This window comes from Desmodus rotundus, chromosome 2 (genome assembly GCF_022682495.2).
Source record: "Desmodus rotundus isolate HL8 chromosome 2, HLdesRot8A.1, whole genome shotgun sequence".
In the NCBI taxonomy this organism is placed as follows: Eukaryota; Metazoa; Chordata; class Mammalia; order Chiroptera; family Phyllostomidae; genus Desmodus; species Desmodus rotundus.
In genome coordinates, this window is record NC_071388.1 from 129,554,435 (window position 1) to 129,698,613 (window position 144,179).

Below are 144,179 nucleotides of genomic sequence, written 5' to 3' on the forward strand. Positions count from 1 at the left end.
TTTGTGTGAACTTGAGAATAATGTGTATTCCGTTTTTATTGTGTGGAGCATCATATAAAGGTCAATCAGAAAAAGGTGGTCGTGAGCACTGTATAAGTCTCCCCATTCACTGTTCATTTTCTGCCTACTTATTCTATTGTTGAGAAAAGTATTGAAAACTCTGGATACAATTATGGATTTTTTTTCCCCTTAAAATTCTGTATTTCCCCATATATTTTGAAGCACTGTTATTAGGTGCATAAATATTATCATATCTTAAGAAATGACCACTTAATCCTTATGAATGACCATCATAATTCGTATAAAATGACAAAAGATGTTGCTCTACTATGTTCTCATTTGGATTGTTTCCAATTAAAAAGATCTCATTTCATAAGGATTACAAAGAACTATGGCTGGTAATATTTTTTGCTCTGAAAATTTGTTTAATATTAATATGGCTTCCTCAGCTTTCTTTTGACTAGTGCTAATATTGTATGTCTTTTGCATTCTTCTAGCACCCTGCTTGTAGGCAGCATATAATTGAATCTTGCTTGTAAATCTAATCTGACAATTATACTGTTTTTATTTCAGTACTAATATAATTTACAATAATTACTTAACATGATTATTGATGTAGTCGGGTTTAATTCTATCATTTTTCTACCTGTTTTCTTTTTTTTCTTTTTTTTTATTTTCTTTTTTTTTTTTTATTGTTATGCAATTACAGTTGTATGCCTTTTCTCCCCATCCCTCTACCCCACCCCAGGTGAACCCACCTCCCTCCCCCCTCTCCACCCTCCCCCTTGGTTTTGTCCATGTGTCCTTTATAGTAGTTCCTGTAATACCCTCTTCCCACTATCCCCGCCCCCACCCCCCACCCCCGCCCTGGCTATTGTTAGATTGTTCTTAACTTCAATGTCTCTGGTTATATTTTGTTTGCTTTTTTCTTCTATTGCTTATGTTCCAGTTAAAGGTGAGATCATATGGTACTTGTCCCTCACTTCCTGGCTTATTTCACTTAGCATAATGCTCTCCAGTTTCATCCATGCTGTTGCAAAGGGTATAAGCTCCTTCTTTCTCTCTGCTGCGTAGAATTCCATTGTGTAAATATACCATAGTTTTTGGATCCACTCGTTTGCTGATGGGCACTTCGGTTGCTTCCAGTACTTGGCTATTGTAAATTGTGCTGCTATGAACATTGGGGTGCACAGATTCTTTTGGATTGGTGTTTCAGGGTTCTTAGGGTATAATCCCAGCAGCGGAATTACTGGGTCAAAGGGCAGTTCCATTTTTAGTTTTCTGAGGAAATTCCATATTGTTTTCCACAGTGGCCTCACCAGTCTGCATTCCCACCAACAGTGCACAAGGGTTCCCTTTTCTCCGCATCCTCTCCAACATTTGTTTGTGGATTTGTTTATGTTGGCCATTCTGACTGGTGTGAGATGATACCTCATTGTGGTTTTAATTTGCATCTCTCTGATGGCTAGTGATGCTGAGCATCTTTTCATATGTCTCTGGGCCCTCTGTATGTCTTCCTTGGAGAAGTGTCTGTTCAAGTCCTTTGCCCATTTTTTAATTGGGTTGTTTGTCTTCCTGGAGTGGAGTCGAGTGAGTTCTTTATATATTTTGGAGATCAGGCCCTTGTCTGAGGTATCGTTGGCAAATATGTTTTCCCATACTGTTGGTACTCTTTGTAATTTGGTGCTGTTTTCTTTAGCCATGCAGAAGCTTTTTATTTTGATGAGGTCCCATTTGTTTATTCTTTCCTTTATGTCCCTTGCTTTAGGGGATGTGTCTGTGAGGATGTTGCTGCGTGGAATGTCTGAGATTTTCCTGCCAATGTTTTCCTCAAGGACTTTTATGGTGTTACGGCTTATATTTAAGTCTTTCATCCATCTTGAGTTTATTTTCGTGTATGGCGTAAGTTGGTGATCGAGTTTCATTTTTTTGCACGTAGCTGTCCAGATCTCCCAACACCATCTGTTGAAGAGGCTGTTTTTGCTCCATTTTATGCTCCTGCCTCCTTTGTCAAATATTAATTGATCGTATAGACTTGAGTTTATTTCTGGGCCCTCTATTCTGTTCCATTGGTCTATGTGCCTGTTTTTATGCCAGTACCAGGCTGTTTTGATTACAGTGGCCTTGTAATACAGTTTGATATCAGGTATTGTGATCCCTCCTGCTTTGTTTTTCTTTCTCAAAATTGCTGCAGCTATTCGAGGTCGTTTATGGTTCCATATGAATTTCTGCAATGTTTGTTCTATATCTGTGAAATATGTCATGGGTACTCTAATAGGGATTGCATTGAATCTATAAATTGCTTTGGGTAGTATGGCCATTTTGATAATGTTGATTCTTCCAATCCATGAACATGGTACATGCTTCCATTTGTTTGTATCTTCCTTAATTTCTTTCTTCAGTGTTGTGTAGTTTTCTGAGTACAGGTCTTTTACCTCCTTGGTTAGGTTTATTCCTAGGTACTTTATTTTTCTTGTTGCTATATCGAATGGGATTTTTTTCCTGATTTCTGTTTCTGCAGTTTCGTTGCTGGTGTACAGGAATGCCTTTGATTTCTGGGTATTGACTCTGTATCCAGCTGTTTTGCCAAATTCATTTATTAGGTCGAGTAGTTTTTGAGTGGAGTCTATAGGGTTTTCCATGTACACTATCATGTCGTCTGCAAACAGTGACAGTTTCATTTCCTCCTTTCCAATTTGGATGCCTTTTATTGCTTTTTCTTGTCTGATTGCTGTGGCTAGGACTTCCAATACTATGTTGAATAGGAGTGGTGAGAGAGGGCATCCTTGTCTAGTTCCTGATCTTAGTGGGAAAGCTCTAAGTTTTTGTCCATTGAGTGTGATGTTGGCTGTAGGTCTCTCATATATGGCCTTAATTATGTTGAGGACTGATCCCTTTATTCCCACTTTGCTGAGTGTTTTTATCAGAAATGGGTGCTGTATCTTATCAAATGCTTTTTCCGCATCTATTGATATGATCATGTGATTTTTGTCTTTGCTGTTGTTGATGTGATGTATTATGTTTATTGATTTGCGAATATTGTACCATCCTTGCATCCCTGGGATGAATCCCACTTGGTCATGGTGGATGATCTTTTTAATATATTGCTGGATGCGGTTTGCTAATATTTTGTTGAGAATTTTAGCGTCTATGTTCATCAGCGATATTGGCCTGAAGTTTTCTTTCTTCGTTGTGTCTTTATCTGGTTTTGGGATTAGGATGATGTTGGCTTCATAAAAAGAGTTTGGGAGTCTTCCATCAGTTTGGATTTTTTCGAATAGTCTGTGAAGGATAGGGGTTAGTTCTTCCTTAAATGCTTTGTAGAAATCTCCTGTGAAACCATCTGGTCCAGGGCTTTTGTGTGATGGGAGTTTCTTGATGACTGCTTCAATTTCCTTTGCTGATATTGGTCTGTTCAGGTTTTCTGCTTCTTCTTCATTCAGTTTTGGAAGATTATATTTTTCTAGAAATGTGTCCATTTCATCTAGGTTTTCAAATTTCTTAGCATACAGGTCTTCATAGTAATTTCTTACGATCCTTTGTATTTCTGTGGTATCAGTTGTAATCTCTCCACTTTCATTTCTAATTCTGTTTATTTGGATCCTCTCTCTTTTCTTTTTGATGAGCCTACTTAAAGGCTTGTCAATTTTGTTTATCTTTTCAAAGAACCAGCTCCTGGATTCATTGATCCTTACAATTGTGCTTTTAGTCTCTATGTCATTTAGTTCTGCTCTGATCTTGGTTATTTCCTTCCTTCTGCTTGCTCTGGGCTGTTTTTGTTGTTGTTCCTCCAGTTCTTGTAGGCGTAGGGTTAGGTTGTTTGTGTGAACTGTTTCTAACTTCTTAAGGCAGGCCTGTATTGCTATGAACTTCCCTCTCAGGACTGCCTTTGCTGTGTCCCATAGGTTTTGGGTTGTTGTGAGTTCGTTTTCATTTGTTTCCAGGAAGTTTTTGATTTCTTCCCTAATCTCGTTCTTGACCCATTCATTGTTTAATAGCATGCTATTCAGTCTCCATGCTTTTGAGTGTTTTGGGTTTTTACCCTTGGCATTGGTTTCTAGTTTCAGACCCTTGTGGTCAGAGAAGATGCTTGATATGATTTCAATTTTCTTGAATTTGTTGAGGCTTGCTTTGTGTCCTATCATGTGGTCTATCTTTGAAAAAGTTCCATGGACACTTGAAAAGAACGTGTATTTTGCTTCTTTGGGATGAAAAGCTCTGTATATATCAGTTAAGTCCATTTCCTCTAAGGTATTGTTAAGTGACACAATATCTTTGTTGATCTTTTGTTTGGAAGACCTGTCCATTTTTGATAGCGGGGTGTTAAAATCCCCTACTATAATTGTGTTGCTGTCAATATCTTTCTTGAAATCCTCCAAGATTTTCTTTATGTATTTGGGTGCTCCTATGTTGGGTGCATATATATTTACAATGTTTATGTCTTCTTGGTGGATTCTTCCTTTGAGTATTATGAAGTGACCTTCTGGGTCTCTCTTTATGGCCCTTCTTTGGAAGTCTATTTTGTCAGATATGAGTATTGCTACCCCTGCTTTTTTTTCCTGTCCGTTTGCTTGGAAGATTTGTTTCCAGCCCTTCACTTTCAGTCTGTGTAAGTCTTTTGTCCTGAGATGGGTTTCTTGTAGGCAGCATATGTGTGGGTCATGTTTTCTTATCCATTCAGCTGTTCTATGTCTTTTGATTGGAGCATTTAATCCATTTACGTTTAAGGTTATTATCGATAGGTAGTTATTCATTGCCATTATTTCCTACCTGTGTTCCTCTGTCTTTCTCTTTTCCTTCCTTTCCTTAAAGCAGTCCCTTTAGCATCTCTTGCAGAGCTGGTTTGGTGGAGCTGTATTCTTTTAGACTTCTTTTGTCTGGGAAACTCTTTATTTGGTCTTCTATCTTGATTGAGAGCCTTGCTGGGTAAAGTAGTCTTGGTTGCAGGCCTCTGGTTCTCAGTACTTGGAATATTTTTTGCCATTCTCTTCTGGCTTGGAGCGTTTCCATTGAGAAGTCAGTTGCTAACCTTATTGGGGCTCCCTTGTATGTTACTTCCTTTTTCTCCCTTGCTGCCTTTAAGATCCTCTCTTTGTCTTGGAAATTTGCCATTTTAATTATGATGTGTCTTGCAGTGGGTCTCTTTGGGTTCCTCTTGTTTGGGACTCTCTGTGATTCCTGGATTTGGGTGACTTTTTCTCTTCTCAGATTAGGGAAATTTTCCATCATTACTTTTTCAAACAGGTTTTCTATCCCTTGCTCTTCTTCTTCTCCTTCTGGTATTCCTATTATACGGATATTGTTACGTTTCATGTTGTCCTGCATTTCCCTTATTGCCTCTTCATTCTTTCTGAGCCTCTTTTCCTTTTCTTGCTCCTTCTGGGTGTTTTTTTCTACTTTGTCCTCCAGCTCGCTGATCCGATCCTCTGCTTCGTCAAGTCTGCTTTTAATTCCTTCTACTGTGTTCTTCAGTTCAGAAATTGTATTCTTCATTTCCTCTTGGCTCTTGTTGATATTTTCTATTTCCTTTTTCATGTTGATATAGTTTGCAGTGAGTTCATTGTAGTTTCCTTGTAGTTTCTGGTAGTTCTCTTTGAGCTCAGAGAGCTCAGTGAGTTTCCTGATGACCATTGCTTTGAACTCAGTATCTGATAGTTGACTTGCCTCTTTTTCGGTTAGTATTCTTTCTGAGACTTCCTCCTTTCCTTTCATTTGGGAATTGTTTCTTTGTCTTCCCATTGTTTGTGAGGCTCTTCTTGTTGGCCTCTGCGTCTTAAATTGCTTTCTTCTGACTCCCTGGATTTATGATATGAACTTCTATGGTAGAATGCCAATGGGATTCGGTGGTGCTGTCTCCTTACTCTCCTGTGCTCACTGGTCTTGAGCTGACGTTTATGTGTTTAACACGGTCTAACTCTAGTCTTTTCAGCCCTCCAGGTTTTGTTGTCTCACCGTCAGATCTTTCAGTGTCCTCTATCTTTGGTCTCTGATCTTCGTATATGCTGGAATACTGTTGGCTGTTCGCTCTGCTCCTCAGATCAGCTAGGTATTTCCCTGGCGTTGAGGGAAAGTGGACTCCGCTCCCACCTATGTTGCCGCCATCTTCCGAAGTCACCTGTTTTCTATTTATCTTTGATAAGTATGTTCTTTGTTCCCACTTTCCTCTTTTTCTATCTTATTTTAGATTTTTTTTATGAATTAATTTTTTTCTGCTTTCTTGGGTCATTCACTATAAGTCTTTCTTTAGTTATTTTAATGATTGCTTTAACTTGTCACAATCTGTGTTCAAATGATATTATACTACTTAAGCTCCACAATAATAATTTTGCAGTAGGACACTTCCATTTCTCCCTCCTAAACTTTATGCTAACGTTGCCATGCATTTTACGTATAGATATGTTATAAACCCCACAAAACATTGTTATTTTTGTTTAAATAATAAATTATCTTTTAAAAGATTTAAAGAATAAGAAAAAATGTTTCATACATTTACACATGAGGTTAACAATTTCTTTGCTCTTTATTCCTTTGTGTATATTCATATTTCCATCTGGTATTATTTTCCTTCTGTCTGAAAAGCATCTTATAATGTTTTTTATAGTATGTGTCTGCTGGTAATGGATCTGTTCAGCTTTTTTATGTCTGAAAATATCTTTACTTCAGTATTGCCTTTGAAATATATTAGCAGAATATATAGTTCTAGACTGATAAGTTTTTTCATTAAAGATGTTGCTTCATTGTGTTTTCATTTGCATTGTTTACAATTAAAACCTCATGTCAGTCTTATCTTTGTTGCTCTCTACATATCATGTCTTTTATCTCTGGGTACTTTTAGGTTTTTCCTGTTTATCACTATTTTTGAACAATTTGGTCATGACTTGATGTAATTTGCTTCATGTGTCTTGTGATTGGGTCTAACTGAGCTTTTTGGATTTGTGGGTTCATAATTTCTAAATTTGGAAAGTTTTTGGACATATTTCTTCAAACAGCTTTTCTATCCCTACCTCTTTTCTCCTGTGAGGACTCTAATTACCCACATATTAGGACATTTGAAGTTGTGACACAACTTACTTATATGCTTTTGTTGTTTTGGATTCTTTTTTCTTTCTGTGTTTCATTTTGGATAGTTTCCATTGCTACGCCTTTAAATTCATCAGTCTTATCTTTGCCATATCTAACTTCTTATTAATCCTATCCAGTGTATTTCTTATCTCAGACTTTGTAGTTTTCATCTCTAGAAATTTGATGGGCCATTTTTTATCTCTGCTTAATTTTTTGAATGTATAGAATATATTGTCACAATAATTATTTTAATGCCCTTCACTGCTAGTTATATTCTCTGTGTCAATTTTGAGTCAGTTTTAACTGCTTGATTATGTTCATTATAGATTATGTTCTTCTAGGTCTTTGCATGTCTATAATCTTTTTTCCCCCCAAATACAAGCAAAAGTTTATTTAGAAAGTCACAGGGGTAAAAGTGAGCTGTGAAAGAGGTGAGCCAGCTGGGCTGTGTGGACTCAGGAAACAAGTTAAAGATGTAAAACAAAGGCCCTTTGAACTTAGGAGAAAGAAAGCAAACTCACCTGCCTTGAGGGAAGAAAGGGGGAAAGGCGCCAGCCTGCTCAAGAGAGAGAGTGTGCCTGCATGCCTAGAATTTTTTATTGTATGCATACTTTGTGGATTTATGTTGTTGGATGCTGGATACTTTTGAATTTTCATAAGTCTTAAGCATGGTTCAGGCAAGATATTAAGTTATTTCACATCAGGTTTTTCTTTTATAGTTTGTTTGGCAGATGGGGAGCAGTTCTCAGTCTAGAGCTAACTATTTCCCACTAATGAGACTACAGCTTCTTAAGTTAAGTTTTTCCAGTCTCTCTAGTGGAACCAGGTGATATTCCTGGCCTTCATGTGCTCCCGATGAACTTTTCAAGGGCCTCATGTAGTTTTCTTACAGGCATGTGATCAGATCTCTGTGGAATATGGGACAGAGGTCCCTCTACAGACTGCCAGTGCTCTCTCTATGCAGCTCTGTCCTCTTTGTCACCAATTCTATCAGCTCTCACTGTCCTGATCTTCTTGGACTCTCACCTCTGCTCTTCATTGCATGATTCTAACTGGGCTTCACATAAGTTGTGTTTCCGTAAGTCATGACCTGAAAACTCACTCAATTTAGCAAGCTGGGACAATATAGGGATTCATCTTTTTGTTTCCTATCTTCAAAACTCACTGTCCTTCATTATCTGATATCCAGTGTCTTGAAAACCACTATTTCATATATTTTGTCTGTTGTGTTTTTTGTTTGTTTCATTTTGGTTGCTAACAGCTGGGAGGATAAATCTAGACCCTGCAACTCCATCTGGGCCGTATAGTTTTCGTTAATCAGAGGTAGAAGAAAGGACTCTGAAATGCCACATCATCAATGTCTTTCCTTAGTTATGATGAGAATGGGAAATGTGGTTCAGACTATATATAGATAAATAGTTTTTTGTTTGTTTGTTTCTCAGACCTTAAAAAACAGATGCACTGAAACCTCAAGTGGATTTCTTCTCAAAACATAAGAACATTTTACTGGGGAATGCTCATATACGGTATGGAATGCTAGCCCAAGTTTTGTCCTGGCAGAGTTTACACATTGAAATTTTAACGCAGGAGCCTGGTAGAAGGGAAGTTGCAGACCAGATAGAAGATGTGATGAACTGGGGAAATGGCAATCAATGTCTGGTCCAAAGCCATTCAGATTCAGTAGCATGACAGCAAATAAGGGGCCCTGACTTTCTGGCTCAACTTAATGGCACTGTCTGTGTCCTAAACTCCTATCACCTACCTCAACCATAACACTGTTTTTTATTAAAATACTGCATAAAAAATCTTCAAAAGTAGAGCAATATATAACAATAGAGTGTCACTATTGTTAATAAGTCCTATAAAGAGGACCCATAGTCCCCCAAAAGATTACCCAGGAGAATGCAAAATCACAGATGAGGAAAGGAATCTAATTCTCCTGAAGAAGTAATTACCCTCTTTACATCTTTGGAGACACATGTCCACAAAACTCAACACTATTTACATGTCAGGGGTAATACATCTCTACTGTCTCCCCAGCAGAAGTAGCCCATTACTACAACCTGCTTCTCCTGTTTTGGTCAATGTTTTCTTAAGCTAGTAAGGAAGCTAACTGACACAGCATGTTTGGAGAGCTGGGTCAATATTTTTAAAATAATAATTCTAGATTTTAAATAGCTGTTGTTTGGTTTCCAGTGTCCTAGAAATTCAATGGTAGCTAGGAGTATCTCATTAGGAGGAGTAATCACATGCAGGATTCCACTGATTATGACTTAGCCACGATGCTCATAAAATTCTAACCCTGCTGCTACTCAAGGTAGGGTATACAGGTACAGACCCAGATTATCCGAGTCATGTTATGAGATATATGCTCCTACTAATATTTAGTCTGACATTCCTTGCCTTAAAGGACATCAAAAGATACCAACATGTAGCAATCAAATGTAAAGCAGTGTGGTCTTTTACTACCTCGTAAAAATAACAAAAGGTACTAACTGTGTGAAGAAAGCCTGTCCTGGTCGGGCAGTCCAACCACAATACTCAGCAGGAAGACGAGTCTCTCCAACACAAGTATTCGTAGGACACGTCCCTGCTGTCACAGTAACCACTGACTGCCCCTGCGTTTATGGGTTCATGGGTCTCTAAGGGGTTATATTTCTGAAAGGCTTTCTTAGGCTCTGCTGAGGAAGAAATGCCAATCAGTCACAAAATTAGGCAGTACAGAGCTTTATTGGGGTTTGCACACCCAGGCAAGGTTCTCGGGTCTGCAGAGTGGGGCCAAGAAAGTCGCGTCCAAGCAGGGAATATGGCGGGGTTTTATGCACCAAATTTTGGTTGGCTCTCTTCGTGGGGGCTAGGGGATTGGTCTCTTTGAACCAGGTGGCAATCTACCATTGGTGGTTCCCTGGTTTGACGTCAGCCGTCTCTTCCGGGTTGTAGTTCGGCTGCCGTTTTGTCCTACCCTGCCAATCCTGACAGTTTCATTACTGACCTGAATTTCTAAAAGATCTTTCCCAAAATGTTTTTTAGAAGGACAAACTTTTTTTCTTTTTTCAAACGACTTAAATTAAAAGAGGTGCCATTTCTCCAAATAGGTTTGGCTAGGTCAGTGTTTCTCACCTGGAGTGCTTTTGCTCCTCCCTTTCTCCCAGGGGGCATTTGGCAATGTTTAGAGATGTTCTGGTTGTCAAAACTGAGGAGGAGGGTGTTAGTGGCATTAGCAGAAATATTTTACGATGTACAACAATGAATTATCCAGTGGCAGTTATCAACAAACTGAGAGTGAGAAATCTTGTTTTAGATGAAGGCTATGTGATGCTATTAAACTTCAGTATAAATTCCAATTGAGAAATGCCATTGCTGCTAAGTTTTAAAATGACATTTGTTTCAAGAGAAAAATAGTTAGTCTTATTTTTTAAAGATTTTACTTATTAGAGAGAGAGGAAGGGATAAAGACGGAGCAAAACATCAATGTACAAGTGAAGCATGGATGGGTTCCTTCTTGAACCTGGAACTTTTTGGTTTGTGGGGCGATGCCCAAACAACTGAGCTATACTGGTCAGGGCCTAACTACTAGTTTCATTTACTATTTTAAAATAATAACCTCTTGCATTTGCTTAGCATTTTATCATTTACGAAATCCTTTCGTATGCTGTAATCTCACTTCTTCTCCTGGCTCTGATAAGTCATCTTTCTTCCTGCTTTACTGTCAGAGACACTGTGGTTCAGGAAGAGGCCAAGTGGTTCAACCAAGGTCACACAGATTCAAATTCTGCATGGAAAATCCAGTGACCTTTCTGCTATCCACCAGTTGTGCTGGATTCTTGTAAAGAACATTGTATAAAAAGAGACTAAAAAATGTGTAAAGCAATTCGTCGTGCTTCTATGGTTCATGACTCCAGAAGACAGATGTAATTTATTCTGAGGATTACAGAGAGAGGGCAGGCCATGGGGTTGGTTTTATGGGAGGTGGAAGCCAGTACCGGAGGTAAGGAGCAGAGAAACAATGACATTAGTCAAGCCAAGTGGAGGAGCAGAGGCAGGTTCCTAAGTTTAAGGTGACTACTTCCCTGTGAAAATCATTCCTTCCCCTCTAAATGGGTGAAAACCCTTATGAAAATATAAAATGGACAAATGCACTTAGGCCAACCAGAAAAACAGAAACCGCACTATTACTTCCAACAGAGAATCTCACAGAAGGAATCCCTTGCACAGGTGTTGAGAAGAATCCAGGCTTGAGCAACCAGAGGGAACCATTACACTTTTAACCAGGTGGGAGGGAAATCGTGATACTGCCTGGGCCCAGGGCTGATTCCCTGCTAGGTCCGCCCAGCAGGAAAAGGGGCCTGGGAGCAGACAGATTTGCTGCTGGGGAAGGTGCGCCTAAGGCAGAAAGAGAGCAGAGGAAATACACTGGCTTTTCCCTTCCTCTGCCTTCCAGGTTTCTTGACAATCCCTTCTATTGACCTAACCCAGCAGGAGCCTGGAAAACAGCCTGGAGGAGCTGGCTGAGAGGTGGAGCTGAGGACAGAGGATGGATGTGAGGACAATGGGGCTCAAGGCCATCACGTGTCCTGTGAGCATTATGCCAATGAAGGACATTGTGAATTAGTTCAAAGCATCAAGGGAATATCCCGGGACCTAAATCACCTGTTCCTTCCAAGTCAAGGGAAACACGTCTTAGGTCTACCCTGGACCAAACAAATTGATAAGTAAAATAAAAATCAAATTCAGAAGAGAGAAGGAATTTGACAAATGGGGCACAATAATATTTTGTGTAAATATCCAGACCTTTTATGGTTAAGTGATTACAACTGAGAGAAATAAAAAAATAGCCCTGACTGATGTGCCTCAGTGGGTTGGGTGTCATCCCATAAACTTAAAGTTCACTGTTCGATTCCCAGTCAAGGCACATGCTGGGTTGAGGGTTAGATCCCCTATTGGGGGCATGCGAGAGGATGTTTCTCTCACACACTGATGTTTATCTCCCTCTCTAAAATAATTAAATAAAATATTTTCTAAAAGAAATAAAAAATAGAAAAGAAATAGCTCAAATAGGTGTTCAGAAAGGAAGTTGGAATTTTGTCACACGTTTTGCATACAGTAGGCTCCACTTTCAAAATAGATGCAAATTCTTGCTGAGCTCTTGACAACATAAAAATAAAAACATATATTACTTTTCCTCTCAGACTGTAGCTGAAAAAAAGCTAGCTGAATTTTATTTCTGGAGGAAAACAATTGAATAGGAAGACAAAGAGGCAATGAATGATATATTGCTACAGCTCTCCCTCTTACCTGGCTCACTATGTGGTCTGAATATGCATAATTCATTATTTAAAAAGTATATTGAAATTGTAGAACTACTAGTGTAAAAACTGGAAATCCTGGAAAGTAAAAGCCAAACTTCTAATGGCTCTTTCAGCTAAGTGATGGTTAATATTTAGATGAAATGTAGTCTGGGGTAATTTCTGGGAACATTTTTGTTTCCTTATACATGTTCTCAATTCCCATAATGAGTGATCAGGAAAGCCTCTAAGAGGTGTATCAGCGATGCTATATGTAACAGGCATGAAAGGCTTCCTTTAGAGATGGAGACACCTAAAGCACAGAGAAATGTGAGCAGGCAATTAAGTAGGAAAATGTAAAGTGTGTAGCTATCTTGCTTCAAACACAGGTGTGGTTCGCTGGTCAGTCCCAGACAGGGTAAAAAGAAGCATCCAAAATGCAGTACTGGACCTGCTGGCGTGGGGGATGGGCAAAGAGCTGGATGCAGCTGCAGACAGAGCAATCTGTGGAGAACACCGTCATACTTACAGGCTCAAGCAAACAAATACCTTAGTCCAAAGCTGCAGCCTTCTGGGGGAAAGGGGCTTTAAGACAATAACCTTAAGAGGTGGGAGGAACCTGTGAAAAGCCATCCGGGAGCTGGTGATCTCGTTGAAATCTAGGCAGGCCAGCTGGCATTTAGAATAAGGGGAGTATCCGTGTGAGCAGTGAGAGTAAAGGGTGAGTGACACAGGCGAGGGATCAAAGAAGCCCAGTTACTAAAAACTGGAGAAGTGAAAGATTTAAAGGATGATTGGAGTGTGGGAAGGGCTTGGAACTGAGTCAAGTTTGTAAACGCTTACCTCCCTCCTGCCCAAGCCATTTTCTTAATCCTTTTAAGGCACAGGTTCTCACTATAGGCACAGTGCCCATGGCCCATAAACTTTTCCAGGTTTTATCAAATTGCTTGAGAGCTGGAAAAGAAAATGTCTTGGCTCTAAAATACAAAGAATACTGTAAAATTAAACTAATAAATATTTCAAGTGGAAAATTATATAAGCCTTTCATTTTGCATGACAAAAGTTGTCTTTTTCATGTGAAATATGGCTACGTTTTTCCAGTGTTTGTTAGTATGTGACATGAAGCCCCACATGCAGGATTTATATAGCCCTTGAGTTGGCCCTTCTTCGGCCTGACATAGTTCAGACAGAGAAGGTCAGGCAAGGATGGGCAGGCAAGGCAGGGAAGCCAAAACCCAAATCACCAATGACAGAAATATGGGGGAGAGGGAAAGAAGAAGTCTTGAGGGAAGGGTGTCTGGGACAGTGGCAGAGGTTGGGCTTTACCAAGTGTTAGGAGGTACAGACATGGTGTCCCTAGAGATGGCACAGTCTGGTTTCTAATTTTGGAAATGGCTATACCAGGGTTTCCAATCTGGCAGGCAGGTTGGCAGCAAAGGGCTCTGAAGAGCAGAGAGAACCATCTGGAGGCAGGTGGCCACTCAGAGTTGTGTTGGGGTATGAATGCAGAATTGGCAACAGCTAGACAGCTGGCTTAGTTTCCAAAGCGGGGAAGTGGTAGAAGGGAAGCGAGGACTGATCAGGAGCTCAGTGCTTCTGAGGCAGCAGAGTAGTGGTAAATCAGGGAGTTAAGGAACACTGAGGCACAGAAATTCCAAGACTCTGAGGTTCACTTAGTGCCTAATTGGCTGCAGGGCCATCCCAGGAACACCACAGAAGTTTACCCAATGGGTTTTCTAGGACTTCTAGATTGCTGGTCTGAGAGCAGGGCCCAATTCTATATGCCTCCTCCTTGGTAGGAGGGGTGTCTTAGTCTGAGAGAAACAGGCCATCTATTACCCTGCAGGCAGGACCCCTTAATGTGGCCAGAGAAAACTGCTACAGAGTTGCCATTTCTTGAGTCAGGGTCAGAGGGGAGTGGAATAAAGTGACTCCAATTTTCAGTGAGAACAAAGCTAAAGGAGACAGGGAACCATCCAGTGGATGTTGCAGGGGCAGATGTTTAAATTAAATCCTCTAGCCAGAAATTGCCTTGATAGGCAGAAGGGTGTGTCTCTCTGGGAGGGGATCAAAGACCCTGACTAGAGACATTGTGATGACTGAGCAGAGATAAAAGAGGAGATTGAGCAGCTGCAACCCTAGAGTCATTTGGGACTGCTGCAGAGGCTGGTGACCTCTGGCTGAAGAACACAGTGGAGAGCTCTAGGCTTCACCTGGGACTCTTTCCAGGGTTCAGAATCAACTGCAACTTCTCAGGTTACCTGAAAACAGAGAAGGGGCAGGGCCTGGGCACCAGCAGAGGAGGGAGAGCTTAGCTGGCCAAGCTAAAGAAGAGAGAGGTCATCAGAGACTACGAGATCATGGCAGCAGGGACCGCCTAGATCCTGGCACAGTGAAAGATACCCAACAACTGTAAGTGACCGGGAATGAGAGTTGTCAAGGCATGCCTGGAGGGATGCTGTAGGAGCTTTAGATAACTTTGTAGAAGAGATCATTTTTGTTTTTCTCCTATTATATTGTAAATAGAGGACTTAACAAGTAGGTGACCACGATTTTTCAAGATTTAATGCTGCCTAGGTAGTGGCATTGCTATTTCTTATTTATTGGACATTATTGATCCAGAATCTAGGGATTATTAATGTATTAAGAGCCTCAAATGTTTTAAACCTGATTAAAATTAATATTTGATCCAATGGCTATAAAATGTATTAGTACACCAACTAGTGAACTGCAACTAGTGAACTTACTCTTCACATGGTGATAGAAGAAAAACAACAAAAATCGCCTCTCCTATGGTGGACTCAACAGATTATTCAGAGGACCAAAACACTAAATATATGAATGTTTATTTAATTTGAAAAACGGAGCATCCTGAAATATTTGACATAATGTGGCTGGGGACATAAAAATAGGAGTATCAATGGAGGACCTAAACAAAGACATAAAAATGATCTTGTTCTCAGAATTCTGGGTGGGCCCTGTTCTCAGTTTCCTAGGAATGATTTCTGAATGATAAGTGTATCAAACTTACTGGCCTCTTTTTAGCTGTAGGCATTACTGCACAAGGTTGTAGGGATAACGCTGGAGTTCTGAAGTTTTGGGGTCCTTAAAAAGTATCTCACAATGCAAAAGCACTACAAAATGGGAATTCACAAACAAGGTGAAAATCCAGAGATAGAAAAAGATATGAAGACATGGGAAGAGAACATGAAATTATGTGTAAGATAAGTTTTGAGTAAAAACGAAGGTTTTAGTGATCTTTTCCAGACAGTGAAAACAGTCAACAAGTTGTTCTTTTCTTTCCTTATAAATTCCAAAAGTTAAATTTTAAGTGTCTGATCACAAATGTTTGGCTATAGAAGTAAGGCCTGAGTTTGGTTCCCTTGAAGAAAATTTAAGATGGGAGTTTAGAAAAATAAGGGAGGCCAGCTCACTACCAGAGGAAGAGCTTGGTAAGGGGATGAGCACAATGACCAGGGAAGCTAAGAGTCATCACTTAGGATTCATGAAGTATATCATGCTTACTAACAAGTATATCACTATTATTTTTAACCTCTAAACAGAAAATAATAATGCATTTGTGGATTGTTTGCCAAGTCCATTGTGTGTACTCAGCCCTGAAATGGGACATCTGTGATGTTTAATTTAGAATAGAGAAATAAGATTCTGCAGTCCCTAAAATATCAAAGTGGGATGCTTGGTTGGCTCTTCAGACAGAGCCTTGTAGGGCTGGGTCAAGAAGATCCAAAGTGTGGTCCTCATCTGTGCTCCTTAAGCTCAGAGAATGGCTCTTCTGATCTTTAGCAACTGCGAAGCTATTAATTACAGTAAGTAAAACTTCAAAGTCAAATGCATCCAATGAAAAATCTGGTTTCAAAAAAACTGACAAATGAGCAGCAAAATGATTATCATACTTTCTTGTTATCTAAGGAGTTAGATAGTTGGGTGATCCTAACGGCTACTGCCTTAAGCGATGTAAGCCTGACACGTGATGGGTTTAAGTATACTATATTGTACACCAGTGATAAAGATCTAACGTATTTTTAGAAGTCACATATAACAGCAATAAACTAAAGCCTATTATAATAGTCTAGTTCATTGAACCACTCCCTGATTAGAACCCAGTCAAATGTCAACGGTCATCAGTCCCATTCATTCCTGAACTCCAATTAGAAATTCTACTTCAAGGATTTATTATAATTTGATTCCTTCAGCATATTACATTTATTAGTGCTAAATGATTGACCAGTGTAAGAGAGGGCAAGATATACTATTAAGGGGTTGAAGTAGCTAAAAGGCCTGGGCAAAAATAAATTTTCACTGTATCTGCCACATAACATGAAGTTAACACAGGTCCACAGTGAGTAGAGCAAATAGTTGTTTTTTTTTTAGATTTTTATTTGTGTGTGTGTGTGTGTGTGTGTGTGAGAGAGAGAGAGAGAGAGAGAGAGAGAGAGAGAGAGATTGACTTGTTGTTCTACTTATTTATGCACTTACTGATTGATTCTTGTGTGTGTCCTGACCAGGGTTGAACTGCAACCTTGCTATTGGGAGGACTAACCAACTGAGCTGTCCGTCCAGGGCGTGACAAATGGTTTTAACGGTTGTTTCTTCACGTTTGGGGAATGTGAATTTTTACACTAATATTTCTTCTCCCCACCAGTCGCCAGCACACCAGTGCTCACTTCTGCTTCTGTTTTTAAACTCCTGGCCTAACTTTGAACTCTGTGCTTAGGCTGGTCTTATCTTTTTCTATTTTTTTTTTTTTTTGGTAACACACGTTTTGTGTTAAATACATGAATAAGATTGCCAATGTAGTATTAATTTGAAGTGATGGGGATCTTCAAATTTCAGATTTCAAACCCCAGTAACACTGGGATGAGTTATGCTTTTTGATCCTCGGTTGCTTTATGTAACATGGCAGTTTCTACCATGAAGTTGTAAAGAAGTTGAGGGCATTAAAAAAAAAGATCATACAAGTCTGCTTACAGTGCTCAACATAGTAAAATAGTAAATGATTTTCCTCCACTCTCTCCACACCCTCTTCTTGGAAAACCAGATAAGCAGTCAGTTGAGTTACAGTGAAACGAGTTGGGGTTCTTAATCGATACTCATGCCTGCTCTGGCAAGGCCTGAATCATTAAATCCCTGAAAACTGTTTAAATGAGAATGTTCTTGGCAATTAGATCAATGATCTTTTGCCCATTGTCTGCTAAATAAAGTTCTGTTCTTTATCACCTGTTTCTCTAAACTCCAGGAGGAAGTCCCCTCCTCGCTTCAGACCTCCGCGTAGATAGCGCTTTGCTAACGCCCAGTCTCGGGAGACCGCCGGCTCCGCGGCTGCCCCACGACTTACCCCTCCCCTGCTGGGCCCTAGACTTCCATTTGAGGCTCATCACGTCCAAAGGAAAACCATTCCGCGGAGGCACTTCATTTGTCTTTCTCGTTAGAGTCTGCAGACTGCTGTTTTTGTTTCAGCAGTTCATACAGTTCTAGCCTGGGAAGTCCCAAGGAAATCGTGAGCCGAAACGGTTGTTGCTTTTCACACCCTACTTAGGTCAACTAGACGAGTTAGGAGGCGTTATAAGTGGGCTTTTTAAGCAAGCAAAGGTCCAGTCTGGGCCTAAGCGGGGTCTTTCCAAGGTAAGGTCCCTCTGCCTCCTCAAAGCGGCCGGGCCAGGGGGAAGCCAGTGCCAGGCGCAGGCAGTGGCACCAGCGGCGGCTACCTCCAAAACCCGGCGGCAGATCCGGACTGGCCCGGAAGTGCCCGGCGCGGCTAGGAGGGAGAAAGAACCTCGCGAGCTGCCGCCGTCGCACCGCAGCGCGCACGCGCCCTCGCGGGCTGGGACTGGGGCTGGAAACGCAACTCGGAAGCCGGAGCCCGGACGGGCCCGGGGCGGGGGGTGGGGGGGTGGTTCGGGGCCGGGAGCGGCGGAGGCGGCCGCCCCTGGCGGCGGATTTGTTTATCCCGGGGAAGAAGTTTAGGACCGGGAGATAGGGAAGGAGGGCGGGACGGGGAGGAGGGATGCGGTTCGGCGGAGGCGGCCGCCACAGGGACTCGCCGCCATCACCTCTGCCTCCACGGCCGCCGCAGCCTCGGGCTCCGGGGGCCGTCGCCGCTGTCGCTTCTGCGGGAGAGGAGCCGCCTCCGGGATTGCTCGCCAGCGTGCCGCCTGTCCGGGTAGGTGCCCCTCCCCCTCAGGGTCTCTGCCGCAGCCCTGGCCCCCAGCCCGCGGACTCGCCGGCGCTGGAGCCTGGGGGGTGGGGGTGGGGGGCCGTCCCATTGGTCCGGGACCCCGTTCCTGCTCGTGCCTACCCCTTTCTCAGAGCTGGTCTTCCTACCCAGCCGCTCCGCCCCACCCTTGGTCCCCCCGGACCGCCCTCCCCACGCGAGTCTCCACTTCCCCTGGGGACTCCTACCTCCCAACGCCCGGCCAAACACCCTTTGATTTCGCAGCCTTCGCCTACCAGGATCCCCCAGACTTTCCTCCACGAGCCTGGCCCCCTTTCCTGTCCCCCAGCCCCCGCCCTTCTCTGCACCCGTACACCTCCACGCCCTCCCATTCACACCTTGTATCTCCTTCCACCCTGAGTAGTGCTGTAAGCGAGAAACGCCCTCCCCCGCCACCAGCGTCCCCATCCGTACCTCATCTCAAACACGTACACTCGACATTGTCATCCCTGTTACCCATTTTAGGTCGAATTCTCGACTCCCCAGTCACACCGCTCAGTACCTCCACGCCACTGGTCATGCCCTCAACCTCCATACTTCCAAGCACAAGTTCTCCCAAATTCACCACGGTACAACCCGAGAGCTCCGCGGTTCTCCCCTTTCTGTACCCTTCTGCTACCATTTCTCCTAATTCTTCCTCTGCTTGAGTTTACATACTCATGAAGGAGATGGTAGAATATTCTTCCTCTGAGCAGTAGATCCAGTAGAAATAATAATCACCTTTTGCTCATCTCAACTTTTGGCTTCTTTCTCTGTGAATAGTGTCATTCAGCCATACTTTGGAGGTTTCTGATGCTTTGTCTGTATTTGAAGAATCCTGGGCCTAGATTGTTCCATTATAATACTCATCCTCCCAGCTTTTCCTTATAGTTTAATCCACTCTTTCTTAGACTGGAAACTTAAGTATTTTGTATTTTTAATTCTAAGAGAAATGGGAAGCAGTGAAGAATGTTAAACAGCTGAGTAAGTTACTTAAATTTTTGTTTTGAAAACATCACTTGGCTGCTTTGTGGAGGACAGATTGGAGAGGCAGCTGTAAAAACGGAAACCAGTTAGGACGATGCTACTCAAATGTATCTGTGGTTAAGGACCTGTTTTGTTTTATTTTGTTTTAGTTTCTAATCTATACTGGTACTTGGTAACATAATAAAAGGGATGTTGTGGCTTGTCAAGTTGCTATAAAAATTTCTAAATGCTTCCACTTAGTTTCTGTATTTACCTGTCTCAGACTAAAAATAATAGTTCGTAAAACAGCATTGGTCCACACACCACACTTTTGAGTAGAATTGAGTTTGCCTGTTAGAGTAGTCTAGGCAAGAGATGATGGAATCTTGGTCCAGTATGGTAGTGATAAAGTAGCTGGATTGACAAATATTATCAAAGTAAAATTGATAGGATTTGGTGATGGATAGGAGTTGGTGATGGATTAGATTTGGGGGTTTGGGGAGAGGAGAAGGCAGATTTCCAGGGGAAGTGGTTCTGGTATCTAATACAGGGGATTTGGGGAAAGGATCAGTGTTTTGTTAGTTAGTTTCTGGGAAGTGCGTGAGTATTGAACATAATACAGTTGGGAATAGTCAGTATATAGCTTATAATTGATGTCTTAGTATGGGAGGTGGGGAGTGAGATTGCCTAAGGAGAAAGTACCTATTTTGCTATGTGTAACATGAACATTTTTCCCAAGTTTTCAAGGGAAAATATATATAAGTATAATGATCACATACCATAGGCATAATAATCCATATATAATGCGAACAAAAATGTGAGTGCACATTGTACATGGCAAAATACAGAGTTTAGAGAGAAAATAGAGGGACATAGTATCCCCTATGACTCTTAAATATTTATTTAACCATTTAATCCTCACTGAGGATATGTTCCTTGATTCTAGAGAAAGAGAGGATGGAGGGAGGGAAAGATGCTCCAGTAGGCACCCTGACCGGAGATCAACCCGCAAGCTAGTCATGTGCCCTGACTGGGAAAGAACCTGCACCCTTTGGTGTACTGGATGGTGCTCCAAGCAACTGAACCACCAGCCAGGGTTGACTCTTCAATATTTAAACATAAGGAAAAAGAAATGGAGTAACGGAGGCTGAGAAGGTGTAACCAGAGTTTGGAAGAAATTTTCCTTGGCCTCGCTGATGCCAAGGCAATAGACTTTTTTGAAAAAGGAGGGAGTGGCTAATTAACTATGTTGAATGAAGATGAGAAATCAATTTAGTTATGAACTAAAAAGTACACATTATATTTACCAACATGAAGAAAATGAGTAGTCAGTCCATCCATAAACTATATGATGATGAATTTTGTTAAATCTGCATAAGTAACAGCCCAAATTTAGAATAAACATATCTATAGCATCAGCCATATCTTCATTCCTGGGCTGAGACTCATGTTTCTATTTATCATCATCTGGATATTCTTATATGCATCTCAAGCTCTATTTGTACAATTCTCACTGAGGATATATTCAAGCAAAATATGTATTTTAAGTACTATTTATCAGACATTGAATACTAGACTTTAAGGAATGTCATTAGTCCTTAGAGACTAGAGACAATGGACATTTAAATATTGTTACTATAGTGTGGTCAGAGCTGTCATAGCAGTTTACTCAGGTTGCCTTGGAAGAACAGAGAAATTGTGCGTTAGGGAAGGCTTTCTAAGGAAAATGGCACTTTGGCAGAGTGTTTCCAGAAGACAAATGGAGAGGTGGAGATGGCAGTGCATCAACAGAAGATTTTAAAGAAATTCTAGGTGTTTTGAAAGCATGCAAACACAAAGAATTGTGGATGAGCATATGGGTGGTAGGTTAGTGTGGTTGGCCATGCTATTCAAAACTTTTTCTCTTGAATTTGTACCTCTTTTTATTTGTTGTTTTAATTAATATTATCAGCACTCATGTAGTCACCAAACATGGAGATGTCTTTTGCATATCTTCAAAAAGTAAAGATTTTCTTTGTTGTAGTATTTATTGTCCAAGGTGGTTTTTAAATATATATATTTAAAATATTTATATATATAAATAAATTTTGGTATCCTCACCCAAGGACATTTTTTCATTGCTTTTAAAGAGAGAGAAAGGAAGGGAGGGGGAGAGACATCAGTGTGAGAGAGAATCATGGATTAATAGCCGTCCATGGGCTCTGACCCAAGATCAAACCCACGATCTTTCTGTCTGTGGGACTACGCTCCAACCAACTGAGCCACACCGGCCAGGGCAAGGTGGTGGTTCATTTTTACTGGTTAGCTATATATTTTATATATTACACCTATACTTACAGAACCATTAAGTAACTAATGATTATGTACCTGTAACTTTTTCTTAAATTTAGAGTTGAAAATGAAGGCCTTGGTAAGGATTGCTAAGAGTTTACTGTTAACCTCAGGTATATGGTCAATGATGGTGCTTTGGGCTCAGCACAATAACAGTCCCTTTGTACCTTAAATGCTGTTTTAGTCAGTCGTCTCAACAGCCTTAGTCTAAGCCCTTTCTAAGATGCACCATGTTCATCTGTAGGGATTACTTTCTGAACAAAGCTGTAGTTGGTAAAACCTTAATTGGCAAGGTCAAAGTTTCATAAAAAATAGTGTTAGAAGGGAAAACGATATTACAATGAATTTTGAAAACACAGTAAATAAAAGTTCTAGGAGGCATCTGCTTTAAAATAAAAAGGGATGGGCTATATTAAAACTTACTTCTGAAATATCTTCTTTTTGTTATTGTAGAAACATCTGCTAAGGCAGCCTTCCTTAAATTTCATATTAATAAAATTATAACTTAAAATTTATTTATATTCTTACTGGCTTTAATATTTTTTGCTCTTGCCCTCTCCCTGGTTTTTAGTTTATTAAATCTTACTAAATTCCTGTGTATGCTTTTCATATATTATTATGGTTTTTAAAAACAGACAGCCTTTTCCAGGCTTAATTATTAGCATTACATTTTGAATTGTGTTGTGAAACAGGTCTTTACATAGGTAAAAGATACTAGATTAAAATTTGTTTTTCTGCAAATACTTGGATCGGTTGTTTATGTAATTGGAGCAAAAGTATGGTGGAAATATTGTAAGTCATGTGCAATATGAATGTGCTGATAAAATAGCTACCCCCCCAACTCCTTTGGGGTTTTCATAGCTGCCTTTCATCCTTTATTAGATATAGGAATAAAAATTATTGGGAATACCAATTTAAAACCAAAAAAGAAGGGTTTTGCAATACCTTCATATTAGTAATGCAAGATCTCAAAGGTTGTAGTGAAACTGAGAAGTAGTGTTACGCTTTTTAAATATTTGAGATTTGTTATCTAAGAAAATGTTTTCTGTTTGTGTATGGTTTCTAAAACAAATTTAAGTTTTTTTCTTGTGTAAAATGCACTTGATTTCCTCCTTTCATGTGTTATCTCTGTCCCCCAAATAATTGATATTTAAGGTAAAGAGTGCAGTTGTCTTAAGGCATTTGTTTTCTTTGTAATTTGATATAATTTCTGGTGTTTTACAGTGGGAAATTCCCTTGAAAGGTACAGTTTTCATACTATCACACAAAAACAGAACCAAACATAAAATACTATTTAATATGTTCATCCTAAAGTTTTCAAGGCAAGTATCAACACAGGAAGCTATCAAAAATTAAAATGAATTGATTTTATTAATTTTTTGTTGTTGGCAAGTCTTAGGGTCAGTTGAGACCTTTTTTGACCAGTTATTCAACATAACAGTTCAGTTTAAGTATGTTTAGTTTTGTTAGAGAAGCTCAAGTGGGGTATAGGCACACACTTAACAGATCTAGTCATTCCTGATTATATCCAAAGTGTATTTTCGTAAATGTGAAAATACTTTTTCATGTGAACATTTTATTAATGGCATTTGGGATCTGGCTTGAATCAAGTGGTATTTTGGGGGGTATTTTGATTTATGCTTCACTGTTGATTATTTTTTCTCAGGTGTCTTTATTTCCACTGTTTTGTCTCTCTTCCTCACCCCACTCCCAAGTCCTTTATAAAAAAAAATTTCATCATCAGATTATGCAATGAAACCAGGATTATTTGAACATGGGCAGGAGAAACTGACAGCTTAATCTAGTGTAAAGATATCTTTACATGGAATTTCCTTATAGGTCATTTGGTTTAAAGGGAAGAACTACATTTTTTAATTTAAGGCACTCGTACCAGACAGTACTTAGCTTAGTTACTTTATTTTATTTACCTCTTAGTCTATGAGGTGTAGATAATATCATAAGTTTTGAGTTGTACTTGCCATCAGTTACCATATGCACCATTATCTTATGTACCCTGAAGAGAGAGGGCTCTGCCAATTACAATTGTAAAATGCTATCATTTTCAGAAATGTTAAAATACGAAGAAAATGGGTATCTTAGAATTAATGAAATGTGGCATTAGTGCTATATCATTTTATGGTTATCACCCAAAGTCTTCAAAGTAACTAACCTCCCAACATCAAATGAAGTCAGAATACATTTAGTTCTACTCTACTCGTACGTACTTCAGAATGCACCGGGCAGTGTAACATAGAGGCTACGGATGTGCATTGGTCTGCCATCTAAAGCTTTAGCTTTGTCACTTAGGCAAGTTACTTAGCATTTCTGCCTCAGTGTTCTCATCTGTAAAATGGAAATGATTAAGTACCTGTCTCAAGAGCTGTTATAAGAACTGAATGATTTACATTTACATTTAGAATATTGCTTTTCACATAGTTCAGTGTTTTGTCTAAATGTTGGTTAATGAAAAACAGTAATGCTGTTTGTGACCTACGATATATCAGCAGATGATATGCTTAAAAGGAAGGGGAAAAGGGCCTTAACAAATGATTCATTGGTATTTTGTACACAAAATGAAGATGAAAGTATATTATTGATTTGTCTTTGAAAACTAATGTAAGATTACAGTCTTGACAGTTTAGATATCTAAATTCCATTTTTATTTCCATAAAAATAATACTTATAAAAGGTTCAGATGAAATATACTTTTCTTTAAACTCTGTTATGACACATTTAGTCAGAATATTGATGTGCTATGATGGATGTCTTAAAAAATAACCTGTAATATACTTATAATTCCTGTCAGTCTCATGAGGAATTTATTCAGGAATGTTTTAATTTTAGTTAAAACATCCCACTCCTGCTTTGTGAAGTATATGTGAGAAAAGTAACACTGAGGCAGTTTTATTTATTTTAATGGTTTTATATGTATATGATTTTGTTGCTTTGTCTTGAGATTTAGAACCCTTCTTATATAGCCCGATAACAAAAATAGTTTATGACCTTACTTTGAACTTTTCCTCATGCCCACTTTTGCCTTGTTTTCATTTTCTTCTTTTTCTGTCTTGAGCTCACATCATTCATTTACTCCGCAAATAGTTATTGACCAAGAATTAAATGCCAGGTTTTGTGTTTACAGTGATGACTTGGAAATAGCCCTTGACCTGGATGACTTATATTTGGGGTTTATTAATCCTCTCTGGTTATTGAGTGTTTAGGCACAGTGCTCAAATCTTTATATATACACTCTTTTTTTTAATCCCCATAACGACCCTGCTAGGGTAGGTCATTACTTTTCAAATGTTTCTAGTAAATAAATGGCTGCAAAAAGTGATCTCGTGACTGATGGAGGGGATGTAAAGATCAATTGCGATCAAGGTAGTGTGGTGGCAGAGGTAGAGAACTTTGGTTTCTCCTAAAAAGGATTTAATTCTTACATTCTATTACTTTAATACAGCATTATTTGTTTTAATATAAAAATGTTTTAAATTAGCATGAAGGAAAATTAAAAAAAGTGTTCTGTCCCAAATTTAGCATGATGGGAACATAGCTCTGGGAACAGGATTTTTATTAAGAATATCTAGGCATTAAGGTTGCTTATTTATTTATTAAATATTTATTTGTTTTTTTTATTTTAAGTAAACTTTTATTGAAGTAAAATTTGCATTCAAAGACATGCACATAGCATCATACAGCATGTACACCCTTGTATCTGGCTCCTTACCCTAACATTTTATGTGACCTCTCCATGTAGTATGTAGCAGTAGCTTATTTATTTTCGTTGTTCTATAGTATTCTATTCCATTGTGTGACTATATATGCTGTAATTTATCCGTTCTACTCTTGATGAACATCTAGATTATTTCCAGTTTTGAGCCACAAGGAATAGAGTCCCTAGAGAATATTCTTGTGTGTATCTTTTGGTGCCCATGTATACATTTCTGTAGGATATATACCTTGTAGTGGAATTGTTCAGCTAGAGTCTGTTTATGTTTAGTTTTAGTTTTTTTAAAATATATTTTATTGATTATGCTATTAGAGTTGTCCCATTTTTTTCTCTTCTTTAATCCCCTCTATCCTGCACCCTACCTCCCATCATCTTCCTGCCCTCCCCCTACTCCCTTAGTTCATGTCCATGGGTCATACATACAAGTTCTTTGGCTTCTCCGTTTCCTATACTATTCTTAACCTCCCTCTGTAAGTCTATTTTGTACCTACCATTTATGCTTCTTATTCCCTGTACTTTTTCCCCAATTCTCCCACTCTACCTCCCCACTGATAACCTTCCTTGTGATCTCTATTTCTGTGAATCTGTTTCTGTTCTAGTTGTTTCCTTAGTTTGTTTTTGTTTTTGTTTCAGTTTCAGTTGTTGATAGTTGTGAGTTGTTGTCATTTTACTGTTCAAATTTTTGATCATCTTCTTTTTCTTAGATAAGTCCCTTTAACATTTCATATACGAAGGGCTTGGTGATGATGAACTCCTTTAACTTCACCTTATCTGGAAAGCACTTTATCTGCCCTTCCATTCTAAATGATAGCTTTGCTGGATACAGTAATCTTGGTTGTGGGTCCTTGCCTTTCATGACTTAGAATACTTCTTTCCAGCCCCTTCTTGCCTGCAAGGTTTCTTTTGAGAAATCAGCTGATAATCTTACGGGAATTCCTTTGTAGGTAACTGTCCCCTCTTCTCTTGCTGCTTTTAAGATTCTCTCCTTATCTTTAATCTTGGGTAATGTGATTATGATGTGCTTTGGTGTGTACTTTCATGGGTCCAACTTCTTTGGAACTCTGAGCTTCTTGGACCTCCTGGAAGTCTGTTTCCTTTGTCAGACTGGCGAAGTTCTCCTTTACTAATTGTCCAAATAAGTTTTCAATTTCTTGCTCTTCCTATTCTTCTGGTACCCCTGTGATTCGGATGTTGGGACATTTGAAGTTGTCCCTCACGTTCCTAAGCCTCTCCTCATTCTTTTGAATTCTTGTTTATTCATTTTGTTCTGGTTGAATGTTTGTTTATTTTTTCTGTGAATTGTTGATTTGAGCCCTGGTTTCCTTCCCTTCACTGTTGGTTCCCTATTTTTCTTAATTTCACTTTGCATAGCCTTCACTTCTTCTGTTTTGTGTCCATACTCATACATTTCTGTGAGCATCCTGATTATCAGTGTTTTGAACTGTGCATCTGATAGGTTGGCTATCTCTTCACTGCAGAGTTTTATTTTTGGAGCTTTGATCTGTTCTTCATTTGGGCCATATTTTTCTGTTTCATTGCCCCTGTTACATTGTAAGGGGTGGAGCCTTAGGTATTTGCCAAGGTGGGGAACCCACTTTGCTGTGTTTGGTGCTGTAGGTAGGAGAGGGGTCCAAGAGGGAACAATGCTTGCTTGCTGGGTTCTGGGCTGGCTTTCAGTTACTTCTCCTAGTACCCACAAGCAAATTGAGCCGTTCTGGTGCTGATTCCTGAGTGGGTGGGTTTGTGTACATTCTAGGACCCTGTGTGTCTCCCTAACAAACTCTCCTGTGAGGGTGGGGGTTTTTTCCACTGCCACAACCCCCACTGGATTTTAAGGTCAGAGGTTTTGAGGCTTCATTTCCCTGCTGTGCAACCCTATGTTGTGCAGTCTGTCTTGCTCCCCAGTTGTTCCTCTGGGTGTATCTGCACAAATGTGTGTGACCTCCCAGTCCACTAGCCACTACCTTACCACGTGTCCTCTCTGCCCTGGCTGCCTGTTTCTACCCCTCCTACCAGTCTGAATGAATGCTTCTTCTTTAACTCCTTGGTTGTCAGATTTCTATACAGTTTGATTTTCTGGCAGTTCTGGTAATTTGGGGTTTTTAAATTTGTTGTCCTTCTTTTGGTTGTGCAAGGAGGTAAAGTGTATCTACCTATGCCTCCATCTTGGCTGAAAGGCCTTATTTTTTATTTTTTAAAGATTTTATTCAGTTGCCTCTCGTCACCCCCAGCTGGGGACCTGGCCCCCAACCGAGGCATGTGCCCTGCCTGGGAATTGAACTGGTGACCTTTTGGCTCACAGGCTGGCACTCAAATCAGCTGAGCCGCACCAGCCAGGGCTATGTTTATATATTACCCAGTGCTTTCCAGAGTGATTGTACCAATTTATACAGTCTCATCAGTAGTGAATGAAAATTCCATTTGCTCCAACTATTCTGCAGCATTGGCTTGATACTATTTCATTTATTTAGCCATCCTGGTGAGTGTGAAGGGATAATGGATTGTGGATAGGCTAGTTTTTCAAAATAAAAAGAATTCCTTTTCCTATTCATATCCTCATATTCCTCCCATGTGCTTCACCAAGGGGAAATAATAGAGACGTTTATTTTCACAAACCCCATTCAGATAATTCTGGTTGCCTTGCCACTGTATAGTTCACTGGCTTTCTGACAAATGGTGCATTTCTACCTATTGCTAAACATGGAAAAGGTTTTAATATTTTGCAAGCTGGGGAAAAGATTTATAGGCTTTTTTATTGAGTGAATTTGCAACATTGACCCAAACCTTTAATTACACAATGCTGAAATGAGTTTGATTTTACTTGACTGTCCACCCAGATTGTAGCCTGTCACTCATTATTTGGTGAGGTTTTGTTACACCTTAAATGAGGGAAATAGTGTAAACACAGCAGAGCTTATTCAGTTTTCAGAACTTGAAAGTAAAATTGAGAAAATTTTACTATATGCCCACAGCATGCAGTATGTTTTTTAATTTAATTATTTCTTGTTACTCATGAATTTTTTTCTTGTGTCACAGAGGCAGTGTTGTTAATATGTATTTTGCATATCAAATTGTGGTGAAAACCACGAATGCAAAAAATATTTCTGCCTTTGAATTCTTTTCAGTGTTAGGATTATGGTTAGTCTGTTCTTACTCGTCAATGAATGTAGATTGTTAGAATCATATGTAGGGAATCACCATTCTTGTATGTTTTGGGGATCACAGTTAGTTGATTTCTTTTAAAACACATACAGAGTTGTAACTGCAGAGAAGCCCATAGTTTTCCCTTTTCACCATTTTTACATGACTTCATTTTTACTGCTGCAAGTACTGTTCCAAGGTAGAACAGCTGTTTGATTCATACTTGTGCTCTGCATATTCATATGCATATACTAATTATTGTTAGTCATAAGAATCTTGGAATTATTAACTCATCACCTGAGGACCTGCGTTGGCATTTGTGTCCTGAAAGGTTTCCTGTGAGGTACAAGAACAACTCAGTTTATTTTACAAAGCATTTCCTTACGAGAGAGGTAGGGCTGGTAGTTAGATGGCAATAGCTTCCTTTTAAGTCTAGTTTGATTATGTGTATTTCATTTCAGAAAAGACTGGCTTAAAATCCAGGGTCTCCTCATACATTGCCCTTCCTGGGTAATTTTGCTTCATTTTTTTCTTTTTCTCTTTTAATTTCTTTGTCTTTATTTCTTTCATTTTCTCTGTAAATTGCACAGCTACGTGACAAAATTTTTTCTTTAAGGAAAATTAAGCCATTTTAATGGTATTGACATGCAGGGTATAATGATAGTGACATACAGATCCTTACTACTGTTTACCCTGAGGCATGTGACTGTCAATTTTTTCCCCTAGATTTTATAATGTAGAGGTCCAAAAACCTTATTCAGTGTTAATGATTTATCCTGCTTTTGCCTAGGGTAGTAATAGTTTTTATGTCTTTTTTTCCCCCAGCATCCTTTTCTCAGATTTAGCATTTGTAATAAATATTTTTAATAAAACATTAATATTAATAGTTATATTAAAATGAGTCTGAGTAGGTTTGGTAGATTTTTACTTCCAGCTGCTGCCACTGTCTTGTGTATTGATAGGTGAGATGCATGTGCAGTAATGACTTCTATCTTTAACAAGTGATAAAATCTGAAAGGAATCTGCTAAGTACGCCTCTGCCTAGCCCTTTTCAGATACACTGTGACCAACACCTTCCTTTAATGACAGTATTGGGGTGGGGATCTCCAGGTTTGGAAGTGGACTAGGATACAAGTGACTAGGGACAACTAACTCCTTTTGGTCTCAGGTGATGGTGAGAGAGAGATTTGATGCCACTGCTCTTGTTCATACCACTTTGGTTCCTGCCTGTTGTTTAATGTTTATGCTGCAGCTTGCACAATTCATGAAGTCACAAGGATGGCAGTAGGTGGTGTCAGTGGGAAATTAGAGGTTACGTGAGCTGAAATAGTGGCAGAGCAGTCCTGTCATAGTATGTGTAGAGTAGCACTGTTTAATAAAGCTTTGTGCTTTGATGGAAATGTTTTAAAATCTCCACTTTCCATTATGGTGGCCATTAGCCACTTGTGTTTATTTAACACTTAAAATGAGTTCAGTATAACTGAGGAACTGAATTTCTAATTTAATTTATTTCATTATTTGGTAAGACTTTCATTTTGCAACAGACCCTAATAATTAGTTAAAAACAGAAGAATGTATCTAATGAAAATATATACTAAAAAAGTTGCTCTTTTGCTTTTTAAAGATTTTTTTCTGCCATTGCTCAGCAATGAAACTAAAGGAGCACACATTGGGTAGCTATATTGAAGAAGAGTAGAGAGTTCACAGAATATTTGTGGTTAAAAAAAAAAGGGCAAATGTTAAGCATGCTTGCTAGAGAGTGTTTGAAATGATGCATTTTGGGTTTTGAGTTTGATATGGAAGTGAAGCCATAATGGGAACAATGACTTAAGAATGGGAAAGACTCAATGAAGTGTTGGCCATAAGAGATATTGGGGATTAAATTGATGACGTTAAACTGAGGAATAGGTTCTGTTGTAAGAATGATATACTGATGTTTATTTTCATAGTTGGTTAAGCTGTTTTAGGTAATAAGTTCCAAGTCAGAATATTTGAAAAAGATCGCTAAAATGTTAGGTGGATGAGATCATTCAGAAAGGTCAAGGAACGTTGCTGGTACTTCAGAAGTCCACAGGAGTGAAATTATGCAAGGCGATGGTAGGGCTGGTGAAGAAAACAATGGAGACAAGTGCTCAAGTCCTTCATAAGGGAGCCTAACTGGAAGAGAGGGTAGATGAAAGCAAAGAAGAAGACGTTAAGAAAGTATAATATTGGACTCATGCAATTGCCAAATGGTTTTAGAAGACTGGAAAAGTGGTCTGGAAGAACAGTGAGGAGTTGGAAGAACTCTACTTCCAACTCCTTTTTCCAGGTCCTTCACAGTTGTAAGAAAAGGACATTATTTTAGTAGTTCTACTTTATCTGCTTTGGTAAGGTATTTGCCACTCTGAGCTTATCTTTCTTTGTTTAGTGCTGGACCTATTTAGGTACCTAATAAGTGTTTGTTAAGTAAATGCTAGATGAATGTGAAATTGTTCCAGTGCTCTGTAATTCTAGAACAAGGAATTGCTCACACACTTTAAAAAAGTGATTTTAAAATTAGTAAAAGAAACTGTTACTTTAACACAATTGTATTTTCAAAGTATGGATTTAATTACCCCAATTTTAATTAGATATGTTTGTATCTCAAAGAGTAATATAGAAAATGAATTATATAACTTTTTATATAAATTAGTAGATGGTAGTTTTGTAATGGATGATTGAGGACAGCTGGGATGTTTGGCGGACTAATCTTGATTTTTAGGGGTGGACGAGAGGATATTGCAAAACTAATGCAACATCCTCTTGTCGACTGGTTATATTGTTGTTTCCTTGTCACATTGGCACATTAGGCTCTTGAGGAAGGAATTGTAGTTGATTTACTTTGGGCAAGATATATAAAAATTTTTTAGTAATTTAAGGTAAAAATTTTTAGCTGTCAGTAAATGAGCAGAAGGAGAAGAATGAAAGCGAAAGACTTGATTTTTGTTAAAAAAAAAAAAAAGAAGCTATGTGGGGGAAAGTTTTAAACAAATGTTTAGCCATATTTTTCTAAAACAAAAGAGGTTGGCAAAAGGAGTGGAGAATATATAGCTTTTATTTTGGGTGAAGTTTTAGGACTCAGGTGATTTTGAAAAATGCCTGGGGTTAATATTAGTGGATCCAGAATTGGTAAGTAACTGTATAGACACCACCATAAGTATATTACAGAACTTTTTTCATGCTCACTATAACTTTTTTTTAAAATAAAAGCAAAAGTTTATTTAGAAAGTCACAAAGGAAGACTACATGAACCAGCTAGGCTGTGTTGGCTGAGGAAACAAGTTACAGAGGCAAAAGAAGGGCCCTTGGAACTTAAAAGAAAGAAATGAGAAAGTGAGAGAGAGAACGCGAGTGCCTCACTATAATTTTTTTGATGAAGAATATGCTCTTTCTGAGGATGAGAAAGTTAAGGGCCAGAAAATGAAAATAACTTGTTCAAGGATTAAAAACAACAACAACAAATTAAATTTGCATTGTTTTATACACAGATGTTATATTTCAATAGTTTTAATAGATGTATCACCCATGTAATAATAGCACATCAAGATATAGATCATTTCCATTACTCCAGGAAGTTCCCTTGAAGGTTACACAATTTCTAAACGACGTTTTGCACATCAGTCTCTCTTTTTCCAATACACCTCCACATTATGTACATTCAAAGGGAGATGGGATCTCTTAAAGCAGAGGTGTCAAACTCATTTTCACCGGGGGCCACATCAGCCTCGCGGTTGCCTTCAAAGGGCCGAAAGTAATTTAGGACTGTATAAATAACTACTCCTTAACAGTTAAGCGAGAGCTCGGTGCTGCTGCTGGATAGCAACAAGGTGCTGGGCTAGATGAAACAAGGTGGAGGGCCGGATTCGGCCCTTGGGCCTTGTGTTTGCCACCAGTGTATTAGAGAGAAGTAGAGTGAGAGCAACAAAGTTAGTAGCTGATGTGTAATAGCTAATGGAAAGCCAAGTGATGAAAATAAAACCTAAAAAAACATATCTAGGCAAATTTAACTCTGCTCTCCTTCATAGTTCATGAGATTATTACTGTTTTGTAAACTAGGTCTATCTTTGAGTTTATGTTAATACATATATATTATGAGTGCTCTCTATGCACCAGACACTATATTAGGTGTCTTTCATTCATTCCCATTTAATACATCAGTCATTTTAGATGTTTATCTAAATCATCTAAAATGATTTAAATGGGGATTATCATTCCCATTTTACAAACAAGAAAACTGAACCCAAAGAACTCACACAGCTTCAGAATTTGAACGTAAATCTAATATTAGAAACCAAATTCTTATTTTTAGTATATTTTATTGATTATGTTATTACAGTTGTCCCATTTTTTTCTCCCTTTTATTCCCCTCCACTCTGTATCCACCCCCCTCCCCACCAGCATTCCCCTGTCTTAGTTCATGTCCATGGGTCATACATATAAGTTCTTTGGCTTCTCCATCTCCTATACTATTCTTAACCTCCCTCTGTCTATTTTGTACCTACCATTTATGCTTCTTATTCTCTGTACCTTTCCCCCCATTCTCCCCCCCCCCCTTCGCTGACAACCCTCCATGTGATCTCTGTTTCTGTGAATCTGTTACTGTTCTAGTTGTTTGCTTAGTTCGGTTTTATTTTATTTTTTTTAGGTTTTGTTGTTGGTAGTTGTGAGTTATTTTACTGTTCATAGTTTTGATCATCTTTTTCTTAGATAAGTCCTGTTAACATTTCATATACTAAGGGTTTGGTGATGATGAACTCCTTTAACTTGATCTTATCTGGGAAGCACTTTGTGTGCCCTTCCATTCTAAATGATAGCTTTGCTGGATAGAGTAATCTTGGTTGTAGGTCCTTGCCTTTCATGGCAGAATACTTCTTTCCAGTCCCTTCTTGCCTGCAAGTTTTCTTTTTTTGAGAAATCAGCTGATAATCTTATGGGAACTCCTTTGTAGGTAACTGTCCCCTCTTCTCTTGCTGCTTTTAAGATTCTGTCCTTATCTTTCATCTTGCATAATGTGATTATGATGTGCCTTGGTGTGTGCTTCCTTGGGTCCAACTTGTTTGGATTCTGAGCTTCCTGGACGTTCTGGAAGTCTTACTTTCTTTGCCAGATTTTCCTTCATTATTTGTTCAAATAAGTTTTCAATTTCTTGCTATTCCTCTTTGCCTTCTGGCACCCCTATGATTTGGATGTTGGAATGTTTAAAGTTGTCCCTCACGTTCCTAAGCCTCTCCTCATTTTTTTTGAATTCTTGTTTCTTCATTCTTTTCTGGTTGAATGTTTATTTCTTCCTTCTGCTCCAAACCATTAATTTGAGTCCCAGTTTCCTTCCTGTCACTGTTGGTTCCCTGTACATTTTCCTTTTTTTCACTTTTCATAGCCTTCACTTTTTCCTCTATTTCGTGACCGTACTCAACCATTTCTGTGAGCATCCTGATTATCAGTGTTTTGAACTCTGTATCAGATAGGTTGGCTATCTTTTTTTTTTGTTTAGTTGTAATTTTGGAATTTTGGTCTGTTCTTTCATTTGGGACATATTTCTTTGTCTTGGTACACCTGTTACATTATAATGGGTGGAGCCTTAGGTATTTGCCAAGGCGGGGCAACCCACTTTGCTGTTTGGTGCTATATGTGGGAGAGGGGTCTGAGAGGGAACAGTGCTACTTGCTTGGCTCTTGTTCCACTTTCAGTCACTTCCCCTGGTAGCCACAAGGGTTCCCAGCCCTTCTGGTGCTGATTTCTGTATGGGTGGGTTTGTGTACTGTCTAGGACCCTGTGTGGTTGTCTCCTCAACGAACTCTCCTGTGAGGCCAGGAGTTTCTCCTGCTGTTTCAACCCCCACAACTTTTTTTAGTCAGAAGTTCTGAGTCTTTATTTCCCTGCACTGGAACCCTAGGTTGTGTGATGTGTCTTGCTCCCCATGCAACCCAGGGTTCCAGTGCGGGGAAATGAAGTTGTTTATCGCACACAAATGCTGGACTGCCCACTCTGCTGGCCGCCATCTTGCCTACCCTGGCCCTCTAGCCACCACCTTGCCTTGAGTCCTATCCACCCCAGCTGCCTGTGTTTGCCCCTCCTACTGGTCTGGATGAATGTTTCTTCAGATCCTTGGTTGTTGGTCTTCCATGCAGTTCGATTTTCTGGCATTCCTGGTTCTTTTTTATTTTTAAATTTTTGTCCTTCTTTTGATTGTGTGAGGAGGCAAAGTGTATATACCTATGCCTCCATCTTGGCTGGAAACCCTATGGAAACCAAATTCTTAATCTGATGGTGATCCCTGGATCATTCTGTGATACTAAAATATATTTGATACTTAGATTATTAGAAGGCAAAATACATTTACTATCTAGTGAATATGTAATATTTTTCCAATTGTTGATTTCACATCCAGTCAGTATGTCTTTGGTTACTATCTGCCAAGTTCTGTACTAGGCAGTGGTCACATAGAGATGAAAATACAGTAATTTCAAGGAGTTTAGCATATCTGATGAATTGGAAAAATACTAGTAGGTTTTTTTGACATTCAATATTATTTTATATTAGTTCAGATATACAGCATAGTGGTTAGACAGTTATATAATTTACAAAGTGATCCCCTCAATTATTCAAGTATCCACCTGGCAACTTACATATTTGCTGCGGTATTATTGGTTATACACCTTATGCTGAATTTTACATCCCTGTAACTATTCTGCAACTACCAATTTGTACTTATTTATTTTTTTTAGATTTTATTTATTCGTTTTTAGAGAGGGGAAGGGAGGGAGAAAGAGGGAGAGAAACATCAATGTGTGGTTGCCTCTCAGGCGCCCCCTACTGGGGACCTGGCCTGCAACCCAGGCATGTGCCTTGACTAGGAATGGAACCAGCGACCCTTTGGTTCACAGTCCAGCTCTCAATCCACTGAGCCACACCAGCCAGGGCCCAATTTGTACTTCTGAATCCTTTCATTTTTTTCATCCATCTCCCCAACTCCCTCTCTTTTGGCAGCCATCAGTTTTCTGTATCTATGAGTCTGTTTCTACTTTGTCTTGTTCTTTATATTCCACATATGAGTGAAAACATATGGCATTAGTCTTTGACTTATTTCACTTAGCACAATGCCCTCTAGTCCGTCCATATCCACGTTGTCTCATATGGTAAGATTTTTTCTTTTTATCTTCACCGAAGGACATATTTTATTGATCTTAGAGAGAGGGGAAGGGAGGGAAAGAGAGAGGGAGAGAAGTATCAATATGAAAGAGAAGCATCGATCGGTTGCCCATCCCAACTGGGGACCAAACCTGCAACCTAGGCACATGCTCTGTTCTGGAATTGAACTCACAACCTTTCAGTTTACAGGACGATGCTCCAACCAACTGAGCCACACAGTCAGGGTGAAATTATTTTATTTTTTTAAAGCTGAGTAATTCCACAAGTATATGTACCACAACTTTCTTATCCATTCATCTATTGATGGGCACTTGGGTTACTTCCATACCTTTGCTATTGTAAATAACACTGGATTGAACATAGGGGTGCACATATCTTTTTGAATTTGTGTTTTGGGTTTTTTCAAATATGTACCCAGGAGTGGAATTGTTGGGTTATAAAGCAGTTCTATTTTTAATTTTTTGAGGAAACTTCATACTACTTGTCATAGAGTCTGTAGCAGTTTGCATTCCCACCAGAAGTGCGTGAAGGTTTCGTTTTCTCCAGAAAAGTGATAGTTTTTTCAGTTAAATCCTGAATTCAATTTATGATGCCTTGCCAGTGGTCTTTTTTTTTTTCTTTTTTTAATTTCTGTGATCTTAGGTCACATTATTTCTGTGTTTCTGTCTCCCTATTTGTAAAATAGAAGACATGCTTATTAAGAGGATCAAGTGAGATAATATTTGCAAGAGTAAAGTTCTAAAGTATGAAGTAAGATCTTATGAATAATTGTACTAATAACTACCGTAAATTTGACTAATTCTAATGAGAGGCATTGCTGATAAAGTGCTTGGATAGCTGGGGAGTAATTCATTTTACTGAGGAAAATGGAATGGGGGACATATGTTGATGACTAAAAGTTTTATGGACCCTAGCCAGGTAGCTCAGTTGCTCAGAGTGTCATCCCAATATACTAAGGTTGCGGGTTTGATCCCCTGTCAGGGCACATTCAATAATCAACCAATGAATGCATAAATAAGAGGAAGAACAAATTGATGTTTCTCTCTTTCTTCCTCTCTTTCTCTCTATAATTTAGAAAATAAATTTTATAAAATCGATGGTAAACATACAATACAGCGTACAGATGTTGTGCTCTAGAATTGTGCACCTGAAACCTATATAATTTTGTTATCCAGTGTCACCCCAATAAATTAAATAAATAAATGTTTTGTGGAAGGGGTGACATTTAAGACAGAGTCAAGTTCTTGTCAGGATGGTGGAATAGGTGAATGTTGTGTTGTCTCCTCCCATGACATTAAAATCATAATTAAAGTACAGCACAATCATCCTTGAAAACTACCTGAACGGTAGCTGAACAGGAAGTCTTATAACTAAGTATACAGAAAAAAAGCCATATTTAGACTGTTCAGAGGGTTAGAGACCAGTAATAGGGGCAGAGATATGGAGCCAGATCATCCCACACTCATATGTGATACTTAAGAATTGGGAGGGGTATCTTGCTAAGGGGTCTCCCTGGGGAGCAAGGAGTTTCAGCCCCATACTGTACTTCTCAGCCTGGAACAGCAGTGCTGGAAAGAGGAGTCCTCACAATAGCTGGCTATGAAAATAGCAGGGACTCATTCCGGGCAATAGTAGGCTGCTGTTGACCTAGGTATCCTCTTAAAGGGTGACTCACCGTGACCAGACTCATTTGCTCATAAACACTAGCCCCAAGATCCAGTGAAGAGACAGCAGCTAGAAAAAAAAGCACCAGGATGTTCAGGGAGTAACTGAAAGTTCAGAGTCCCAAACATGATGAACCCAAAGAGGCCCACACATTATAATTAACATGCCAAGGGTAAAGACAAAGAATCTTAAAAGCAGCAAGAGAAAAGCATTTTTTTACCCACTAACTTAGAGGAGCTCCCATAGAATGTCACCTGATTTCGCAAGAGAAACTTTGCAGGCCTAAGGGATTGGCACAAAATATTCAAAGTGATTAAAAGCAAGGACCTGCAGCAAAGATTACTCTACCCAGCAAAGCTATCATTTATAATCGGAGACGTAAAGAGCTTTCTAGGCAGGAAGAAGCTGAAGGAGTTCATTACCACCAAAATAGGATTACAAGAAGTGTTAAAACAACTTCTTTCAGAAGAAGAAGAAGAAGGAAGAAAATAAAGAAATATGAATAAGAATATGTCACAAAGAAAAAAATTTTACTGACAAAGGCAAACATTAAAAGCAGTGAATCAACTTAACACTAAAGCTATTACTACAAAAGTTAAAACAATATTATGATCATGTGTAATTACAACAGTAAATTAAGACATACACACAAATATACACACACACAAAAGAAGTAAAAAACAATGACAAAAACACAAATGTGAAAGGGGTGAGTAAAATTGTTAGTGATTTTAGAATGTGTTCAAACTTAAGCCATCATCAACTTAAAATAGATTACTATAACCATAGTTACCATAGGAAGCACATGGTAACCACAAACCAAAAGTCTACAAAATCTATACGGGAAAGAAAGAAAAGAATTCAAATACAAGACTACAGAATGTCATACAGAATATAGTCAACAGTGTTGTAATAATTACATATGTTGTCATGTGGGTGAGTGACTTATTGGGGGGAGATCACTTCAAAAGTTATAAAAATGTCTAACCACTACATTGTACACCTGAAACAAATATAATATTAAATGTGAACTGTAATTGAAAAATAAAAATTAATAATTTTTTAAAGATGCACAGATTCCAATACAGTATTGGTTTTTTTAAAGAAGGGGTAAGATTAAATTGTCTGTAGTTTGTTAAGTGGGAAAACTTACTACTATGGTTTGGGTAAAAAGTGTGTTGCTATAATTTATAAATTAGAGCTTGAATTAACTTGACTTTAAAAGTTTAACTTCTAGCCCTGGCTGGTGTGGCTTAATGGATTGAGTGCGGGCTGCGGACCAAAGGATCGCCAGTTCAATTCCCAGTCAGGGCACATGCCTGGTGGGTTGCAGGCGAGGTCCCCAGTATGGGGCACTTGAGAGGCAACCACACATTGATGTTTTTCTCCCTCTCTTCTCCCTCTCTTCCCCTCTCTCTAAAAATGAATAAATAAAATCTTTAAAAAAAGTTTAACTTCTGTCAAAAGTTTATAAAATGTATGTATTTCTATGCTCTTTCACACATTTTATAAAAACAAATTATTCTTGGTCATTTCTGATTCTTCCTGTCTTAAGAGCTTAAAGCAATTGCTAAAATTTGCAAAGTTTTGTAAGCTAATGCCCAAGTAAGTTTGCTTTTAGATGCTAATAGTGAACTTGAAGGTGATACTTTGCTGTTAAGTGCATCTGCATGATCCTGTTCCTTTTATTGTGCTTGAGCTGCCTAGAAATACATACATACATATATTTGGGTGATACTTGGTTTTAGCTATTTGAAGTTTTTTCCAGAAAAGATGTCAGGTATTTACTGTTTTGTTTATTTTCTTCAGCATATTTGAAGTTTTTCATAGGTTTTACCCAGAGGATCTCTGAGATTTAGTTCAATTATGAGGTCAGAGGTTGTCTTCCTATTGTCCTTTTTTATTTTCACAGAGCCCCCCTCAGTGTAGGTTCCCCCACACCATGCATATGGGTCTGTGAATAAGAGAAAGAAGGAGAATAATGAATGAATGAGTGAATGGTTAAAAAAAAAGAGAGAGAGGTCTTAACAACTTGTTCATAGTTCTCCTGACTTGTAGCCTCTCCCCTTTTTAGTTCACCACAATTTATATATTACTGTAATTTAAAATCTTACCTCATAAGGTTTAATGACCATAGTTATAAACTGTCATGCTAACTAAATAAAGCTGATTTTTTCAGAAGTTCCAATTCTGTCTTTATAAGACAGAATTAATAACCTCCTTTTGAAAAGTGAAATATTTGCTTTCTATACTTTAAGGGGCTATGGCTATTAATACATATTTAGATAGGCTTATATTTGTGTTATATTCCCTTGTATATAAGTTATTAACAAGTAATAAGAGTACAATTGAACTTGTAGCAACTACTATGACATACAAATGCAGTTGTTTGCAAATGATGATTTTGAAAAATGATATCCAAATGTCCAGAGTGTCCTTAATATGTTGGAAAAGCAGACAGTTTCTGAAATGCTTTGTATTTTTTTTTTAAAGTTTAAAAAACTTGAAAAAATAAGTGTGAGGATATTATGTGGTGCTTTAGACTCATGTTTGGTCTTAGTGTATAGTAGATGAGTTTTACTGTATTAATTTATGGTATAACTGTGTGAGACTTAGTGATTTTTGTCCCTGACTTGTACAGCCAAAGTTCAGTGATTTGCCAAAGGGCACGTGGGCTGAAACATAAAATGTCTAGGAATAGAATTTAATTCTCTCAAAACACAGATCCCAGGGATTTTTTCCATTTTTTACCATTGTTAAAGGTAGTTTACCATTATCAGGTAAAATGGAAGACTTAGAGGTAGAGGACAAATGGATAGTGAGGGCAGTGATTATATTTTATTAGAGGTATTACTAACCTTCTAGTCTAACTGTCAGACGAGAACAGTGTTTCTCAGTGATCAGCACCACCTGAGATCTTTATTAGAAATACAAATTTCAGGACCTACCCCAGACCCTAAATCATTCACTAGCTCTGGGGTTGGGACCCAGCATTCTGGTTTAACAAGTCTCCCTTGGGATTCTAATGCACACTTAGATTCGAGAATCACTGCCAGAAAGAAATATAAACTTGTAAGTCTACCATTTGTAATCACTAGAGGCTGGGGATATTACATTGGACCATATGAAATATTTTCTGATAATTCTCCAGCGTTTTAAAAAAGATTTTATTTGATGGTTGCCAGATGGGAGTGGGTTATAGGGGAATGGGTTTTAGAGGTGAGGGGATTAAGAAGTACAAATAGGTATTTACAGAATAGCCATAGGGATGTAAAGTACAGTATAAGAAATGGAGTAGCAAAGACCTTACATGTGACCCATGGCCATGAATACAGGTGTGGGTATTGCCTGAGGTAGTAGGGGGTGCTGGGTGAAGGGGGGAAATGGAGGGGCAATTGGGACAACTGTAATAGCATCATCAATAAAATATAATTAAAAAAGGATTTATTTATTTTTAGAGAGAGGGGAAGGAAGGGAAATAGAGAAACATGGACGTGATATAGAAACATTGATCGGTTGCTTCTTGCATGCACCCCAACTCAGGACCAAACCCAAAACCCGGGCATGTGCCCTGATAGGGAATCTAACCAGCCACCTTTCACTGTGTGGACAGTGCCCAACCAACTGAGCCTCACCAGTCAGGGCTCGCCTACTTGTGACTTACATAAACTTTAAACTTGTCAAGCTTTGAAGGAAAGTCACTTTTTACTTGGAGCAGAGAATTCAAACTGTAAAACATCTATTTCACTAGGCCCCAATAACCAAAGTAGGACAGAATCAAGGGTCCAGGTAAATGAGATATTTGTCAAGTCTCATAGTTTTTCTCTGCTTTAAAACTGAGGCCTTGTATAATATCATTATTAGTTATTGACTTCTGGGTGCCCATAACCTCTTCCCACTCCCCCTGCTCTTTTGGCTTTCATTTTATATAAGAATGTATAGCCAGGAAGGAGGAATAGTCTTCCCATTTCCAGCCAATTTTTTTCTTGAAAGTTCAGAATATTGCCATTGCCGTATTTATTCTTCATCCTGTTTCTGCTTAAGGTTCTTCCCTGTAGCATGTGTGTTCATATATGTTGCCATTGATTCAAATCATTCTACTGACAATCACAGCTGTTATTTTATCACAGAGGAAATTTTCTCTCCATGTACTGCACATTTTAGTCAACTTTACACTGTTTTTAAGTGAAAACTATAAGGTGTTTTTTTTGTTTCCTTGTCTAGATCTGAATTAGCTATTCCTTAATTCCCCCAGACCATATAATTAGTTCCCCTCCTTTTTATTTAAGTGAACACTGAACATCGTACTAGGTTTTACATTACAGAAATGAGTAAAACATAAAAAATCTTCACAGAGATCATAGTGTACGTAAAAACACAACCATAAACATAAAACTCAGTAGTAAAAGGCAGTAATTGAAGGGGGGTGATGGAGGTGGTAGGACTGTTTAATGTGAGTTGCCAATGGCAATGAGTAATTGATTTCAGTTTTCTAAATGGGCATAGTCTGTTAGGCTTTCCCCCCTCTGCTTATACTTTTTAAAAATAGAAGTTGTAATGGCATTGAGATTACATAATGGAGTAAAACGAATAGGAAGCCACCTTTCCACTACTAGTTCCAATTCCCACTGTAAATTGTGCCTGCTTTTTATTTTGCTAAACATTTCTATTGATAATGTTGCTTTTATTTATTAGCTCTTCCAGGGGTGTCCAACCTGCAGCTCGCGGGCCACTTGCAGCCCAGGATGGCTATGAATGCAGCCCATCACAAAATCGTAAATTTACTTAAAACATTATGAGATTTTTTTGTGATTACATGTTGCAATGTATTTAATGTGTGGCTGAAGACAGCTCTTCCTATGTGGTGCAGAGATGCTAAAAGGTTGGACACCCCTGCTGGGTAACCTACTTCTGTGAATGATAGTCTAGTTCCTCTCCTCATTCCCATAGTCTCCCAGTTATTTGTTGTTAATGTTTCATCATCAGAGGTTTTGCATTTTATTCTGTAACTAAAATTTCTTTTTTGCTTTATTTATAGGTCAATTCTAAAAATTTTAAATCTGGAAATATTTATAATGTGATTATATAAACACTAACTGTAGAACAAAGTAGAATGGCCTGACAGAGTGAAATGTAATCCTATGTACATTAAAACTTCAGCAATTGAAAAATTTTCCAAGTATCAAATTCTAGTGGATTTTCTTTCATTCATTCATTCATTCATTCATTCATTCGTTTTTAGTTCCTTTTCTTCCTCTGAGACCTGTTCAGTTCTATTGTTTCTTCAATCCATGATTCCTCCATCTACCCCCACCTTGGATTTCTTTTTTGTTTGGTTAGAGCTGTGGTCTTCAAAATGAGGCAACCACATTAAAGGAGGGGTGTCAGAATATGCCAGAAATTGTTATCTGTTGTTACCTTACTATTTTTTATTTTTATTTTGCTATGCTTTATAAAATAAATATGTATACTGAGAGCATATGTTCAGATGTTTTTTTACTCGTAGAGGTATGCTGTACAACAATGTTTGAAGTTCATTGGGTTCAGAATATCTTATTGAGTAATTTTCAGTATAGGATACAGATTTTCCAGTATTTGCTGTCTGAAAATATCCTTTATTTGGCCTTCATTATTGAGTAAATTTTAATACAGAATTCTAGGTTTAAAATTTTTCCCTTGAAAACCTTAAATATATTTATCCTGTGTCTTAAGAGCATTCAGATTTCAGTATGACTTGTTAATGTGTAAATACACGGGAACTTATAGGATTTTCTCTTTTTTGGTAGAACTCCTAAAGTTTAACCAGGATGTGTCTAGGTATAGATGTTTTTTTAGTAAGCATTTTGATATTTGGTGAGGCCTATCTCTGACTCCTGTCTTTCTTCAGATTATGAAAATAGTCTGCTGGTTCTTTTTTCTCTTTATATATCTGTTGTTTCTGTTTTTAGTCCCCTTCAGGAGCGCATATGAGGTGACTGTTGGATCTCTTCAATCTGGCCTCCAGATCTCTAACTTCTCTTACTGTAGTTCCTGTATTTTTTGTTTTTTGTTTGTGTCCTTGAAAGTAGTTTTTCATATTTTATTTTCTACTTACGTATCAACCACTTTTTAAAAGCAGCTTCTTATTGTTCTATCAAATAAGTATACTTTATGAGAAAAAATTGTAAGTGTACCATTCTGTAAATTGTCTCCATTTCTACCAGGGTTACTTTTATTGGTCTGTTTTGTTTCCTGGTTTTGGATCTTTTTCCAAATGTCTGTTGTCTTGGGTTTTCCATTAATGTTTTGGGATGAAGAATTAAGTTGATAAAGCAGTGGTATCTGGCTGGCATGGTTTTCTCTAAAGTTGTGTAAGTCTGTTTCCCAGAAGTCTCTCCCCTAAAAAAAGGAGGAAGGCTATGGATGCGATGCATTCAGTGCAAGTGGGCAAAGTGTTTTCAACATACTGATCATTCATTGTAGGTTGTATATAGAGTGCTTGAATATTTAATTTCTGTTAGGAATTATCTCTTCTCACCTCCTTATCCCCAATGTCTGTTATGATATTCAGAGATAGTTCATTTTGTATCCTGTTTGACTCTCAGGCACTGATACTTTCACGAGGAATGTCCTCAGGCAGGTGGCCCCCTTCCTTTAGAGGGCAGTTCTTGGGCTTTGGTGTGATGGTAATAGCCACAACTGCCAGCCGTGGGAAAGGGGAAGGTCCTTATTTTCTCAGGTAGCCCAAATGCTTTTTCTAAAATCATTAACCTGATGATGCCCACTTGGCCATTTTCTTGCTCTTTGTATTTGATGAATGGATGGTTCTTCTTTAGGCCTCCTTGAAACCACTGTGGGTAGATACTTCTTAGTATCTTGGATTGTGATGTTATTCCTTAATTTCTCTGCTAATTTGTTCCCATTTATCTGCCTTGAAATTCCCAATTTCTGATTACCAATATCATCCTTTCTTTCACCCCTTTTATACCTTCATTCTTTTGTAAATGTTTGTTGTCGTCTCATTGATATGTTGGGAACTGAAAGAGACAGATAAGTGTTTACTGCCTCGAGCAATGAACTGTTTTTCAAAGTTCCATATTGGGTACAATATCTCATCCAGGTATCTATGATTAGAAAATTGATAGAAGGCTAATATCTGTCACAAGAGTTTGAAAGAGGGTATAAATCCCCTTGTTCTGGACTTTTTAAAATGAGGCTTTTTGGAGGGGTTGGGGGGGCGGCGGAGGGACGGTTACTATCTTGCTGGAAAGGGTGTCTTAAGAACAAAGGTCTTTAGTGTAAATTTAGGCTGAAATCCAGGCAGGCATTGCCATATTTTAGTGTTAGAAGCTTGAACCAGTAGCATAGTCTTTTGCCAGTCTAGTTTACTCATGTATAACATTGGCAGAAGCAGTTATTACTTACTTTATAGTTATTTTAGGAATCAAATTATATATTTTAGCCTGGCTTATAAAAAGTTTTTTTAAAAAATCTATACTTCGTGTTATTAAATTGTTTCTATTCAGGAAAATGTTAGTTATACATTTTAGATAGCTTTTTCCTCACAGAACAGATAAGTTTCTGCAAAATTGACTACACAGTAGTTTGCTATAAAATAAAATTTCACAGTGATTCTCTTTGTAATCCTGAAGATGCATTTGTAGAGAAAAATTAGTGTTATGAGTTGAGAACTTTTGACGAAGCAGTCTGCTGGTGATTTGCTGGATTAGTAGCAAGCATATTTGCAGGGGTTTGGCTACTAGAAATTTTTGTTCTGTTTTAGGAAGTGCCTACTGGAGTAGTAGAGCTCTTTGAATGATTAGGCTCATAGGAAGCCAGTAAGTAACACTCATAGTATTTTCTGTGTGTGTGTGTGCTTCTGTAAAGCTATAATAAATATGATGTATATTTTTATGGTCTTTTTGAATACGTTTGCAACATCTCCCACTAGTATCTCAAACTCTGAAGTTATCCAAAAGCTTTTCTGTTTTACATGAATCCCCTTTATTACTGAATTGCTTTCTAAATTACAAATTTTGATATCTGTAAGTCCTCAAAATCTTGACACTTATACCTCTGATATTTTGACTTCCTATATCATGTTAGTATTACCTGTTTCAAAACTTTGAATGGAATCATGTAACATGTCTATCTTTTGGCTTAATATTATGTCTATAAAATTCATCCATGTTTCATGTTGTAATAAATTGTTCATTCTCATTGCTGTATATAGTATTCCATTATAAGACTGTGCCACAGTTTATCCATTCTGTTGTTGATGGATGTTTGTGTTGTTTTTAGTTTTTGGTTATCATACGTGCTTTAATTGCTTTATTTTAATATATCTGGAGTCCATCTATGAACATAGTGGTACAGACACTCTTGCACATATGAGTGCAAGCTGTTGGATATATATCCAGCAATGGAATTGATGGGTTGTAAAGTATTCATTTGTTTGGCTTTCATAGATACTGCAGATGGTTTTCCAAAATGGTTATACTAATTTTTACTTCACTATTAATATAATTTTAAGAGAGTCAGTTCTCCTTATCTGTCAACATTTATTAGATTGTCTTCAATTTTAGCCATTCTTTTGTGTGAGTAGTAGTGTCACACTGTTGTCTTAATGTGTTTTTCTGATGACTAATGAAGCCGAACACCTTTTCTTTCATATGTTCATTGACTTTTTGGATATCCTCTTTTTTAACTTTTTATGTGGTCTTTGGACAATTTTTCTGTTGGATTGCCTGCTTTGTAATTATTTGCAGGAATTCTCTTTATATACTGGGTGTAAATTCTATATCAGATACCTTATTGCAAATTTTTTCTACCCTGTGTCCTGCTTAAGAAATATTTATGTACCCCAGAATTATAAAGCTGTTATCTCACATTTTTCCCAAAAGCTTTATCTCTTTCATATTTATATCTGAAGTATGTCTAGAATTGACCATTGTATATGATATGAAGGTAAGATTTCATTTTTCTATGTGACTATCCATTTGACCTAGCACCTTTTACTAAAAGATGATCCTTTCTGTACTATACTTCCTTATTACCTTTGTCATGAATGAACTGGCTAAAGTTTGTGGGTCTGTTTCTGGGCACTTTATTTCTTCCATTCCTTGTTCAGTTTCTTTATTTTTACACTAATACCATACTGTCTTAATTTCAATGGCTATATTTTGTCGTGGTATTTTATACTTATTTCTTATACTTAAGTCTTAATAGTATAATTCTTCAGCTTTATTGTTCTTCGGATGCTTTGTGCTTTCTTGTCCCTTTATCAATTGCTGTATACATTTTATTTTTTAAATTAATTAATTTATTTTTATTCAGTTACAATTGTCTGCATTTTCTCCCCTACCCTCCACCCCACCCCAGCCAGTCCCACCTTCCTCCCCCACCTCTACCCTCCCCCTTGATTTTGTCCTTTATAGTAGCTCCTATAGACCCCTCTCCTCACTATCCCCTCCCCACTCCCCTGTGGTTATTGTTACAATGTTCTTAATTTCAATGTCTGTGGTTATATTTTGTTTCCTTTTTTCTTTTGTTGATTATGTTCCATTAAAGGTCAGATCATATGGTATTTGTCCCTCACCGCCGGGCTTATTTCACTTAGCATAATGCTCTCCAGTTCCATCCATGCCATTGCAAAGGGTATAAGCTCCTTCTTTCTCTCTGCTGCGTAGAATTTCATTGTGTAAATGTACCATAATTTCTTGATCCACTCATTTGCTGATGGGCACTTAGGTTGCATAAACAGATCAACAAACAAATGTTGGAGAGGTTGCGGAGAAAAGGGAAGCCTAGTGCACTGTTGGTGGGAATGCAGACTGGTGCAGCCATTGTGGAAAACAGTACGGAATTTCCTCAGAAAACTAAAAATGGAACTGCCCTTTGACCCAGCAATTCCACTGCTGGGATTATACCCTAAGAACCCTGAAACACCCATCCAAAAGAACCTATGCACCCCAATGTTCATAGCAGCACAATTTACAATAGCCAAGTATTGGAAGCAACCTAAGTGCTGTATACATTTTAGAGTAACCTGTCAGTATCTACAAAAAGCACTTTTGGATTTTGATTAAGATTGCTTTGAATTTATTTATCAATTTTGGGAAAATTCTTTATAAGATTGAATTTTCCATTTCATGAACATGGTTATATTCCTCCATTAATTTAGCTTATTTTTACTTTTCCCTCAATATCATTTTGCAGTTTTCATTGTAGAGATAGTGAACATCCTTGATTAGATTTATTCCTGGGAGAATTGGATTTTTAAATTATACTATAAATGGTATCTTTTGAAATAATTATTTTTGATCGGTTTTTGCTAGCATATAGAAATACAGTGAATTTTTGTATGTTAACCTTATATAAAGCAATCTGGACAAAATTACTTGTTAATTCTATTAGTTTGTATGCAATCATGTTATCTGTAAGCGATGATCATTTCTTTCTTCTACTGCAGTTCTTATGCCTTTTGTTTCTCTTGCCTTAATGTACTGGCTAGGACTTTCAGTACAACGTTGAATTAAAGTGCTAATAGTTGTCCTTCTTAATCTCACTGGTAACACTTATACCTTTTGTAAAATTGAAAAAAAATTCCTTCTATTCTAAGTTTGTAAAGAGATTTTTATCCTGAATGGGTTGAATTTTATCAAATGCTTTTTCTGCATTCATCAAAGTGATTCCTCCTTTTTTGGTTAATAAGATAAATTATATTAATAGATTCTGATGTTAATCACCTTTGCATTACTGGGATAAAACTCCCATTGGTGATAAAATATTATGCTTTATTATACTTTTTTATACAATGCCAGGCTTGACTTAGTATACTTTGTATAGGATTTTCACACCCATGTTCATGAGAGAGACTTTTCTATGTTTTCCTTTCTTATAATGTGCTTGACAAGTTTTGGTATAAAAGCTTCACTGGTTCCCATTCTGTGGAAGAGCTAGTGCAGTGAAGCTATCTGTGTAAGTTTTCTTTGGGGGTGAGGGTTAATAACTAATTAAATTTTAATCAAAATTAGACTGATTTTCTCTTTAATATTGTGTGTCACTTTTGCTAAGTTATGTTTTGCAAATGATTTTTCTCATTTCATTTAAATTTTCAATTAAGTTGTTGTAAAGCCTCATTATCTTTTAGGGAATCATTTTTGGTGTTATAAATTGTGTCCCTTCTGTTTTTATTTGATTAATCTGACAAAATCTGTCAACTTTACTGTATTTTTTAATTTTGGCTTTGTACTTTTATTGTATTTTTAATTTTGTATTTTCTCTTAGTACATATTTCCTTATTGTTTTCTGCTCATATCTTTATTATCCCTTGTATTAATATTTTTGTTGTATTAGACTTTTTTTCCTAGCTTTTTAGATTGGAAGCCTAAGTTTGTGATATTCTGCTTTCTTTTACTGGTAGATGCATGAAAGATTATAGATTTCCTACACATCGATACAGTTTTGTCTTGCAAGTTTGGATTTTTTTTTTTTTAAGATTTTATTTCTTTATTTTTAGGGAGATGGGAAGGGAGGGAGAGAAACATTAGTTTTGGTTGCTTCTTGTATACACCCCCTGCTGAGGACCTGGCCCGCAACCCAGGGTTGTGTCCTAGACTGGGAATTGAACCAGCGACCCTTTGGTTCACAGGCCGGCACTCAATCCATTGAGCCACACCAGCCAGGGCTGGAAATTTCTTATAATATTTTTTAGTTCAAAATATTTTCTGATTTCCATGTGATTTCTTTTTTCACCCATAGATTACTTAGTAAGTTACTTAGTTTGTGGGGACTTTGGTATTTTTTTTGCTTATTGACGTTAGTTTAATTCCACTGCAATTTCAGTGATCTGAAATTTGTTTGCAAGGTTTTCTATATTATGTAGCAATATGGTCAGTTTTGGCAAATGTTTTCTGTGCAGCTGGGAAGAATTTGCTTATTTTTTTGCTGTTGGGTGCCCTGTTCTCTCCCTACATGTGTATACACAGAGACACGTGTACATTAAGTCATTAAGATTGTTCCTTTAATTATTAAGAGAAGTGAATTAAAATCTCCCACTATGATTTTTTTTATTGAATTTATTGGGATGACATTGGTTAATAAAATTATACAGTTTTCAAACTTTGATTTTTGAAACTGAACCTATTATATATAGACAAAGAATTATGTTTTCACAATCGAACTTTTTCTCATTATTTTATTTTTTCTAATGCTGCTTGTTTTAAAGTCTGTTTTGTCTGCCTAGTATAGTTGTACCTGCTTTGTTTTGGATAGGATTTGTAAGGTATGTATTTTTCCATCTTTTTAAAACTTAAACCTTTCTATATACCCTTACATTTAAGTCTTCCTACGCAGCAAATAGTTGTTTCTTTTCCTCACACAGCTTCCTGTAATGTTAATACCATATTAAACACTAATTAAATGTAAAACCCTTTTTATTACATTAAACAAAATAACAACATTAAAACCAAGAAGTAATATTGGTATAATACTGTTAATATCAACTAACTGAAGACTGGAATCAGATTTTTATCAGTTTTCCCACTACTGTCTTTTTACTATTACAAGATCATTGTAATTACTAACATCGTAACTAGTTATGCCTTCAGGTATCTGTTTATTTAATCAGTCTGATAATTAGAGTATATAGCCTATTTACATATAAATGTAATTATTACATATTTATACCTTTACCATCTTACTATGTATTTGTTTTCTATATTCTTCCCTCCTTTTTTTGTCTGTTTTTAGTTGTGCTATTTCACTTTTCTTTTAGTGGTTACCCTAATGTTTATATGCTTCATTTACTTATTATAGCTAATACCAATACTTATGCTTGCCATTTCCCCAAGAATGCTAGAACTTTAGAACGCTTGTTACATTATTGTTATGCATGTTAACTGTAGATATATTTAAGCCTCATAAAATATTACAATTATTGTTTTGTTGACGAGTTTTCGAAAATTTTCACTTATTTAGCTTTTCTTCTTGCAACTCCATTCACACATATGTTAGATTTTCACTGTTTCTCATGTTTGTTCCAGAGTTGTTGTTTTTTTGTTTTTGTTTTTAAATTTTTCTGCTTTAGTGCCAATATCTTTTATTGACCTTTAAAGTTTTCTGGTCCTATCTTCTGCTGTTTAGTCTACTGTTAAACTTATATATTAGTTGTTAATTCCAGGTATTTTCCAGTTCCAGAATTTTTACTTGATGCTTCCTTAAAGAATTAAATTCTTGGTGAACTATTTATCAGCTTTTTAGTTTTTTCCTCTCCAGTACAACATATTAATTACAGTTATTTTAGAGTTCTTCTGACTGTCTGAAAGTTTGGGTCTGTGTTTGGTACTGGTTTTTTCCCCTAGTTTTCAGTCATGTGCACCTGTCTTTTGGAAGCCTGGTAATTATTAATTAAATACCAGCCATTATGAAAATTGATGATATCTTTTTACTTTATTTTTATTGTTGACACTATTATAGATGTCCTCAATTTCCCATCCTTTATCCACCTCCCTCCAGCCCCCGTCCCCCATTCTCTCTTGTCATTACACTGTTGTGTGTATGTATACATTGTTTTTTTTTTGTTGTTAATCCCTTCATCTTTTATCTAGTCCTCTCCCACGCGCCTCTGCTCCGAGATCTGTTAGTCTGTTCCACGTATCCATCCCTCTGGTTCTGTTTTGTTCATCAGTTTATTTTGTTTATTAGATTCCACATATAAGTGAGATCACATGGTATGTGTCTTTGACTGGCTTATTCTCTCCTCTATTAGTTGTAAAAGATAGAGTCTGATAACTTTGAGCCAGTCAGGGACTGTGTGAATCAAGACTGAATTAAGGCTGTTTGTACATTGGGTTTGTTCTTGTACAGCCTAGCTTTTCAGGCCTTCCAATTGACAGCCTGAAGTTTTTACTTGGGCTTCTCTTTCTGTCAGATCCTGAACTCTAATCCTTGTCTTCTCAGCAATATGAGATATACGAAAATTTTGCTGTGCTCCGTGGGGGCTTTCTTCTTGGCATCCTGCTCCATTCGGCAGAAATCTTAAAGGATGACTGTGCATGAAGATATTAGCCCCTTGGTTATCCATTTTTATTTCTCATCCCACAAGGCCAGCAAAGTCTTCACTAAGTAATATTTCTACCTCTTGACAGAAGCCCTCAACCTGAGCAAAGGCTGGATTCTCTGCATTGTAGCTAGAATCAGCAAATACTCCTAGAGAAGGAAGTAGCTGTATTCTATCATCTTGACCTTTGGATTATTTCCCCTTCTCTGGAATTTTGGGAACGCCTGTTCTGATTGCTTGAGCAGCTCTAGGTGCCTTTAAATGGATAGTTTTTTTCCCCCAGGGTTTTCTACTTCACAGCAGAACTTAGTTCACCTGCCAGCTCCTTCATCATACTCAGAAGAAAACCTCATGATAGCTTTTAAGTATTTCTTAATAGACATTATCTTGTTTGACTTAGGTATTACCACCTTTAACACCATTGCCCAAATTATTTATCCTCATATGTCACTTGTGAAGTTCTTCTTGCTGTGGGTTTATTCTAGTGCTTACTTTGTATTATGTGTAAGTAAGGACTTACATACAGGGCCCAGCACAAATAATGCCCTGTTTTTATTACAAAATCTTTTGTTACAAATCATAAGCATGTAATTCTGAAACATAACAATACCACCCTCAAGCACACCGTATGACATTTTAGGTGAAACATTCAAATTAAAACTATAAATTATTACACATATATTATTACCCTACCAACCATACTCAAGCAGGCCTTACTTCTGCCACACCCTGTATTTCATGTTATCACTTACCAGCCATAGAGAAATAAGATGCTATAATCTTTTAATAGACAAAGGAGAGGCCCAGTGTCTGTAAAATTACATAATTCATGACAAAACAATGATTCACACTGGTCTCTGTATATAACCCTTGCTATTAAAATCTGCGCTTTAGTTTGCGGTCTTTCTGTACTTTAGAAAGTATATGTTTGTTTGCTTCCTTTAGAATCCAGCTCAGGGACTATCTTCACAATATCCTTCCTGGTTTAACAATATTCCATTATTACTCTACATTTCACTATCATATTATCATATTGAAAGTTATCCTAGCATGCATTATCTCCCTTACCATATTATATAGTCTTCTCCAAAGTAGGGACTGTATGTTATTCATCTTTGTACTTTCTAAGGCCCATTATAATGTACAATAGATATAGCATATAATAAATGCTTACTGCATTCACATGAAGTCATCATGTGCTTAATTCAAAGACATTTTAAGAAATTTATAATACATGTATTCTAATTGTTTTATCATCTTTGTAAACATTTATTGCGGCCTAATTATTCTTCCTGATAACAGTCTTAGAAAACTGTTGAACATTATGTATTAAGTTACATATTAATTCATTCACTTTCATTATGTAATCATTGTCATTAGATATATAAAATTGGTGTGACTTCAAACAGTATTTTCAGTTATTTTATGAAGCAGTAAAGATAACAAATATAGTATTTTACAGTTGTAGAGTGACTTACATTTTATTAGTTGAATAATTAATAAATAAAAATGTTATATGGTTAACATTACAGTGATTAAGTTAGCACTTAGAAGACTTGAGCTCATTATAGATAACACTAGAAAGATTACAGGTGATCTCAAACATGATAGTCATATTTTATAACTGAACAGAATTTTGGTACTATCCTTCATACACTGTGGTTTTTTAAATAAGCTGCTTTACTTGACAATTCATATATCCCATTTGTCTAGAAGCTCAATAGCTAACACACTAGGAATACAGCACAACTTAAGATAACTATTCAAAAAGCTTAATAGTTTTGAGATTCACTAAAAATAATCTGTTTAGTACTTTATTCTGTAATAGTGGCCAATTTAGACTCAGTGGTTAGAGATGAAACTTTATAATTTCTTCCATTACTTTTCAATCACAAAAGAAATATGAGTATAGTTGAATATGAACATGTATGTGCATGTATATTTTTAATGAGGTAAAATTCATATTATAAAATTCACCATCTTAACAGTTTTATAGCATACAATTCAGTGATGTTTAATACAGTGACTGTGTGCAACCAGCACCACTGTCTAGTTCCAGAACATTTTTATTACTCTGAAAGGAAACTCCATCTCCATTGAACACCCAATCCCTAATTTTTCTTCTCTACAACCCTGCACAACCACTAATATGTCTTTTGTATATAGCTGCCTATTCTGGATGTTTCATACAAATGCAATCATAATGTGCAGCCTTTTGTGTCTGGTATTTTTTACTTGACATGATATTTTGAGGATCATCTATGTGTAGCGAATATCTGTAATCAGTACTTTATTAGTTTTTATTGCTACATAATATTTCATTGTGTGTATATGTCATAGTTTATCTGTTCATCTGTTGATAGTCATTTGGAGTGTCCAACTATGGATTATTAGGCAGTAACCTTTAGGCTGTTATGAATAGTGCTACTATGAACATTCATGTAAAATTTTTCTTTGAACATTTTAAAAATTATTTTTGGATATGCAGGGTCTGTCCAGCCATATAATATGAAAAAACGGAGACATTTATTGAAGAAGATACAAGATTCAAGAAACATTGTACGTGGGACATTATCCCCTAAGTGCCCTTCAGAGTAGGCACCTTGGGACCTCACACAGTTCTCTCAGTCACCGTCAGCTGTCCTGTCATATTTTCCTGAATCTTGTCAATGGTTTAAAATCTCTTCCCTTTCAACGGTGATTTTAGTTTTGGGAAAAGGCAGAAGTAACAGGGTACCAAATCTGGACTGTAGTGGGGTTGAGTCACCTGGGTGATTTGATGTTTTGCCAAAAAAACTCTGCAAGAGACTTGATGCATGAGTGGGCACATTGTTGTGTTGAAGCTGCCAGTTGCCCATAGCTGTGGTCTTCTGAATCATTCAAATAGTTTCTCCAGAGGAATATTCAATCTTAATGCAAAATTTGATGCAGATTCATTGCTCTACTTGCTCAGTCATTTTGACTGCGAGGGTCACACAGTACACATGCTCACTCAATGGCATCTCTTGTCTCCACTGACTAAATATGGTGAAGTTGTCATTGTTCACACATGTGCATTCCACTCCACTCTTCTTGGCTGACAGATTACATTGATGTTGTGCAAACTGTTTTCTGTTATATTAACAATGGTTGGACTTTTTTCTGGACAGACCTCATAAGTATTTATTCTAATAATAAGATTATTAGTAACTAATAAGGTTAATAGTATTTATTCTAATAACAAGAGTCTTGCTTTTCTTCATAATAAAACTAGGAAATGCCTAATGTTTTTAAAAGAGGCATATTTAGAACATGGAGGAATTCTTATTTACTAATCAGTGTAGATTGCTTGTCGTGCATTATTCTCTAGATCTTATTTTGGTTTTCCTGTCTCTCTCTGCAGGCTTTTCTGTACAGATAAGAATAGGAAGTCCTGGGCATTTTAAATGTAGTAGATAGTCTATCTTTCTAATTTTTTTTCTTTTGAAGAAAAGGAAAAATAGAATACTAGAAATAGCACTGAAATGAATATTGAGAGATCTTTGTCTTCTAATTATCTAAGTGTAAACTTAGGTTATTTCTGTAGTCTAATTCATTTTTTATCTTAGTCCTCATCTGTAAATTTAAGAGTGGCACTAGGCAGTGAAGGGTGATTACAGCTCTATAATATAAGGAGATTTCTCAGTTCATTGGGTTGTGCTCCAAGTAAATTACATGATAGGAACTTTACATATGTGAAGAACCTTCATAAATATTTAGAAAGTTATATAAGTACATTTGGGTGAGAGTATTAGTATAGGTACCATTATTAAAAAGTGAAATTACATAAGTATTCATCATAAAGGAGTTTTTTAAAGAACCTTAAATTTTATTTTTCAATTACAGATTACATTGAATATTATTTTGTATTAGTTTCAGGTGTACACTGTAGTGGTTAGACAATCATCTACTTCACAAAGTGTTCCCCCAGATATTTCCAGTACCCACCTATAGTTAGGTACCATATATAGTTATCACAATGTTACTGACTATTCCCTATGCTGTACTTTATGTCCCTGTGACAATTTTGCAACTAGCAATTTGTACCTCTAAATTGCTTCACCTCTTTTATCCAAGTCCCCCAAACCATCTCTCCTCTGGCAGCCACCAGTTCTCTATATGGCATTTGTCTTTCTCTGACTGACTTATTTCACCTACCATAATAACCTCTAGGTTCATCCATGCTGTTGCAAATGGTAAGATTTTATTCCTTTTTACAGTCAAGTAATAGTTCAGTGTACAGGACAGAGAAAATAGATTTATAGTTGTGATTCTTGCATTATTACTTAGTAATTATTCTATTATTTTTCCATCCAAACAACTGTAAACCTCCCTTTGCCTGATACTGTATGTATGAACCACCACTTGTTTATCCACTTGTCTATTGATGGGCACTTTGGTTGCCTCCATACCTTGGCTAATATAAATAACACTGCAGTGAATGTAGGGATGCATATATTCTCTCACATTAATTTTGTTTTTTTCTTTAGATTTATACACAGAAGCAGACTCTCTGGGTCAAAAGGCAGTTCCACTTTTAATTTTTTGAGGACCCTCCATACTGTTTTCCATAGTGGCTGCATCAGTCTGCATTCCTACAACAGACAGTGCATGATATTTCCCTTTTCTCCACATCCTTGTCAACACTTATTTGTGGATTTATTTATAATAGCCATTCTGACAGGTTTTAGGTGATACCTCATTGTGGCTTTAATTTGCATTTTAGTGACTTACTGACTAGTGATGTTGAGCACCCTTTCATATGGGTATTGGCAACCTGTGTGTACTCTTTGAGGAGTGTCTGTTCAAGTTCTCTGCTAATTTTTTTTTCAAATTACAACGGAAAGTTTATTTAGAAAGTTACAGAGGGAGAGTTCCGGCCAAGACTGAGGTGTAGGTACATATGTTTCGTTTCCTTGTACAACCAAAAGAGGATAACAACCAATTTAAAAACAAACAAAAAACAACCAGAACTACCAGAAAGTCAAACTGTATAGAAGTCTAACAACCAAGGAGTTAAAGAAGAAACATTCATCCAGAGTGGTAGAAGGGGCAGAGATGGGCAGCCAGGGCAGAGAGGACATGTGGCAAGGTGGTGGCTGGCAGGGGAGGTGGCTGGTGGACTGGGTAGTCCCATGTTTGCATGCACATAAGCCGGGAGGAGCAACTGGGGAGCAAGACAAACTGTGCAACCCAGGGTTCCAGTACAGAAAACTAAAGCCTCAAAACCTGTGACTGTAAAAACCTGTGGGGGTGTAGCAGCGGGGAAAATTCAGAAAGTCTCACAGGAGAGCCCATGCTATCCTAGAACATACAAAAGCCCAACCACCTGGGGATCAGCACCTGAAAGGGCACAGTCCTCTTGTGGGAAGTGATGGCAAGCGGGGCAAGAGCCGAGCAAGCTAGCAAGTGGCATTGTTCCCTCTCTGACCCCACCCACCCATAGAGCCCCACAAAGTGAGGCAAAGTGAGTTGCCCCATCCTGGCGAATACCTAAGGCTCTGCCCCTTAAATAATAGGTATGCCAACACAAATATGGCCCAGATGAAAGAACAGATCCAACCTATCAGATGCAGAGCTCAAAACACTGGTAATCAGGATGCTCACAGAAATTATTGAGTATGGTCGCAAAATAAAGGAAGAAATGAAAGCCATACAAAGTGAAATAAAGGAAAATATACAGGGAACCACAGTGAAGGGAAGGAAACTGGGACTCAAATCAATGATTTGTAACAAAAGGAAGAAATAAACATCCAGCCAGAAAAGAATGAAGAGACAAGAATTCAAAAAAAATGAAGAGAGGTTGAGGAACCTCTGGGACAACTTTAAAGGTTCCAACACCCAATTCACAGTGCCAGAAGGAGAAAAGGAAAAGCAAGAAATTGAAAACTTATTTGAACAAATAATGAAGGCAAACTTCCCCAATCTGGCAAAGGAAATAGACTGCCAGGAAGTCCAGGAAGCTCAGAGAGTCCCAAACAAGTTGGGCCCAAGGAAGCACACACCAAGGCACATCAAAATCACGTTACCCAAGATTAAAGATAAGGAGAGAATCTTAAAAGCAGCAAGAGAAGAGGAGAGAAGTTACCAACAAAGGATATAGGTAACTCCCATAAGGCTATCAGCTGATTTCTCAAAAGAAACCTTCCAAGCAATAAGGGGCTGGAAAGAAGTATTCCACGTCATGAAAGGCAAGGACCTACATCCAAGATACTCTTCTAGCAAAGATATTATTTAGAATGGAAGGATAGATACAGTGCTTCCCAGATAAGGTCAAGTTAAAGGAGTTCATCATCACCAAGCCCTTATTATATGAAATGTTAAAGGGGCTTATCTAAAAAAGAAGAAGATCAAGAACTATGAACAGTAAAATGACAATAAACTCATAGTTACCAACAACTGAACCTAAAAAACAAAAAAATTAAGCAAACAACTAGAACAGGAACAGAATCACAGAAATGGAGATCACATGGAGGGTTATCAGTGGAGAGGGGGAGGGAGAGAATGGGGGGAAATGGTACAAGGAATAAGAAAGCATAATTAGTAGGCACAGCATAGAGAAAGGTTAAGAATATTTTTGAAAATGGAGAAGTCAAAGAACTTTGCATGTATAACTCATGGACATGAACTGTGAGGTGGGGAGATTCTGGAGGGAAGAGAGTATAGTATGGGGTGGAAGAGTATAAAGGGGAGGAAAAAAATGGTACAACTGTAATAGCATAATCAATAAAATATACTTAAAAAAAGAAATTAAAAAAAAAGTTACCAAGGTAGTAGTAGTGAGCCAGCTGGGCCATATAAGCTCAGGAAACAAGCTACAGAAGCAAAACAAGGGCCCTTGGAGCTTAAGAAAGAGAAAGGTAAAGGTAGCACACCTGGGGAATGACAAAGAGGAGGAAGGGAATGCCCTGGGTATGCTCCTGAGAGGGAGATAGTGCTTCTCTGCTTATTTTTTAGTTGGATTATTTGTGATTTTGATGTTGATTACAATGAGTTCTTTATAACTTTTGGATATTACGACCATTTCAGATGTATCATTGTTGAATATATTCTTCCATTCAGTAGGTTGTCTTTTCATTTTGTTGATAGTTTTCTTCGTTTTGCAAAAACTTTTTAGAATGATGTAGTCCCGTTTGTTTATTTTTCTCTTGTTTCCCTTGCCTGAGGAGATATATCAGAAAAACTATTGCTAAGAGTAATGTTAGATTTTCCTACCTATGTTTTCTTTTAGGAGTTCTATTGTTTCTAGTCTTACCTTTAATTAAATCTTTAATCCATTTTAAGTTTATTTTTGTATATCTTGTATGAAGGTGGTCTAGTTTCATTTTTTACATATATCCAATTTTTCCAATATCATGTATTAAATAGACTGTCTTTGTATGTTCTTGCCTCCTTTGTCATGTATTAATTAACCATATAGGTTTGGGCTCTCTGTTTCATTTATCTATATATGTCTGTTTTTATGCCAGTACCATGCTGTTTTTGACTACTATATCTTATAAGTATAGCTTCATATCCGGTGGCGTGGTAACTCCAACTTTGTTCTTTTTTTTTCAAGACTGATATGACTATTCAGGGTCTTTTGTGGTTCCACATAAGTTTTTGGATTATTTGTTCTAGTTCTGTGAAACATACCATTAGTATTTTGATAGAAAATTTGTTGAATCTATAGATTGCTTTGGGTAGTAGGAACATTTTAACAATGCCAATTCTTCCTAACCATAAACATGGTATATGCTCCCATTTATTTGTATCTTCTTCAGTTTCTTTGTTCAGTGTCTTACAATTGTTCAAAAAGAGATCTTTACCTTCTTGGTTAAATTTACTCCTAGGTATTTTATTCTTTTTTAATTCAATTATAAATGATATTGTTTTCTTAGTTCTTTTTTTGATAGTTTTTTATTGGCGTATAAAAATGCAGCTGATTTCTTTTTTAAAAAGTCTTTTATTTATTTTTAGAGAGAGGGGTAGGGAGGGAGAAACAGAGGGAGAGTAACATCAACATGTAGTTGTCTCTTGCATGCCCTTAACTGGGGACCTGGCCCACAAGCCAGGCATGTGACCTGAGAACCGGTGACCCTTTGGTTCACAGACCTGCACTCAGTCCACTGAGCCACACCAACTAGGGCTGATTTCCGAATATTTATTTTGTATTCTGCTACTTCACTGAATTCATTTATCAGTTCTAGTAGGTTTTTTTTTAGTGATACATTTAGGATTCTCTCTGTATAGTATCTCATCTGCAAATAATGACAGTTTTATGTCTTCCTTTCCAATTTGAATGATTTTTATTTGTCAGATTGCTGTGGCTAGGACTTCAAAACTACATTGAATAAGAGTGGTGAAGGTGAACATTCCTGTCTTGTTCCTGATCTTAAGGGAAATGCTTTAGTTTTTCTCCATTGAGTATGTTAGCTGTGAGTTTATCATATATGGCCTTTATTAGTTGAGGTCATTTTCTCTATTCCCACTTTGCTGAAAGTTTTTATCATAAATGGGTACAGGATTTTGTCATGGTTTTTCTGCATCTGTTGACATGATCATATGATTTTTGTTCTCGTGTTTGTGGTGTATCATATTAATTGATTTGAGGATGTTAGAACCAACCATGCACCACTCCAGGAACAAATTCCACTTGGTTGTGATATATGATCTTTTAAATGAATTGCTGGCTTTGGTTTGCTAATATTTTGTTTAGGATTTTGCATTTATAATACGGCCTATAATTTTGCTTGTTGTGCCTTTTTCTGGTTTTGGAATTAGGTTAATGCTGGCCTCATAAAATGAACTTGGGAGTCTTCCCTCATCTTAAATTTTTTGGAATAGTTTCAGAAGGATGGTGTTAGTCTTCGGTTATTTTGTAATGCTCATCTGTGAATCCTTTCGCTGTGTGACTTTTGTTTGCTGGGAGTTATTATTGCTTCGATTTCATTAGTTGTGATCAGTTTGTTCAGATTTTATCATAGTGGTTCAATTTTGAAAGGTTGTATGTTTCTAGCATTTTTTTTCTTCCAGATTGTCCAATTTGTCGGCATACAGTTGTTTGTAATAGTTTCCTACAATTCTTTGTATTTCTGTGGTGTTGGTTCTTCTCTTTCATTCCTAATTTTGTTTGGGGGTGGTTCTTTCCTCTCTCTCTCTCTCTCTCTCTCTCTCTCTCTCTCTCTCTCTCTCTCTCTCGTGCCCTTGTCTGATACTGGAATAAGGGTAATTCTGGCTTCATAAGATGAGTTTAGAAGTGTTGTTTTCTTCTGTTTTTTTGAAAAAGTTTGCATAGATTTCATGTTAATTATTCTTTTTTATTCACCTGTAAGGCTGTCTTTGTCCCACACTTTGGTTTTCTGAGAGATTTTTGATTACTTGTGCAATCTTACTACTAGTCTGTTATGATTTCTTATATTTTCATGATTCAGTCTTGGTAGGTTGAATATATCTAGGAACTTAACCTTTTCTTCCAGATTTTCTGATTTGTTGGCATAGAAGTCTCTTATGATCCTTTGTATTTTGTGGTATCAGCTACTATATTTTCTTCATCATTTCTGATATTGAGTCCTCTCTTTTATCCTAGTGAGTTTAGCTAAAGGATTGTCAATTACATTTATCTTTTCAAAGAACCAGCTCTTACTTTCATTGAGCTTTTCTGTTGTGTTTTTTGTCCTTATTATCATTTATTTCTGCTCTTACATTGTTTTTTTCTTTTTTTCTACCAACTTTGGGCTTCATTTGTCCTTTTTCTACTTCCTTGAGGTGTAAAGTTTAGGTCAGGTTTTTTTTATTTGAGACTTTTCTTGTTTCTTGGTTGTAGGCATTTATAGCTATGAACTTCCCACTGGGTACTGGTTTTGCTGCATCCCATAAATTTTTATGTTATATTTCCATTTTCATTTGTATCAAGGTATTGTTTACTTCTCTTTCGCCTTTTTTGACCCATTCATTGTTCAGTAGCAAATTATTTAATCTCTACATGTTTGTGTATTTTCCAGTTTTATTCATGTAATTGATTTCTAGTTTAATACCATTTTGGTTGGAAGTGATGCTTGTTATGATTTCATTCCTCTTAAATTTATTAAGACTTGTTCTTTTGCCCTAACATTATCTATCCAGGGAAATATTCCTTGTGCATTTGAGGATGGATGTTGTTTATGTATCTATTAGGTTCATCTGTCAGTTAAGGCTGGTGTCAGTTAAGGTGTCAGTTAAGGCTGGTGTTTCTTTATCTGTCTGGATGGTCTGTCCATTAATGTAAGAGGGGTATTAAAGTCCCCTACTATTACTGTATTGCTGTCCCTTTCTCCCTTCAGATCTGACAATATTTGCTTTATATAATTAGGTTCTATTTGGATATATAAATATTTATGGATGTTATATGTATTTTCTATAGTGAGCCCTTTATTATATTCTAATTCTCTTCTTTGTTTCTTATTACAGTCTTTGTTTTAAAGTCAGTTTTGCCTGATAAAAGTGCAGCTACCTCAGCTTCCTTTTGGTTTTCATTTGCATGGAATATCTTTTTCCATACCTTCACTTTCAATCTGTGTGTGTCTGTCTCTGACATGAGTCTAGTAGGCAGCATGTAGATGGCTCTTTTTACTTTATACACTTAGCCTCTCTGTGTCTTTTTGTTGGAGAATTTAGTTTATTTATATTTAATTGTTGATAGGTATGCACTTAGGCCATTTTGTTCATTGTCTTTTTGTCTGTTTCTATAGTTCCTCTCTGTTCTTTTGCTGTCTTCCTTTATGGTTTGCTTACTTTCTTTAGTGGTATGCTTATTCCTTTATCTTCCACGTATTTATAGTACTATAGGGTTTTGCTTTGTGGTTATGAGGCTTACATGTAACAACTTGTATCTCTGTCTGTTTTAGTTGTTTACAACTTAAGTTTGGTTGCATTTTAAAACTCAAAATTTTAAATCTCCCTGGGTTTTTTTTTTTGTCACATTTTTCATCTTTTAACTTGTATGGTTCCCTAGTTACTGCAGTTATAGTCTACTTTTGTCTTTTAACCTTTATACTGAATTTGTCAGTGATTAATCTGCTACCATTACTATATATATACCTTTCGGTGAGATGTATTGTTTCATGTATCGTGTTACTAATTGAAAGGGTTACTAACCCTTTCTTTTCAGTTTAAAGAACTTCCTTTTAACATTTCTTGTAAGGCTGATTTAGTAGTGATGATGTCGTTCAGCTTTTGTGTGTCTGAAAAACTGTCATTCAATTCTGAAAGCTTTGCTGGGTAGAGCATTCTTGGTTGGAATTTTTTCCTTTTACCACTTTGAATATATTATGCTAATTCCCTCCTGACTGAAAAGTTTCTAATGAAAAAAAATCTGCTCATAGTCTTATAAGGGTTCCCTTGTGTGTTACAAGTTGTATTTCTCTTCCTGCTTTTAAGATTCTTTCCCTGTCTTTAATTTTTGCATTTTCATTATAATGTGTGTTGGTGTGGGTCCCTTTAGGTTCATCTTATTTGGAACTCTCTAGGCTGTCCGGATCTGGTTGTCTGTTTCCTAACTCATGTTATGGAAGTATTAAGCATTATTTCCTCATATAAGAATTCTGCCCTTTTCTCCTCTTCTTCATTTGGGGGCCCTGTCCTGTGAGTGTTTGTCGGTTTGATGTTATATCATAAGTCCCTTTGGCTATCTTTACATTTCAAAATGCTTACCTCTATTTGCTAATATGATTAGGTGACTTCTGCCTTCGAGCTGACTGATCCTTTCTTTGCTTCAGGTAGTCTGCTGTTGTGCTCCTTTAGTGTATTTTTCAGTTTACTTACTACATTCTTCAGCTCTGTTATGTCTAGTTAGTACTTTCTTATGTTTTCATCTCTTTGTTGAAGTTCTCACTATGTTCTTCCTTTCTTCTCCCTAGTTCAGTGAGCTTTTTTATAACCGTTACTTTTATCAGGTAAATTACTTACTTCTGTTTGATCTATTTGATTTCTGGGTGTTTTTTTTTCGTGTGAGGTTTTATCTTCATTTGGAACATATTCCTTTGTTTCTTCATTTTGTTCACTTTCTGTGTCAAGTTTTATGCACTAGACAAAACAACTACCTCTTTTAGTCTAGTGTCCCCTGGAGGGGAGCTTGACACACATGTCTGGTGCCATGGTTCTTGTGCCGACTTCTCAGGGGATGCCCTGGATCATCGGGCTCTGATTGTCAAGGGGCTGGGGGACTCGCATCCCTAGGTCCCATGGGATTGTGGCAATTGGAGAGACAGTTTTGGCATGCTTCCAGTCCGAGCACATTGCACAGATAGCAGACAGAGGCACACTTCCCAGTCTCTGAACGAGATCTTTCAGCTTGTCCTGGACCTTTGGCCTGAGGGGCAGGCTTCAGGTCTGGCCCACGTCTAGTGTCCTACATGGCTGCTGTCAAGGATTGTAGGTTCTGGACACCATCTTGGTGCTCTCCTTCTGCCTTGCTCCAGCCTTCCAGTATCTGCAAGAAAAGAGCTTTATTCTGGAGCCCCTATTTTTGCAACTGCCACCCAGGGGACACCTCTAGATCACCTAACTCTAATGGGTTGTGGGGCTTACATTTGTGGTCCCACAGGACTGTATATATTTGTATAATTCTGAAAGCTGCTACCTGAGAACCTGGCTGCCAGTTACCCTGTATCTAGGTGCCGACATCCTCCCATTTGGGATGCTGACAAGTCTTGACATATATTTAACTACTAGGAGCTATTAAAAAATAATAGGATCCTTGGATAAGCACCAAAGGCTTGAGAGACAATCAAGAGATAGGGCAGGGGTCGAACAAGGTTCATCTACACAAGACCACTACTTCAAGTCTAGTGCATGTTTTAATGTGCTGCTTCATTTGTAATTTAAAATCTTTTCATACTTTTTATATAGGTCTTTTTTCATTTTTTAAAGATTTTGTTTATTTCAAGAGAGAGGGGAAGGGAGGGAGAAAGAAAGGGAGAGAAACATCAATGTGTGGTTGCCTCTTGTGCGCCCCCCTAACAGCGACTGGATCCGCAACCCAGGCACGTGCCCTGACTGGAAATCAAACTGGCGACCCTTTGGTTCTCAGGCTGGTGCTCAATTCACTGAGCCACACCAGCCAGGGCTTTTATAGGTTTTTTGATTGTGTGTATCTTCCAGGTGGCTTTCTTTAGTCTTTGTTTTCTCATTTCACACTGTTGTTTCATTGGTTATAGCCATAGAGCAATATTTTCTTCTCCATTTTAGATGAAATCCATTTTTTCCCCCTAGTAGTTTTATTTTTATAAGTCATGTGGTTTTCTTTCCTCATTAATTATTCTTAAATGAACAGAGGGTTCTCCAGACTTGAGTCTCTATGTTTCAATATAATGTTGAAACCCCTTTCCCCTCGATGCCCCTGCAGAGTACCCTACTATGTAGCTCTGTATTTTGCCTCTTTTACACTTTCCAAGTTTCATCTAGTTACTAATGTCCTTACCAGGTTTTGAAGAAATAATTATGCATCCAAATGAATGTAGTATGAGAAGAACAGCTAACTAGGAGGAAATTTTATGATATAGTACATATTATTTGATAGGGATAACAATCTAATAGAGTTAAACTTTTGTGGAAATCTATATAATTTTATATAGCATTACCAGTTAGGTCCCATCTGTGTTTCAGTTGGTCAAAACTCTGGGGTCTACAAGATGAATGACTAAAATTTGTAATTTTCAGGGCTCTTCTGACTTTATAATCATTTTGATTTTTGCAAATAGGTCAATGAAAAGATGAAGGAAGGTGAATCAGATATTGTTCCCATTTTTTGTGATTTTATATTTATGATTATACTATTAAGCTAGATAAAGTTTTGATTCATGTTACTTTGGTAAATCTCCCTTTATAAAATAATATGTTGTTTACAAGTATGAAGTTTGATTCCTAGTACTGTGCTACAGAGGCTGATTTTATTTCTTAAAAATTATAAAAATAATGAAATCCTTGCAGGTTATCATATAATCTAATTTGGGAAAGCAATTGTTTTATGATTGTTTAAATATTTTTTCCCCAGGATTCAGTCAGTTACACTTTTTGATCAGTAAATGAAACTTTTTCTTTTTTCGTAGTAAAATACTCAGCCCTGTAGGATATTGCATAAATCGTGGAAGTGGCAATTAATTGGCAATGTCTCGGGAACCCACCCCACCGCTCCCTGGAGATATGTCTACTGCTCCGATAGCAGAAAGCTGGTGTTACACACAGGTACATGTTGTTGAAATACCTTACTGTATGTCACTTACAGATTTCATAGTATTTTGAGAAAATGTTGAAGCACCTTGGCATAGTTATTAGAAATGTTAAAAGATTAGATCATAGAATGGTTAACATGTGACAGTTTAAAAGCATAAAATTTATTATGAAAGTGTTTTTCTGAATCTCTTAGGTTAAAGTAGTAAAATTTTCCTACATGTGGACCATTAATAACTTCAGTTTTTGTCGAGAAGAAATGGGTGAAGTGTTAAAAAGTTCAACATTCTCTTCTAGCCCAAGTGACAAAATGAAATGGTAAGATTTTTCTTTGCTTGGAGTTTTGTTTTTGATGTTATCGTTGGCTAGTTTGTTGTTACTGTTTCCGAATAGATATTAGTTTATTTTATATTAGATTTGTAAGAAGTTTCTAATAGTATAGAGAATTGTAAGGAACTGTGGGGATATTGATGGGATATTAACAAATGATTTCAGTATTGCCTCTTTTTTTTAATGTTTAAAGTATTATATTTCTCCATATGAGCCTATTGTTTTATTTTAGGTGCCTGAGGGTAAATCCAAAGGGATTAGATGATGAAAGTAAAGACTACTTGTCCTTATATTTGCTTTTAGTCAGCTGCCCAAAAAGTGAAGTTCGAGCAAAATTCAAATTTTCCCTTCTGAACGCTAAAAGGGAAGAAACAAAAGCAATGGGTAAGTGATTTGCAAACTTAATGAAGAAGTCTCTGTAACTACATGCTGTGACTTCTACACTTTTGCCTACAAAAATTGAGGCTTTTTTCCCCACTAAAATCTGCTTAACCTTAGATATTAGATTTGGTTATTAATTTTAAATGGCAATGTAGAGTTATAGTTTCTGTACTGTTAGTCTTCACAGACATGTAAAATTACTTTAAATTTAAATGAAAATTTAATTTCCTCATGTTTTAAAACAACATTCATTTCTCACTTGAAAAAACTGTTGCTGTTAAGGACAAGGTACCTGGTTCATGCCTGCCATATGTAATGGATGTTGAGGAAATATTTCTCTTCTCCCTTGCTTTTACCAGTTAAAATGTGAAGATTCTTGTGAAAGGATTTTAAATGTCTTGATATTTTATCTGTAGAATTTTTTTGAATAATAGACCTGAACACTGATTGAAAGGAAGTCAGTTTTTCTTAGTCTTACTCACTTCAAGCTTCCCATGTCTAACCTAATGGAATTATGTAGCCTGGAGCTTCATTACTGAAGATTTGCATAGTAGCACATTGTATCATGAACTGCCATGTTTAAGTGTCCATACAAGTGAATCACAGAATCAAGTAACATTATTACAAAATAACCTTCTCTAAATACACATTTTTAAATAATCTTTTATTGCCAAGGCAATACACAGTTTCTCGTGTATTTTCACATTGGCATTTGAGACAGTGGAATGCCGTAGTCTGTCCAAGTTTCGGTTTGATTGCTGTCAACTTCAACTGGTCTACCCGACTGTGGAGCATCGTCCAGTGAGAAATACCCAGCATGAAACTCCGCAAACCACTTTTGACACATTTGATCAGTCTTAGTACCTTCTCCATACACTGCACAAATCGTATTTTGCATTTCAGTTGCATTTTTACCTTTCTTGAAATAATAAAGCATAATATTGCTGAAAATGTCGCTTATTTTCTTCCATCTTGAGTATTAAGATGGCTATACAAAAATTCACCAGTTTTTTTAAAAAATGCACGCTGACATGACAGCTATCACAATACAACCTAACAAAATTGTTTTGAATAAAGTTAAAGACAGCTAAGCACTACGGGAGCCATCTTACTGAAAAAAAAAACCCTATCTTTTTAGCAAACCCAGTACCACTGATGAGATGTCCTTTAAACAGCAGAAATTAATTTCTTACAGATCAAGAGGCTGGGAAGTCCAAGATCAGGGTGCTGCCATGGTCAGATTCTGATGAAGGCCCTGTCTGGGTTATGGACTGTCAGCTTCTCACTGTGTCTTTATGTGGTGGGAGGGGTTAGGGAAGTTTGTGAGGTCTCTTAAAAGAGCAACATTCCTATTCTAATCTTAATCACTGACTTAATACTATCCCATTGAGATGTATGGGCTGCTTGCCTACCTTCCCTTCCCCCTTCCTTCCTCCCTTCTCCCCTTCTTCCCTTCCTTCCTCATTTATGTATTGAATTATGAAGGGTGAATGTTGGATATTCTAAGTTAAAGAAATTAGACATTCTACTTTCATGGAAGACACTTAGTGATGAAGATAGATACCCCAGTAGTTAAGCTGTAGAATTGTGTAAACAATAGTTTAAAAGATTTTGAAATGTGGTCCAGACATATACTACAGATGCCAAGAAGTAGAATGCAAAAAATAAAAATTAAAAAAATAGTTGGATCTCAAGTATAATTTTTTTTATTTTTAAGATAGCATCAATAATGTGCTTTAGTTTTTTCCTACAACAATAGTAGACTTTTTAGAACACAGAATGCTGGTCCTACCCCCATAGTTTCTGAGTCTAGAAGTCTGGCTTGCAGGCTGACTTTTCATTTCTAAACAAATTCTCTGGTGATGCTGATGCTACTGCTCTGGGGATGAATGGTTGAGAAGCATTGATTTAGAACACTGAGTGAGTGCTAGCATGTACAAAGATTTACAAAGAGATGAAGAGTGAGTCAATAAATATAATTGACCCACCACCTAACCTAAGAAATTAAACATTACAATGATTTGAAATCCGCTGTGTGTCTTTTCTGGATTCTGTTGTTCTTCCAGCTTCAACCCTAGGGGCGTTCATTATCTTTCAGTTTCATCATTAATTTTTTTTTTAATATATTTATTGATTATGCTATTACAGTTGTCCCATTTCCTGCCCCAACTCCACTCCATCCTGCCCACCCCCTCCCTCCCACATTCCCCCCCTATAGTTCATGTCCATGGGTCATACTCATAAGTTCTTTAGCTTCTACATTTCCTATACTATTTTTACCCTCCCCCTGTCTATTTTCCACCTATCATCTATGCTACTTATTCTCTGTACCTTTCCCCCCCCTCCCCCTCCCCACTCCCCTTTGACAACCCTCCATGTGATCTCCATCTCTATGGTTCTGTTCCTGTTCTAGTTGTTTGCCTAGTTTGCTCTTGTTTTTGTTTTAGGTGTGGTTGTTAATAACTGTGAGTTTGCTGTCATTTTTACTGTTCCTATTGTTGATCTTCCTTTTCTTAGGTAACTCCCTTTAACATTTCATATAATAAGGGCTTGGTGATGATGAACTTCTTGAACTTGACCTTATCTGAGAAGCACTTTATCTGCCCTTCCATTCTAAATGATAGCTTTGCTGGATACAGTAATCTTGGATGTAGGTCCTTGCGTTTAATCTTGGGTAATGTAATTATGATGTGCCTTGTTGTGTTCCTCCTTGGGTCCAGCTTCTTTGGGACTCTCTGAGCTTCCTGGACTTCCCGGAAGTCTATTTCCTTTGCCAGATGAGGGAAGTTCTCCTTCATTATTTGTTCAAATAAGTTTTCAATTTTTTGTTCTTCCTCTTCTCCTTCTGGCACCCCTATAATTCGGATGTTGGAACGTTTCAAGATGTCCTGGAGGTTCCTAAGCCTCTCCTCATTTTTCCGAATTCTTGTTTCTTCATTCTTTTCTGGTTGGATGTTTCTTTCTTCCTTCTGATCCACACCGTTGATTTGAGTCCCAGTTTCCTTGACATCACTATTGGTTCCCTGTACATTTTCCTTTGTTTCTCTTAGCATAGCCTTCATTTTTTCATCTGGTTTTCAAACAAATTCAACCAATTCTGTGAGCGTCTTGATAACTAGTGTTTTGAACTGTGCATCCAATAGGTTGGCTATCTCTTCCTCGCTTAGTTGTATTTTTTCTGGAGCTTTGAAGTGTTCTGTCATTTGGGCCATTTTTTTTTTTTTTTTGGTCTTGGCGCATCTGTTACCTAAAGGGGCGGAGCCTTAGGTGTTCACCGGGGCGGGGTAACTCTGGTCACTGTGCTGTGATGCTGTACGTGGGGGAGGGGCCAAGAGGGAGCAATGGCGCCCGCTCCACTCTCCACCGGATTTCAGCCACTCCCTCGGCTACCCACAATCAAATTGGGCCCCTCTGGTGCTGGTTGCCGGGTGGGTGGGCTTGTGCACACTCTAGGCCCCTGTGGGTCTCTCCAGCAACCTCTCCTGTGAGGCTGAGAGTCTCTCCTGCTGCCGCCCCAACCCCCAGGGGCGTTTTCAATCAGAGATTTGAGGCTTTATTTCCCTGCGCTGGAGCCCTGGGTTACATGGTCTGCTTCACTCCCCGCCATTAGTCCCGGTCTATCTGTGCGTGAATGTGGGGCCGCAGGGTGCTACCCGCCACTCTGCCTGCCCCGTTCTCCGCCACTGTGAGTCCGGCCCTCTCGGTTTATCTGTGCGGGAATGTGGGGCCGTGGGGTCTGCTAGTGCTCGGACTGCCTGCCCCTTTCATCCCACACTCCGCCAGTCTTGGTCCCGCCACGGCCACGCAAGTCCTCTCCGCCCCAGTGCCCGTCTCCGCCCCTCCTACTGGTCTGTATGTATGTTTTTTTATCTCCTTGGTGTCGGACCCCCTTGCCGTTCGATTCTCTATCAGTTCTGGTTGTGTGAGGAGGCGCAGTGTGTCTACCTACACTGCCATCTTGGTTCTCTCTCATCATTATTTTTTATGGTTTGCCAAGAACTGCTACAAATCAGCAAGAAACAAGTGGGATATATGGTTTCAATATGAGAATTCTGGTGGGATACACACATTCAGTCCATGTCGTGGAGTATTCAATTACATATACTACTGGTTTCAACCTCCAATCACATTTTTTATGTAACAGTGAATACTTAAATATTAGAGAATCTTGTTTATTTTGTCACATATAGTTGTTATACATTATAGTGGTATATGAAACATTTACTTCAGATATTTATTTGTTAGAAATTATACTAAAAACTGGTTTTTAGATTTTTATGAAAGCAGCTTGTAGGGGTGTGGGGGGTTATGTGTAAAGACCTGGGAGTGATAAGTGACTTTGTTTAGCTTTTTCATCAGTTAATGCATGTTTTCTAGTTCAATAAAACTTAAGTCAGTGGGATGGTGTCCCAGGAAACCTTAAAGGGTGTTCTGGTGATTTGGAGCATTTATTTTTAAAGGGAGAAGAAAGAAATGGGAGGCATGTTTCTAATCAGGTTCTGATGGTAGATTATGAGTAGTATGCCTATGCCCATGAATTTTGATCCTACTTTATTATTATAGGGCCTTATCTTTCCTCTCTATGAGATTTGATCTGGCTTTTCTTCTACATAGAGATCCATAAATCTGAAAGTGAGCTCATTTGATGGCCAAAATTTGAGTAATGCTGAGGAGTGATCTGTTTCTACGTGATGTGACTCTTATGACACATTTATGTACACAAATATCTCTATGTTTTATGCTGGATGTATCGACCAGGTCTTATTTTTGCATATTCATTTAACTATGTTATCACTAACAAAAATGTTTCTTAGATACTTGTTTTATTTAAACTTCTTTTCTGTTTTCCACCAGAAAGCCAAAGAGCATATCGATTTGTACAAGGGAAGGACTGGGGTTTTAAAAAATTCATTCGAAGGGATTTTTTGCTTGATGAAGCTAATGGTCTTTTACCAGATGACAAGCTTACATTATTTTGTGAGGTGGGTACATTTCTTATTTCAAGGAACTTCATGATTATATTTAATGATAAAGCAAAATTATAAACCATAACTATTTTGGATATGTCATACAAAATAATATTGGGATAATTGATAAGGTTTCATTTGAAAATGTTTTACCAGTAAAGTCTTAGCAGTTGTCTTAGAAATCATTATAGTAGCCCACTCTGAAAAAAATTTGGTCATATCTCTAGTTATACATTGTATATGCAGTTATACTAATGTATACTAAACATTTCTTTCTCTTAGGAAGACTGTGGATGTATATATCATTATATGAAAAATTTAAATATTTTTGTCATTCTGAATAACTCTGACATAGATGGTGAATATTTTTTGTTGTATTCATATTGATCATATTAAACATAAAAACATTATTAGTAGTTTATCACTCTGAACCCATACATTGAACAGTAAAGTTCCTGAAAGAGATTGGGAAGCTTTTTATTCATTCAAGTAGTTCGGTTCATTTAACCAAATGATGTTATTAGCATCATAAGCAATAGCATGTCAAATTTTTAATTGTGCCCTTGTCTGCATGTTATCATTATGTGTTTTTACATGTACAAATTGTTGAGGTTCATCTTTAGAATGAATTCAAGGATTATGTTATTTTACCAGTACAGTTTATAGAGAATATGCATTAGTTACATAGTTTTATCAAAAAAAAATTTATAGCAGTTGATACTTTTCATAGGAAAGCCAGTTGAAATGTTATAATCAAAGAAACTCAATGTTAAAAATACTTCCATAGGTTATTGTAGACAGCTGAGAGTTTTGGGAATAACTTAACTGCCATAATTTCTTTATACAAAACATGTTAAATTTCTTGGCAAGATTACAAACTAATTGTATGCCATTATGCTGTGTTAGAAAAGTAATTGAAATATGGCCCCAGAGACTACATAGTGCAAATACAGTGCATCTTATTTTCATTTAGACAAGCTAAATGAACTGTATGATGAATTTGTTATGAACACAGTTGGTTGATAAGGCACATACCACAAGTGTCTTGAGCAGAGCTTATCATTAAATAATTTTTTAAAATAACTAAGACATTTGTTTTCAATAAGTAGATATTATTATAAGAAGTATTCTGAATAGATATAGGGTATTTAAAACTTAGCATTCTTAATATAGAATCTTCCACAATTCTAGCAGTTATCTTAAGTTTTGGCACGTTGATTCCTAAAAATCTTGTGATCTTAGTATTTAAAGGGCTTTAAAAGCTATGTAATCCAATTTAGAAAACTATAGCTAAAACTCTTTTTGTTAAGACTTGGACTGTTAACTTTTAATACTAACTTTTTAAGATATTTCTTTTTGTTGAATTGAAATACTGTTTACAGATCATTTTCCCAAGCTTGTTTATCGGAACCTAGCAACCAAGAAATTCAGAATGAAGGCTGAAATTAAGATTTTTTTGGTACATATTTTTGAAGTATACTTTTTATCTCCATGCTAGATTATATATGCTAGTGACCTTAAAATAGAACCCGCTATGACATACATTTCAAGTTGACATTGTTCAGACTTTAAGTTTGGGCTACTGTATTATGTACCTTTTTATCAATGTAGACATTTATACTCTGTGCACCATATTAGGCATAGGAAGGCAAAGAGTACTTTGAACAAACATTCCTCATGCCCTCCACCATTTCTTCCACACCTCTCATTGATGCCCTTCCTTCTACAGCATCTCCAGCACTGCTTGCAGAAGAGGAGGAAGCATTGCACTGCTCTACGTAAAGAACTGCCTCCTCCCCCTCCCCTGCAAGTGGTGCTGTAGACAGGTAAGGCAGATTGGTGCTACCCTTTTTGTGCAAGACATAACCTAATCTTGCAAGTCCCATACTGTGAATCAAGTAGCCAGTGGTAGAAATTTCTAGCCATGTAAACAGCTCCACCCTCCTGTTTCAAAGAGATACAGATTGCAAGAATTGAGGAATAAGTAGGAAAAATAGAAAATTGGTTAGATTAATTCATCTTTTGAAATCCAAAAGATGTTAAATAATATCTTAGTCTGCAGACCCATGCTATTCCATGATATACACAAAAATATGTATATAAAATTTAATTTAATTTAGAAAGACCGTTTCCCCCCCCCATCCTATTTTCCTGTTGCTAAAATATTCTATTTATAATACTTGTGATGATGGGTGGAAGTTGGGTTTTATTCTCTAAGAAGCCAAAATGAAAAGTTGACAACATTGTTTCTATCACCCAGACTTTAAAAAAGGACACCTATCTATGAAAGTCAAAAGATCTGAGGCCCACTATTCTGTAAGCTGAGTGAAATTTTACTGTAAAAAGTTTCTCACTTTGGAGCCAATGTGAGAGATGGTTAGGTAGTTAATTATAGTGGAAAAATTTGTAGTCCTATACACCTTTGCAAACTCCTAGTTCTCAGAATTAGTTTAGAGAATTGAGATTTTTTAAACATTGGAACTACTTGTCACCTTAAAACTACACTAGAGGAGACCCATATTTCTAGAGTGCTTGTAGTTGATGTGAGCCTCTGCATGTTCATCTTTAGTCTCAATTGTGTTCGCAGAGTGGAGCCAAGAGCAAATTTGAAAAAGAGCTGTCAAAGAGTTTGAGGTTTTGCTTTGCAGCAGTAGTCAATTTTGAGTATTGTGCATTTGCCCTTTTATTTTGAAAGAACAACAGTTTAACCTCAGGAAAGAATCTCAGCCTTTTTTCTGAATTTTTTACTCTAGGTTCCATTCAGTTAGAATGTTTATGACGTATATTTAAATATGTACTAGAACAAAACTAAAATTTTACCAATTTCTTAATTATAGGTATCAAGAAAATAATCATCAGAATTGATTGCATATCAGTTTTTAAAAAGATTTTATTAATTTTTAGAGAGAGGGGAAGGGAGGGAGAGAAACATCAGTGTGTGGTTGCCTCTCATGCTCCCCCAACCGAGGACCTGGCTTGCAACCAAAGCATGTGCCCCAACTGGGAATTGAACCTGCGACCTTTTGGCTCGCAGGCCAACATTCAGTCCACGAAGCCACATCAACCTGGGCTGCATATCAGTTTTTAATTAAATTATTAACTTATACTTTATAAATATCCCTTGGATACCTTTTGGAGTATGAATTAGTTAAAATTTGTGGTTGTTATAACAAATACTATGTAGATGTGTATGTCAATAATGTAAAGTCAGCAGAATTATGATTATGTATATAAAATACAAATGTGACATAATCACTATTTATGCCAGATAATAACAGCATTGTTTTTTGATGCTTTTATTTATTTATTTTTGTTTTTATCATCATCCAAGGATAAATACTTACTGATTTTTAGAGAGAGAGGGTGAAATATCAATGTGGGAGAGAAATATTGATTGGTTGCCTCCCTTGTGCACCCCAACTGGGGATCAAACCCAAAATCTAGGTATGTGCCCTGACCAGGAATGGAACCTACAACTCTGTTGGTGTCCAGGACAGTGCTCCAACCAGCTGAACCACCTGGCCAGGGCAGCTTTTATTTCATCTGTTATATTTTTGCCAAATCTTTACATTAAATCTTTTGAGTTAGGATAATATACAATGGATTTAATTTAAGAAGTCCATTCCTAAATTAAATACATCATCATTTTTTTTACAACTTCACTGCATACTTTATGCAAGCAATTAAACTGATCTCAAGAGAAATGCTTGATATGAACAAATAAATACCATCTATCTATGTGATAAAAAACTGATCCCTTACTAATTCCTGAGCATTAACACCAACATACCTGGTTTATGTATCATTAAGTTGTAATGTATGGTATAACAGGGCAATCAAGTAAGGATTAGTGATTTTTTTTGTTTTGTGTTTATTAAAATTTTGGAAGTTATTTTAATAATTAAAATCTTAATAGAACAATATTATGTACATAGTATTTTGGCGATTGTATTTAGGAAAGCATGTTACAAGGTTTGTGATAAATCTTTCTGAATCATAATTGTGTTAAAGTAGTACTACTAATTTTAAAAATATACCAAACAAAACATTGTCTAGTACAAAGAGAGCTTAAAAAAAGAATCTGGAGATACGTGTAGTGGTATTGACTAGCATTGTGATTTAGGACCCTTCAGTTGCCTTCTCTTGACTTCACTTTGGAAACTTTTTACCAAATAAGGTGATTGGATTAGATGATTTCAGTAACATGTGATTCCAAAAGGTTAATAATGAAAGTTGAAAAAACAAAGCGATTAATAAAAATATCCTCAAAAAAAGGTTTCTTTAGAATTGCCCATTTATTCGTGTGAGATGCATGTTTATACATCTAGATGCATGAGGACTTCTGAGAGTTAATATTCTCCAAATATTTTATACTAGATTATTATACTTTCTTTGTTAACACATTAGTAGTTTGGCCCAGTTTATCCACCTTGTAATTTACATTTGCTACATTATTGACTGTACTTATGCGTGTTTTTATTTATACTTACTCTTATTTAATAAAAGCCATTTGAAATGTTTTTAAATGAACACAGTTATGTATTAGTGCATAAGAAATGACCACAGACTTTAGCAGCTTAAAGCAATGGATAACTCATATAGCACTTTAGTAAAAATTTGGTTCGTTTACTCTGAAACATGCTTTACTTGTTGAGGTAGTATTTTCTTCAATTTGTTAAATGTAATTTGAAGTTCCTAATAGCAGAACACATTTTCTTAAAAGTGGCATGCAAGACTTAATAGTGTTTTAAGATTACATTCAGTAGATCGTAGTTATCTTTAATTAGATATAATTTAATCTGTATTATATTGGAGTCTGTATAAAAGCAATGTTGGAATATCAATTTTATTGCATAGGTAATAGGTAAATAAAAGGTCTGAAAATCAAACTAAATAATATTCATATTGTTCTTAGTGTTGATTTTTTAAAATAAAAGATCCCATGAACTTTTAATAACTACAGTTGCTTTTGTGAGAATTCTTGCACTTTAAAATTTAAATCAATTTATATATTTTAAATCAATTTTACTAGACTTAAAACATGTAGCAACAGTATTTAAAGTACTTCCCAAATTGCATATTGTAGACTGTAGTTTTACCTTTTTTAATACTGTAAAAATGCATTATAAGTGTGATGGTATATTTACTGTATATATAATAAACTTTAAATTTTAATAGGTCTATAGTGTGAGAAAATAAAAATGAAAAAATTTCTCTATCTCACAAAAATGTCTCCTCGTTTGAATTTGACATATTATGATTTACATATTTATTGTTGAGAAATAGTTTTTGTAATTACTTCAATAACCATTTATTCAAAACAATTGATAAACCATTTATTTACACAGAATTGTCACTTGAAATGACATAGTTTATTTAAAATTTTTTCTGTATTATATCTCTCCTTTAAATTGTATCCTTAAAATAAATTATCGGGTATTAGCATTTTTATCAGGCATGTATATAATTATTTAAATGATTTTAATGATAAATTTAAGTATAGTCTTAGTAACCAATTATTGATATGAAATTATAAAAAAGTTTTCCTTACTGTCCCTTTTTTATTAGGTGAGTGTGGTCCAAGATTCAGTGAATATATCAGGGCATACTAATACGAATACTTTGAAGGTGCCTGAATGTCGACTAGCAGAAGATTTGGGTAATCTCTGGGAAAACACAAGATTCACAGATTGCAGTTTTTTTGTGAGAGGACAAGAATTTAAAGCTCATAAATCTGTACTTGCAGGTACTTTCTACTTTGGGGCAATATAATACTTTTCTTTTATAAATTTGTGCATTAAATAATGATGCTTAATCTTGTTACAGCTCGATCCCCAGTTTTTAATGCAATGTTTGAACACGAAATGGAAGAAAGCAAAAAGGTAACCATAGTTTAAGGGCTAATATTGAATTTATGCAAATGTAGAACAGTGGGGTGTGTATCTTAAAATTTATGGTGCATGTTCTAAATTATTAAACTGTGACTTTAGAAAAAAATACTAAGATGGGGAAAATGTGTCCCATAGTAGACAAGTAGGTAACATAACCTAAACTGGGTGAATATTCCAAGTAACAGCTATTTTGATGGCCTATTTAGTGGGAAAATAACTAAATAGTTGTTATCCAAAAGGGTAGTTATCCAAAGGCCTATTCTTGTTCATAGCTACTTGGGAGTTCTCTGGTTAAGAAGAATATTTCTCTTTTCTAGACTTTATGATTTTGGAATTAGTTTTCCAGAATAAAATTAATGCCTACATTTTTTTAACCACTAAAATAAGTGGATATTAGATTTAACAAAAATGACATAAATTAAATTATTATGTGTTAACTGTAATCAAGATATCACCTACTTGGTTTTCCCAGTTGTTTCTCTGTCACCGGCTCTCTTGAAATGTTGTGAGATTAAAGATCTGAGGTTGATTCCTTGCTGTGGTTGCATTACATGTGGTCATTAGTGCTCCAACTGGACAGCTCCAGTTTATATGAGCTCAACTTTATTCTTTCTTCAGAACTGGAAGCTGCAACAAAATAGCAGCTTCCTTTCCTTTGAATGTTGGTCTTGGCTGGTCAACTATCATCAGTCAGCATTCTGATCATTTCCAAGTAAGGAGACATTAATGATGTGTCCAGGACTATAGTCAGCAAAGGGTCAGAAAAGTTTAGTATTGTTTAGTGTTAGATTTTAGCTTGATTGATCCTGGAAGAGAAACCAGAATTACAAAGATACAGGACTAAGAAAGGAACCAGTCCTCTTTGGGCTTGAGTATGTGTTAAGCAAAGAGGTCAGGTGGCAGTAGATAATACTGTAACCAAGCAGACAGGGGCCCACTCACCTGGCACCTTGGTGAATGACCGAACAATTAATGCTGGAAGGCACGGGTCATTATTTACAATATTCCAACCTTGGGGGTGAGGAGAGTTCAGAGCACTTCAGCTTGGAGCTCTGTTCTCCCACAAGACTTTCCTTGTTCCCCAAAAGGTTATAAGCGAAAAGCCCCCCAAGTCCCCCGTATTCTTACCTTAAGCTGGCTTACCTAAACAGTTCTCCATTTGCTCTGGAAGGTACCAAATTTGCCATCCTCACACAGCAGCTCTCTCCTTCAGGATCTGGGGTACATTGTCACCATTTTACTTGTAGATAGTCCAGAAAAGACGTAAGTCTTAAGAGTCCAGATAGAGTCCCGGTTTGCACGGTGGCAGGTCAGTGTCTTGCAAGGAAGGGTCCTGGATGGCTTTGCAGTCTGCTAGAGCAGGCATGAACAGAGCAGCCTGCCTGCTTTCCTACTAGCCCATGGTGGAACAGCTCCTCCAGCCCACATGACTCCTGTCTCACTGTGGGCAGCATGGCTCCTTCTACACCGTTTTAAGCCGCGTGGCTGAATCCCCTCTCATGGCTGCCTGCCTTCATTTAAATCCTGACCCGGAGCCTTCTACATGACCCCATTTCTCACTCCTCTCACTATGGGCTACATTCTACCAGTCCTCTGTACAGTTAGCATTCCCTTGGCTGCCATCCTTCTGTCAGGGCATGCAAGGGATTCTTATGCAGGCACTTTAAGCCCCCAGCTACATCGCAAGTCAAAATTGCACCCATCCTCCTGGCCCCAGAGCTGGTGGAGCAACAGCAGAGCACTTAACATAACTCTTAAACTAGCCAAGTTGCTGTAGGTATGCAAAGTACCTCTCAATTGCAGTTCTCCACTTCCTCCATCCCCCAAACCATGGCTGTGGAGGGTTTTTCTTTATATTCTCGGGAATCTTTGTTCTGAACCCCATTACAATACTACATGCCATTTTGCAAAAGGGAGGTTCTTGGATGTAGTGGGCTCTGGCATTATCTTATATCTGACCCTTCTTTTGCTTAAAGAAGCAAAACTAGTTATAGGATCTTAGGCATTGTATGACAACTTAGAAATTCAGCAGAGAAAAAGTACTTCATCTGCAAAATGGAGGTGAGAAACTGAACACAGATATTTTGTTGGGCCGACAGGGTGTTTTTTTTCTTTTTTTAATTGAGAAATTGGGGTTTATATTCCTACATGGTAGTGCTTGGCTGGGTATACTTCTCCTCTTAGACCTGCCTGTTTCATTTTTCCTCTGTAGCTTACTGAAGATGTCTTGGATTTGCCAAAAAGTTCATGTGCTTTTTTTTCTGTAAAGTAAAAGACACGTTTCATTCTTCACTCACCAATAACTTTATTGATTTGGATATTTTGAGTATGTCAGCTGTCTCATTCGTGGTGCTACGTTGATTGTTCTGAATGTCTCAATCAACTTCAGGTGGTCTACCCAGCCATGGAGCATTGTCCATCGAGAAATCTCCAGTGTGAAACTTCCCAAACCACTTTTGACCCATTCGATCCTTCTCTATACACTGCACAAATGGTTTTTTGCGTTTTTACCTTTCTTGAAATAATAAAGCATAATATGCCCACAATGTCACTTATTTTCTTTCATCTTCACTACCAAAAGGGCTACACAAAAATTCACCAGTTTTGATAAGTTTTTTTAAGTGCACACTGATATGACAGCTGTCACAATACAATCTTAACATTTATTGAAATGAAGTAAAAGACAATAAATACTACTAGAGCCACCTTATGGAAAAAAACAAACTTTTTGGCCAATGCAATACTTACCTCAATTTTAAAAACAGAGTTTAGTCTGTATATGAGTTGTACAGATTTGGGGCTTTTAAATTACTGTTGAAATTTCCCCCTGGTTTATTTGCATGTATATGTTCTTTAATTTTCTGTGTTATTTTCAATATCAGAATCGAGTGGAAATAAATGATGTGGACCCTGAGGTTTTTAAAGAAATGATGAGATTCATTTACACAGGGAGAGCGCCAAACCTTGACAAAATGGCTGACAACTTGTTGGCAGCCGCAGACAAAGTAAGTAAATAGGTCTTAAAGAGCTGGAAAATGTCCTCAAGCTTTTGATGTATCTAGAAAGTTTTCATATGAAAACCTCAAATAATTTGAAATACTGAATTAATTTATACTATTTGTAGGTGGCTCTTGAGAGTATTACAGTGGGGTAATATGGAAATGAGATTTTTAAAAATCAATAGCACATAAAGATTTTTATATGGAAGAAGCTGAATTTCATGGGAATTATAAACTCAGTTTTGACTTTATCTTTACTGTTTCATAAGAACACATGTAATAGCATGTATGATTTATTGCAATTCTCAGATATTCTTATTTTTAATATATAGTAGCTTACCTCTGTTTACAGAAAGGAAGAAATTGGATATTTTGACTAATTAAATTCTCTGATTCATAGATTAATTATTTTAATTTGATAATAGAGAAAGAAAAAAACAATGTTAATTTTATGATGCTCTTTTATGGTGGTGACTTTTTGAAGGTAGGGAAACTACAAAAATAACAGAAAATCTTGAAGCCAGTAGTTTTCAATCCTGAGAACACACTGGGAGCTTTCTCCAAAAGCATTGATGTCATGCCACTTCGTCATTTATATGCATATGTGTTTGTATGTGTGTGTATACAGATAGATAGATCTTGTGATATTACTGTTTTGCACAATGTTAATGGGGGAAACTGGGCCAAATATATATAGAATCTGTTTATAACTGCACATGACTCTATAACTATCTCAATACAAATTTAAATTAAAAATGCCATTTATATACAGTCACATCAAATATGTTAAGTACATAGGCATAAATAAATACATAGACAAAAAATGTTCAAGATTTGTGCACTAAAAATTATAATATATTGCTAAGTGAAATTCAGGTAGACCTAAATAAATGGAGAGGTAAATCTTGTTTATGGATGGGCTAGAAGTCCCAATATTATTAAAATATAATTCTTCTTAAAATTGATTAGTAGAACCAACATTTACTAACAGTCTATTTTTTATTGATCAGCTTACTTAAAAATGTATATGTAAATGCAAGGACCTATAATCAGTAACTGAAAAGATCAAAGTGAAAGATTAATACTGTCTGATAATAAGATTTATTCTACTGCTTCAGTATTTAGGACAGTGGTGTATTGGTGACGAGATGGAAAAATAATTCATTGGGACAGAACAATACAGAAATAGATTGTCACATACATGGATATCTAATTTTTCATGGAAGTGTGAGGACAACTCAGTGGAAAAAGGATAGTTTTTTCAACAAATGGTACTGAAATGCCCCGCTAATTGAAATTTGACTGAACTAATTTGAAAAAGTGAACTTTGTACATGAACTTCATGTCATATATAAAAAGTTGTGTAAAATAGGATTATAAACCTAAAAATCTAAAAACTACTAAAAGAAAACAGGAGAAAATAAATCTTCATGATCTTGGGTTAGGCAAAGACTTCTTACCTATGACACCCAAAACATACCACATAAGAGAAAAAAATTGATAATTAGACTTAAGTAAAATTTAAAGCTTCTTTTCTTCAGACACAGGAGAGATGCGGCCAGATAGATCAGCCGGTTAGAGCGTCATCCTGATATGCCAAGGTTACAGGTTTGATCCCCAGTCAGGGCACATACAAGAAGCAACCAATGAATGCTTGAATAATTGGAACCACAAATTGATGCCCTCTCTCTCCCTCTCAACTCAATAATTTTTAGTTTTTTAAAAAAGGAGACTAAAGATTGGCGACAGACTGGGAGAAAATATTTGCAAAGCATATGTTTGATCAACAACTTTTGTTCAGAATATATCTGATAAAGGATTTATTTTTAACTATATAAAATGCTCTCAAAACTCAGTTGTGAGAAAGCAGTGTTACTTCTAAAAAGTAGAAAATATTTCAACACACATTTCCTGAAGTAATATCAATCAAACATACTAGAAGATGCTCAGCATCATTAGTCTTTAGAGAAATGAAAATTGAAACTGTCACAAGATATATCTTTAGCTGTCATAATACCTAAAAATTTAAAAGACCATGCTAAGTATGGTCAAGATTGTTAAGAATTAGGTCTGTCATACACTACAAATGGGAATATAAAATGGCACATGGCACAACCATTTTAAAAGATTGTTTGGTCATTCCTTAAAAAGTTTTACATTTGCCATATGAATCAACAAACCCACTTTTAGGTTTTTATCCAAGAGAAAAGAACATTTGCCCATATATTGACTTATATATGAATGTTTATAGAAGCTTTCTTTGTAATATTTAAAAACTGGAAACATCCAAATGTTCATTAACAGATGAATGGATAAAACAAATTGTGGTATGTCTATGTACAGTGGCATACTCAGCAATAAAAAGCACTGAACTTTTGATATACAGGCAACAACATGCATGAATCTCAAAATAATTATACTTTGTGGAAGAAGCTAGTCAAAAATGAGTACAAATTATATGATTTGAGTTATGGGAGATTCCACAAAATACCAAGTATAGCAGTAGAAGGCATGTCAACCATGTTGCCTGGGGTGGGAGGAAAGGCTTACAAAGAGGTGGCAGGAAACTTTGGGGGGATGATGAATGTGTTCACTGTCTTGACTTAATGGTGATTATGGGGCTACATAAACTCATTAAAGTATAATCTTTAAATATGTGCAGTTTATTGTATGCTAACTATCTCAAATCTGCTAAAGATGTTATAATAATATATACTGAGGATCATAGTGGCTATGAATATGATTTCTTTAGCTTTATAATTCATTCTTCAAGATGGAGTTGTGACAACATGCAATGTACTGGTTAGTAGAGAAGAGAACTCATTAAGAGTATTTAGTAGTAAGTTTGTTTGTTTGTTTATTGTTAGAGGGGAAGGGAGGAAGAAGAAGGGAGAGAAACATCATTGTGTGAAATACATCAGTCCGTTGCTTCTCACACGCACTCAACTGGGAGCTGGCCTGCAACTGAAGCATGTGCCCTGACTGGGAATTGAACTGGCAGCCACACGAGCCAGGGCAATAAGTTTTTTTTTTTTTTTTTAAAGAACAAAACCCTATTTTTAAAATATGCAGTATTTTGCACTATGGAAATTGAAATTTCCTAAAGAAAATTGTTTTTTCTCTTGAATGTATACATTCATATTTTCTTCATATTAGTTTAAAAATAATTTAGAGAATTTGAAGTTACCCTCATTTCAAAGTATAATGTGCCGTAACTTTATTTCTAAGTTACCAATATTATGTATTTAAAACTTGGTAGTTTGAGTAAAAGTTTAATGGTTATGTTTTCCTTTTGGATAGTATGCACTGGAACGGCTGAAGGTCATGTGTGAAGAAGCTTTGTGTAGTAACCTCTCAGTAGAAAATGTTGCTGATACCCTTGTCCTTGCAGATTTGCACAGTGCAGAACAGTTGAAAGCACAAGCCATAGACTTTATCAATAGGTAAGCCATGCTTGCATTTCAGTGGGCATGACACCTTCAGCTTTTTTCACCGGACTTTTTTTTAAGTGTGTTTAAATCTTCAATGCAGGTGCAGTGTACTTCGACAGCTTGGGTGTAAAGATGGGAAAAACTGGAACAGCAAGTAAGATGACATCAGTTTCTGACCTAAAGTTGATCTTCTTACATAAAATTAAGTGTCTGCATAACCTTTTGTTCCTCTACAATGAGTAGGAATCCAAATATTAGTTATATGGAGCAAACAGCTGGTTATTTAAAAAAATAATAATAATTTGACTAACTTCATGGATTGTTGAGTCTATGCCTCTCATGGATTGGCTGTGAATGTGAACTAGGATGGATGCTCTAATTGCTTTAGCACATATGCTCACATACTGTATAGCTGAGTCTAGGTATGTCAGTGGCTCTAGAGATCCTTTTCCTGTCCCTGCAGAATACATTTCCAAAAATAGGGAAAATAGTCATTTTTATCCTATGAGTAATGTACCCTCTAGATGTGCCTAAAAAGTCATTATATTTGGATGCTAGTGCATTATTTCTTAGGATAGCCAAGTACCTTGCAGTGCCTAATATCCAAAAATGGGAATAATTTGCTCTTTACTTTCCCTGGTAAACTATAAGAGGTAGCATAGTTACATCATCTGAACACAGACCTTTTGAATTTATTCCCTTTTTGTTTTCTTCTCTCATTTTTAGAGATACTCTTTTACTCTATAATTATTCAAAATAAAAAAGGGTAGAGTTGATAGGTTGAAATTTGCATCTTTTAATTTTTTTTTTTTTTGCTTGTAAACCCTTAAATTCCATTTTTGCATATTACCAAAGTTGATAGAAGGATGTTAAAAAAATCAAAAAAGTCAGTGTTGGAGACATTAAAATGAATGTTGACTTAATTATTTCCCATTGTTTTAATCTGTTTTGGTATATGTGAAGTTAACTGAATTCCTGTCAGTTTATGAATTCTCTTTTCTGAAAGTAAAAATTAATGACTACTTACAGTTTGTTGGTTGTTCTGTATCTTGGTCAGTGTGTGATAATGTTGTTATTAAGGTAAATGATCTAGATAAAAATCAATTTAAGTTTAAAATACAATGAATAAGCAGCAAATGACAATTTTATAATCCTTTGTACTAAGTCACCTTCAAGCTGTGGTTTTATTCTGTTAAGGAAATATTTTACATTGTATAACTTTTTCAATGCAAAAAAAAATCAACATATTTTATATTCCTTGAAGAAGCTGTTGTATGTACAGGCCTTCAGTAGATATTTGTTAAATAAATGAAAACATCAGATATCTTGAGAGATATCTATGTGATTCTAAACAACTAGTTGAAATTATAAACACAATGACACAGTGATAATCTTACGTTGGTAAGGTAAATAAAAAGGTGGTTTTATTATTAGCTACTGTTTAGTTCAACAAACACTTACTTAGTATCTGTTGTATCTCAGACCCCATGCTAATGCGCTGCCTATAAGAACAGTTACGAGGAAAAAAATTCCTATTCTTGAGAAACTTATCTAATGAAAGGAACAAATACATAGACATATCATTTTATTATAGTATGGTAAGTAATGTTATAAAGGAAGCTGTGTACAGGACACCTAACGAAGGCTAGAGGTAAATTTAGGGATGGCTTACTAAAGATGGCAGAGGTATCTTAAAAACATGAATAGTAATTAGCAGAACTAAAAGGGAAATAATGGGCATTGCAGATAGAAAGGATAGCTTGAATCAAAGTACAGAAGCCTGAAGGCAGTAGCTGATCATTCATTTTACGGATATTTATATTTATTACCCAGTAAATATGGCCCAATGCACTGTTTTCAGTATCGAGAATATAGTAGTGAACATAGCATATGTGTTCCCTCTCTTCATGGAGTTTATGGCTTAGCAGGAGATAAATAGGAATTAAACAAGTAACAAATAAAGTGTGATGATAGGTAAAGTATAGTGTGCCATCTGAGCATATAGCGAAGGTACCTAACCTAATCTGCGGGTCAAAGGAAGCCTTTTCAAGGAATTGTGTGAATAAAGACCTACAGCATTAGTAGGAATCACCCTGGTAAAGAGGAGGGGACAGATGGAAAAGTGCATCCCAGAAAAAGGGAATCAGGTATGCACAATTTTGGTTATGGGAAGCTGGAGAAAGCAGGCAGGGATAAGATCCTGGAAAGCCATGTGAATTAACATTAAGGCTTTTAAGGAAATTATTCAAAGAGTAATCTAGTAAAAGGTTTCAACCTAGGGCAGGGCCTGATTAAGTTTGTGTTTTTAGTGTTTTCTCCATGGAGAGAATAGTTTGTGGAGAGGTTGAGGTGATGTGGTAATTGACAAGAAAGGTTAAATAAATGTAAGTAGACCATTTAGAAAGTTACTGGAGTAGGTCTGGCAAGAGATTAAACCTGATAGGTAATGGAAGGACTAGAGAAAAATGAAAGGATATAGTATTCCAAAGGGACAACTATCATATTAGGAAATTATATTTGGATGCCAGGTTGGCAGAAGGGAGAGGAGACAGGGAAGGGTAAAGTGAGATGATGTGGGCCTTAACTAGGGGTTTAAGATATCTTTGGGAATTAAAATAGTGCTTTGATGATTGATTGGAAAGGACAGAGTCTAACATGACTTGAATCACTGGATGGTGGATGCATTAGCTGACTGGAAATGATGAAGGAAGAATTTAGGGCTTGGGGAGAGACATGTTGAGTTCTTATCTAGTAATCCTGAATTTATGGATCTTGAAACACATCCAAGTAAAAAGAACAAGTAGTTGGGAACTTACCTTGTGAGAGTTTTAGGATTTAGCAAATCAGTACGTGTCATCATTGAATATGACAGCTAAAATTGTGAAGAATGAGTGAGATAGGGTGAAGAATGGATAGAAAAAAGACTAGAGGGCAAAAGTTGGAACTCTCAGGAAAACCTGAGCCAGGGAAAAGACCTCTTGAAAGAACTGGTTCGGAAATGGTAACCATGGGACTGGGACTATGGGGGTGAGTGTCACATACTTCAGGAGAAAAGAATTTCCAGAAAAATTTAATACTTCCAGTTGCAACTGAAAATACTAGTAAGGTGAAGATGATAATTTAATGAATTTGAGTGGTTCAGATACATAAGCAGTGTTGAAAACATTTTAAAATCCATAAATTAAAAAAGTTGACAGTGCAGCAATGCATTTTGAAAAATACTCTTTAATAAACACCTTAATTTTGTTTTTCAGCCAAGCAACGGACATAATGGAAACATCCGGATGGAAGTCCATGATTCAGTCTCACCCCCATTTAGTAGCAGAAGCCTTCCGAGCACTAGCATCTGCCCAGTGTCCACAGTTTGGGATTCCACGCAAACGGCTAAAACAGTCCTGAAAATCTTCCACGAACTGTAAAAAAATGGAATTGACTTTTACTCCTCCAGGTCCAGAAGAATTCTAATAGACAAACCATAAGCAAGAGTTGTTGCTGTTGTCTTGTCTGCAGAACAGAAGCTGAAAAAGCATATTGCTTGCGTTTCAGGTGGATAATTTATGGTTTATTCTTCAGCTTTAAATTAGACTGACTATATACTCTAATTCACTTCAAGGCCTTAAATTATCTCCAATGACTTCTCTTGTTCATTTAATACTTTTAAGTTTTTATTGTGCCTTGTCGTTTTGACCAAGGCTATGCAGGATTGCACTAGCTCCATAATGCAGTAATATTGATAACTGAAGATACTAAGTTTCAAAAGGATCTTCCATTAACTTAAGAAAAGCAAAATTAATTTCATAGGGTTTGTGTTGTGCTATCTCAAAGTTTAAAAATAGGTTCTCCTTGAAAGCACTTGCATTAGAGATAACTGTTAATGTCTCCAGTCTGAGTTCTATAAACACAGGAGAACCTCCTTACCTTCAGGGTAAGTTATGACAGTACACTGTTTCAGTTCTAATTTATTTTTCATTTCATGGGGCAAATATGCAATGAGTTGGCCCTAATTTTTAGTAAAATCTGTGATGTTTGTATGTTAACTGTTCAATGAACTAAGAGAAGCATAACAAACCTTTTCTTGGTGGGTTTATCCAAGTTTACAATTACTGAGAACTGGTTGAGGTTAAGATTTCAATAAGAAGAAAGCATGTTTTGTGCTGCATTAATTTTTTTTAATTTATAGTGACCTACATTTATATGAAGAATTCTGTACATGTTAAAAGTAAGGATGACCAAATGTAAATTTAATGAGTGGGCCAATTAAGAAGATATATATGCACTTTTAATGTGTAACTTTTGTATGCTGAATGGTACATATATTTTTTTGCTTTTGAGGGAATTAATAAGGTATAATTAATTGTGTCTTAACTTTTGAAAGAATTTTTTAAGACAGATGGAAGTAACTGGGCAGTTTGTGATAATAGTTAAGAAAGATATCCTTCATTATAGTTAAATTGGTTTCAATTTCAGATAATTATTATTGAATTTACTCCTTTTTTATCACACTTTGGAGAAGGCAGCTGAACAGTAAATGAATCCTGGACGGTCTACCATTCTTCTAAGAACAATGAACTGATACTATTTGCAGACTGCAGGAGAGAACCCTTAGAAATATGTCAGGAGGTCACACTCTGAAACTCCGCCCCCCCACACATCTAGTGTTCTCCTTTCTGTTTCAGTTACTGTACTAATGTTGTGGATGATACTGAAATTCTGCATAATGTGAACAGGATAAACTATTTATAAATTGCTTTTCATGGGCCAGTTCTTTATTATAAATGAATTTAGCTTTAAACACATAACTTGTTCAGTGTTCGATAGCTCTGTTCACAGTGCAAGTCTGTTCTGGAGTGTTGTCCCAGAGAAGGAGGAGCTGTCGGTGTCAGGTCACTGCATCTGATCCCCTTAGACACAGTGACAGTGCGCTTAGGCAAGGTTTGTGTTTGACCACAGGGGAAAAAGTGTGTCACTGGAAAAGGGCGCGTGAACCTATATACTTGCATATATTACTTTAGTCCCAGATGCAAATATGTGTAATTTGTTTATTTAGTGTTTGAATTTAGGGTAAAAGGAAAAAAATAAGCCTGAGGTTTCAAAATAGATTTTGGGGTTTATCTCTTTGTTAGGCATTCACTGAAGCAATTCTAATCTAGCAAGAGTGATGCATATTTACATTGAACAACATTGTCACATAGGCACTTGTGATGCATAACAGACTGCAGTTTGGAAGCTCTTGTGTTTTCATATGTCTTTATTCTTTTCTGTTTGGTTTCTTTCAGTCTTTGTTTTGTTGACTTAAATTTGAAATTGGAAGAGTCCCTTGAGATGGAAGGAAGATTCTTACATGTTAAAGGACTCCATCCTATTGTAGCCCTGCTATAGGGAGCAGAAATTCACTTTCTTAAATTCACCATAAGATTGAATTCATTAAATTTACAATGTACAATTTAAAAAATACACACACATATATATACACTAAGATTTTAATTTGAAATTTTGTTAAGAAAACAAAAACTCCTCGGGCTATAGAATTTTTTTGTCATATATCAAAAAACAAAACAAAACTGGTGTGCCCACTTATATCAAACAAATGCAGGCACATCATGAATTCACTGCTTGAATCCACATTTCTGACCATAGTGACTTCAGTAATAACACCATATAATGAACATTTCAGCTTGCCCTCACTTGTTTTCATGTTTATTGCAAATCTTAGGGATTTTATTGCAAGTACTTATTTTTAGTTTAATAGCACATTTTGTACCAAAAACGTCAAACACTGTGCTGTAAGAATATCCATGTTTGTAGAAATGTCCACTTTTCAGATAATATAATGCCTACCTTTATACTAACAGGATCATACGGTAGTCGATTTATTTTTTTTATTTATTATGTATATTTTTGGTATTGTAGGTTCTTGAGGCAGTGATAAAAAAAAACTGTGTTCTGACATAAGTGCTCTAATAACCCTTTTCTTCACTTTGGAAAGATGTTGTTTTCAACAGGCACAGATTCTGTCTAGAGCAGTCTTGCCTTTGGATTATCAGCCTGCTCCTATTTCCCTTTTGTCATCTAAACAGAACTTTTTCTTCAAAAGCAGTGACTGGCTTTTCAACATTACATATAACAAAAGTAACCATTAGAAAACTGTTCTTTAGATTCAGATAGGGAAACACACTGTATTTGTGCCTTTTTCATTTTGGAATTTTAATGTGTACATTGGTATTTGGAGCACAAATATGAAGGTGCCATAATATTATGGCTGCCATTGTTACCTCCTTGAATACTCGTGTGTCATTGTCTTAAAATAGTCATTGGAGAACCTTGCATGTATTACCTGGTTATTTGGACATCAGTGTGCGCGTGTGCGTGCATGTGTGTGCGTGAGTGTACATGTATTGTACTTGTTTTCACTTGGACTTGTGTGTGGTATATTCAAGAGAGAATTTCTGAAAATGGGACTCAGTTAAATGTTGAAAGTTCAGGCTAGTTGAAATATTTCATTTAAATGTGATTTACTTAGGGGGATATTGATTGACAGAGGAAATTATAATTGTCAAAAATGTGACCAATTTACTGCATGACAAAGTAGTGCCTTTTTAGGACATCATCAATTTTAAAATTAAGATTAAAATATTAACAAAGGTCTCTTAAAAAGTTGTCATGGACATAATTGGCTTTTTAAAAACTAGACCTAGTTTAGACCTTAAATTTCCAAAAGTTTAATTACTAATTTATTTACCCATTTAAGTTTTGTGCATAAATTTCAAAACATAAGCAGGAATTCTTTATAAAATTATGGATCATAGACACCACCCATTGTTACTAAAATAGAACACTAGGGACTTTGGTAAGTTGTTTTGTTAAACTCAAAAAGCTTTTATCATAGCCAAGTATACTTCAAATGTTCAATTATTCCAAGTTGGACCTTCATCCTCTTTGGTGGATAAAATAAAAATATTCAATATACTCTTGCAAAAATAAGGTGGGTGGGTGGGTTTTAGTGTTTTCAGATTATAAAGACAGCACTTTCACACACAAATAAGAGTATTTTGCAGACCTCTTTTATACAGATTATGAGCTCTATTTAAGTGTTCGTGGAATGATGTAAATTTTAGGTCCGGTTGAATAAATATTGAGTGCCTGCCATATCCAAGACTGACTTCCCTTTTACTAGGAATAATATCATCACATCATGTCTTCTGTGTGCACTCTGTGGACTTTGTTTGAAAAGGAATTCTTATATTTAATTTTTTTTTTGTTAGAGTTTATTATTGTACACTGTAACCCGGTTAATTTTGCAATCAGACTTTTAGAATGAAGATAAAACTTGAGCCCCACTTTTGAAAGTGAAAATCTGCTAAAATTATTAAAAAGTTAGTTCTGAGGGAAATTGATTTTTCAAGTTTCAAATGTATAAATGCTTATATTGAACTTTTCAGCCTCATTTTTAATCAGCTCATGTTAATGATGAGATACATACTTTTGGTATCTTGTTGCTGAAAATATTTTTTGCATTTCAGCACTTTGCGTTAAAATAAAGTTGTTACTACTTATTCACAATTAATTGGTTTATTTTGTTTATTTGAAACTATGAACTCTTACTTTTTACCTGATATTCAGTGTCTTGAACTACTGTTTCATGTATTTTGTCTGTTGTGTTTTTTGTTTGTTTCATTTTGGTTGCTAACAGCTGGGAGGATAAATCTAGACCCTGCAACTCCATCTGGGCCGCATAGTTTTCGTTAATCAGAGGTAGAAGGAAGGACTCTGAAATGCCACATCATCAATGTCTTTCCTTAGTTATGATGAGAATGGGAAATGTGGTTCAGACTATATATAGATAAATAGTTTTTTGTTTGTTTGTTTCTCAGACCTTAAAAAACAGATGCACTGAAACCTCAAGTGGATTTCTTCTCAAAACATAAGAACATTTTACTGGGGAATACTCATATACGGTATGGAATGCTAGCCCAAGTTTTGTCCTGGCAGAGTTTACACATGGAAATTTTAACGCAGGAGCCTGGTAGAAGGGAAGTTGCAGATAAAAGATGTGATGAACTGGGGAAATGGCAATCAATGTCTGGTCCAAAGCCATTCAGATTCAGTAGTATGACAGCAAATAAGGGGCCCTAACTTTCTGGCTCAACTTAATGGCACTGTCTGTGTCCTAAACTCCTATCACCTCCCTCAACCATAACACTGTTTTTTATTAAAATACTACATAAAAAATCTTCAAAAGTAGAGCAACATGTAACAATAGAGTGTCACTATTGTTAATAAGTCCTATAAAGAGGACCCATAGTCCCCCAAAAGATTACCCAGGAGAATGCAAAATCACAGATGAGGAAAGGAATCTAATTCTCCTGAAGAAGTAATTACCCTCTTTACATCTTTGGAGACACATGTCCACAAAACTCAACACTATACACATGTCAGGGATAATACATCTCTACTGTCTCCCCAGCAGAAGTAGCCCATTACTACAACCTGCTTCTCCTGTTTTGGTCAATGTTTTCTTAAGCTAGTAAGGAAGCTAACTGACACAGCATGTTTGGAGAGCTGGGTCAATATTTTTAAAATAATAATTCTAGATTTTAAATAGCTGTTGTTTGGTTTCCAGTGTCCTAGAAATTCAATGGTAGCTAGGAGTATCTCATTAGGAGGAGTAATCACATGCAGGATTCCACTGATTATGACTTAGCCACGATGCTCATAAAATTCTAACCCTGCTGCTACTCAAGGTAGGGTATACAGGTACAGACCCAGATTATCCGAGTCATGTTATGAGATATATGCTCCTACTAATATTTAGTCTGACATTCCTTGCCTTAAAGGACATCAAAAGATACCAACATGTAGCAGTCAAATGTAAAGCAGTGTGGTCTTTTACTACCTCGTAAAAATAACAAAAGGTACTAACTGTGTGAAGAAAGCCCGTCCTGGTCGGGCAGTCCAACCTCAGTACTCAGCCGGAAGACGAGTCTCCCCAACAGAAGTATTCGTAGGACACGTCCCTGCTGTCACAGTAACCACTGACTGCCCCTGCGTTTATGGGTTCATGGGTCTCTAAGGGGTTATGTTTCATTACTGACCTGCATTTCTAAAAGATACTGCCCCAAATCTTTTTTTAGGAAGCTATTTTTCTTAACAAATTAAAAAGATGTGCCATTTTTCCAAATAGGTTTGGTTAGGTCAGTGTTTCTCACCTGGAGTGCTTTTGCACCTCCCTTTCTCCCAGGGGGCATTTGGCAATGTTTAGAGATGTTTTGGTTGTCAAAACTGAGGAGAGTGTTACTGCCATTAGCAGATAAAGGTAGGGATTTTATTGAACATTGTACAGCGTACACCACAGACTTATCCAGAGCCAAAGGTCCCTAGAACTGAGACTGAGAAATCCCCTTTCAGGTGATGGCTATGTGATGCTATTAAACTTCAGTATAAATTCCAATTATAAAAAGAGACTAAAAAATGTGTAAAGCAAATCGTCGTGCTTCTATGGTTCATGACTCCAGAAGACAGATGTAATTTATTCTGAGGATTACAGAGAGAGGGCAGGCCATGGGGTTGGTTTTATGGGAGGTGGAAACCAGTACCGGAGGTAAGGAGCAGAGAAACAATGACATTAGTCAAGCCAAGTGGAGGAGCAGAGGCAGGTTCCTAAGTTTAAGGTGACTACTTCCCTGTGAAAATCATTCCTTCCCCTCTAAATGGGTGAAAACCCTTATGAAAATATAAAATGGACAAATGCACTTAGGCCAACCAGAAAAACAGAAACCGCACTATTACTTCCAACAGAGAATCTCACAGAAGGAATCCCTTGCACAGGTGTTGAGAAGAATCCAGGCTTGAGCAACCAGAGGGAACCATTACACTTTTAACCAGGTGGGAGGGAAATCGTGATACTGCCTGGGCCCAGGGCTGATTCCCTGCTAGGTCCGCCCAGCAGGAAAAGGGGCCTGGGAGTAGACAGATTTGCTGCTGGGGAAGGTGCCTAAGGCAGAAAGAGAGCAGAGGAAATACACTGGCTTTTCCCTTCCTCTGCCTTCCAGGTTTCTTGACAATCCCTTCTATTGACCTAACCCAGCAGGAGCCTGGAAAACAGCCTGGAGGAGCTGGCTGAGAGGTGGAGCTGAGGACAGAGGATGGATGTGAGGACAATGGAGCTCAAGGCCATCACGTGTCCTGTGAGCATTATGCCAATGAAGGACACTGTGAATTAGTTCAAAGCATCAAGGGAATATCCCGGGACCTAAATCACCTGTTCCTTCCAAGTCAAGGGAAACATGTCTTAGGTCTACCCAGGACCAAACAAATTGATAAGTAAAATAAAAATCAAACTTAGAAAAGAGAGAATTTGACACATGAAGCACAATAGTATTTAACTCTTTTTTAGGTTACTATGATGCTGTGCAAAAAAAGCTGTCTTTTCTACATAGGCAACCTAGTTATTTTTTCAAACCTACTAAAAACTTACTGCTTAACTGTGAGGTATGGCACACGTATCTGCCTTAACAAGTGCATACCATCTGTACTGAATGAGTTGTGCTAACGGCATGTAACTTCTGAAGCGCTTAAAGATGACCTTTCCAGAGCCCTCCTACCCCTTCTTAATTTCAAGTAGCAACCTAATCGTTTGCTGCCATCTAAAAGCTGGTTTGGGGCGGGGCATTCCTGGGCCAGCTTAATAACAGTAACACAGTTACTGCTAAAAAGTCTTGGCCAGAGTGACAGCACCAGTAGCTGGTGGAAAACATTTATGTGCCCAACACAAACACGCACATGAGTGCACGTAGTGAATTCCCCTGAGAAGAATAAAAGGTTGAAAAACTTAATAACGTTGTCTATGTGATTATATTAAAATACAAGTGCTCCCATACCCTGAACTTAAAATCCACTCTGAAGCAGTCGGTGCCTCTAAGAATTAAGAACCTGGGAATGTTGTCCGTTGTACCACCTCAAAATCATTTGTTTCTAAGAGAATTCTGGCTAAGAGTGCCTTTTCTTCTGATCACTGTTTTAAAATGGAAAACATACTGGTAGAAGTCTTTCACACAATATGCTTTTGCTGCATTTTTTCTCTGGGTAACAGGGAGGTTTAGGTGCGTATGCAGGCATAGTGGCAAAAAGAGTTTGTCATTCCTGTTTTGAGAGCTTCCTTTTCACCTCTCCTGCCTCTTGTCCTCCGCCCTTAATCCTTTTATGCAGGATTCAGCCAAACGATTCCTATAATATCTAACCTTACCTTTGCCCAAATATAAGACAGGCCTTAATAAATATGAGAAATGAAAGAAAAAGTGTAATACTCAGGCATACTAACTGCAGCACCAAAGCCCAAAAAAGTTGCTGTCCTGATGACTCTGCTGTTCACTTTGCTCTAAAGTAGATTCACTGCCATAGCTGGAGGTGTTTGCAATGTATACTTTCGGAGTGCTAAAAAGATCTTTAGGACATGATAAAAACTGGACAAAAATGAGGACAATAGAAATAACATGCAGTTGAAAAAGAGCAGTAAAATAGATGCATTAAACTTGATAATCACCAGAGACGGTAACAGAAATCTGAGTCAGTAGAAGACAAGGTTCAGAAGTGCTCCCAGACCACAAGGACAAGAATAGGGAATTGAAAATACTGGTGATTTAGTTTAATTTCTATAAACAACAAATTAAATGGAGTGCCAGGCACTGTGCTGATTATGTTCACAGTGACAGACAAGGTGTAAGTGTTCCGTGTCCCCAGGAGTCCATGTTCTGAAAGAAAGTGCAGTTATACCGTTCATGGTGTGAACTGCTACAAGTACTAGGAGTGCATCAACACTGGGGGCGGGGGTGGGGTGGGGGGGGGAGCACATAGCCTTCCTGAGGAAATGGTGTCTACGCTGAGATTGGGTGGAAGTTAGGCAGCTTAGTGGAAGTGTTGTCCAAGAAGTGTTGTGCAAAGTCTCAGAAGTTGACCAAGGTTTCTATGGAACACTTACAGGAATGAAATGAGCATGGCTGGCTACAATCTAGTGGATAAAAGGAAGAGAAGACTAAACCAGTACGTGAAGGTCATGCTTTTTTTTTTGTTTTTTTGTTTTAAGTCCATATTGGAGGAGTCAAACCTAACCTATGAGTGTTAGATTTCAAGTGGGGTGATAATGATAATCTAAAGGGGAGGGAGGGGAGGATGGGAAGTAAAAATGTCCAAATAGATTGTAGGAGGCCCAAAGAGGGTAGGAAGACCCTTTTAAGGGTTGAGGGGTGATAGTGCTGGGGTAGAAGCGTTGGTACAGACAAAGGAGAGGTCTGAAAGGAAGTGCTGAGAGAGCTTGGAAAATAACTGCATGTGGTAGAAGGGACAGAGGAGTCAAGTGCAACTCCCAGGATTTTTATTTGAGAAACTGGGTGGATAATACTGCTGTTCACTAACACAGGGAGCATAAGGGTAACAGCAGTTTTGAGAGAAAAAAGTTAGTTTGATTTAGAGCCTGTTGAGTTTAAAGATCCTACTGGGCACTTTGATTGGGTCTGTGAAAGTTAAATGGAGCGATCCGTGAGTTCTGAAGTCAGGTGTTGGGAACCGCCCTGCCTGGTTTCAGAGGCTGTAACCCCCCATGGTTAAGCCTGAGTCAGAGTTGGGACCATAAGCCACTAAGGAGACAAAGCTTATCTCCCTGGCAGGGTGCCACCTCTGCCCACTTCACCCTGCCTGGCCCTGAGCTTGACCAATTAGCCAATGACAGGTAAGAATACTCAAGGGAGGATCAACCTAAGACAGGCTCTGGTCACCAGGGATAAGCTCGCAGGGAAGGACTCGGGGGGGCTGTGGAAAAAGGGGGTGATGGACCCTCGCCCCTCGGCTTTGAAATAGCCTGAGTCCTCATTCTGTCTGCAAGAAGTCTCCTAATCTCTTGGCTGCCTTACTTCCCTTGCCTGACTTAAGCCTGAAGCAATAACAGAGGGCAGTGCAGTCCTGTGCTGGGAGGGGCGGATTCCCTGGGGAATCAGGCCTAAGAAAAATACATTCCTGTGAAACCTACTTAATTTGTACCCTCAGTTTAAAAGATAAGGGTCCAGACCTGAGATGAGTCTGGCGCCTAAAGTTTTATGGCCCTCTAACTAATAGGCTGTAACTCAGAATAAGCCCTCAAAGTTCTCTGTAAATCACGTATTGTTTAACCCTTTTTGGCTGACAATGATTGATGAGCTTTATCTGTATTCCTGTGCAAATGAACCTAATAAAAACCCATAGAGGGAAGGCTCTGGGCCCTTCTCCTTTGAGAGATCAGCCACCTCTCCTCCCCAAGCAGATCATGTCTTGGTAGACTTATTCTTCATCCATGGCGGACTGGGGGCCTGCGTTAAAGCCCCCCGACAGTCAGGAATCCTCAACATACAGGTAACAATCATTGTGTATAGGCTGAGCCAAGGTGAAGAGAAGGCGGTGCAGGGCAGAAAGGGACAGAAGGAGCAGCTTGCACAAGGTGATAGATCACAAAGATAAACCCAGGAGAGTCCATTGTTGTTGATCAGTCAGGAAGCTAAAATACAAATTTAAGTTTTGAGATTGGAAATGATAGGAGTCTTTGAAGTGGGGAAGTGGGGAAAGAAGTAGGATTGGAGTGAGCAAATGAGTGCTGCAAATACAGAACATGGGACATTTGGCAAAGGCAATCGTAGCTGTGGAATGAGGTTCAGGGCTCGTTTGTCATTTTGGTTGGTGTGTTTTCCTTTATGATGGGAGAAGTGTCAGTACGTTAAGGCAATGATGAGAAGTCGGAAAACAGAAGGCAGACAGGATTACTGAGGTCCTATAAGAAAAGAAGACGAATGAAATCAGATGCCAGACAAGACTGTCCCTAACATGTGAGGGGGGATTTCATGAATGCACAGTCAGATTTATACTTTTTTTTTTTTGCCTGAAAGTTGATAAACTGATTTTATGTTATTAGTCCTTGCGAAGTTATATATTCAGAGTAAGGGGTGTAGGTGATGGGTTTAGAGCAGGGTCAGCAAACCTACTTTGTAAAGGACTTAGTAAATATTTTACCTGCTCAACTATTCCATTTCTGTGTGGAGGTAGCCATAGGCAATATGCAAATAAATTAGTGCGTCTGTGTGCCATTACAAGTATTTATCAAAGTACATGGTGGGCTGGAACTGACCCCTGCACTATACGTAGTTTTCTGAGTTCATCGGTTTGAGAACTACAGAGGAGTTTTGGAAGAACGTGGAGAGAAAACATGGATGGCCAAGCTGAGATTGGAAGCCATGACTTTACAGAGAATAAGCTGAGGTGACCCAGTGTATTATATTGATGTTACCAAATCCATAATTGGAATAGAAGCAGTGATTACAGATAGTAATCATTTTTTAAAAACATATGTGTTTTCCAGGTCCCTCCATACTGTTGCAAAGGGTAAAACTTTCTTCTTTTTTTACGGCTGAGTATTATTCCACTGTGTAAACATCCCATAGTTGTTTTATCCACTCTTCTACATGTGGGCTTATGCTCAGTGAAATAAGCTAGTCAGAGAAAGACAAATACCATATGATTTCACTCCTATGTGGAATCTAATGAACAAGGTGAACAAACAAGCAAAACAGAAACAGAGAAAGAGAGCAGGCTGACAGCTATTGGGGGCGGAAGGTTAGAGGGTAGAGGGATGAAGCAAAGGGGAAAAAGGACTCATGGACATGATTGTGGGGGGAGAGGGGTGTAAGGGAACTAAATGGTAATGGAAAAAAGATAACTTAAAATGAATTTTAGAAATGAGAAAATGTACAGTGCTCCAGGTGGTACGCATGAATAGACATCCAAACCCAGACATACTGGGCCACTTGTAAATTGCAAAGATAAGCAGTGTGGGTATCTAAGCAATAAATAAAAATGTAAAAGTCATATAATCTCTGACAATACTTTATGTGAAATAAGTTTTGACTCAAGAACCCTTAGCCATTTAATGTTTCATATCTAAAGTAAATATTTAAATAATATAGCTGTATGTTAATGTAGAATCCAAAGCATAGGGAATGCTGAAAATTGATCAAAATTAATCAAAGCATAGAAGTTGAGGCTTTAAAGGACTGGCAGTGAGTATTAAACTTAGGGGGAAATCTAACTTACTGTAACATTGTTTACAAATATAAATGTAAAAATTGATCACAACCCCCTCCAGCACTACCTGTCCCCACCTGTCCCTCCTGTACCCCCTCAGGAAGCATGTGGAGACAGTGCTTATCTCCCTGCAGAGGGGCTGCCTTGCCACCCTGAGGAACCTGGCTGGTTTAGAAATATGAACTAGAAAATGTAAGCATGTAAATGTTACAAATACAATTGTAAAAGTGATCATCTATTATAAAGAAAAAGGAAACTAGGCAAGAGGAAACTGGGGTTGGGAAATAAAAGTGTGAAATTCTTCCTCTTCCATAAACAGGAACCAAAAATGTTTGTTTTCTTACTGATTTTTAAACTTTGGTTATAAACATTTAAGAATTTTAAAAAAGTAATTAAGAAGCTTTCACTACCCGCTGGTGGAATTTAACATAGACTATATATATTCTCCAAAACACAAAACACCCTGGGTGTGGCAAGTCAGGGGAAGAGACCAATTAGGACACCAAACAAGAAGGCAGGGTGCCATGACAGAGCTCTAGAACGAGGACGACAAATAGAACAGGTTAAACACACCCACTAGAAGAAAATCTTATTCAGCAATGATCTCAGGTACCCTGTTCTGATGGAATTTAACGAAATCAGTAACAAAATACAAACCTCATGGGAGGGGAAGGAGAAAGGACGTTGTCTGTCTCACACCTCAACAGTGCGGAACTGCTGGCCAGGCATAGGGAGGGAGTGTTTTTATAAGGGACCAAGTGCGAAGGCTCCGGGGCTAGAGGGGCTGGGTGATTATTTTACTGGAGTGTGGTAGAGCTGAAAGGTAGTGCTTTTTGCTGATGTGCAGGGCCTCTGCTATATGCATCTGTTTTGATGGGAATTCAAGTGAGAGAACTCTGGGAGGTCTAAGCTAGGAAAGCCAGTTTAAATTCTAAATTGCCCAAATTGACTAAATCAAGGGAAAAATGAAAACATTTATAAAATAATTACCTCCACAGAAGGGTTGGAACTAGGTTGGCTTTATATGGAAATTACTTTAAACTCTCTAGGAACTGATAATTCCCATGATATGGAAATTGAAGTAAATCCTGAAAAAATAAACTTAAGCAAGCACTTTTAATCAAGCTGGTATAAACCAGATAGCATTAGGAGAGGGCAGTCAACAGAGAGGTGCAGGTGAACACAGCTCACCTTCTCACACAACCACAGCAAAAATTACAACTAGACTACAAAACAAATATCATCCAGAATCATCAGAAAATTGAGCTCTATGGAAGTCTGACAACCAGAGAATTAAATAAGTCACATTCATCCAGACGTGTAGGAGGGGCAGAGACACGGATACGTGTGGAGAGGTGTAGAGACCTGGGGAGGTGGAGCAGCTGGTCCCACACACAAGTGTGGTGGATAGAAATCAACAGGGATACCTCTGGAGCGAGGGATCCAAGCCTCACACCAGGCCATGCAACCCACGGTTCCAGTGCCAGGAAGATAAGTTCCCATAACTTCTGGCTGTAAAAACCAGTGGGCGTTGAGGTGGCGGAAGAAACTGCGGTATTCTCAGGAGTCTCCTCTTAAAGGGCCCACAATGGACTTAGGACTGATGCAGACTCAATCCCTATGGGCTTCAGCAATGGGGCAATACCCGGAAGGGCACCAGTGACATACAGAGAAATTGAAGTGTCTGGCATCAAGGTGAGTGCCAGGAGACAGCTTCCTCTTGGACAAAACTCCAGAGACCAGGCAGCAGCATTGTCCTCTTTCTGAACCTTCTCCCACACAGAGCCACAGAGTAGCAACACCCATTGGAGACTCCATCAACCTAGTTCATACTGGTTGTCCAACCCTGGTGATTACCTAAGTCTCTGCCCCATCCAACTTAGTGGTGCACTTTCCCACAATAGGTCACACTACTAAGAGGGAGTCAAAGCAGCTCTACCTAATACATGAAAACAAACACATGGAGGTTGCCAAAATGAGGAGACAAAGAAACATGGCCCAAATGAAAGAACAGAACAAAACTCCAGCAAAAGAACTAAACAAAATGGAGATAAGCAATCTGTTAGATGCAGAGTTCAAAACACTGGTTATTAGGATGCTAAAGGAACTCATTGGGATTTCTACAGCATAAAAAGGACCCTGACAGAAATGAAGATTGCATTGAGTGAAATAAAGGAAAATCTACATGGAATCAACAATGGAGGGGATAAAGACAAGACTCAAATCAATGATTTGAAACATAAGGAAGAAAAAAGCATTCAGTCACAACAGCATGGAGAAAAAAGAATTCAAAAAAACAAGGATAGGCTAAGGAGCTGCTGGGACAACTTAAAATGTACTAACATTTTAATTGTAGGAGTGCTGGGAGGAGAAGAGAAAGAGCAAGAATTGAAAATTTATTTGAAAAAATAATGAAAGAAAACTTCCCTAATTTGGTGAAGGAAATAGACATACAAGTCCAGGAAGCATAGAGTCCCAAACAAGATGGACCCAAAGAGGACCACACCAAGACACATCATAATTAAAACACCACGGGTTAAAGATAAAGAGAGAATCTTAAAAACAGCAAAAGAAGAGCAGAGAGTCCCATAAGTCTGTCAGCTGATTTCTCACAAGAAACCTTACAGGCTAGAAGGGACTGGTAAGAAGTATTCAAAGTGATAAAAAGCAAGGACCTACAACCTAGATTACTCTATCCAAGAAAGCTATCATTTAGAATTGAAGGCAGATATAGTGCTTCCCAGACAAGATAAAGCTAAAGGAGTTCATCACCACCAAGCCATTATTATATGAAATGTTAAAGAGACTTATTTAAGAAAATAAATATCAAAACTATGAACATGAAAATTCACAACTAACAACAATTGACTCTAAAAAACAAACTAAACAAACAAGCAGAACAAAAACAGAATCATAGATATGGAGATAATTTGGAGGGTTATCATCTGGAAGGGCAAAGGAAGAAAACAGGGGAAAAGGTGCAGGTATTAAGAAGTACACTCTGGTAGGTACAGAATAGACAGGAGGAGGTTAAGAATAGTGTTGGAAATGGAGTAGCCAAAGAACTTATATGCATGACTCATGGACATGAACTAAGGGAGGGAATGCTGGAGGGCATGGAGGGTACTGGGTGGAGGGGAGCAAAGGAGAAAAAATTGGGGCAACTATAATAGCATAATCAATAAAGTATATTTAAAAAAATAAACCAGGGGGATGGTGGGGGTGGGGGAGGGAGGTGGGTTCAACTGGGGTGGGGGGGAGGGAAGGGGAGAAAAGGCATACAACTGTAATTGAATAACAATAAAAATTTTTAAAAAAACCCAGATGGTGTTAGAAAATTGCAAAAAATAAACTAGATCATCTAAGACATTAATGCAATGTCCTAAAGGGAGCAGTAGCCCTAGTAAATGTGTATTCCCAGCCCCTTTTGTTTTTTCACTATGTAACCAACAAGTTAGACTTACAGACCCATTTCGATTATAATGTGAAAGAATCCTAAATAAACTTCTAATAGCTAAAATGTAGTAATAGAAAATAAAACAAACCAAGTCTTACTTTCTATTACTACATTTTAGCTGAGAAAAGTTTAGTATAAGGATATCAATTTCACATCACACCAAATGTAAACTAAAGCCATTATCATTAGTTGAACTCTACAAAATTGCACATTTATTTCACACATGATACCTTTATAAACCAAGTATGGGAAACAACATGTTTATTATTTAAAATTATTCTAGAAATTTTGTTCCATGAAACAATATGCAATGTAAGTATGGAAAAGACCTATATTTGAAAATTATATACAATTTTTTCCTATAAGACACAAATTAAGTTTAAAATGTAAGGCAAATACAGTAAAATGGCCAGGAAAATTGGAGATGATCTATAAGATATATGTACAGGCAGAAATCATTTATGAAACATAACATCCCAATCACGGTGGCAGAAAATAAAATGGAAAGGGCCTAGGAATGGTCATAATTGAAATATAAGAGCACTACGAAATTTTACTGAAGGATAAGGAAAAATAGTATTTAATAAAAATATACTTGAGGGAGATATAAAAGCACAATAAAACTATTTGTCTTTGAATTATGCAACACTGGATATCATTTGTTTCAATGGACTGCATTTTCCAAAATTTCCATAAAACATGTGTGTATTACATTATTTATGAGATAAAAGATTGTAAACACTTAAAAATGTATTTTCTGGGAAAGTCAATAAATTGATTTTTTAAAGCTATCCAAAATGGTGAAGGTGGTAAAATCAAGAACAATAAATTAGTGAGACTATTGGCCACTCAGCTTGGGGGAGGTAATATTTCATGTCATGTGGTTGATTTGCTAGTTTGTACTTAACTCTCATGCAGACCATCATTATTAATGAGATTGTTTACAATCATTTGGAAATAAAGTGGCATACAATTGCTGGGATGGTGTGAATTCTTATTTTGGAAAGATACATTTTTCATAAAATTTTTTCTTGCATTTTCCAAAAATGAATTACAGTTAAATGTTTATCTGTTCCAAATGTGAACTTAAAACACTAAAGCATAGGAGAACTTAATGCATTGGAGTCTTGATCTGATACATTCCTCTTGGGATTTAAGACTAGGCTGTAAAGGGCTGTTTCCTTTAGTTACAATTATACAATTGAGCCCTTATTCAATATGTGCAAATTTCAGGGGATACAGTGACGGTAAAACAAAAGACGCAGACAGGCTTCTACTCTCATACACCGTGCTCACAGGCTAGTAGACCAATTATCAGTAATAATCAGTTTTGCTAGATGCATATCAAAAACAAACTTTTGACTGTGTTGATTTTGCCTATTAGTCTATTTTCTATTTTATTGATGTCCCCTCTTAGCTTTATTATTCATTGTTTTCTAGTTTCTTAAGGCAGAAGCTTAGGACACTTATTTTTATGTAAAAGGGGGAATCCCCCCAAACCCGGAAATATCTTCTGGAGGTTGGACCCATTGTAGTACAGGCTTACCCCCCTAGCTGAGTGTTCTAGGAACCCGTCTCTATCAGTTTACCAGCCGACATTGTTGTGAGAGGCTGCATTGGGCTTCAATGAATTATTTTTGGAGACTCAACACATTCGCCCATTTCAGATGGGCGATTTCCAAGCCCACTTGCCCACACTGCTTTGAGTGTTCAGCAGTTTTTGACAAAAAAATGACGTGACCCTGATGTTCCACCCTCCCAATTTACCCAATCCTACCCCCAGCAACTTTTATTTTGTTACCCTGGATTAAAAAAGTCTTCAAAGGGAAACATTTTGCAAATGTAGAAGAAGTGAAACAAAAAGTGTCAGAAACAGTAAAAAGTATCAAAATCGAAGAGCTTAAAAACTATTTTGAGCAGTGGAAAAAAAACGACCTGATAGGTGTATTGCCAAATGGAAAGACTTTGAAGGTGACTGAAGTTTAAAAAAGTAAGAATAAATACACACTTTTTTATAAATAAACTGTGTTTTGGGGGGGCATCCCCCCTCATATATTCCTCATGCTGTACTTTACATCCCCATGACTATTCTGTGACAACCAATGTGTACTTGTGAGTCCCTTCACCTTTTTCACTTAATCCCTCCAACCTCCCTCCCATCTGGCAACTATGGTGTTCTCTGTATCTATAAGTCTGTTTTTGTTCTGCTTGTTTGTTTATTTATTTATTTTTTAGATTCAATTGTTGATAGATATGTATCTATTGCCATTTTATTGTTTATATTTTAAACTTTTTTTTCTACTTCTTTATGAAGGCCTTTTAACATTTCATGCAATACTAGTTTGGTGGTGATGAGCTCCTTTAGTTCAGAAAATGAACTAAAGAAACTGGAAACAAGCAATCTACTAGACACAGATGATGTGTTATAATGATGTGTTCAAAATGATGGCTATAAGGTTTTTCTTGTCTGGGAAGCTGTTCACTTGGCCTTTGATTTTAAAGGACAGCTTTGCTGGGTACGGTAATATTGGTTGTAGGTCCCTGCTTTTCATCACTTTGAAATTTGCTTGCCAATCCCTTTGACCTATTTCTATTGAGAAGTTTCTATTGAGAAATCAGCTGACAGTTTTTTGGGAACTCCATTGTAGGTAACTCTCTTGCTGCTTTTAAGATTCTCTCTTTATCTTAACCTTTGACATTTTAATTATGATGTTCTTGGTGTAGGCCTCTTTGGGTTCATCTTGTTTAAGGTGCTCTGCACTTCCTAGACTTGTATATCTATTTCCTTTCCCAGGTTAGGAGAGTTTTTGGTCATTTTTTTTTCCCTTGCTCTGTCTCTTCTCCTTCTGGCACCCTCATTATGTGAATGTTGGTACATTTGAAGTTGTCCCAAAGCTCCTTACATTATCTTCATTTATTTTGGAAACTTTTCTTTTTGCTGTTTTGATTGGTGTTTTTTGCTTCCTTATATTCCAAATAGCTGAATTGATTCTCAGCTTCATCTACTTTTTGTCGATTCACTGTACATTATCTTTTATTTCAGTTAGTGTATCATTCATTTCTGACTGGTTCTTTTTTATAGTTTCCATGCCTTTTTATAGGCTGTTGAAGTTCTTACCAAATCCATTGAGCATCCTTATAGCCATCATTTTGAACACATCATTATAACACATCATCTGTGTCTAGTAGATTGCTTGTTTCCAGTTTCTTTAGTTCATTTTCTGAAGGGTTGTTCTATTCTTTCTTTTAATTATATTTTATTGATTATGGTATTACAGTTGTCCTGATTTTACCCCCTTTGCCCCACCACACACACACATACACACTGCCCCCTACTCCCTCAGGCAATCTCCCCACCATTGTTCATGTCCATGGGTTATGGTATAAGTTCTTTGGCTACTACATTTCCTATACTGTACTTTACATCCCCAGAAAACTTTACTATTCCATAACTACCTATTTGTACTTCTTAATCCCCTCACGTCTTCACCCATTCTCCCCCTCACATCTGGCAAACTTCCTGTAACTAACTTTTTTCCTCTTGCTTTTAAGAGTCTCTCTTTTATCTTTAACCTTTGGCCTTTTAATAATGATGTGTTTTGCAGTGGGCCTCTTTGCATCCATCATAATTGGGACTCTGTTTCCTGCACTGTCTATTTCCTTCACCATTAGGAAAGTTTTCTTTCACTGTTTTTTCAGACAGATTTTCAATTTCTTGCTCTTTCTTTTCTTCTTCTGGCACCCCTATGAGGTGCATGTTGGACCTCTTAAATTTGTCCCAGAGACTGTTTATACTGTCCTTATTTTTTGGATTCTTTTTCTTCTCATTTTTCCGGTTGATTGTTTTTGCTTCTTTATGTTCCAAATCATTGATTTGATTCTAGGCTTCCTCCATTCTCCTCTTGTTTCCCTGTAAATTATTTCATTAGCGTATCCTTCATTTCTGATAGGGTCTTTTTCATGCTCCTGAGGTCCTCACTAAGTTCCTTGAGCATCCTTATAAACAGCGTTTTGAACTCTGTATCTGATAGATTGCTTATCTCCATTTCATTTATCTCTTTTTCTGGAGTTTTCATCTGTTCTTTCATTTGGGCCATGTGTCTTTGTCTCCTAGTTTTGGCAGCCTCCCTGTATTTGTTTCTATGTATTAGGTATAGCTGCTTGGACTGTGTGTCTTGGTAGTGTGACCTAATGTAGTAGGTGTCCTGTAGAATTCATTGGCACAGCCTCCCCTATCACCCAAGCTGAGTACTCAAGGTTTGTCCTTTGTGTGGGCTGAGTACACCCTCCTCTTGTAGTTGAGCCTTGGTTGCTGTTGGGAGATCAATGGGAGGGATTTACCCAGGCCAGTCAGCTGCAAGGATTGACTGTCACCACTGACCACCAAACTCTGCTTTCCATGAAGATCAGCTGTGCGGGGGCAGGATGGTGGTGCTCCCATGTGGTCTGTAGCTGTTCACAGGGTGAGCTGGCCCTGGGGTTTCCCAGGTGGTGCAGGACAAGGTCAGCCCCCACCTGTGTTTCACTTGGGGCCACCCTGCAAGAGCTGTAAACAATCTGAGATGGCTGCTACTTGTGCTGTACTTGGAGATTCCCAGGTGAAGCCACACTACAACTCTAAGCTGGCTGCTGCCAGGGATCACTGAAGCCAGCTGTTGCTTGTTTGATAGGATTTAGGAGCCAAGGCCAGACATTCTTATGGAAAAGCAGCTTGGGTGGGCCAATAAGTTCGGTGCTGTAGAGCCTCTGTGGATCTTCAAGGTGAGTCACATACTGTTAGCCAGATTGATGGAATCTCAGATATGGCACCACAAATGCCTGCTGCTTTTGTGGGGTTAGAGATAAGCAAAGGGACAATGGAAGTGTTCGCCTTGATGCCAGACATTCTCCCTTATACCACTGGTGCCGTTCAAGCTGCCACCCCAGTGCCGGAACTCAGAGGGAGTGAGTCTGAGTAGGTGAGTCCATTTGGGGGTTCTCCAAGAGGAATTGCTGAGGGCTCCAGTGGCCTCCTCATCCAACTCAATCCCTGCTAATTTTTGCAGCCAGCAGTTGTAGGGACTTATCTCCCTGGTACTGGAATCCTGAGCTGGGGTGCTGGCCTGGGTCTGGGACTCCTCGCTCCCAAGATATTCCCCCTGAATTTTTATCCACGTGGGGGTGGGGCCAGCATGTTCCACATCCACACCCCTCCTACCAGTTTGGATGGATGTGGTTTCTTCAATTCTGTAGTTGCTAGACTTCCATTCAACTTAATTTGTGATGTTCCTGAGTGATGGTTGTTCTATATTTTAGTTGTAATTTTGATGTGGCTGTGTGAAGAGGTGAGCCACGTCTGCCTACTCGCCATCCTGACCACATATTCTGTTCTTTCATTTAGTACATGTTTCTTTGTCTCTTTATTTTGGTGGTCTTCCTGTGTTTGTTTCTATGTATTAGGTAGAGCTGTTACATCTCCCAGGCTTGGTAGACTGGCCTTAAGGAGTATGTGTAGTATGTGGCACAGCCTCCCTGATCACCCAAGCTGTACCCCCAACACCTGTATGGGCTGTGTATACCCTCCTGTTGTAGCTGAGCCTTGACTGCTGTTGGCACATCAGTGTGGGGATTTCTTCCCAACTTGATCAGCTGCAAGGACTGGCTGTGACCACCAACCACTGTGGAGGATTAGCTGTGCAGGGGCCCATCCCACAGAGCAGCACTTACTTCAGTGGGGCTCTCTTGCCCACTGAGTCCACATCTTGAGTGTGTTGCCTGTGGAAGTGGTTGTTTGGTGATGATCCATGTGGTCTGATGCTGTCCACTGGGTGTGCTGGCTCTGGGGCCTCCTAGGAGGCGCAGGCCAAGGTCAGCCACTGCCTGTGTTCTGCTCTGGGCCACCCAGTATGAGCTACAAAGTGATCTGCAGATGGCTGATATTTGTGCTATGCTTATAGGTGCCCAGGCAAGACCCAGCTATGAACCAAGGCCAGCTACTGCTAGTGCTGGACCTGGAGACAATTAGTGAGAGGTACAGGGCACACTAAGGCCAGGTACTCCTTGTTTGAGAGATTTTAGGAAAGTCTGAAGCATGAGGCAAGACAGGACATTTGTATGGAAAAGCCACTGGAAACTGTGGGATGGACCCACAGTTTGGGTGGAGCAGGACCTCAGGGAATCACTGTGGCGAACAGTGATAGCCAGGTTGATATGTGATAGCTGGGTGCCACCGCACCCAGCTGCTGGCAATGTGGCAGGGGCCTCAAAAAGAAACAATGGCTTCAGCACTGTTTTTCTGGTAGAAAACTGCTCCCTTAGCTCTCACCCTAATGCCCTGAAATTCAGTTCCTCCCTGTATGTCCCTAGGTCCTTTCAAGCTGTGGCCTCAGCACTGGAGCTCAGAGGAAGTGAGTTCTAGTAAGCCTGTGCATGGGCCCTTTAAGAGGAACTGCCTGGGACTCCAGGAGCCTACCATCTCACTCAGCCACATCCCCACTGGTGTTTACAGCTAGAGGTTATGGGCACTTCTCTTCCTGGCACTGGAACCTTGAGGTTGAGGGCTTTGTGTGGGGCTGGGATCACTTGCTCCTCAGTGGGGTGCTGTGCTGCTGAGATACCCTTCCTGAGTTTTATTCTCCACACGTGGGTGTGGGCCCAGCCTGTTCTGTATCTCTGTCCCTCCTACCAGTCTCAATATAGCTGCTTCTTTACTTTCCTAATTGTCAAACCCCCATTCCGCTAGATTTTAGGTGATTTTGAAAGATGGTGGTTCTGTGGTTTAATTGTAATTTTGATGTGGTTGTTGGAAAATCCAAATGCTGCGTGTACCTACCCTGCCATCTTGACTGGAAGTTTGTTTCTTCTTGTCTTATGATCATGTAAAGCTACTGATTTTTCTCTAAGCATCTCCTAAATTACATCCCACAATTTATTGTATGTTCATTATCACCAGCTTAAAATATTCCTTGGATTTATTATTTGGACTGTGGGTTTGCTTTTTACATTTGGGATGTTTATTGATACTTGTTTTATGGCACAGAATATAGTCTATCTTAGTGAAGGTTCTAATATGAACTTAAAAAATATTTTGTGCAATTGTGGATGTTGTGTGCTATACATGATGATTAGATCATGCTGGCCAGTAGTGCCTGACCTAATCATCATTTATATGATGATTTATCAAATCTTCTATATGTTCACTATTTTTTGTCTACTATTTTCTAACAATTACTGAACAAGGAATGTTAAATTTTCCAACTTTATCTATGAATTGGTCTACTTCTCCCTTATCTGTTAATTTTTTGTGCATTTTGAAACTTTGTTTTCAAGAGCACACATTTAGAGTTGCTATGTCTTCTTGATGAGTTGATCCTTTTATCATTATAAAAGATTTTTCTTTATCTCTAGAGATACTCTTCATTTTGAGGTCACTTTAATGAGGTCAGATAACCTTTCCTACACTGTTTATATGGTACATCTTTTCCCATTCTTTTACAATACTTCCAGTATGCCTTTTTCTCTATATTTGAAGTATGTCCTTATAAATAGCATACAGTTGGATCTTGCTTTTATGCAGTGTGAAAATCTCTGCATTTTATTTATTTAGTCCATTTCTAATTAAGGTGATTATTGATATAATTGAATTTAACTCTCCCATCTTGATATCTATTAAATAATAGATAACCCTAACCCTAACCCTAACCCTAACCCTAACCCTAACCCTAACACTAACACTAACCCTAACCCTTATCCTATTTATTTGTTTTCTCCTCCTCCTTTTCTGCTTTCTATGGAATGAATCACATGAGTTTAAAAAATATTTTATTATACCTTCCAGTATGAAATTCTTGATATGTAGTTTCTTTGATATGTTTTCAAGTGATTACTCTAAAGTTTACCTTTTGCAACTTTGTCCAGGTCTACCTTCAATTAATATTTTACATACAGCAGTAAACTCAGTCCCACATTTTTGGCTTTTGTATGCTTATATATTATATGTACACATGCTATAAATCACACAATACATTGTTAATTTTTAATTTAAACAGGCAATAGTGTTTTGATTACATTTAAAATATTACAAATGTGTGTGTACGGACATTTTAAAGTTATTTTTATTTACCCTAGTATTTATCTTTTTTTAGTGCTTTTTTTCTTCCTCAGGTATGTATTTATAACTGATACAATTTCCATTTAGTCTGATAAATTTTTATTAGCATTTTAAATTTTTTAAGCTTTTGTCTGCCTGAAAGTGGTTTCTATTTCTCCTTTCTAAAAAATTACCTTTTCACTGGATATAAAATGCTAAAGCTTATTTTCTTTTAGCACTTTGAAGATGTTATTACATTGTGATCTGACCTCAGTTGGTTTTGGTGACATGTGTGGTTCTTCTGTTGTGTGTAATAAGTCTTCCTACCCCCACCCCTCTGTGCTTTTAAAACTTGTTTTTTATCTTTGGTTTTCAGCAGTTTGATTGTAAAATGTTTAGGTATGTTTTTCTCTGAATTGACACTCTTTGGGGTTTCCTGAGCTTCCTGATGTATAGGTTGATACCTTTTATCAATTTTGAAAGATTCCTAGTCGTTATTTCTTTAAATATTTCTTCTTTCTTATTCTCTCTTTGTTCTTTCCAGTGACTCCAATTATGTGTGTTAGATCATTTAATATTGCCTAACATATCTCATATGCTCTGTTTTGGTTTTCTTTTCCATTCTTTATCTTATTTGTGTTTTAGTTTGGGTACTATCTATTGACCTGTGTTCAAGTTCATGGATTCTTTCCTTAAAGGAATTTAGTCTGTGATTAACCTCACTTAATGATGTAATTTTCACTTAGAGAATTTCCATTTGATTCTTCCAGTGTTTCAATGTCTCTTCAGAAGTTGCTTGTTCTCTTCAAATATATTATTTAGTTTTCCATTTCCTTCAGCATTTTTAGTATAGTTTCAAGTCACTGTCTGTTAATTCCAACTTCTGAACTATAGCTGGATCTGCTTTTATTGACTTTTCATGACAATGAGTCACATCTTCTTTCTTCTTAATTTTTAATGTAATGTTTGACTTTATGGCACACATAAATAAAAAATAATAGAAACTACAATAAATAATATTTGTTTCCCCAAAAGTGCATGATCTTGTGTCATGCCACTAAGTAAGACTTTGTCAATATGATGTATAGTGATTCTGTTCTAGGTTCTATTGCAGATTTGGGTTAAAGCATTTCACCAATGGCTTCAAATACTTTGAAAAAAGATCAAGGTTTTCCCCTCTAAACAGGGCAATATTCTAGATATGTGTATATTTTATAGCCAAGATGCCAGCTAAGAAGTTTCATTTGCTCTTCAGTTTTGTTTCAGGCTTCAATTTTGTGGAAGATGCCTTTCTCCCTAAAAAGCAGTGGAGAAATATATCTTATTTCACCCTCGTATCTAGAAAGCTGAGAGTCTAGAATGCCTAGAGATGGAGGTTATAGGGGAAATGCTCTCTCAGTTCTTCAGTTCTGATGCTAGCACGTTATAGGTAAGTCCTGAGTACTCAAATCAATGTCTCTCATTTTGCTTGCTCTATCCATTCAATTCACTGGGTGGCTGACTTTCATTTTGGAGAGGCTCTGCACACCTAAGGGTGTTCTTCCTGCCCTGCCCTACTCTTAGATTTGGTATACGGTACTGTTCTGGTACTCTGTAAAGCACCGTAGGAAAGATTTGGCAGATTGGTGCCTAACTTGATTTGTGACCGTGGTTTTTCAGAATTGTATGGCTTTTCAGAATGCTAATTGTCATGTCAGTCCTCACACAGCCATTAAGTGGTAAAAAAAAAAAAAAAAAAAAAAGGCCAGTGTCACCTTACAGCTATGGGAGGTTCTGTTTTCTCCTGTCTTTACCTGGAGTGGGAACAGCTCCCTTATAAAGAGCTAGTTAGTCACTTTCTGGAATTTTCATTACTTAGGTGTTTTTTGTTGTTGTTTTGTTTTATTTTTGCATCCTTACTTCTTGATGAAGTTAGAAAAGTTATGGTATTATACCTCTCTGGCTTCTTTTGGTGGTTTGGGTGAAAGTGATAGGCTCTTGTAGCCATCTAAATACTGAATGGAAGTGGGAAACCCGGTATTTTTAAAACTTTATTTTATATTGTTTGCTTTCAAGATGTAGATATACAATTATTATTTTTTTTATTATTGATCTGTATTTATGGCCTTCTTTGTTCACTTATTAACTGTACCAGAGGTTTTTGGGTATTTTTGTTTTTGTATATTTTTTCTGATTTTCTACATAAATTTTTGTCCTGTGTGACAAAAGAAAAGTTTACTTCTAGCTTTTTATTCTTTATGGGTTTTATTAATTTATTTTTTGGACTGACTTCATTGTCTAAGACCTCCAGTGCAATGTTGAACAGAGTGATGAGTGTTACTGAAGTAAAGAGGAAAACGTTTACTATTTTTTCATTAAGTATGATGCTACCTGTAGTTTATCACAGATGCTTTTAACAGACTGAGGAAATTGCCTTCTATCCCTGCTTTGCTCAGTTTTTTCATAAATAGGTGTCAAATTTAGTCAAATGTTCTTTTTTAATGTAGTAAAGTGATTATATAGCTTTATCTTTTATTCTTTTTTAAAAAAATTTTTATTGTATTTTTTCCATTACCATTTAGACCCCTTTTGCCCTCATCCACCCCTCTCACATCCGCCTACTGTTGTCCATGTTCTTTTTTATCCTTTTAATGTGGTGAAATACACTGAAAAACGTTAAAAATTTTAAAGCAACCTTGAATTTCTGGAATAGACCCAACTTGACTATGATGTATTATTACTCTTTCTCTATATTACTGTATTAAATTTGCTAATATATGTTTAAGAAATTTTGTGTGTATTCATGAAGGATATTGGGGGGTTTGTGTGTGTATGTGTTTTACTTTTTCTTGTAATAATGTATTAGGCTTTGGTATTACAACCATTCTAGTTAAACTATCCTAAATGGGTTGGGTACTATTTTCTTGTTTTCTATTTTTTTTTTTATAATTTAATTTTTTTTTAAATTTTTATTGTTATTCAATTACAGTTGTATGCCTTTTCTCCTCATCCCTCCACCCCACCCCAGGTGAACCCACCTCTCTCCCCCACCTCCACCCTCCCCCTTGGTTTTGTCCATGTGTCCTTTATAGTAGTTCCTGTAATCCCCTCTTCCCACTGTCCCCGCCCCCCGCCCTGGCTATTGTTAGATTGTTCTTAACTTCAATGTCTCTGGTTATATTTTGTTCGCTTTTTTCTTCTATTGATTATGTTCCAGTTAAAGGTGAGATCATATGGTATTTGTCCCTCACCTCCTGGCTTATTTCACTTAGCATAATGCTCTCCAGTTTCATCCATGCTGTTGCAAAGGGTATAAGCTCCTTCTTTCTCTCTGCTGCATAGAATTCCATTGTGTAAATATACCATAGTTTTTGGATCCACTCATTTGCTGATGGGCACTTCGGTTGCTTCCAGTACTTGGCTATTGTAAATTGTGCTGCTATGAACATTGGGGTGCACAGGTTCTTTTGGATTGGTGTTTCAGTGTTCTTAGGGTATAATTCCAGCAGCGGAATTGCTGGGTCAAAGGGAAGTTCCATTTTTAGTTTTCTGAGGAAATTCCATACTGTTTTCCATAGTGGCTGCACCAGTCTGCATTCCCACCAACAGTGCACTAGGGTTCCCTTTTCTCCGCATCCTCTCCAACATTTGTTTGTGGATTTGTTTATGTTGGCCACTCTGACTGGTGTGAGATGATACCTCATTGTGGTTTTGATTTGCATCTCTCTGATGGCTAGTGATGTTGAGCATCTTTTCATATGTCTCTGGGCCCTCTGTATGTCTTCCTCGGAGAAGTGTCTGTTCAAGTCCTTTGCCCATTTTTTAATTGGGTTGTTTGTCTTCCTGGAGTGGAGTCGTGTGAGTTCTTTATATATTTTGGAGATCAGGCCCTTGTCTGAGGTATCATTGGCAAATATGTTTTCCCATACTGTTGGTTCTCTTTGTAATTTGGTGCTGTTTTCTTTAGCCATGCAAAAGTTTTTTATTTTGATGAGGTCCCATTTGTTTATTCTTGTTTTCTATTTTTTGAAAGAGATTGTATGGTGTGGCATTGTTGCCTTCTTAAATGTTTAAAAGAACTCATGAGGAAAATTATGTAGACCAGAAATTTTCTCAACAAAGATTTTTTTTTGCAATTTCTTTAATAATATGAGGCTGTTAAAATTTTATACTCTTTCTTGTGCCCATTTTGGTTGTTTTTTACTTATCACCATTTTATATATGTTGTCAAGCTTAATTGACAACATAATATTTACTTTTTGTCTTTTGAATGATTGTAGGATCTACAGTGATAACCCTTTTTCATTCCTGATGTTGGTAATTTTTTCTTTGATTTTCTTGATTGGTATGATAGGATTTTTATCAGTTTTCATTAATCTTTTTAAATGTCAAATTTTGTTTTTTAAAATCTTTTGAATTGTTACTGTTCATTTCTATTTACTAGATTCATAAATAAATTTTGTAAATAATTTTTTGTCCAACTTGTTAACTATTTTCTTTTTTTGTTAGTTACAATAGTTTTTTACAACTTTTTCCAGATTTTTTAGGTAGAGACTTAGATTATGGGTTTTACACCTTAATTTTTTCCTATCGTAAGCATGTAAAGCTATAACTTGCCCTCTAAAACAATCTTGTAACCTCGTCTTACAATTTCTTTTTGTTTTGATTCATTCTTGTTCTATTGAACCATTTTCTAATTTTCCTGTGATTTCTTTTCTTTGACCAATAAGTTATTTAGAAGTGTTTTATCTTGATTTCATATAGTTAGGATTTTTTTCTAGATATCTTTTTTTTAAAACATTGAATTTTATTGTGTCCAGAGGATATACTCTGGCCTTTGACATTTACTGATACTCTTTTATTACTCAGCATATAGTCTATCTTGTTAAATGTTCCGTGTGTATGGAAAGAACATGTACTGTTTAGTCTCTCAAGTAACAATCTATGAATATCATTAGATCAAATTGGTTAATAAATACTACTCAAATATATATCATTTCAATTTTTTGCCTACCTTTTTATCAGTTAATGAGAGGGTTGTTAATCTCAACCTCACCAACTCTAATTGTGGGTTTGTTTATTACTCCTTCCAGTCCCTGTCAATGCCTCCTTCTTGTATTTGAAGTTCTTTTTATTAGATGTGCAGACACTTAGGACTTTTATGTTTTTCTAATGACTTAATCTTGTTATTATAATAAAATAGTCCCCCTTATCTTTGATGATACTCTTTATCTTGAAGTCTATTTTAGTAACATTAAGATAGTTACATTAGCTGTGTAAAGCTTCATTTTCATGGTTCGTGTATATTTCCACCCTTTCACTTTCAACCCCTTTGTGTTTCCACATCTAATGTGGGTCTTTTGTAGACAACATACAGTTGTGTCTCACTTTTTCATTCATTCTAAGAAGTTTTGGCTTTTAATTGGGATGTGTATACTATGTTAAATAAATTATATTATGTAATTACTGGTATGTTTGAATTTATATATACTATCTTCATATTTCTCTTACATTTTTTGTTCCTCTGTTGCCCCCTTTTCTATTCTGTGATTTTTAAAAGATGTTTTTAATATTCTATTTTATTTCTTTCTTTTACCTTTAGATATTCTTTTTTTTTTTTTTTGCACATGTATTAGTTGTTCTATAGATGTTGAAATGTGTGCTCTAACTGATCAGTACACTTAAAATGTTGCATCATTTCATGGAAACTATAAACAAGTACGACTATTTAATTTCATTTATCACCTCCCCATCCTTTGTGCCACTCTTGTTAAATACTTTATTTCTACATACATTATAAGCCCTGTTATAGTTGTTCCCAATGGCCAATAGCTTATAAAGTAATTAAGAAAAATGAAAGAAAATATTTTCAATTTACCCACATATTTCCTATTTCAATGCTCTTTACTTATTCCCATAGATCTGAGTTTCCATTAGATGTTTTATATTTATTTAGAGAACTCTAACAGAGAGTTTGTGGATAAGTTAATGATGGATAACTAGAAAATTAAGCAAATACGGGAACAAAAACATGTGTTAACTCCAGGGAACAAAAACAAGTTCTTCAGAGAGGAAATGCAATCAGACCATACTATGTGGCTCAGCCAGGAACTATGTTTTTATAGTAGCTTGATAGTATAAACACTAAATATTGCCATAACCACAAATTTTTCTTAGTGGGAAATCAATAGATCATGTCTGAAACAAGCAAACAAACAAATAGGCATAGCAGCAATTTGGAGTTTGGAAAGACGAAGGTAACTTTCAGAGGGAGAGTTCAGAGCTGGCAGAGATTGCCTCTGGGAAGCAAAATGTAGGGGGCTGTTCCTTCTCATAATATGTTTAGTTTTACTGTTTGACTTTTTATACTATGCATGTGTACTACTCTGATAACAAAAACAATTGCTAAGCTAATGAGAATATCCCAGGGAGAGGGAAAACATAAGAATATAAGAAACTGGCTAATGGGCTGTGTAAGATTTCAGAGTACACACATTGGGATGATATTCAATAAAGTAAGCGGCCTTAAGTAGAAGAAAAGATAGTTGCTCTGGTTCATTTAGCAAGAGGGAAGGATCACAGGATCAGAGCAGATGATGGTGGGTGGTAGGACCTGGAAGGGTGGTTGGTTCTATTTCTCTATGAAGACATCAGTACGAGAGGAAAACGGAAGCAGAGTGTCAGCTGCTTATCCCCAAGGGCTTGCAGTGATGAAGATGAGAGGATGTTTTTAATCATTTAAAAAATTTCCATTAATTTTCTTTTGATTATTTCTCTTGTCATGTTCATCCCTATATCCTGGTACTTTACTTCTCAGTTTATTTTCTATGTATTTTCTTTTGGAATTTCTCTTTTTTATCTACGTAGTCTCAGGGATACTCCCCTGAAAAGGCAGGTGTAGTCCTTCAAAAATCTGTCTTTTTTCTTCTCTGTGAATAAACAGAATGAAATTTATTTATGAATATCTGATGGCTATCATCTGAAGAAAAATTATACCTGTCCTATAATTTCTGAACTCCTTCTGTGCTTTGGATAGTATACTGTCAAGATGCTAAGGAAGCTTAAAACCAATGGTGGTATAGGACAAAGTCTCGTCCTATGATTAATTTTGTCTTGCAGAGACAGCTGGACTGCTCTGGGCCTCGAGGAGGGATTTGGTACACCTGGTGGTGACAACAGTGACTGGAGCATGCACAGAGACACAGAAGGGACACACTCAACCTAAGCCCTATGGTAGAATGAGGCTCTGCCAACCTGCTCTCAGCACAAATTTAATTAAGCAACTGGGAGTCTGTATCACTACAGCCAAATCCTCTAATGCTTACTAACAGTGTGTTCTTGTGCAAATGACTGAAATTTTGAGTTTATTGCCTCATTTTAAAAAACGTTGATCACTTTGTTCCCTCATAAGAATGTTGTGGGGATTGAATGAGAGAGTGAACGTGAATGCAACCGTCACACATGATTTACATGTGGTCACATACTTGGCTCCAGGAAAAAGTAGCTCTCTTCACCTACCACCACCACCACCAACTCATTAATCAATAGTTAAACTGATCTCCAGCTCTCCTAAACTTAAGAAAACTTGCTCTATAGAGGATCAAGACTTTTCACCTTCCAATGAGGCAATTAGCAATCAATTTATGGATCTGATGTAAGAAGTGGGAAAACAAAATGGAAAACGATGAGGCTAATGTGGAAGGTTAGGAAAAGGAAGAAGTTGGAGTTTGAGACAGGAGCGTATGAGAGCAATTGCCAAACAAAGATGCTGAAGTCCTAACTGGCGTTTGTGGCCATGGGCCTGGATGGAGGGGCAGACCCAATATTTCTAAACTGTGTTAATGCGGCCAGTGTGTCATGGGGGCTTAGCATGAAATTAATGAAGCTGTAGCTTTAAAGCCCCTAGGTTGCACAGATGGGCTCCTTCCAAGGCTCTGGGAGAGAGGCTGGTAATGTGATTGCATATTCATGTGTTTTCATAAGATTTGCAAAATAAAATGTTTTGACTGCAATTGGTTAAGACTAGCATCTTTTGATTTCACCTTTCAGTCACTCTTCCCCTCATATTGAGGGAATACTGGAGTGACCACAGGCATTTTGAGGCTCTAGCCAAGAAAAGATGAGTTGGGAATACTTTTAGTTTTGGGTTTTGTGGGATTTATGTATGTGGGTCACATGTTCATGTACAGTTAAGTTATTGTTAGCTGTTCTGGTGTAGGAATGGCTTCCAGGAATAATCCTACTGTCCACCATGCCAACTTCCTGAAGCAGTGTAAGAAAGGTGCAAGGCCAGATGTTGAATTATGATATACACATGCCCTACCACTCCTGGCATGGAAGTGCATGAGTAACGAGAAACAATGTTCTCAGTGTAGGAAGCCAAATTGCCCATGGAAAAGCCTTCCAACCCTCAGATATGTAAATTTTTAAGAGGTGAATTCAGTTCTCATCACTACCTACAAAAAATGGGAGTTGTGGTCTATAAAATATACTTAACAATGCACCACATAAAATGATCAGTGCACAATCATTTTCTCTTTCTCGATAGAGTTTGTGTGATATTTATCAACATTTCTATGTGCGTGGGGCATAAGACCTATAGCACTATTACCGATGCAGGAGAGCTGAGTGTGAAGTCATGTTTTATGCATTGCAACGTAACTCACTACCAATAACAAGTTTTGAAACTGACTTTTACATTTTATGTTTTATTGAATTTGTTGGGGTGATATTGGTTAATAAAATTATATAGGTTTCATGTATACATTTCTACAATACATCATAGTTATATTGTATTGTGTATTTACCACCTAAAGTCAAGTCTCCTTCTTCACCACATACACCCCCTATGCCCCCTTGTACCACCCCTGCCCCCTTCTTTCCCTCTCGGAATCACCATCTGCTGTCGTGTCTATGGGGTGCTCTTCTGTTTTTCCTTAATCCCTCACCTTTTTCACCCAGCCCTGCAGCCCTCTTGCTTTTTTTTAAACTATTGGTACTGTACTACCAATTTCGCCAGCCATGTTTTAGACAGAATTATGTATTTGTTAAGTCTACAGATAATATATTACAAAACTGCCAACATTAAGAGCTATTCAAAGGTTATGAAAAGTATATGAAAAAGTGTAGGTGTAGCAGATCATTAATAAAAACATTGTGCTCATACTAATTTTGTGATGTCTGTGTTTATCAGGTTTTATAAATTTATAATTATAATTTCTCATTCAGAATATTGATTTTTCTAACAAGTTTTGTATTAATAATTGTTTTTTCTTTAAAAATGCCCTCCACTATGTTGTATAAACTTCCGACCTTACAAAACTTGATAACACCCTGGACAGTGAAATAATAATGCAGAACAGAACAGCTCTTTCCAGAAAAGGACGTTAGTTCACTTCTCAAGCTACTAAGAGCTTCTGGTTAATCACTAAACTTGAATGAATCATTTCACAGAAGGGATTACTCTCAGAAATTGACTTCTTTACTTTCAGTACTTAGTTACAGACTCTTAATTCTCCAAAATGGATCAGCTTCATCCTAGAGCAGATGTTGGCCAAAGCCTTCGGGTACCCTTATACTTAATGACTTTCTCTTTCAAATTAGCATGAGACCTCTCAAGCCTTTTTGTTTCCTTCCAGCAAAATGGGGCAACCAGGGCACAAGACCCTGAGATACCAAAAGAAAAGTTTGTCATGTTCTGATACTGCTCTAACTAAAGAGTTTGTCTTAATTTCTCTCTTCTCTTTTTTTCCCTTTTATATGAGCTAAACCTAGGATCCTCTTTATGTCTTGCAGATCAGAAATTGGGTTTGAATTGTTTCTGAGATTAAAAAAAAAAACAACAAGTGCTCTTTGTTGTAGTGATATGTTGACATTGTGGATGTTCACAATGTAATATTTCAAATGTAAACTCCCATTAAAAGTTGGTTCAACTCATTCTGTGTTACTAGACTTCAAGAATCTCTTTAATCTTCTATAGGTCTGTCATTAATTATACATTGAAAATTGGAAGTTAGGAGCAAACTTTGTTTTCACTGTGATCTTTTTTTTTTTTTCTCATAGAATTGTAGAGTAAAGTCAGCCCAATAGATTGATTTATAATAGGATCAATTCTCATTTAAGGGATCATTGTTATCCTACAATTGTGTAGTTTCCTGTGATCTCCTACATTCAGAATTTTGCAGATCAATTTCTCTGACTTCTTAAAGACAAATTCCTTGTTTTTTCCCTGGGAGACAAATAACTTTCAGTACTCTAAATAGCAAAAAAGTAGGTGGGCAGGATCCAATCAATTTAAGGAAGATCTAATTATTTTAAATTTCACTTTTATCTTTACTGAGGCTGAAACAATTGGCCTTTTTAATAAGACCTATGCTCTAATTTCTCAACTCTCAAAAAAGCATTTTGAACCAACATACTGAGCTGGAAGCCCTGGGGACAAAGAACAAGAGGACCAAACAGATGAAGCTGCAGCATTTTGCTAATCTGTAAATTAAATGTGCCTAACGTGGTCTATATTCCTTCTGCCGAAATCAGACATGTGCTTGTTTCATTCCTTCCCTTCCTCTCCAAAATGTTTTTTTTATCTTCAGATTTATAGGAAGGCCTTGAATGATGGCTATATTTTTGTAGCTCTTGGTTATAATCAAATGTATTTCCTTCTCTCATCTACATTTAAGTTTGATTTCCTAGTTTTCTGGTCAATGTTTGTGCCTCTCAGCGTTTTGAGTTTTTGTTAAAAAGAATGCTTGAGAACTTCTTCCCTAAATTGGCTCAGATTAAGTGACCATCTATTTAGAGTCTTCAAACCTATGTTTTTTAGCCAACTTCCTCCACTCCTTTTCTCTCCACTTCTCTATTGTTGCTTCTTTTCCCTGGCTCCTTCCCCTTTATTTCATTGTTATTCAAGAAAGACTGGGAGAGTGAGGAACTACTCACTGGTCATCATACCGTCCAGGACTTGAAGGGGACTCTAAGCACCTTGACAAGATGACTACTGATGACATCAGGCAGGAGACTGCTTCTGCCTAGAGACCGTTTGGGTCTGATACATTGTTTACAAACCATGGTAAAATCAGATCATAATAAGAGGAGACTTTGTGAGCCACCAATACAAGTGAGTAATCATGGACTTAGAGGGAAATATTGATCAGAATTGTGAAATGGAGGTTTATCTCTCTACTTCTGGTAGAGCTATCACCCCAATCCTGCCTTAAGATGGTTTTTTGAGAAAATATTCACTCATGGACCAGATAACCTTAAAAAAATCTTGGATTATATCATATGTCTCTCCAGGACCCCGAACTTGAGGTCCAACTTGAACTTTTTATTTATGTTTAATCCATATTTCTCACTTAGTCTTCAGGATTCTCCTTAATAGTTTATATGCTATGTCTTCCCGTTCTTACTGCTACCCTGAGGGAGGTATCTTCAGAGTTCCAAGTGGCAACAAAAAACTTTGTGTTTATCTTGGCTCCTTGATTACAGTATACTCATTGACCTCCAGTACCGTAGTCCCCTCTGATCTGTGGTTTTGCTTTCCACGGTTTCAGTACTTGTGGTCAATCTTGGTCCAAAAATGTTAAGAACATTTTCAGAAATAAACAATTTGTATGTCTTAAATTTCTCACTGCTCTGAGCAGCATGATGAAATTATGTACAGTCCCGCTCTGTCCTGCCCAGGATGTGAATCATTGCTTCATACGGAGTTTCCAGAGTATAGATGCTCCCTACACATTAGTCACTCTGCAGCCAACCGAGTTATCAGGAGACTGTCACGGTAGTGCAGCGCTTGTGCTCAAGTCTCCCTTATTTTGCTTAATAATGCCCCCAAAGCACAAGAGTAGTGATGCCAGCAGCTCCGATATGCTGAAGAGAAGCCTTTGTAAAGTGCTTCCTTTAAGTGAAAAGGTGAAGGTTCTCAATAAGAAAAAAATTTGTATGCTGAGGTTGCTAAGATACAAATCTTCTATCCATGGAATTGCCTAATTTCTAAGTCAAACTTTATCATGTGTATGTGTACATAGGAAAAAATATAGTATGAGGTTCAGTACTAGCTGTGGTTTTAGGCATCCACTGGGGGTCTTGGAACATGTCCCCTGAGGACATGGGGGGACTATTGTACCTCTTATGAGGTTATCTAAATTCAAGACCTAATTTATTAGGGTATATGCCTCTACTGTTATGGCCTTTGATATTCCCTAGATATGGAGATTATCAGTTTTACCAGCTACTATACCTTTTGTAATATTACAAACAAATTTTTAAGCATGCACAAAAATTAAGAAGAAAAAAGTAAGAGAAAACATGACAACCATTAAATGTCAATACATTTTTGAGATTTCAGTTAGCCTAGGCAGAAGATAAAGATCATGAATTAACTTTGTCCCATGAGAGGAAACATACCAATTTCTCACATGACATGTATGTGTATTTTGATTTAATGCAATTAATCAGATTGTACCTTTCCAATAATATTAGCATCTCCTATATTCTCCAACAGTCTCACACATATTCAAAATCTATAAAATGGCAATAGTAATATTAACTATTAGAAATTGCCATTTTTGTAGACCACAATAGTTAAATATTGCCAACCAATTTTATCGCACGCCTTGTGGGGTGATTAAACGTAGTAATATAGAGAAAAACTGCTGTTATCCCTGTCTCTATTCAAACCTAATGCTCATTTTAATGGTTGCTTTTGTGTCCTTCTAGAATCTTTCCCTCTAATAAGCAAAGAAAAGTATATATTCATTATTTTTATTTTTCTTGCAAAACCCATCATTAAACATATTCACAGTTCTGTGCCTTGCTTTTTAAAAAAACTTAGTAACTTATTATTTGTAGCTTTTCCCTCTTTAAAAAAACAAGTATTACATATTCCATTGTAAGAGTGTAATATGACTTATTGGCCCCAGTTGATGGATTTTTCAGGTTGATGATATTTTTAAGATGACTATTATTTACTATTATAAGCAATGTTTTAACAAATAAGACTGACATTACAAAAGGTGAAAGGGATTAGGAAGTACAAATTGCCATTTATAAAAATAGTTAAGGGGATGCAAAGTACAGAATAGAGAATGCATAGTCAATATTTTAATAACTATGTACGGTGTCAGATGGGTACTGTTTTTATTGGGGTGATCACTTCTTAAGGTATGTAGGTGTCTAATGATTATGTTGTCCATCTGAAACTAATATTATATATAAGCTGTAATTGATAATAAATTAAAAAATACATTTTAGAAGAATAAAAACAATAATTATTAAGAAAAAGAGATTGACATTAGATCTTATATTTTATATCTTATATTTTATAAGATATGATCTTATATTTTCCCTCCTGCAAAAAGCCTCTTCGTCCCTTTTCTCCATTTACTGTTAAGCTACTGATCTTGGCCTTATGAAATATTTTCTAGAAGCTCTTTATGTATTAGTAAGATTAGCAATATATTATTAATGTAACTTCTAAATACTTGCCCCATGTAATCATTTTTAATTTGACCTTGCTTTTATTTTTGTTTTTACTGAGTAGAAGTTTTTATTTTTATGGAGGTGAAGGTAACCATTTATCTATCTTTTCTTTAATAGCTTGTAGATTTTGAGTAATATTTAGGTCTTCCTCCAAGTGTATAAAGGATTTTGCTCAAGTTTTCTTCTAGTAACTTTAAGGTTTTTAAAAATATTTAATTATTTTATTCTTATGGAACTTAACATATTATAGAATGTATAATTTAACCATCCTTGTTTTCAGGTGGCTGTCTAGATTTCCCATTACCATGTATTGAAAAGCCCACCTAGTCTCCAGTAATTTTGGGCGCCAGTGTTTTTAGGTCTATCTCTGGATACTTATTTTGTTCTATATTTATTTTGTTCCATTGTCAATCCTGACAGCTAGCTATAGCTCACTGGTTTTACTATGAAGAGTTTATTATCTGTTTTTAACATGATAGTTCTATAATATTTTCAAAAAATTTTAAGTTATTTCTGTTTGCCTTTCCATGTAAACTTTAAAATCACTTTTTTTAGTTTTTAAAAGTTACCTATTAATACTTTTGAGATTATATTACATTTCTAAATTAATTCACACAGAACTGATGTGTTGCTATGTTTTTCCTCTAGAAATTATACCTATTTTGTTGTAATTAAGAATGGGTTTCTTTTCCTGTTACATTTTGTAACTTGTTTCAGGTATATATGAAATCTATTGATTTGTGTATATTAATTTTCTACTCTACTACCTTTTTGAATTCTCCTACTGCTTGTAGTAGTTTTCAAGTTAATTTTGTTTTCCAAGTATATAATCATATCATTTGTAAACAGTGATAATTTTATTTCTTCTTATAAGCAGTGATAATTTTATTTCTTCTTATATGAAAATGTTATCATTGTATAAAAGTGAAAACAATACAGAAATACTTTTAATCACAAACAAGAATCCTTCCTAACTTCTCCAACTCTTCATCCAAAGCTCTTTCTTTAGATTTCCATAGATCTGTATGTAAAACTACCCATAGTTTTGTTTCTTTATTTTCATATTGTGAATGTTCTTTATATTCTATTATCTTATATAATTGTCTTAAAACTTTTTTTAAAAAAATTGCAAACTTAGAAGTTACAACTATAGAGTAACAAACTTACTTTCCTAAATTATTTTAGAAGAAGTTACTGACCTGATACTCCATAACCTGTATATGGAAATTCAGTGTGAATTTCCTACATACAAGGATGTTATCCAATAGAATCACCGAAATCAGCTAATCAACATCAATACATTAAACTATCTAATCCTGCATTCTTCATTTTGCCAATGTCCCGATAATATTCTTTATGGCAAAAGGATCCAGTTCAGCATCACATGTTGCATTTAGTTGTAATGCTTCTTTTATTTTGTAGAATTTCCCTCAATTTGGGTTCATTTGATTACTCTCTTTCCTTATGATTACATTCAGGTTACAGACAGGAATACATTGGTGGAAATGTCTAAGAAGCAAATCTGTTCTCATTGTTTCTTATTTGGTGGCATGTGATTCCCCATTTGTGCCGTTGCTGATTATATTCATTTGGATCATTTAATTAAGGTGCTGTCCGTAGTGCTTTTCCACTGTTATGTTACGCTTTTATCCTTTTTGAATCACAGTTGACCCTGAGAGGGCAACATGGGTTTGAACTGCATGGGTCCATTTACATGTGAATTTCTTTCAATAAGTGGAGCTGGCCTTTTATATCAATGTGTTTCCAATCTGCAGATTCAGTCAACCTGGGATTGAAACTATATTTTCACACTCCTATCTGCAGTTTCCTTACTACAGATCAAAAGTGATGATTTTTGCCCTGGCTGCTGGGGCTCAGTGGATTGAGTGCTGGGCTGGGAATCAAAGGGTCACTGGTTTGTTTCCCAGTCAGGGCATGTGCCTGGATTGTGGGCCAGCTCCCCAGTAGGGGGCGCATGAGACGCAACCACACATTGATGTTTCTCTCCCTCTCTTTCTCCCTCCTTTCCCATCTCTAAAAATAAATAAATCTTAAAGACAATAAAAGTGCCCTTTTTGACTCAGGGTTGGTTGAATATGAGGATGCAGATGGGAAGGGTCAACTGTAGAGTCAAAAGTTATACTTCAGGTTTTTGACTGAGAGGGTCTGGATGCACCTAATCTCCTTTCCCCCACCCCCAGCCCTAACTCTGCTCGTGTTGTGCAAGGATCAACTATAGTAAGCATTTTGTGAGGAGTTACTTTGAAACCGTCTAAGTATCTACTCTTCATGAAAGTTTTTACTTATTTATTTGTTTATGTATTTATCTCTATCTGTATGAACATGATTTTCTATTTTATTCAATGGGTTATAATGCATTTCTAAAGTTTTCCAAAGCAGTTGTACTTTTTAATACTCCCACAGCAAAGTGTGAGATTTACAGTTGTTCTATGCCCTTGACATTTCATATTGTTAGTCCTTTGAATTACTGCCATTCTACTGTGTGTGAAGTGGTGCCTTTGTGATTTTTAACTGGCGTGTAATTATTAACTAATGACATTGATCACTAAGTGTTGTTGGTTATCCATAGATCTTCTTTTGTAAAATATTAAAGTTTTGCCCACTTTAAGATTTTAAATCATTTGTTTATTTTATTTTAACATAATTTATTATTTATTAATTATTTTTTCTTATTGACTTGTAGCTTCTTGTATATTTCAGATACAAATTCTCTGCCAAATATTTGTATTTTCTCATCCTAGTTTAAATCTTGTCTCTTCATTTTTTTAGTGGTGACCTTTGATGAGCAAAAAGTTCTACATCTTGATGATATAAAATTTTTAAATTTTTTAAAATGATTAGTTCTTTTTGTATTCTGTCTGAAAACATTTTGCCTATCTCAAGTTCGTGGAGGCATTATTCTAAATCATTCAGATTTTAGCTTGTACATACAGATTTATGATTACTTTGAATTGATTTTTGCAAATGGAATGTGGTAAAAGATCAAAGTTCTTTTTATAAAAAAAAATTCAGATGGATATCCTGTTGTTCCAGTGCCATTTTGTTGAAAAGACTTCCCTTTACTCCATTGAGTTACCCTGATGCTCTTCTGTTGTTGTTGTTGTTGTTAAGGTGAAATTTGTGTAACATAAAATTAACCATTTTAAAGTGTAGAATTCAGTGACATTTAGAACATTCATGGTGTTGTGCAACCAACACTTCTATCAAGTTTCAAAACATTTTCATCACTTCTAAAGAGACCCGTACCCTTTCAGCAATCACTCCCTATCCTTGGTACTTTTCCTTGATACTTTTCTTGGAAATCAGTCAATCAGTGAACTGATGCATATGATCAGGTCTTGATTCTGTTCTAGTCAACTATTTAACTATCTGTATGCCAATGCCCCATTTAAAAAAAATATTGTAGCTTTGGAACAAGTCTTGAGTCATATTGTAAAAGTTTTCCACTTCATTCCATATCAAGATTGTCTTGACTATTCCAGGTTCTTTGCATTCCTGTGTAAATCTTGGAATTTGCTTGTTGTTGTCTACGGAAATAAATCTTGATAATATATATTTAAATTAATTAATGTTCCAATTACAGTTGACATTCAATATTATGTTAGTTTCAGGCATACAACTTAGTCATTTATATACTTTATAATGTGATCACCTCCAGGTCTAGTATGCACCTGACACCATACATAGTTATTAAAATATTATTGACTATATTCCCTTTGCTGTAATTTATATACTTTTAAATTATAACTGGCAATTTGTACTTCTTAATCCCTTTTACAATTTTTACCCAACTTTCCAACCCTTCTTCCATCTGGCAACCATTAATTTGTTCTCTGTATCTATGAGTTTGTTTCCCTTTTATTTATTTATGTTTAGATTTCACATATAAATGAAATCATATAGGATTTGTTTTTTTCTGTCTGACTTGTTTCACTAGCATAATACCCTCTAGGTCCATCCATGTTGCCTCAAGTAGCAAGATTTCTTTTTTTATAACTGAGTAATATTCCATTGTATGTATGTATATATTTACCACCTCTTATCCATTCACCTATTGGTAGACATGTAGGTTGCTTCCGTACCTGGTCTATTATAGGCCTGGTAATGTTTTGATTGAGATTGTATTGAATCTATACATAAATTTGAGAAGCATTGACATCTTAACAATATTGAGCCTTTAAATCCGTTAATATGGTATTCACTGTTTAAGGCATCTTAATTTTTGTCAGCAGTGTTTTCATGTTTTCAGTATAGACATCTCTTATTTAATAATTTAAATATAATTTATATATTCCTAGTAGTTTGAATTTTTAGATGATAAAATTATTTATTGGTTGTATTTAGAAATGCAGATAATTTTTGTATATTGACCTGAAATCCTGTAACCTTGCCAAATATACTTATTTACTCAAATAGGTTTCTGCAGATCACTTATCATTTTCTATGTATATAATCATATCATCAGCAAATAACAACTTTGCTTCTTCCCTTTCAATCTTAATACAATTATTGCACTTTCTTGCTTTAATTCCCTCTGTTAGATCTCTAATACAATATAGAAAAGTAGTGGTGGGAATATACATCCTTCCTTTTTCCCAATCTGAGAGGAAAGCATTCAACATTTCATCATTAAGTATTATATTAGCAGAAGACTTTTTATAAATACCCTTTATTAGGTTGAGAAAGTTCATGTCTGTTACTGGTTTTCTGAGATTTTTAAATTACTATTATTCATTGGTAATTTATTTTGCCAAATATATTTTTTGGACAGCTTTTTAGATAACTCAATTTTTACTTTATTCTCTTCATGTAGTGAATTGTACTGATGGTTTTTCAAATATTAAAACTAACTTTCACTCCTGAGATAAACCCTACTTGCTGTTTTTTTCTTTTTTGTTGTTAAATTTCATACACAAGTATCTTATTAAGGATAAATACATATGTTCTGGAGTAATATTCATTTGTAATTTGCTTGTGTTGTAATATCCTTGTTAAATTTTGGAATAAGAGTTATGCTGGCCTCTTAAAACAGATTGGGAAATCTCCCTACTTCCCTATTTTCTAAAAGAATTTGTATGCAGTTGGTTTTCTTCTTTCTTAAGTGTTTGATAGATTCACCAATAAAGCCATCGAGTCCTAGTATTTTTGTGGTGCAAATATTTTTATGTATACACAATTTTTGAAATAAATATAAAGCTATACAATTTTTTAAAATTTCTTTAGTACATTTTGGTAAACTGTTTCTACAGATATTGGTCCATTTCACCTAATTTATTGAATTTATTGGTACCCCCAAACAAACACAGATCAAATATTTTTTAAGAAGAAATTCCAGGAAGTTCCCAAAAGCAAAACTTCAATTTGCCACGTGCCATGAGTCCAGGCAGATGAAGTGACATGTAGGCACACCCTGCTCAGCCTATGTGCAGATACGGGTTATATGCAAATGCAGGTTATATGCGAATACTAGGCCATTTCACATAAGGACTTGAACACCCACAGATTTTGCTCTCTGTGGGGGCCCTGAAATGATTCTCCTTAGATACTGAGGAATGACTGCATTTCATTGTTTGTAACATCCTTTAAAAATGTCTTTAATGTTCATAAATTCTTAGTAATATCCCTTCTTTATTCTTGAAATTGGTTATTTCTGTTTTCTCTCTTTTCATCTTGACCGTTTTGCTCAGGGCTTGTCAATTTTATTAATCTTTTCTAAGAATGAATTTCTGGTTTTGTTGATTTTTTAATGGTTTGTTTTCTACCTGATTGATTTTGATTTATTCTTATTATTTTCTTCTATTTACTTGAGGTTTGATATTCTCTTCATACTCTTTAAGGTAGAAGCTTGGACTGTTTATTTTGTACTTATCTCGTTTCTGATACAAGCATTTAACACTCAGGTTCTCTCTAAGCGCTACTCTAGTTGCCTCAAGCAAGATTTGATAGACTGTGTTTTTATTATCATTTAATTTGAAATATTTTCTAATTTCCTTTATGATTTATTTTTTGTCAAGTATATTTCATTATCAAGTTGTTTAATTTTCAAGTATCTAGGACTTTTTAGGTATATTACTGTTATTGATTTCTAATTTCTAACTTCCATTGTAATCAATGAATGTACTCTGATTTATTTGAAATTCAGCAAGACTTGTTTAGTGGCTGAGCACATGTCTATCTTGGGGAATGTTCCATGTGTACTCTGCAGTTATTGAGTGTAATGTTCAATAAACCAAAATGTCAAGTGGGTCTTGGTAAAGGGAAATTTTCCACAGATAATTTACTAGTAAGCTTTTATTCAGGGATTCATGAATTGTGCAGCATCCAGTCTAGCAGATAGAAAGGAGCTCTGAAGAGCTGCAAACTGAGAGATATTTATAGACCGAAGTGACCAGGAACAAGGATGTTATACTGGGTATTTGCTGACTGGGTGAAGCGGAGCAGGGTTAGGTAACTTGTGCTGAGCAAGCAAGCACGATTGGTTGAGCTAGGCCTGCCTTTTCTGGGAAAACTGAGCATAGAAACTTAGTTATGTTTTGGTTTACTGGCATAGGGCTTAGCATGAGCAACCCCATCTTGGGCCTACTTTAAGTATTTTAACAGCCTATTCCTTAGACACTTAAAACATGCAAATCTTATTTTTGTATTTGTAGGAAGTAGGAATCTAATATTTTTCAAATTCATATATAGCCCATTGTTTTAATATCCATTGCAGTTGATTTGAAATGCTCTGTTTTTGGTGTCCATGACTATTCTTGACTTCACTATTAGTTCTTAGGGTCAGATACAAAATTACCTAATATGAGATCTGACATAGATAACTAGTCCCACCAATTATTTATTGGAAGAATATTTTCTGAATAGATGTAATTCATGAACACTAAGAAAAGTTCCTTTTTGCTTCTCTACAGTATTCCAGCCTATTTTTATATCTATAGTCTACTATATATAGCTAGCATATATATATATAGACTACTGTATATGTTACTATATAGCACACACACATATATATACAGTCTACTATATATATACATGCTACTATATATGTGCTAGAGTAGCACATATATGGTACTATATACACAGTAGAACTATATATAGGCTACTATATATGTGCCATATACATATATGTGACACATATATATGCTATATACACACACACTATGTATATGTAGTAGACTATATATTTAGAATATATAGAGATTCTATATATAGATATATGTTCTAAATATCAAATTACTACATACATTCAGGGTAGTGCTTAAAATCTTTGCACAGCAATGTAGCTGTGCAACAAATTGCTGAGAAATAGCTGTCCGGGACTGTGCACTTATAAAGAAAATATGACCTATACTAAATAAATGTTCAACCTATATCAAGTAATTTGAATTGGGTTAAATTATTGATGCTTTTTTCTTAACTCTTGGAAAAATATTATTTGGGGTGCTATAATCTTCCTGGGATATAACCGTTAATTAAGTTGTGACATATCCCCTTGGAAGGGCTTGTTCTTTCTAACTCGATGTGGCCCTTTGAGGTTCGCGGTGAGTAGAAAGCCCTGTCCCCATGAGGGAGGTGGTGTGAGTGGGTAGTATTGGTGGTTTGGGGAAGGATGTGAGGCATGTGGTAGTTAGTCACTGATAGGTGTTTACTCTGGTGTTTTTACCTTTTCCTGAGCCATCTGGCTAGAATTAATTATTCCCTCCTAGAATACTTGTTTAGAGCTTCTCTCTTAGGTTGTTGGTCCCGTATAAATTTGCACTATTATTCAGGGACATGAAAGTTTGCACCGTTTTTCAGAGACACAACCTACTTGGCCTATGAAAACATTTCTCCTGAGGACAGAAAGTATGCCTTCATCATCTTTGTAGGTGTCGCTGTGGCTGGCCCACTGCTTTAGTGCTTGGAAATATGGTGATCACGCCATCTGGACCTCCAGAATGTGAGCAGGGCCTGTGCTTGAGTTCCCAGGCACTTCTGCTGCTTTTCTCCCCTGGAGAGCAGGTGGCCTGTTTGATGCTGCTTCAGACTTCAGAACCGGCTGAGCTGGAAACCTTTCAAGCAAGAGTAAATTCTTGGAGATTTAGCAGTGAAGCCTCATGTTAAAGAGATGGTGGAGAGGCATGTTTTCAGGGCTTTCTCTGCTTGAGGGGGCCAGCCAGGTCAGAGAGTGTCACCAGCTGCTGTGTGCCCATCTGTGAGCAAAGCCTCAGGGAATAATAGGTCTCCAAGGCAGGCTGCATCTGCTTTGGCTCCATGCTCCTTAGTTACAGATGTGAGGAAATTCAGGTTGATGTGTGTGGTCTTTCCCCACCAATCTCTAATTAGCATAAAGTGCCAAAAGGAAATTTAAAGTGTTAGGTTAAGGGAGAGAGAAGAGGGAAAAAAGAATGAACTTCCAAATGGTTCTGTAGGGAAAACCAGGTGGATAGCTAGACAGATTGTCTATTTTCTCTACCTATTTTACTAGATGCCTTTGATTTTTAAATTAGAGGAAAAATTGAACCAAATAGAAACCTTTTATTTGGTACACAGGCGGTAAGTGAAAAATATAGTCAAAGAAGCTCTTAGTTTTCAAACCAGGTGATCGACCCACAGGACAAGTTTTAGCTGTGGGTGAAGTTTCCACATGTGACCTGCTGGGCTTAAACAGCAGCAGGCACCACCCTGAGGCCTATCAGTGCTATGACTGTAGCTCCTAAGACTTCTGACTCTGCCATTAGTAAACTCCCAGGACTCTGTCCAAAGGGAGGTTTGAACTAGGGTCTTTTATTATCTGCCCCCTAAATGTCAGACATACTATAAAGCTAGAGGGAGACCACGGTGAATAAAACACTGGAGTCCCCACGCTTGGCCAGAGGGAAGCTCTAACTATATGTAGAGCCAAGCCCAATAAAACATTATAAGATTATTTTATGTTTAAAATTCTATGGTTTTATAAAGGAAATGAAATATATATATAAAACGTTTGAAAGTAAAAAACACATATAAGGGAGATCACGCAGTATTTGTCTTTCTGTGTCTGACTTACTTAACATAATGTTCTCCGGGTTCATCCATGTTGTTGAAAATGCCAGATTTCCTTCTTTTCATGGTTAAATAATATTTAGCACACACACAATGGAATCCTTTATGCATTCATCCACTGGGACGCTTGGACTGTTTCCATGTCTCCGGTACTGTGAATCATGCTGCAGTGAACAGGGGACAACAGATACCCTCTGAGATACTGAGTTTATTTCCTTTGGCTATACACTTAGATGTAGGATTGATTGCTGGATAATATGCTAGTTTTAATTTTGTGAGGAACCTTGAGACTGTTTTCTACCATGGCTGCATTACCATTCCTACCAACAGAGTACAAAGATTCCCTTTTTTTCACACCTCAGGATTAAAAATGTTAAATCTGTAGAACCATAGACTAGAATTGCAGTTTCCAGGGGCTGGGGGGAGGTGAAAGGGGGAGATGTTGATCAAAGTGTACAAACTTTGAGTTAAAAGATGAATAAGTTCTGAGAGTCTAAAGTACAGAAGGTGATTATAGTTAATGATACTGGTATTAAGTACTCAAATTTGTTAAAGGAACATACACACAAACAAAAGTAACCATGTGAGGTAGCTGATGTACTAATTAGCTTGATTGCGCTAATTATTTCACAATGTATACGTGTGTTAAATAATCACATTGTACATCTTTGAAAACTCACACTGTACAATCTAAATGCATACAATTTGTATTTGCCAATCATTCCTCAATAAAGCTGTAAGAAAAAAATTCAAAACCACGATACTAATTCAGGTTTTAGCATTACCATTCCTAAGCCTGAGAGAACCCAAATTCGAGTTGAATTTTCAGTTAATTCAGGGTTTTGTTCTTGTGGAAGAAAAAGTTACGGACAGTATGTTGAAGTAAAGATTTGCACAGAGAGAAAAGAACTTAGAAAACATGATTTGTTACTTGTTTATCCACTGAGAACTGGATACCCTAAGCAGATTGCTGTGAATTTTGGGCACCCTTGATTATAGGTACAAGTGGTTTAGCTACAGAGTTCCAAATGTACTCCCTCGAATAAATCCATCTCTCGTGGCAAAAGAAAATCATGTACGATTTTGGTGTGAGTATGGATTAGTAATGTTGCAAGGCAATTAGGCAATTTCTATCAAACTGCTAAAAAGTAGTATACTTTGCAACCTAGCAATTTAAATTCTGTTCTTTGATTCTTCACAATCAATGTGCACACTGAGATGTATGCACAAGAGTATTCAGTACAGCATTTTAGTCATAACACAAAATGTAAATGCTCTAAATTCCAGTCGAAAGAGGAACAAAGTGCTGGCCATCCAAAGTATGGTAAATCTGGAGATATAGTTGTAAAACTATTTCAAAACATATTGCACATTCATAAAAGGCCAGTCACAAAATAACATACAGCGTTTTGCTTGGCTGAAGTGAAAGGAAACTACATGTGCCGAAGCACACTAAGCCACACCCTGCTCACCCGGACAGGGTAAAGGACACTGGTGGGAGGCAACCGATGACCTTGGCATTTCACTGTGTACGGTTTTGTGTTTCTTGAATTATCTATCATGAAAATGTTGTCTTTTATTATTTGTGTAGCTATTTCCATTTTGAAAATTAAAAAATAGAGGAAAACATGAAGGAATGAGTGATGATGTCTTCCCTGCTAGATTAACTGCTGTGTACTATAGTGGGTAGGAACATAAACTTTATCATCAGACTAGTCTGTTATCCAGATCCTACTTGAATGCTTACCAGCTGTGACTTTGTATAAGTTATGTAACTTCTCTGGGTCTTCATTTTTCATCTGTAAAATAAGGATAATAATCTCTAAATGAGATAATAATATACTTAAGGCATAAAGCACAATACTTGGTACGTAGGAATGCTTGGATACATAGTACTTGCCTTTCCCCCTTCTCCTTTTTACTGTTACTAATATCATTATCATCATTACAAGATACTTTTAATGAAGGGACACACACAGACTATGTAAAGTCACCATACCATGTGTGGATGTATGTCCCGTATTTTGCAGTGTATAGCGCACACCCACGTTTTTGTGCACATTATACTTGGGATTTTCATAACTCATGGTGTGCAATCATTGTACCCATGTATAATGTGCATCCTTATTTTTCCCTTAAAAATCTGGGCAAAAAAGTGTGTGTTATACACAGCAAAATACGGCTATGTGCACATAAGCTGTTTAGAGGTCCTATTTTACTAATGTGACTCTAATGGCCACTTTTGTCTGCCAGGTTCCTATGGTTGTGAGCCAGTGAGCCAACGAGCTATGCCGAACAGAGCCCCCCGGGAACTGATGACTCTTCGCAGTACCCTCCTTAGACCTGAGAAAGAGGGGTCTCTGCTCTGAGCCTTCTATGTTAGAGCGCCCACATATCAGGTTCAGGACATACAAATTTATTACCCCATATCCTTGAACACATAGTTAATTGTGAAAAGTTTGGGGTTGAGTCACTGCCTACTTTGGAACCAGACACTAATTTAGAGTTTGAGAAGGATTTGCATTTGAGGAGCACTTTAAAGGATAAAAGAAAAGGCAAATAAATTAATTTGTCCTTCCTTCTCCGCTGGCATGAATACACAAGATTTTTGCCTAATGAAGTATGTTATCCTTGTAGTATAACATTTTCTTGTTTATCTTTGTGATCCAACTTGTGGTTCAGAAGGTACAGAAGAATTAGCACTGAATCCGCCACAATTTGTGTGGTGACAGTGGCACAGTTTGTAATATGAAAAAGTCCAAGTACTCTCTCTATATACATGTACATGCGTGTACATGTCTATATGTATTCATTTATTATTAAATTTATTGCAGTGATGCTGGTTAATAAAATTATACAGGTTTCAAGTGTACAACTTTATGATACCAATCTGCAAATTGCATTGTGTGCCCACCACCCAACGTCAAATCTGTCGACATGCCCTCGACCCCTGTACCCTTCACTAGCCCACCTCCTCTCCCTCGGGTAACCACCGTACTGTTGTCTGTGTCTGTGAGTTTTTGTTTGCCCTGTTTGTTCATGTGTTGCTTTCTCTTTCAAATCCCATGTATGAATGAAATCATATTATGTTCCTTGACTTTTTCTGTCTGACTTAGTTTGCTTAGAATGATATTCTCAATGTCCATGTTGTCACAAGTGGCAGTATTTCATCTTTTCTTATGGCTGTGTAGTATGCCGTTGTGTATACCATATTTTTTCAGACTATATGACACACTCCCCACCCCCAAATTTGGGAGGAAAATGGGGGAGCGTCTTATAATCCGAATGTGGCTTACCTTTACATTTGTGAAATATTATGTTATTTATGTTATTAAATATTTTACCACATTTTTTACCTTTTTTTTTTTTTTTCTATTTTCCTCCTCTAAAACCTAGGTGTGTCTTATGGTACAAAAAAGATGGTATGTACCACATCTTCTTTATCCAGTCATCTATTGAGGAACAGTTGGGTTGTTTCTATGTCTTGGCCACCGTGAATAGTGCTGCAGTGAATATAGGGGGTGTACATATCTTTGCAAATAAATGTTTTCAAATTTTTCAGAATTTGATACCCAGAGGAGGTATTGCTGGGTCATATGGTAACTCTATTCTTAATTTTTTTCAGGAAGCTCCATTCCGTTTTCTGTAGTGGCTGTACCAGTTTACATTCCCACCAGCAATGAATGAGGGTTCTTTTTTTCTCCACAGCCTCTCCAACACTTGTTACTATTCGTCTTGTTGATAACAGCCATTATAACAGATGGAGGGTGGTATCTCATTGTAGTTTTGATTTGTATTTCCCTAACAGCCAGTGAAGTTGAGCATCTTTTCATATATTGGTTGGCCACTTGTATATCTTCTTAGGAGAAGTGTCTGTTCAGATCCCAGGTCCTCTGCCCATTTTTTAAATTGTTTTTTTGTTTCTTTGTTTGTTTGGTGTTGAGTTGTATGAGTTCTTCATGTATTTTAGATATTAACCTCTTGTCAGAGCTGTTGTTTGCAAATATCTTCTTCCATTTGGTTAGTTGCCTTTTTGTTTTGTTGGCAGTTTCTTTTGCTGTGCAGAAGCTCTTTAGTTTGACAGAGTTCAGTTCATTTATTCTTGCCTTTATGTCCCTTGCCTTTTGGGTCAAATTCATAAAAGCCTCTCTAAGACCAAGATCCATAAGTTTAAATTATAGAACTTATTGTTATAATCAAAATAAAATAAGCTATATGCAAGTCAGTAAACAAAGTGACATGTCAACAACATATTAAAAATTAATTAGAAATTAGAACTGAAAATAACTTTAAGGAGAAACAAACAATATGTGCAAATAATTTTAAAACTAAGTTTTAAAAAGACTTTTCTGGCTATTAGAGATTAAGATATAGTTCTATTTGAAGAGATATTTGTTGAGTTTACATTAAAAAAAAAATCCTCACCCAAAGCATATGCTTATAGATTGGGGAGAGAGAGACAGAGAGGGAGACAGACAGACAGACAGACATCAAAATGAGAGAGAAATACGCATCAATTGCTTCCTGTATGGACCCTGACCAGGGACCGAACCCACGACCTTTTGGCGCATAAGACAATGCTACAACAAACTGAGCCATCTGACCAGGGTAAAGAGATATTTCAACAAATCTTATAAGGTACTATTTCAATTTTCTTTGTAAACATCTCAATATTGAAATATTTAAAATAAGAAAAACTTAAGAAATGTGTAATGGCTGTAGATATTGCTTTAAATGATGGCCAAAACTGTGATATGTTACAGCAATTTTATGATGAAATTAAATATAGAATAACCTTTTCTGTGGTAATGATAAATTTTCATATGTAAATGAATTATATTTGAACATGTTCTCTAAAATTCATGAATCATACCATATCTAAATCTAGGCATTGATTTAAGCATTTTGTTGAAAATACCAGTTGCTCTTGCCTCAGCAAAGTGAAGTGTTTTAAGATTAAAGTTCATTAAAACTACCTAAGAATAATAATCACTCAAGGAATTTGGTCTAATTTGGCAATGCTGTCAATAAACTACAAATTATGTGAAAAATTAGTACATTTTCTGAAATTAAGGCAATAAAAATAAATTATGTATGTCTTTATTTTAGTACTCATTCTAGCATCACCAACCCTTTAACAGAACCCCCAGGCAGATCATCTTTGGTATTTTGCTGGCCTCTAGTTAAATCAAAACAAGAGCTTTTCAATTTCTGTTTAAATTTGATAGTAATAAAGGTATATTTGTCAAAATAGGAGAACAAAAGATATTTTAGTTAACAGTTTATAGCATGAAATATAACTCTGAAATAATTAAGCATTGACTGTGTGAGCCTCCATTTATATTCTTATCATGAGGCCTGCAGATGTTAAGGGCAGGCTAGTGTGGTTACATTAGTGACCTTTCCTTATATGTAATGAACAAGTAATCTCACATGGTACAGGTCTCACAACAGGAGAAGGAATGGGTCTGATGAGAGTGAAATCCAGACAACTGCATTGTTTTTCTGGAAAAGCATCAGCGTGTTTCAAGCTCCTTGGTCCTGACCCATGATATTTTGTTTCTATCAGAAATAGCCTGTCCTCTATGTGCTTTTACATGCTTCCTATTTCTTCTTTATGTGCCAGTGTTGTGGGTTGAATTGTATCTCTCAAAAGACATATTGAGCTTCCAACCTCTGGTACATATGAATGTTTCCGTATTGGAAAATAAGGTCAAGGTAAAATGAGACCACACTGAATTAGGGTGGGCCCTAAATCTAATGACTGCTATCCTTATAAGAAGCTGTAAGAAACACTGCAGAGAAGGCCACATGGTGGCGGAGGCAGAGAATGGAGTTATACACTCGGAAGCCAAGGAATACCCAGAATCACCAGAAGCCGGAAGAGGTAAGAAAGCATCCTTCCCTACAGGCTTCAGAGGGAGCATGGCCCTGAGAACACCTTGATTTCAGACTTCTAGGCTCCAGAAATGTAAGGCATGGATTTCTGTTGTTTTGTGTTATCCAGTTTACAGTCCTTTTCAAGGCCACTCTAGGAAACTGATACCAGCATCATGGTGTTTCAGACTTGGGCTGGCTCATGAGGTTCTTTCTACCAGAAATACTCTCTTCTTTTGTCTTTCATGTGTCACTCACTGCTTCTAAGTGGACTACGTTGTAGACAGCCCTGGGCAGGTTTAACTTTACGCTGTCAGAGGAAGTGGGCTAAATGTAGCACGAGGCCAGGCAGAGGGTGATGCTGCTTCTTGGAACCATGCATGATATTGTTTTTCCCTGCAATTAGGAAAAACTGCGTGCAGTCCTGTAGCAGCAGCAAGTCCTCTTGACATGTTCCTGGCATCAAACTGTCAAACCAGTCAGACTGCTGTGGTTGATTCCTTCCAACTCCACCCTTTGGGAAAGCGGCAACCTTGGCCGGCAGCTGCTCCTGGTCTAAGAAGGACAGTTGTATTAACTCTCATTCATCTGGACAGTAGAGCAGTATTTTGGCTCTGTGGATTAGTCAGTCCACTAGATGCTATGGCTCAGCTTCCCTGAGCCCCAGAGTCTGAATTCTCCAACCATCTACCTGGCATTTATTTCAGTAGCAGCATTTTCTAAAGGAACCTGGTGTCAGCAGCTGCTTATGTGGGTAACACTAGGTGTAATCATCCACTTATGTTCTCATATTAAGAGTTGATTAGGCCAATTGTATCCAGATCATTTTTCATTTATGAACAATGGCAGCTGCACAGCATGTCCTTGAAAAATCTAGTCTAGCATATGAGGAAAAGACACTGTTTTTATTTTTTCTTAGAAATGAGAAAATAGGCTTGGACTCAGCTCATGAATTATATGTCATCTCTCCCTGGGTTTCAATAGCAAGCCTAATGGAGCAGTGTGCAGAAAAGAAGCATTTTAATCTGGAGGGAAGGAATTTGCCCTCTCAACAAATCGACATACTCTTCTCCATAAAACACTTGAGCTCGAATATGCAAATGATCCCCTAGTAGGAATTATCATTAGTCATTTTTTTCATAAAGAAATAATTGAAGAACACTGTGTAGTGACAGACAGCATTAAGATTCTTCAAGTTTCAATTCTTTGGACCTGTCAGCTTGTCAAAAAGCAGATGTCTGACTCTGTGGCCCTGCTGGTGAAACAAGGGATTCTTTCTCTTGATGCACAATTTAGTCACCACTTATAATTTGCTTTGAAATGAACAAGATGTGGCATGGTGCATCTTCTATTTAATGGTCAATATTACAAACAAGATGAAAAGAAATGGCTATCAAGCTATGTCTTTGCAAATTGAATTTGGCGAGACGCTACCACAGACAGTGAACTTACTAGATATATTTTCAGGACTGATCACCAAACCCAGGAATAGCATAGTTTCCTTTACAAGTCTTCGTGCATGTAGGAGAGTTTGTCATTCAAACACTAACAGTTACAGAGAACCTAGGATGGATTCCAGCAATTCATGTGGTTCAATTTCAGATGCAAATGAAAGAAAATCACTAGTCAGCATAATTTTTTTAACTTTGATTTTTGGGGACAAAGTTGGGATAGGGGTGGAGAATCTTTAAACTTGAAAAGTTTTACTCTTACTTCTAGTGTTAATAACAGTTACTGTTTACTGAGTGGTTCCTATATGGCAGCCATTGCAAACAGTGCTGTTCACTTAATCCTCACAGTGATACAAGGAGAGAAGTAATACTGTTATTTCCATTTTGAAATGAGTACCAGGAGGGTTTTACACATTAACTTGGCCAAGATCAACAGCTAGAAAGGGTAGAGCAAGAATTCAACCTATGCCTGTCTGACTCTAGAACCTGCACTTTTAGTCACTAAGTATCTCAGAGCCAGAGAAGAGCATTCTATATTGATAATTTCTATTTATGAAGCCGATTCTCTTGGATCCTAATCTAGATCTAGGGGACACACAGACCTGAGGAGAGACAGTGTTTATTTGACTCTGTTTTTTGTTTTTGTTTTTAAAGATTTTATTTATTTTGAGGGAGGGGGAGGAAGAGGGAGCGAGGGGGAGGGAGGGAGGGAGAAAGAGAGGGAGAGAAACATCAACGTGTGGTTGCCTCTCAGGCCCACAACCCAGGCATGTGCCCTGTGGGGATCAAACCAGCGCCCCTTTGGTTTGCAGGCTGGTGCTCGATCCACTGAGCCTCACCAGCCAAGGCTGACTCTTTGGTTTTTGCTCTTTCTGAACAAGTAGATGTTTTTACACTTTTACCAAAGGGAGGTGTTAGGTGTGTGATATTGTAATATTCCTCACCCGTGGATATGTTTAATGCTTTTGAGAAAGAGAGAGACAGAGAGAGACAGAGACAGAGAGCAGGGGTGGGAGGGGAGGTACTTCGATGTGATAGCTCTTCTGACAAGTGTGAGATGATATCTCATTGTGGTTTTAATTTGCAATTCTCTGGTGATTGGTAACATTGAGCATCTTTTCCTATGCTTATTGGCCATCTGTAAGCCCTCTTTTAAAAGTGTCTATTCAGGTTCTTTGCCTATGTTTTTAATTGGATTGTTTGCTTTTATAGTGTTGAGTTGTGAAGTTCTTTATATATAAATTTTGGATATTAACCCCTTATCAGGTGTATCATTAATGAATATGTTATTTCACTCAGTGGGTTGTCTTTTCATTTTATTGATGGTTTCCTTTGATGTCCAAAACCTTTTTAGTTTGATGTACTCCCATTTATTTATTTTTTTGTTTCCCTTGGCTTATGCAATATACCAGAAAAAATATTGCTACGAGCAATGTCTGAGATTTTACTGCTTGTTTTCTTCTAGGATTTTTATGGTTGCAAGTCAAACACTTAAGTCTTTAATTCCTTTTGAGATTATTCTTATGTAAAGTGTAAGAAGGTGGTCTAATGTCATTTTTTTGCATGTATCTGCCCAATGTTCCCAATACCATTTATTGAATAGACTATCTTTACCTTAATGTATATATTTTTTTACTCCTTTTTCAAATATTAATTGACCGTAGAGGCATGGGTTTGTTTCTGGGCTCTTTATTTTGTTCCATTCTTCTATATGTCTGTTTTTATGCCAGTACCATGCTTTTTTGATTACTATGGCCTTATAGTATAGTTTGATATTAGGTAGTCTGATTCCTCCAAACTTGTTCTTCTTTTCTTGGGATCACTGTTGCTCTTCAGGGTCTTTTGTAGTTCTATAACAATTTTTGGAATATTTGTTCTAATTCTGTGAAATACACTATTGATATCTTGATAAGGATTGCATTGAATCTATATAGATTGCTTTGGGTAGTATAAATATTTTAATGATTTTAATTCTTCCTATCTATGAACACAGTATATACTTTCACTTATTTGTATCTTCTTCAGTTTCCTTCTTCAGTGTGTTATAATTTTCTGAGTATAGGTCTTTTACATCTTTGGTTAAATTTATTCCTAGATATGTTATTTTATTTTTTTGATACAACTGTAAATGAAGTTGTTTTCTTAGTTTTCCCTTCTGAGAGTTTATTATTGTTGTACAAAAGTGCAATTGATTTCTGGATATTTATTTTGTATCTTGCTACTTTACTGAATTAATATATCAGTTCTAGTAGTTTTTTGGAAGGATCTTAAGCGTTGTATATGTACAGTCTTGTGACATCTACAAACGATTACAGTTTTACTTCTTCCTTTCCAATTTGGATGTCTTTTATTTCTTCTTGTTGTCTGATTGCTGTAGCTAGGACTTCTGGTACTATGTTGGGTAAGAGTGGTGAAAGTGGACATTCCTGTCTTATTCTTGATGTTAAAGGTAATGCCTGTAGTTTTTGTCCTTTGAGTATAATGTTGGCTGTGGGTTTGCCATATATGGCTTTTATTAAATTGAGATATGTTCCCTCCTATTCCCACTTTGCTCAGAATTTTTTAAAATCATAAATGGGTGCTGGATTTAACAAATTCTTTTTTCTGCATCTATTGATATGATCATATGATTTTTATCATTCATTTTTGTATATGTGGTTTATTGCATTTTTGATCTGCAGATAATGTACCAACCTTGCATTCCTGGAATAAATCCCACTTGATCATGGTGTATGATCTTTTTAATGTATTGCTGGATCCAGTTTTCTTATATTTTGTGGAAAATTTTAACATCTGTGTTTATCAGGGGTATTGGTCTATAATTTTCTTTCTTTGAATTATCTTTGTCTGGATTTGGCCTTGCAAAATGAGCTTGGTAGTCTTCCCTTCTCTAGAATTTTTTGGATAGTTTGAGAAGGATAGATGTTAGTTTTTTGAATGTTTGGTAAAATTCATCTGGGAAGCCATCCAGTACAGGGCTTCTATTTGTTGAGAGTTTTTTGATTCTTACTTCAGTTTCATTAGTTGTAATCTGTCTATTCAGGTTTTGTGATTCTTTCTGATTCAGTTTGGAAGAATGCATGTTTCTAGGAATTTATTCATTTCATTCAGGTTGTCCAATTTTTTGACATTTAGTTGTTTGCAGTATTTTCTTACAGTTCTTCGAATTTCTTTGGTGTCACTTGGCACTTCTCTTTCATTTCTAGTTTTATTTACTTGGGTTCTCTCTTTTTTGTCTTGATGAGTCTGGTTAAAGATTTATCAGCCTTGTTTATCTTTTCAAGGAACCAGTTTTTGGTTTCATTGATCTTTGTATTGTTTTTTTCTTTAGACTTTATTTCAGTTATTTCTACTCTGATCTTTGTTATTTCCTTCTCACTTTAGGTTTTGTTTATTGTTCTTTTTTTCTAGTTCTTTTAAGTGTACAGTTAGATTGGTTTTTTGTTTTTTGTTTTTTTTTAGATTTTCCTTGTCTCTTGAATTAGGTCTGTAATGCTAACAACTTCTGATTGAGGACTGCTTTCGCTGTCTCTCATAAATTTTGGGTTGTGTTCTCATTTTCATTTGTTTCAAGGTATCTTTTTATATCTTCCTTGATCTCCTTGTTAACCCATTCATTGTTTAGTAACATGTTATTCAGCTTCTATACCTTCGTGTGTTTTTCAGTGTTTTTCTTGTGAATGATATCTAATTTATGCCATTGTGGTCAGAGAGATGCTTGATATGATTTCAATCTTCTTAAATTTATTGAGAACTGTTTTGTGTCCTAACATGTGGTCCATCCTAGAAAACATTCCATGTATACTTGAAAAAAAATCTATATTCTGCTTTGGGGTGAAATACTCTGAATATACCAATTAAATACATTTGATCTAGTATGTCATTTAAGGCTGCTGTCTCCTTGTTGATATTCTCTCTGTAAGATCT

At 36.8% G+C, this 144,179-nt stretch overlaps 2 protein-coding genes across 3 annotated transcripts; both read left to right on the top strand.

Annotated features, from left to right (window-relative positions):
• The first annotated feature begins 18,291 nt into the window (after window positions 1-18,291).
• SPOPL (speckle type BTB/POZ protein like) lies at window positions 18,292-91,363 on the top strand. Of its 2 annotated transcripts, XM_024569690.4 has the most exons (11): window positions 18,292-18,528; window positions 65,684-65,819; window positions 66,001-66,122; window positions 66,367-66,518; window positions 71,370-71,497; window positions 77,051-77,228; window positions 77,309-77,364; window positions 80,256-80,378; window positions 83,673-83,815; window positions 83,904-83,957; window positions 87,058-91,363. In XM_024569690.4, exons 2-11 carry the CDS (start codon window positions 65,742-65,744, stop codon window positions 87,200-87,202), a joined length of 1,179 nt encoding a protein of 392 aa, XP_024425458.1. In that variant the 5' UTR covers window positions 18,292-18,528; window positions 65,684-65,741; the 3' UTR covers window positions 87,203-91,363. The 2 variants fall into 2 exon arrangements, with proteins under 2 accessions (XP_024425458.1, XP_024425459.1); XM_024569691.3 differs by lacking the exons at window positions 18,292-18,528; window positions 65,684-65,819 and having other exon boundaries at window positions 65,999-66,122; window positions 66,438-66,518.
• Window positions 18,373-19,226, top strand: LOC139440752 (uncharacterized). The gene is made up of 2 exons (XM_071220776.1): window positions 18,373-18,528; window positions 18,675-19,226. The coding sequence occupies exons 1-2, from the start codon at window positions 18,373-18,375 to the stop codon at window positions 19,224-19,226; spliced, it is 708 nt and encodes a 235-aa protein (XP_071076877.1).
• Window positions 91,364-144,179: the final 52,816 nt, after the last annotated feature.

Bases quoted from the DNA above. Each gene is read 5' to 3' on its own strand.
- SPOPL (XM_024569690.4), top strand. From the start codon at position 65,742: ATGTCTCGGGAACCCACCCCACCGCTCCCTGGAGATATGTCTACTGCT. The intron at 65,820-66,000 runs GTACATGTTGTT...TGAATCTCTTAG, and splicing joins AAAGCTGGTGTTACACACAG to GTTAAAGTAGTAAAATTTTC. The intron at 77,365-80,255 runs GTAACCATAGTT...TTTCAATATCAG, and splicing joins AAATGGAAGAAAGCAAAAAG to AATCGAGTGGAAATAAATGA.
- LOC139440752 (XM_071220776.1), top strand. From the start codon at position 18,373: ATGCGGTTCGGCGGAGGCGGCCGCCACAGGGACTCGCCGCCATCACCT. The intron at 18,529-18,674 runs GTAGGTGCCCCT...CCCCTTTCTCAG, and splicing joins CCAGCGTGCCGCCTGTCCGG to AGCTGGTCTTCCTACCCAGC.